Source organism: Pongo abelii, chromosome 1 (genome assembly GCF_028885655.2).
Source record: "Pongo abelii isolate AG06213 chromosome 1, NHGRI_mPonAbe1-v2.0_pri, whole genome shotgun sequence".
In the NCBI taxonomy this organism is placed as follows: Eukaryota; Metazoa; Chordata; class Mammalia; order Primates; family Hominidae; genus Pongo; species Pongo abelii.
The window spans coordinates 190,160,560-190,279,735 of NC_071985.2; the positions used below are offsets into that span (position 1 = coordinate 190,160,560).

Here is a 119,176-nt window from a genome sequence, read left to right on the forward strand (position 1 = left end):
CTCTAATTGGTCATTTTTCATATCATTTTACTCTTATCCTCTAGATGCAGTATCTTATATCTCTCAGAATATGATTATAGTTTTAATTTTTTTGATAAAGTTTCCCTCTGTTCCCTTCATTCTGTTTCTGCAGCCCATGCATTTTGATCTCCCCTTTCCCATGTTTGAGCAGTAGAGTATTGTAGAAGCTAAGAAGCGTGGATTCTGGGGCCTGGCTCTGTTGCTTACTTGCTGTTTGACCGTAGGGAATTTAATTTTTATTTGCCTTGTCATCTCTAGCATAATATAGATGTATCTACCTCATTGGGTTCCCGTCAGTATTGGGTTAATCAATGTAAAACACTTAGAACATTGCCTGCCATATAATTAGAACATTATCCTAATATAATCCGATAATCTGATAATCCTCTCATGTTCCTTTGATTAGGAATATTTTGCTGGGGTTTCTTTCCTTAATATCTGGAAAGCCTTGGTTGTCCATACATAGGCGGAAGCTCTGCGTAGGTGATACGTTGAGTAGGCAGGCCACATTAATTGTTGGGCTTTACTCTGTGTTGATAGGGTGGTAAGCCATTTTACCTGCCCCTTCTCTCTCCATTCCAGTTTAGAAACCAAAATTTATTTTTAAGGAAGTTAGAAATGCCTGAGAGCTATATAGTATCTTTAGCAGAAAGAATAACTTATTTTCACATTTTCTTATAGCATTATTGGCACATGAAAAGGATATTTCTGGATTCATATAATACTAAGATTGTAATGTAGAACAAAGAGAATTTAGTTTTTGTAAACTAATTTCAGCTAACAAAACTGGTCACACAGGTCATATCAAGAAGGCAAAAATATTTACTCTGTCCTCTTTCATAATTCATGCCATATTATTGAATGGGGATAATGTATAACAGGCTCAGAAGCAGTTCGAGACTTTGAATTATGCAAGTAACATATTGAGAGTTTCACAAAAGAAAGCACAGGTTAACAATATTTCACATTGATAAAGCCAAAAGTAAGTTATTAATACAACATACTTCTAAAGGCTTTGAAAACTATGTCCCCCCTCTTTTACTTCCTCAGTTTTTTTCTCTTTTTTATTACAGAGCAAAGATTTACATATGGACTCACTTTCGTTAGTTTTAGAAATATCCTTTGTAGAACTCATTTACATCACTTCTATCATTCTAACCCTCAAAATAAAGGGTGATCAAGGTGCAGGTAGCATTATGCCTTCTTTTTCTTTTTGTAAAGACAGGGTCTCACTCTGTTGCCCATGCTGGATTACAGTGATGTGATCATAGCTCACTGTAGCCTCAAACTCGGCTCAAGCAATCCTCCTGCCTCAGCCTCCCAAGTAGCTGGGACTACAAGTGCATGCCACTATGCCTGGCTAGGTGTTTTGTTTGTTTGTTTATTTATTGTAGGGACAGGGTCTTGCTCTATTGCCTAGGCTGGTCTCAAACTCCTGGGCTTAAGCAATCCTGCCTTGGCCTCACAAAGTGCTGGGACTACAGGTATGAGCCACTGCACTCAGCCTCCTTCATATTGCTTTAAAATAAATACAATCCCATTAATTGAAAAATAAGTAGGAACCTAGGAGTCCCCAATACAGATTCTAATATGCATGAATTCAATTATCACGATGTAATTAAGTTTCTCAACAATGTTCACATTTCAGTTACCACGATGTAATCAAGTTTCTCAACAATGTTCACATTTCAGTTACCAAAGTAATAACTGTGAGTAGATGCGTAAAGTAGAAACAGTTGCTGCTAGCTCTTTAGTCCACAGATCACTCCATAAATGACAGATGCATGAAGACTAGTGACCATCACTTCTTTCAAAGTCTGTCCAAGATTAGTCACTGCATCAGTTATTCATTTCACACACACACAGCAAAGTGTGTAGTTGTGTTGCCTCTGTCTTTAGCAATAAACTCAAGCATTTTATAGAAGTAGATACCTGAGAGGGAATTGACCACCAAGGATTAATGTACACCAAAGAAACAAAAAATGATAGGGCACAGTGACTCACGCCTGTAATCCCAGCACTTTGCGAGGCCATTTGAGCCCAGGAGTTTGAGACCAGCCTAGGCAACATAGTGAGACCTCTCTACAAAAAATTTTTGGCCAGGCGCTGTGGCTCACGCCTGTAATCCCAGCACTTTGGGAGGCCGAGGTGAGCAGATCATGAGGTCAGGAGATCGAGACCATCCCAGCTAACACGGTGAAACCCTGTCTCTACTAAAAATACAAAAAATTAGCTGGGTGTGGTGGCGGGCGCCTGTAGTCCCAGCTACTTGGGAGGCTGAGGCAGGAGAATGGCATGAACCCAGGAGGCGGAGCTTGCAGTGAGCCGAGATCATGCCACTGCACTCCAGCCTGGGCGACAGAGCGAGACTCCGTCTCAAAAAAAAATAAAATTTTTTTTTAGATTGGCCAGGCATTGGTGGTATGCACTTGTCCCAGCTACTGAGGAGGCTGAGGTGGGAGAATCTCTTGAGCCTGGGAGTTTGAGGCTGCAGTGAGCCATGTTTGTGCCACTGCACACCAGCCTGGGTGATAGAGTGAGAACCTGTCTCAAAAGAAAAAAATTTTTTTTTAAATGGTGGGGCTGGAAGTAAAATTTGAGTGCAATGCAAATGGAATTGTAGATGAAATAGCTGATATTGGACTGTGAGTGCTGTTGCCCTTCTGGAGACTAGATATACAGCCAGAGAAACCTTGTGAAGGCAAACTTACAAATGAGGAAAGAGATGGAAAGGATGAAGATGTCTCCAGGGAGTGACACCAGTGAAAAACTTCACATTAAAGGGACTCTTGGAGCTATCTAATGACATTGGAAGATCAAGTGATAAAATGTTGGAACTAAATCCAAACTTAGAAAGGAGTAAAAACAATTTGCCAAGGCACGGAAAAGATGCTTGTTCTTCACCATAAGTTATAGAAGGGAAAAAAGAAGACAAGCATGGTTTTTCATACAGAAATAAAACACTTGATTCTCAATATTTCTACTGTTTTAAAGTGAGTCTACTAAATTTTAGTATTTTAATTTTGTTATGCATTGAACAGAGTTTTTAATACTTTCACAAGAATTTTTTTTTCATTGTTTAGTTTTGTTTCTAAGACTTAAAGATTCATACTTGTTTTTTTTTTTTTGAGACAGAGTCTCGCTCCGTTGCCCAGGCTGGAGTGCAGTGGTGCCATCTTGGCTCACTGCAAGCCCCGCCTCCTGGGTTTTCACCATTCTCCTGCCTCAGCCTCCCGAGTAGCTGGGACTACAGGCGCCCACCACCACGCCTGGCTAATTTTTTGTATTTTTAGTAGTGACGGGGTTTCACCATGTTAGCGAGGATGGTTTCGATCTCCCTACCTTGTGATCCGCCCGCCTCGGCCTTCCAAAGTGCTGGGATTACAAGCGTGAGCCACCGCGCCCGGCCAGATTAGTACTTTTTTTTTTTTTTTTTTTTTTTTTGAGGCGGAGTCTCGCTCTGTCGCCCAGGCTGGAGTGCAGTGCGCGATCTCGGCTCACTGCAAGCTCCGCCTGCCGGGTTCACGCCATTCTCCTGCCTCCGCCTCCCAAGTAGCTGGGACCACAGGCGCCCGCCACTGCCCCCGGCTAATTTTTTGTATTTTTAGTAGAGACCGGGTTTCACCGTGTTAGCCAGGATGGTCTCGATCTCCTGACCTTGTGATCCGCCCACCTCAAGGACTTTTGGACAATTTTTTTTAAAGGTCACAGAACAATTGTAATTTTCCCCCAATGATAATTAAGATCACTTTGCATAGTTTCAGCAGTAAGTATATTTTTGTAGTCCTGCACTATTGTGCGAAGTGAAGACTGACTTTATATGCTTTTTTAGATGAGTATACAAAGTAACAGCTTTCTGTTTTTTGGGCAGAGTTGGGAAGGAGACGAAGGCAGAAAATGTGGTTGCTCTCTTTGCAGGAGCAGAGCTGCAGAAACATACTGATTGCTTTCAGAGCACGACCTTGTGATGAAAACATTCAGGCATTTAATCTATTTTATAATTTACACTAGATTATAAAACTAGATTCACCTTTCTGCATATCAACAAATCCACTTTTTATGCTGTCCTGAAAATTTAAATATTCATGATGATGAATTCAAGTGTAATTATAATAGGTACCTTTTTCACATTGAAGACTAGATGTCCAATAATGTTCCAGAATCTTTTGGTATAAGATTTTTCTGTTGTTGTTTGTTTTTTATTTTTTGAGATGGAGTTTCACTTTGTCACCCAGGCTGGAGTGCAATGGCGTGATCTTGGCTCACTGCAACCTCCGCCTCCTGGGTGCAAGTGATTCTCCTGCTTCAACCTCCCAAGTAGCTGGGATTACAGGCGCCCACCATCACGCCTGGCTAATTTTTGTAGTGCAGAGATGGGGTTTCACCATGTGGGCCAGGCTGGTCTCGAACTCCTGACCTCAGATGATCCGCCCGCCTTGGCCACCCAAAGTGCTGGGATTACAGGTGTGAGCCACCATGCCAGGCTTCTAAGATCTTTCATTGGAAGTCATTGGACCTCAACTGCATGCATTGTAAACTCACTATTCTGGCCAATCAGAAATGATATCTGATCATTATCCTGTATATTACCTACTACATTGCTGGTTGAATTACTTCCAGTACTAGATATGCAGTTCTGCTGTAGATGATGGTAGCTGTGATGATACCAAAAAGGCTCTTTTTAGCCCAACAAAAATTTTAAAAGAACATTGAAAACAAGCAGAGTGGATACATAACAAATATGCAAACAGACATGTAGAGGAAAATGAACCTGTTCTATTCTGATATAAAAACGATGCACAGTATTTCATTTGCATTTTACAAAACAGAACGGAGATTATACGCAGCATTTACAAGTATCTTACCTTGTATCACAATGCAGGATTCCACTGCTCCCCATCAATGTACTCTGAATTTCTGTATATGAGCTTCTGTGATATAAAATGGGGCGAATCTGCTGAGACTTGCCCTCAGGGTTTCCATCCTTAACCAAACCCTATTACATATTGGAGGGTCCATGGCCTTCTTCTCAAAACAAATAATTAAAATAAAAATCAAGATCCTAAGACAAAATATACCTAGCTCTTTCTAAATAATGAGCAATGATTTCTTGTCATTAGATGCATTCCGCCTCACTCAGGAATAAGAGATCTTTAACAGTTTCTTCTTTATCCGCTTAGGCCAAAGAAAAAGCCAAAGTGATCAATATATATTAAAATTTAGATATTAATTTTATTTTCTCTAAGTTTTTATACTTCCTAGTTTTAAAAAAATGCCAAAATGCTCATGTTCTGGTTTTCTGTGGTTTAAATAGCAACATAGGATGGCAACATTGGCTTCTGCGGTTTTACAAAGACAACTCCCTTGGCATACAGAATGGCCAACAAAGGATCTAGCTTGATGGCAGCTGGGAACAAAATCTAACTTTCTGGAACTCATCATTTGAGGCTTCAGCGGCAGCACACTTCTTTTCTTTTCTTTTTTTTTTTTTTGAGATGGAGTCTTGCTCTGTTGCCCAGGCTGGAGTGCAGTGGCCCGATCTCAGCTCACTGCAAGCTCCGCCTCCAAGGTTCAGGCCATTCTCCTGCCTCAGCCTCCTGAGTAGCTGGGACTACAGGTGCCCACTGTCACGCCCGGCTAATTTTTTGTATTTTTAGTAGAGACAGGGTTTCACCATGTTAGCCAGGATGGTCTCAATCTCCTGACCTCGTGATCCGCCTGCCTTGGCCTCCCAAAGTGCTGGGATTACAGGTGTGAGCCACTGCGCCCGGCCTCAGCACACTTCTTTTCATTTGCCTCCTCCATTATCTCGTGAGTTGCCTCTTTGATTTCATTTCTCCTTTTTTTTTGAGCCTCAGTGCCTGGCTCAATGACATCTTTATGATTAGTTCCTAGATTCCTTACCTGCTGGCCCTTTTGTAAAGATTCCTTTGACTTCCTTCCTTCTTTCCCCTCCCCTCCTTGGCATCCTCTTTAAGAAGCTAAGGCTCCATGAGGAAGAGATGGTATTGGATCCCTTGTGCCCTCCACCCTTTCCTCAGGGACGTGCAGCACCCAGGGGTGCAGGAGACCAGATTTCTGCTAATACAGCCCCACCCAGTCATTTGCTCACTCTGCAGAGATCCGTGGCCTACATGGTCATGCAGAGGTGGCACACTGGCTGCAGAGGCTGAGCAGAAGCTGAGATGGCTGCAACTCTGAAGCAGGTGCTAGCTCAACAGGATGAGGTCCAGGAGGAATGGTTCGTAGCAGGAAGGGGAAATGGAAACTGACTTCCCTGGTTCTTTACTTAAAGGTCTCTCAAACGGTACTATGTGGGGGTCTCTAGAGAAGTTTCATTGTTTTTCCAGAGGGGAACACTCCATCTTCAAACCTAGGGTAAAAATGTAGTATATGTGTGGGTGGGCACCTGGGCTAGGGGTTCAGCCTTCTTTTTCTAGATTTTCACAGATTATTTTCAGCTCCATACCTGGCTCGTGCCTTGTGTTTTAGTATCCTTGAGCCCTGGGCTTCTCTTCTTCCCCCAAGAATAAACCCCCAGCCTCCAGCAAGGAGGAGATGTTATAAACCTGGCTCCTGGTGTAGGGGTGGGATTACCCCTACCCACATCCGATTTCAGATCTCTGCTTCACACCCCACTCTGTCTCAGAGTCCTGAACTTCTATCTAGAGTTCTGGAAACCCTGTGCTCAGAGGCATTCCATCAGCTTGCATTTTGTAGTTCCTGCCATCCTCCTCCATCAGCTTTCTATCTCCTGAACACACTTCCAGTTTTTTTCTGTCGGTAACATTTTCCTTCCATTCTCTCAGTGGTGGGTTTTGTATCCCTTTGTGATCCTTTATTAGTATTAGGAAGGCAAAGCAGATGATTGTATGCAGTTAGCCCACCATCTTTATCTGATTTCTCACATTGCTTTACCACACAAGGATTTCAACCAGTGGACTTGACCAGAAATGAGAAAACTGAGACTTCGTTTTAAAGTAGTATTTTATTTCTCTGGGCTGTGCACACTTAGGGCATTAGATCCATAGACGGGCTCCTCCGCTGGGATGCTACTTGTGGTGATCATCTCCTAAGCCCCACATTTTAGCCTTGTACAGAGTGATGTCACTGCAGACCCTGAAGAGTGATGTCACTGCAGACCCTGAAGTGATTCAGCCTGTGGTCATGGCGTTCTGGGTTGATCTAGAAAGGAGGATGCAGAATCAGAAAGAAGCCTGTGAGGATGCAGGAGGACCTGGGTTTGGAGTCAATGGGCCTGGCTTATATCAGGCTCCACCCTCCCAACCTGTGGCTGCATTGCGGAATGGAGATGACCACATGTACATCAAAAAGGTTGTGAGGTCAGAGGAGAATAACCTACACACAGTTGTGGTTCTCCCTGTCACACTGCCTGACTTGGAGGCCACTGTATCCTCAGCACCTAGAGCAAGACCCAGCGCATGCTAGGTATTCAATGCATATTTGCCGAAAGAATGAATTTGTTGAAAGAGTCACATAGAATCTGAGTAAAAGTCGGCACTCTGACACATCGATCTTATAGAAGTTACACCGTGCAAATAATTTAAAAAACGTATTTCCAGAAAATGTTACCAGGAGATGAGTGGCTGAGTGATGGTCATTGAGTCTGGCTTTGCCAGTGTCCCAGTACTGAGACTGGAGGTATCTTGTCTATCCAAGGTGAGGCCCTGCCAGGGGGCAGGGAGCTTCAAGTTGCAGCTGATCAAGCCTCTTCTGCCCCAGCTACTTCACTCTGAAGCTCCAACTTAATTACCTCTTCTGGTTGCACAACACCTGCATCTCATGGTTTTTGGGATATACTTTCTTACTATGCTAGCAGTGCCCTTGTGATGGCATTGTCCCCAGGTTTATATGATGAACAGCATGGAATATTTGCAGACCCTCTGCAACTCCAGAGTGCTCACTGATCTGGAGACACATGCACTCTGTGATCTGCAGAGCCTACGAAGGTCTGAGCAGGGCAGGCTACACTTGTCCTTCCTGTCATCGTAAGCCCGCATGAGATGTCCTGGAGGGTCAAAGATGCAACATCTCCACATGCACACTTTGTACTTGTGTGAGCCAGGTCTTTACTCTTTAACAAAATGAAGAATGGTGAATTAATTTACTTGTGCATTGTACTGTTCTTCTAAGTTGCTTCATGATCTATCTTGGCTGATTTCTATCTTCACACGAACACCCCATTCTTCACAACCTTTCTTTTCCCCGGCAAAGATTCTTTCCTTGAATGAACTCTACTCAGGCACCCTGAATTACTTTTCAACTAGGTCTGATTTTGGGATTTCCATTTCCTCTGCATTGTCCAATTCTAGCAAAAATCCTGCTAAGGTGATTTAACCAGAACCCCCCACCTTTAATATCTGATCACCCTTGATATCCGATTGGGTTCCTCATCCTCCACCACTCTCCAGGTGATGTCTGATCCTGCTAGCCTGCCTTCAGCAAGCACCCTGTTAGGTGGAAATTAGCCAGAATCTGCCCCTATCCCTGATGTTTCCTCCTAGTATTTTTCCATCACTCACCCCCACCTCGCTCCTTGGCTACACAGTTGCACTTGCCCATGCTGTAATCAGAGTTGAGGCCAGGCTCTTTCCCTCCCTCACTGCAAAACCCCATAGTGGTGCCTATGCCTTTCACAGTAGTTTCCCCACTTGGAAAAGTCTTCTTTCTGGTTTTTAAATTTTAAATTTATTTTTTTCCACTAGCACTTCCAGTACCATTCCTTCTGGATTTTAACAGTCATTGAATATTGGCCCATTATTCATATTTATATTCAATAACTGTCATTGAATACATATTTTAACACTTTTCTCTTATTCATGATGTTACCTCCGCACCTCCTCTTTCTCTTTGAGTGGTTATCTTCTCCAGCTCTCTAACCATACCTGTCCCTTTGTCCCAAGTCCCTCCTTGTAGGTGTGTATATATGTACATATACGTGTGTATATGTACATATATGTACATATTTTGTATATATGTACATATTTTGTGTATATATATATACATACAAAAAAAGAGAGAAGAAGAAGTAAGAAAAAAAAGTTAGAGAAAAATATAGAATAGTTGCTTGGTAATGTAGGTGTTGAAGGTTTTCCTAAGCAAGGCACAAAAACCAGAAACCATAATGAAAATTGGTGGCATATTTGATGACTTAAAAATGAAAACCTTCTGCATGACCAAAGACATAAGCAGATTTAAAGACTCGTGTGGCAGAAATTTCTTTGACTTGTCTATTCCATATTGCACATTTCTCCCTTAAAAACAGAAGCGCTGTCTTCCTTAGGGTGATTGTGTGCTAAAGTGGCTAGTTGTGCCCTTCCAATCAAACAAGGAGAGGACCCTTACTCACATGTCCATGTTTTATGTTTTTTTGTTTTAATTTTTTAAATTTTTATTTTTTTAATTTTAAAAAATGTTATTTATTTATATATTTTTAAAATTAATTTTTTTTTGAGACAGAGTCTCACTCTGTCACCAAAGCTGGAGTGCAATGGTGTGATCTCGGCCCACTGCAAACTCCGCCTCCTGGGTTCAAGTGATTCTCCTGCCTCAGCCTCCCCAGTAGCTGGGACTACAAACGTGCGACACCATGCCCAGCTAATTTTTGTATTTGTAGTAGAGATGGGGTTTCGCCATGTTGGCCAGGCTGGTCTCAAACTCCTGACCTCAGGTGATCCGCCTGCCTTGGCTTCCCAAAGTGCTGAGATGACAGGCGTGAGCCACTATGCTCAGCCACATGTCCATTTTTTATGGATAAGGAAGCAGAACTCAGAGATATTGAGTGGCACACCCAAGACCACCTTGCTGATAGCTGATGGAGCTGACTCAGGTATCTGTTGTCAGTACCTTTATAACACAGTGTTTACCATGTGCCAGGCACTGTTCCAGGTACTGCACAAATATCACCTCGTTTCATCCTCATAACAAGCTTATGAGATAGGTATTGTATTAGCTCCATTTTACAACGATTAAACTGAGTCATAAGAGAGCTTAGTAACTTACCCAGCTGGTAAGAGGTAGCCAGGTTCAAGCCCAGGCATGTCTGGCCCCCTGCTCTATTCTACGGTCACCACCTACATTGCCGCTGTGTTTCCTCGTGTTTCCTCGTGTTTCCTGAGGAAGGAGCCACGCTTACCAAGGGCTCTAAGTCCCATCCAACTTCCTGGTTTTCAGTCTGTGTCTCTGGGTACCTCTTCCTTGGTCCCTCGGCAGCATGGTGAATGAGATTCAGAAACCTGGCTGGGAGATGAGGTATGAGTTATGAAGGAGTCAGGCTTTGGGACCAGAGGTTGGTCCTGTGCCCTTTCCTGCATCCACATTGTTCCTTTCAGGCAGAGCATCTGGGCCTCGGAGGTTTGCCTCAGTCTCAAGACCAGGCTGTCTGGTCTCTCCACTCATCTTTCAACAAATATGTGGTGAGCTCAAACTCTGTGCCAGGCATGCTTCCGGGTGCTGGGCAGAGTGCTGAGGGACAGCATGGTCCCTGCTCTCCTAGAGCTCACGGTCTAGATGGGGCAGAGGACACAGTATTCAGGTTTACAAAATGACGTGATGGTGGCAGACAGGGATACGCGCTGTGAAGAAAGGAATAGGTGAAGGGTCATGTGCAGGCAAGGGCAGCTGCTGTAGATGGGGCGGCGAGAGAAGGCCTCTCTGGTTGCCAAGTAGGAGCCAGCCCTGGGAAGAGGCAGAGGAAGAGCACACCGCAGGCAGCAAGAGCAAAGGCCCCGAGGCATGAGCGAGTTCAGCCAGTGTAGCACAACAGAGAGTGAGGAGCAAGGTTGTAAGAAGTGAGGTCAAATCTTCGTGTATTGAAATAAGTATGGCTGCCGACACCAGAAGGATTTGCAGCTCCATAGTTCTTCTGCCCTATCAAGTCTCCACTGGAGAGAGGCAGGCGGACAATGGAATGAACCTGGGCTTTGGAGTCAGTGCTACTACCGGCTTGTTGGGTGGCATCACTTCTCTGGGCCACACTGTACTCATCTGTGAAATGGGAGGAAAATGTCTATCTCAGCAAGATGGCTGGGAATGAAATCAAAGAAGGTGATTCAAAGGACTGACACTGGGCTGGCAAATCCTTAATATAAGAGAGAGAGCAACTAACTCCTGCCTGGCTTTCAGGACCCTCATTTCCTATTCTATTCCTTATGCTACAGGTTCTCAGCTTGCACCCTTTACCCTAGTCAGGAGAGTGCACTACAGATAACACCTTACTGCCTGTGATGATGCCCTCTCTATTAGTCTATTGACTTATCTGCCTCCTTCATAATGCTCTGAGAGTCTCTGCTCCCCCACTTCCCATCCCAGCCACAGTCATCTGTCCTTCACCAAATTTTGCTCATGGAAGGTAGAGGGGAAGAAGGAAAGCTTTCTAAGAGGGATCAGGTTTTCCACCAAATATCTCTCCTCACTCACTCCCAAATAGGGCCCTTTCTCCACGTGTATGTTGTGGCCATGCCAAACTAATTGTAGTCATGTTTCTCATTTCTGTAACTTTCTATAGAACTCGGAATGTCCTTCCACAATCTTCTCCATCTCACCCTGTGGTCACCTCCTCCAAGAGGTCTTCCCAGAACTCCACTGCCTGACGGAGGCACCTGTTTCCTATGCTGTTCTCACATCAGCCATGGTCCCTCTTTACTTGCCTGCTTATTTCCAAGTCTACTTCTCTTCTTCTTCATTATGCTATGAGATCCCTCCACCCAGCCCCACCATAGAGATTACCTAATAATGAAAATAATCATGGGACTAACATTTCCTGAGGACCATGTACCAGCTACTGTTCTATGCACTGGCATTGTTTTGTTTAATCCTCACATCAATCCTGAGAAATAGGCTAAGAGAGGTAAAAAAAAAAAAACCTGCCCAATGTTACAGTCAATGAGTAGCAGAACCAGGATTTGAACTGAGTTAGTACAGCTTCAGAACTTGTGCTTATAACATCTACATGTTTGATGAATGAGTGAAGGCAATGTTAAGCCAGTAGGAACATTAGTTGGCTTGACAGTTATAATTGAATATGTCAATCTTTTAAAAATTTTATTTAAAACAAATTTTTATTTTTTTTATTCTATCTGCCACAGACTGTCTGAGTATCCATCTTTTTGAGCTTGGTTTGTATGAGTCCCATTTCCAGGATCAAAGCAGAGGACTCTGATGCTTGCTCCAAGATATCACGACCCTGAGAGGTCTCTCCAGCCAGCCTGCCTCTCTGGGCTCTATCTCAATGGCATTTCAAAGCCCAGGACTTACCATCTGCAGGTTCCTCCAGGTTATCATGCCAAGACATGGGCTTCCTGGTGACTGTATGAACTAGGAAAAAAAAACAGCATCACAAGTTCAGATTAAAACATGAGTTCCCTGCCCTCTCTAAGGTCCACCTTAAACAGGGCACCCATTTGGCACTCACTGAGTATCTGGTACATGCCAGGTATTATCCTGGGTGCTAGGATAATACACGATTGGATAAGGCCCTCAAGAACCTCACAATCTAGAGTGGCACTGCCCAGAATGGCGGTCATCAGCCACATGTGGCTCCTTGAATTTGAATAACTAAAATTAATTACAATGAACACTTCAGTTCCTTAGCCACGTTAGTCACACTTCAAGTGCTCAATAGCTGCATGAGGTTAATGGCTACAGTTTTGACTACAATCAAGACAGAGAACATTTTCATCACTGATGAATTCTCTTGGACAGTGCTGGCTTATGGGGAAGGCCAAAGAGGTTTGCCAGGCAGTGATCTATGCCCAGGAGGGCACATAGTAACAGAGGAGCAGCACCCACATTCATCCACTCAGCTCATAATTACTGTGCACTGAAGAACAGGCTGTAAACAAGACAGAGCTGGCTCCTGTACCCCCTGAGCTTTTACTCTATTTATGGTGACAGACAATAAACATACATATATCACCCGGCAAATATAAGTGTGATGGAGAACAGTAAAGCAGGTTACGTGGATGGAGAGTTGGCGTTGGGGCTGGGATGTGGGTGATGTATCTCTAGGGAGATACACATGAGCAGAGTTTTGAATGAAGTGAGGGAATGTGCTGTGTGTGTGGGAAGCATATGAGCGTGAGCCTGGGGAGTTTGAGAAACGTCAAGAGAGCCAGAGGGGCTCCAGTGGAGTGAGCTGGATGGAGAGTAGTGGAAAATGAGCAGACACCAGTAGAAACCAGTGGTCTCCAAGCTGCTTGTCTCAAACTCCTATCAGTAAAAGAACTTTAGAGCATGCGCCCTTAAAATATGTAAATTATATAGTTTTTATGGACCATTATCAGTATATTAGCAAATAACATTTCTATCTTTATAAATAAAAGTAATCAATACAAGTTGTAATATTTTCTAACTTTATTCCAATGGCTCACATGCTCAAGGGACATGAGCTGGGAGGCAGCATTTTCCCTAGAGAGCTTAAAGGTTGCCTGAAGAGATTATTTCCATTGTTGGAATGGACCCAGTTTGAACGGCTTTGGACACTAATTTGCTTTCCTGAAACTAGTGGTTGGGGACTCCAGAAGAAAACCAAGTTAGTTAGAAGGAAAGTGAAGACAGTACATTTTCTCTATAGAGCCAGGCAACAAAGTGGACTTTACTTATTAGGCACAGAGCTGGGAGAGGCATTCAGGAAGAAGCAACAATGTTTATGCAGGTAAAGTGGGAAATGACATGACGCATTTAGGAAATCCATTCATTTAGAAATGGCAGGGGGGAAAGGAGTGTGTGGGGGATTCGTCAGCAATGGCTGGTGCAGAGTAGGCACCAAAGTATTTCTTAAAGGAGCAGTGTAAAGTGGGGGAGAGGAGTATGGGATGAAGCTGGCAGGAACCAGAGCCAGATCCAATGCGCCTTATGTCCTGATTGATTTAAACTTTACCTCAGAGGCTATGAGAAGGATTTTAGGTGGGATTGATGTGATCTAATTGTCCTCCTAGCATAGTGCTAAGCTAGCAAAGGTGTAGGGGTTTGGTCGGAGGGGCTAGCTTGGAGGGAAAGAGAATAAGGAATTGGGAGCCCATCAGACCAATCCAGGCAGCAAGGACTAGGGCCCTGCAGAGGCTTCAGGAGTGAGGATGCAGGCAGAGGCTGTTTGAGGTGCTACTCAGAGCATGAAAGTACCTGAGCAGAGGCAGAGAGGAATCCATATGCATGATGGTGTCTTTCACTGAAGCAGGAACAAGCGGGTCAGAGGAGAGGAATGTTAATAAACAGGACTTGTGCCTTTTTTTAAGTGTGTGGAGGGAGGGAGAGAGACCTTGAGGAGGACTCCGAGGCTTTTAATGATCACGAGATCATTAGATGATGACAGTGAATGATTCTGATCATGAGAGTGAATCATCCGTGGCCTTTTGCAGAGACAGGGTATTCTGGAGCAGCAGAGAGTGGGGAAGGTGGGAATGAGCCTGGCTTTCCTTCTGCTGGGTGTGAGGTGCCTGTGGGTTGTCCAGGGAGGGGAGCTGTGAGGTGGTTGGGCGTGTGGATCTGAAGCTCCATTTCAGGCCCAGTGGCATTCAGGGAAAGGTGGTGTGACAGGACAGAACAAACTGCCCAAGGAGAGTGCACAGTGACAAGAGTGAAGGGTAGGGATGTTTTATTAGGGGGCACCCCAGAACTTTCCGAATGACAATATCAGAAGCCTGAAGAAAAACCTTTCACTTGTTAAGAACAACCCAAAATACAAACAAAAACAAAACACAAACAGCCTGCAAAATATAATTATTTCAAAAGTAAAATCATAAAAAGCCATACAACTTTTTTCTTCTACAAAGAAAAGATTTAATCGTGTTGCGCATGAACTTTAATACAGCGAATAATCTGATATGATGTGGCCTCTCCAAAGTCATGGTTCCTGAAATCTAGAAAAGGGGGCGGGTGCTGGGGAAAGAGTTTTTGCTGGGACCGCGTTCCCACCCCCGCAGCCCAGAGGGCTCCTCCTTCCCCGGCGCCCTCCTGGTCTCGCCCTTCCCCCACCCCGCCGTGCCTCTCACTCTTGCGGAGGGGATTCACGTGATACTGCGTGTAGAGTTTCTGGGTTCGTAGCTCCTTGAGGTACAGTTCCCGCAAGATCTGGTTCTGATGGACCTCATCTGGAATCACCTTCTCTCTTGGGTGTCCCGCCATGGCCTTGGGCTGCCCCGCGCCCTCTTGCCTGGGCCTTCCGCAGTCTCCAGGCAGCACGTCCCCGCTGTCTCCAGGCAACGGCGTCCCGCTGTCTCCAGGCAACGGCGTCCCGCGGTCTCCAGGCAGCAGCGCTCGGGTAGTGCTCCCCGGTCGGGGCGGGTCTCACTCCGCCAGCCCCTTCCCCTGCCTGCATCGCCCCGCCCCGCGCTCGCCGGTCGGGATCTTATTTAGCGCCCCGCCCTTTTCTGGCACTGTACTCACCTGCCCCAGCTTCTCAGGCCCGGCTGGTTACTAGAAGGTCCCCTGGATACCGCCAGGAAAGGGCTTCCGGGCAAGGGGCAGACCCAGGAGGTAAGGGACAGATGATTGGACCTCACCTTGGCCAATCATTTCCTAAAAAAACTTTTGGAAGGAGTCGGAAACCTCTCCCACCTTAAAGCAGATGCCCAGAATCAAAACCTCACCAAAAAACCGGAGGTTTCCTCTCTGAGAAAACGTTCTGGCCAGTGTGGCCAAGATTACCAATGTGATAATATTGACAGAATAAACCTTTCCTAATTAAGGAAATTGTTGACTTTATAGTTTGTTTATTTTTAATGTTTGTGTTTAAAATGCACATAATATAATTTTACCATCTTAGCCATTTTTAAGTATTACAGTACAGTAGTATTAAGTATATGCAAACTATGTGAAACCAATCTCCAGAACTTTTTCACACCCATTAAACAACAAGTTTCCCTTTTCCCTTCTCTCCAGCCGCTGACATTTCACTTTTGTTTCTATGAATTTGAGTCTGCTAGATACCTTAAATAATGTAGTTTATTTTAAAAGAATCGCCGGGCACAGTGGCTCACGCCTGTAATCCCAGCACTTTGGGAGGCTGAGGCAGGTGGATCACCTGAGGTCAGGAGTTCGAGACCAGCTTGACCAACATGGTGAAACTCCATCTCTACCAAAAATACAAAATTAGCCAGGCGTGATGGCACATGCCTGTAATCCCAGCTACTCGGGAGGCTGAGGCAGGAGAATCGCTTGAACCTGGGAGGCGGAGGTTGCAGTGAGCCAAGATTGCACCACTGCACTCCAGCCTGGGGGACAGAGTGAGACTCCGTCTAAAAAAATAAAATAGAAAAAGAATCAAAAGTAGGTCTAGCATAAAGAAAGAAGCCACCCCTAGTTTTAGTAAGCACCTAAATACTGACTGAAGACTGTGCTCTTCTTCACTCAGTACTTCATTCATTCATCCATCCATTCATCCGCTCAGGACCCAATGTGAATTGCAGAATGGGTTTAGTCTGGGACACAGTGTTGAACAAAATTTTTAATTGGATCGTTTATCTTTATCAATTTGTTGGAGTTATTAATATATTACTTTGAGGGCTGTACATGCTGCAAATTTATTTTCCCTCTGTGTGGCTTGCCATTTTAGTCTGTTAATGGTGTCTTCTGGACACCAAAAGTTAAACGTAGTCAAATATATTAGTCTTTTCCTTTATGATTATTGCTTCTTAATTTTCATTTAAGACATCTTTTTCTAATTTGATGACCTGAGGTTATTTTTATATTACTTTTTACAGCAGTGCTGTTCAATAAAAGTATGAGCTGAGCCACTCATGTAGTTTAAAATATTCTAGTATCTGCATTAAGCGAGCAAGAATTAGATAAAACTAATTTTAATAATGTGATATTTAACTCAGTATATCCAATTTGTCAATGATTCAATGTTTGAATATAAAAATTATTGAGATATTTTACATTGTTTTGTCCTACTAATGTTTAAAATCCAGTGCAGATTTTATACTTCATAACACATCTCAAGAGCTCCATGGCCATATGTGGGCAGAGCTATTAATATTTAAGAGGATTTGTTGTTTTACCCTTTCTCAGTGAGATCTGTATTCCATCTGAAATTGGTTTTCGAGTGCAGTGTGAGGTAGGACTCCAGCTTAATTTTTTCTTTCCAACCTTGTATCCAGTTGACCCACCACCAACTTATTGAAGAGATAGTCCTTCCTCACTGGTCTGCTATGCTACTGTGGCCATAAAGAAAGTGTCCCCATATGTGCAAGTCCATTTCTGGACTCTATTTTGTGCCATTGGTCTAGTTGTCTAAGCTTGCAACAGCACTACACTATCTTAATTACCATAATTTATGTAACAAATTGTAATATCTGGTAGGGAAGGATGTCTTCTCAAGAGAGTCTTGCCTCTTCTTGGCCCTTTGTATGTCCATATAAATTATAATGAGCTTGTCAAGTTCCCTAAAAATATCTTTTTGGATTTTTATTGAGATTATATTGAATCTAGACCTCAGTTTGAGGAGAGCACTTCTTAATGTCATGTGTTCATCTGATGCTATCATCTGCTCAGGATCTGGACACATTCTTGCCTTCTAGACTGCTACCTTTCCCATTCTGAAGTAGAAGCACTGACTGAGCATGAGGCTCAACCCTCAGAGCTTTGATGACAGCACAATGGAGGGACCCTCCCCTTTTTGCAGGAGACATTTCTCAAGGGCAGAAAGTCCTTGGGATGGTCCTGGAATCCTAGGATGAAGAAAATGGCGTCTGGGAGGAACCAGACCAAGGGAAACAGAAAGAAACCTGAGTCCCCGTCTATATAAAGCAGGGACCTTGTGCCCTATGTGTGATTCTCAGGGGTTGCACTCACTTGAACTCAGGGCAGATAGACAAGACTTACCCTCCAGAGAACACATTAGATGTGTTCCACTCTTCACTCTCCCCTTCATTCTCTGTCACTGGCCCTGCAGTTTGCTCTGTGACTACAGACAAAGTTCCATGGAGAAGCCAGTCTCAAGCGTAGAGAACCTCATGCAGGCTGGCTGACCAGGCATGAGAGGAAAGGAGCAAACTGTCGAAAAAAAGGAAATCTCTGGCATCTGAAGAGGATTGCCCAGATGGGAATGGAGACAAAATAGAAATAGTAGCAAGGTAACCAGGATCTGGTCATGGAAAAGGGGTCCTGTCACTTACCAAGGCTGAAGGTGGGTTTGCTGTTGTCTTGCATTCCATGTGTCCACCAGGCCAAGCTGCTGGGAATCCACAGTCCTGGCAATTCTGAACTGCCCCAGAACTGTCCCAGCAGGAGGGAAACCATCTCTCCAGGATGAGAGTTGTGAATTGTCATGGCTGGTTGGGGGTGGCTCAACTGGGAGTGGGAGCTAGAGTACAGGGGATTAGAAACAAGGGCTAGGAGGAGGAGCAGGGGGAAAGGCAGGGGAGTAATGGAAATTGGGACCCTGATGAACATGGTGGCAGCAGATGCACGGTTTAAAACCGACAGAGGAAGAGCTGGGCAGATCCCTACAGTAGGGTAGTGGGTGGGGCTGACTTTATTCGGAGAGGGGTAACAGATAGGGCAGAACCCTGAAAAAGTGGGACGGCACAGGAGACTAGGATGCAGGCTTGAACACTGAGGAAAAACGGCAGAAAGGAGGGCTGGATGATGAGAGCATTAAGGAACAGAAAAGGTGAACTCATGGGTTGAGAAAGAGAAATTTGAGGTAGCTTGCTTGTTGTTCTTTCAAATGCGAGCTCTAGTTGCTTGTCCAAATGAGTCCAAATGAGTCATTGGGATGTGGCCAGATCAACTCCAGGATTTATCTCACACACAGCACTCACATCATCCCATAACTGAATGCCCATTATGAAATGTACATACACATCCCTTTTGGTCTAGTGAGCAGGTCCCACCAATCAGGGAAATGGTACCATTTTTTAGGTTTAAGAGTTGTCATAGGAAATGGCAAAGAGAAGAAATGGGGCTGTAGTATTAATCCTTGTTGTTGGGATGCTATGTAGTTTTGCCCTCAGTAGGCAAAGATCGACCAAAGGGCTAGGATAGATTTAGAGGGCTGGAGCCTAGGTGAGCAGTGCTGAAGCAGGAATTGGGAAAATGGGAAGAAATCACTGGATAGATATTTACGTCACTGGATAGATTTACATCACTGGATAGATATGTGTGATTAGAGATGTCATGTTCATTTTACCATGAGGACGGCGAAGACCAGAGAAGGAATTCCCTTAGGTGGGCAGGGGGTGACAAAGCAGATGGGACTAGAACTTGGGCCAAAAGAAGAGGGCAGGTAGGAGGGAGCACAGAATGGCGCAAAGCGCAGACCAGCAGCTTTCCCTCCTCCTGCGTCTCTGAACAGGATCCTGTAGGGGGCGCTTCAGAGCAGAACTGAACTTTTTGGAGCGTACCATCTTGGTTCCTGTGTTCCCTTGGTTTGATGACTTACTCTTAAATGGAACCATAAACGTAGGGCTGAAACTGGCAGGATGACTGCCCACTCCTGAGTGACTAACGACTAGATTTGGAGTTCCTTGCTCACTACCTGAGATGCCTGTCTCCATGTCAGATGACTAAGGAGAGTGCACCCTCCCCCTTTCTTTAGTCTGATGAAGCAACTCTCTCTGCTGACCGTTCCTGGTTTCTTTGATCACCATCCAAATCATAAGTCCCTTTGCTCACTTATTCTCTCTGGTGTTTTTGTCACCATAATATTCTGATTGTTCTTTCTTGACCCAACACCCTTTTCCTCCCTTACTTTCAGTTGTACTCTATGGAAGTTCAGCTGCATGATTAGCAAACTTCCCTATTTCCTTAGACTGCTTCTTTATGGACAGTTCCGTGCTTCTCCTGGCTTTCAATGTAACTTGGATTTCCCTTGAGGACATTGCTTCCTGTGTATTTCAGGTAGAGACTCTACTTAGCCTCTGAAACTCTAAGTACTTCAGGGTGGGAATGTGGTGTATAGGTTCTCTTTGCTCCTTTTGATTCCTTTCAAACCATTATTCCTCTCTTCTTACTAGAAATCTCTTGCTCCTACATGTGTACCTGAGGGTCGTGAGAGGAGAGAGAGGATTGAAACACTACCTATGGTGTACTGTGCTTATTAGCTGGGTGGCAAATAATCAGTACACTAAACCCCTGTGACATGCAGTTTACCTATATAACAAACCTGCACATGCACTCCAGAGCCTAAAAGTTAAAAAAAAATACACACAACATTATGTGTATATGTATATATGTATTTGTAATATCGAATTTATTTATTAAATATATAATATTTTAGATGTCAGTTGTATTGTTATTTGTATAAACGATGCAGCAATATATGATGAATAAATATAATATGCATATTTACATATAAATAGACTTGAATTGCTGGTATAAGGTATGTTGTTAAACTTTGATAAATTCAGCATGAACACTGAAAACCAGCAATGGTGCCCCAGCCCATGGCCACTTCCCCACTACAGTGCCCAAGGGTTATAAAGCTCAGGACCCTTCCCCATGTCCCTGCTGAGCCAAGCAGTGACCTGCCCAATGCTGAGGATGCTGAGTGACCTGAGGGGCCTGTGGAGGAACACAGAGCAGCAGGTGCTAGGGAGATGGGCAGTGGGTCTGAACTCCCAGTGGAGGAATGTTTAAAGAAAAAAAAAGAAAACCTCTTGCTCCTTAAAGCTTGTGCTATACATCACCATTTCCCTGCACTGTCCCCTAACATCTCCTGGACACTCTCTTTCTCTCTTTTCCTATTAACATTGTTACAATTGTCTCAAAGTCTTATTCTTGAGTTCATCACACTGAGTGACTTCAGTGTCCATTTAGATGGCCTGATTCAATTTTCTGGCCTCTCTTGTGTGTGTGTGTGTGTGTGTGTTTTACTTATAACACATTCTGTATTTTGTAAAAGTTTGATTTTTGACACATAAGAATTGCACATATTTATGGGGTACAGTGTGATATTTTAATACTTGTGTACATTGTGTAATGATCAAATCAGTGTATGTAACAAATACATCACCTCACTTATTTCTTCTTGGTGCAAATATCGAAAAGACTCTTTTAGTTGTCTTGAAATATACAATAGTCCCTCTAACGTGGACTAGAACACCACAACTTATTTCTTCTATCTGTAATTTTGTACTCTTTCACCAATCTCTCCCCATTTCTCCTCTAGCAACCACTATTCTGTTCTGTACTTTTATGAGACTGACTTTTTTTAGAGCCCACAAATGAGTGAGATCATGTGGTATTTGTCTTTCTGTTCTTGGCTTTTTCACTTAATGTGATGTCCTCTAAGTTCACTTAACGTAATGCCCTATAGGTTCATCTACATTGCTGCAAATAACAAGGTGTCATGCTTTTTTTAATGACTAAATTTTATTCTATTGTGCATATGTACTACCTTTTCTTTATTCATTCATGCATTGATGGACTTTTAGGATAATTTCATAGCTTGTCTATTGTGAATAAGGCTCCAGGAAACATGGGAGTGCAGATTTCCCTTTGACATATTGATTTTCTTTGGATCAATACCCAGTAGTGGGATTTCTGAATCATATGATACTTCTACTTTTAATGTATTTGTGGAAACTCTATACTGTCTTCCATAATGGTTGTACTAGTTTACACTCCCACCAAAACAGTGTGTAAGCATTCCGTTTTCTCCATATCCACACAAGCATTTGTCATTTTCACCTTTTTGATAATACTCATTCTATTTGGGGTGAGGTGATATCACACTGTAGTTTTGATTCGCATTTCCGTGATGATTAGTGATGTTGAGCACTTTTTTCATATACCTGTTGGCCATATATATGTGTTCTTTTGAGAAATGTCTATTTTGGTCTTTTGCCCACTTTTAAATTAAATTATTTGGTGTTTGTTTTGTTTTGTTGCTATTGAGTTGTTTGATTTCCTTGTATATTTTGGATATAACCTGTTGTCAGATGCATGGTTTGCAAATTTTCACCAAAATTCACCACTTCCCTTCTACTTCAGCCACTTATGGGCATATCTGGTCCTTCTCATTACTGAAGAATTGTCCCACTTCTGAAACCACATATTCAGATATACTGTTCTCTGACCATGACTTCCTGTCCTTACAGTGTAATCACTCTATTCCTCCCAATTCACTTGGCCTCCAGCCCACCATCCTTTCTTTCTCTATATCTAGTAACTCTAATTCCCATGCTGTCTTTACTTCCCTCCTTACATAGTTCAGAGTCAATAGTGCTGAATAGCTGGGTGCGCTATTCTGGTAGCGGCCCGGAATAGCTAGGCGCGCTGATATTTATTGCATACGAGACAAGGGGTAGGGTAAGGATGGTGAGTAGCCCAGGTGATTGATAAGGTCAAGCAAGTCATGTGATTGACCTTATCAATTTTATAATTTCAATGACTTTTTGAAAACCAATATTATCAATTATCTTGTGGTATTATATTTTTTAATCTCACTTTCCTGGAAAGAAAAACTCAACCTGGCTGATCCCAGCCATTTGCCTTTCATATGGTGCTGAATGCTGTTGAAAAAATATTTCATAAAACCTAACAGATTGATACTAAATACTCTATCCTAAACAATACCCACAATACTCAATTCATAGAAGTTGTTGGAATAAAAACATTGAAAGCAATCTAAATAATTATAAATAAAAATAGGTAAATTATGATAGAGCCACACCATACAATGTAAAAAGAAAATCCACAAATATAAAAAGGGATCTTATCAGTAATATATAAAAGAACTCCTATAAATAAATACAAAAATACACACTCCAGTAGAAAAATAGTAAGAGACTTGAAAAGGTACTTCATGAAAGAGGAGAGCAAAATGACCAATAATATACAAAAAGGTGCTCAGCCTCATGGATGTTCAGGAAAATACACATTAAAACCACAATGAGTTAATACTACAGACACATCAGAATGGCTAAAATTAAAAAGATGGTCAATACCAAATACTGGCAAGATTATGGAGAAACTGGAGCTCTTATACCCTGATGTTGGGTATGTAGATTGGTAGAACCACTTTGGAAAATGTTTAACATTATGTACTAAAGAAGAGTATGCATGTATTGTATAATCCAGTAATTTCATGCCTATCTATATGTATTAAAGAAATGGTTACACAAGTATAATTAAAGATATGAAAGAGGTTCATGGCAGCATTATTTGTAATAAACCCAAACTGGAAACAACCCAATATTCAATGACAATGTAATGGATAAATAAATTATGGCATATTCATACACTGGAATATTATACAGCAATACAAATATATGAATAATACAGCTACATACAATAATATGGGTAAATCTGGCATACATAGTGTTGAATGAATTCAGGCACAATAATGCATCCTGTGTAATTCCATTTATAAAACGTTTAAAGCTAAGCAAAACTAATCTATGGTGTAGGGTCCAGCCCTACAGGGCTTTGCGGGTGTTCTCCCCGTGTGCAGAGATGAGAGATTGTAAGAAATAAAGACACAAGACAAAGAGATAAAGAGAAAACAGCTGGGCCCGGGGGACCACTACCACCAAGACGTGGAGACTGGTAGTGGCCCCAAATAGCTGGGTGTGCTGATATTTATTGCATACAAGACAAGGGGGCAGGGTAAGGAGGGTGAGTCGTCCAGGTGATTGATAAGGTCAAGCAAGTCACGTGATCATGGGACAGGGGGCCCTTCGCTTTTAGGTAGCCGAAGCAGAGAGGGAAGGCAGTATATGTCAGCATTTTCTTCTATGCACTTATAAGAAAGATCAAAGATTTTAAGACTTTCACTATTTCTTCTGCCACTGTCTACTAAGAACTTCAAAGAGGAACCGGGAGTATGGGAGGAACATGAAAGTGGACAAGGAGCATGACTACTGAAGCACAGCACCACAGGGAGGGGTTTAGGCCTCCGGATGACTGCGGGCAGGCCTGGATAATATCCAGCCTCCCACAAGAAGCTGGTAGAGCAGAGTGTTCCCTGACTTCTCCAAGGAAAGGGAGACTCCCTTTCATGGTCTGCTAAGTAACGAGTGCCTTCCCAGGCACTGGCATTACTGCTTGACCAAGGAACCCTCAAACGGCCCTTATGCAGGCGTGACAGAGGGCTCACCTCTTGCCTTCTAGGTCACTTCTCAAAATGTCCCGTTGGCACCTGACCCTATACCCGCTGGTTATTCCTTGGTTGTATTAGTAATACAACAAAGAGTAATATTAAAAGCTAATGACTAATAATGTTGATACTAATGATTGATAATGTCTATGATCATCTCTATGTCTAATTTGTATTATAACTGTTCTTATTCTAACTATTTTCCTTATTATACTGCAACAGTTTGTGCCTTCAGTCTCTTGCCTCGGCACCTGGGTAATCCTTTGCCCACACTATGGCATGTTAAGTCAGGATAAGTCTTTCCTTTGGAAAAGATGGAGGAGGTAGTGACTGGAAGGAGGTTTTGGGCAGGAGGTTTTGCTATGCTAGCGGTGTTAGAGATGCCCACATGATTTTTGAAACATTTAATTATTTCTGATTAAATTCTTCAGTAACCTAAGAATATAATTACATTTTCTTAACATAATAATTACTATCTAACAGGCAATAATATCTCTGTTAAAGGATTAGCAAAAATCCAAGGGTGTTCCAGAATGTCTACACTAGCAGAATCCAGCTCAAATTAATTCTAACTATACTTATCTGGTATAGACTGGTTCAAGTAGATTAAACCATTGCCAATTTCTCCACGTAACTTCAAACTGATCCAAATAATTTAAAATTAACCCAGACTATCTCTTTGCACAACTAATATCTGACTGTTAAAGTTGAGGTTATCATTGCCTTTTTTTACAGAGAAAGACAGACTCAACAAGACAATATACAATAGAAAAAAGAGAGGGGTGTAGCGAAAGTTTTGGCATCAGACTGCCTAACTCTCACTTACTATGAACTCAAGTATATGACTTAACATCTCTAAACCTCTTATCTAAAAAGGGTAAAATAATAGTACCTATCAGATAGAATAATTATTAAGACTAACTAAGGTATTATATGTAAAGTATTTAGCCCAATGACTAGGCATTCAAATCAGGAAGTGCTCAATGAATATTTGCTACTATTGTTATGATCCATTTCATCAGTCATCGGTAGAGGACAAGCTCTACCATGGTAACAGATAACCCCTGCATATCAGTGGCTTAACGCAACCAAGCTTTGTTTTTTGCTTCTATTTGGGGCTCAGAGGAGTCAGCGAGCTTTTCTTGGCAGCTGTCCTGTAGTGATCACTTGGGGATGTCAGCTGGTTCTTTCTTGCCAGTCTGTCCTCTCAGAGGTTTCTAGCTTCCAACCACACAATGTAAGAATACACAGAGAATTTACACCATCTCTTTACTGCCTCACATTGCCATCGGCAAATCTCTGTCACATGGTTTTTGCCAACCAATGCTAACCCTACGGGGTCGGGAAATGCCTGGGAAGAACCTATGGGATGAACACATAACATTGTCTCTGTCTTCATACCGAGGTTCATGCTGAGGGAGGCAGCAGGGGTGTTGCTTGGGCAAGATTTCTGATCCAGCCTAATAGACACGGCCTCCTACGCAGTTCTGGACAGTTGTTTTAGTGTGGAAATGTGGGCCCATCACCTAATTCTTCAAGAGAAGCCAGAAAGCTTGATATTTAATTTAATTTTTTTTTTTTTTGTATTTTTAGTAGAGACGGGGTTTCACTGTGTTTCGATCTCCTGACCTCGTGATCCACCCACCTCGGCTTGCCAAAGTGCTGGGATCACAGGCGTGAGCCACCGTGCCTGGCTCCGAAATCTTGATATTTAAATGTTGACAGCCAATCCTATTTGAGACAGTGAGAGTGAGAAGGAGAGTGACGGTGCTGGCCAAATTAAATAGAATCCATGTGTTGAATATCAGGTAACAACTCTGATTTCATCCCACTCTTCCATCAGATAAATAGGGACGCTAAAGCCCAAGGGGAAAAGTAATTGGCAAAACCATAATAAACTCTGACAGACTCATCAGTGCCCAAACCCCAGTCTGTGCTCTTTGCTCTGAAACATGGCTATAGCAAGCCCGTGCTTTCCCTTCCACTCTTGATGCTCCCAGACTCAGCAGCCTTACTTCGAAAAGAGCCATTCTTGGCAGTGACAGGTATGAGAACTGCACCAGTGGAAAGCCTGGCCCAGTCAGGCTGTTGGTGCAGGTACAGTGAGCAGGAAGTCCCAGGACCATTGCCTATTTATTGGTGACTTGTGTGTCCTTTTGTACTAAGTGCCTGTTTCTATCTCTAAATTATTTTCTACTAGCTTGCTGATTTGTAAGAGTTCTGTATGTATTCTGAATAATTGTTCTTCGAAAAGCTTGTATGTGTTGCACATATTTTAAGACCTTGCTCTTAAGGTCCTCTGAGTGCATTCACTCCAGGAGAAACAAATCATGGGGAACAGAGGGGCTGGAGAGGATGGAAGCGGTATAGCACTCCAACACTTAATGCTTGCAACAGTCACCTTCACTGTCCACTCCCCCACCCCAAGGCTGCTAAAAGAATCTGGTGGTCAAGGGCAATCTGGTAGTGACACTTGGACACCTGAGGTACCTGAGTCACAGGTTCTATCTGACCTTCAGACATGAGATGGCTCACAGCATTTGGAGAAGCTGGAGGAGTTTCATCATAACAAATGGTGTACAACAGCTAAATTTCTCCTAGACACCAGATTATTGATGTTTTATTATGGTTTTAGTTTATTTATTTGTTCTTGTTAATGGAGGGGGTAGTCAGATATTGAGAGTGCTTTTGTCAGAGATGTTTGAACCAGAGCAACTCCATCTTGTGTAGGGGATGGGTAAAATAAGGCTGAGACCTGCTGGGCTGCATTCCCAAAAGGTTAAGGCATTCTTAGTCACAGGATGAGACAGGAGGTCGGCACAAGGCACAGGTCATAAAGACCTTGCTGATAAAACAGGTTGCAGTAAAGAAGCCGTCTAAAACCCACCAAAACCACGATGGCAATGATAATGACCTCTGGTCATCCTCACTACTACACTCCCACCAGTGCCATGACAGTTTACAAATGCCATGGCAACGACAGGAAGTTACCCGACATGATCTAAAAAAGGCAGGCCAGAATTATTTACCCCTTGTTTAGCATATAATCAAGAAATAACCATACAAATGGGCAACCAGCAACCTGCAGGGCTGCTCTGTCTATGGAGGAGAGGCCATCCTTCTATTCCTTCACTTTCATTATAGACTTACTTTCACTTTACTCTGTGGACTTGCCCTGAATTCTTTTTTTGCATGAGATCCAAGAATCCTCTCTTGGGGTCTGGATCCGGTCCCCTTTCTAGTAACACTTCTGGGCTTGGATAACTTGTGAGAAGCAGTGAGAAGAAATGTAAGGCCTCTCTCCCTCACCAGAAGGTAAGAAAAGGTGAGAAACAAGGAGGTTTTCCTTTGCAAAGCCAAAGGGAAGAGAGTGGGTCAAGGGGCGGGGAGTTGCACAGCCCTCCAACACTTAATGCCTTCAGTAGTCACCCTGACTGCCTCTTCTCCCAGCCTAAGGCTGCTGGAAGAATTTGGTGGCCATGAGCAGTCTGGTAGTGACATGGGGACACCTGAAGCACTGACTCACAAGTCCTACCTCTCTCTCAGAAATGAGGCAGCTCATAGCACTGGAGAAGCTAGAGGAGTTCCATCTGCCTTACCCTGCCAAACTTCAGGGTGGAGTGGAAACCTGAGCCTACAGGCTTACTTTTCCTCATAGATGGATTCAGGTCTGGCCCTACACCCCCTTCTGCCCTACAACCACACACACCAGTCTGGGCTGGAAGCAGCGCCTACTGGAGGAGGGGGAGGAGTCTCTTTCCCACCCTGATCATTCCTGTGTCTCCATCTTCCCAACACTTGCCCCAGTCTGGTTGTCTGGGAGACACGGAGTAAGGGTGGTTGGAAATGCGCAAGGAGTTAGGCAGGTGGTCCCAGAGTTTCCCTAATGACATGCACACAATGGGTCCCCTGTAGGCCAACTACTGACACTGTTGTTGACCTTGGGGTAGGGGTGGATGGGCTGGTGGTGAGATCACTCTTGGAGGGGCTCAGGAAGACCATGCTGGTGAGTAGGGGCTTCAAAATACATGAAGCAAAAATGGAGAAATCTCCAAAGAGAAGTAGATAAATCCAGAATTATAGGCAGATATATCAATACCTTTCTCTCAATAATCACTAGAACAAATGGAAAATCCACAGAGATATAGAAGACATCAACACTATCAACCAACTTGATGTAATTGAGATTTATAGAACATGCCATTCAACAACAGCAGAATAAACATTTCTTTCCAGTATATAGAAAACATCTGGCCAAAATAGTCCATACTCTGGATTATAAAGCATGTCTTCAATTGAAAAGTATTCAAGTGATACAGAGTATAGACCAAAGAAAATCACTGAGGCAAGTCTCAATCAATTTAAAAGTTTATTTTTCCAAGGTTGAAGATGTGCCTCAGAAAAAGAGACACAAGCCACAGTAGGATTGTAGGATCTGTGACCTGTACTTTTTTCCAAATAGGATTTTGAAGGGTTAAATATTTAAATGGGGAAAAGTAGGCAGGAGGGGAAAGGGGAAAAATAAAAAAAAAGAGGGAGGGTATGGTCGCATTCTTTCAAGGCTTTACTTAGGCTCACTGAATCCACATGTTGCACTACAAAAGGAGGGGTAGAGGGAACAGTCAGTTATGTATTTGTCTTCTGCTCAGTAAATCTGCACTTTACATAAAATAAACATAGAGTAGAGGAAGCAGTCAAACTTGCATTCCTGGGGTGGGTGGAAGATGATTTCTTTTTGTCCTTTGCCTGTGAAGATAAGCTGTTAATCTACATTGTGGGGGTGAGGGAGGCTCCCACATGTGGCCTTCTAGCTGTAGCTATCAGTTTAGGAACAAAAGAAAAAGCAAGCATTTTGCTTTCTTTCATGACTCAGCTTCCAAGGTTAATTTTTCCCTTTTGGCATAGTGAATTTGAGGTGCCAAGATTTTATTTTCCTTTCAGAAGAGTATGTTCTCTGACTGCAAATTAAATTGGGAATCAATAACAAAGGCTAACAGGAATCCCCAAATATTTGGAAACTAAATAACAGACTTCTAAAAAGTAGAAAATTAGAAAGTATTTTGAGCTGAATAAAAATTGAAAACATAACATATCAAAATTTGTGGAATGTTGCTCAAGCAGTACTTAAGCAACATTCTTAACCACTTTAAGAAACTGGAAAAAGAAGAGCAGATGAAATGAAAAATAAGCAGAAGAAATGAAATAATAAAAATTAGAGTGCAAATCAATAAAGCAGTAAACAGTAAACAAGGAAAAAAGATCAATGAATAGTTCTCAAAGAACCAAAGTTCACTCAAGAAGAAATAGATAACTTGAATAGTTCTTTATTTATTAAATAAATTAAATTTTTAAAGAGACCTTCTCACAAAGAAAACTCCAGCCCAGATAGCTTCACTGGTGAATTCTACCAAACATTTAATGAGAAAACAATTTCAGTTCTACACAGACTGTTCCAGAATATTGAAGAGAATACTTCTCTACCCATTCTACAAGGCTAGCACTACCCTGATAGCAAAACCAAACAGACATTACGAGAAGAGAAAACTATAGACCAATGTTCCTTAAGAACATAGATGCACAAATTCTTTAAAAATCAGCAAATCAAATCTAACAATATATTTTTAAAATAATACATCATGACCAAGTAGGATTTATTGCAGGAACACAAAGTTCATTTGACATCCCAAAATCAATTACTGTATTTGACCATATTAACAAACTAAAAACCACATGATTGTTCTCAATAGATGAAGGAGAAGCATTGACAAAATCCAACAACCATTCCTGATAAAAACTCTCAGCTAAGAGGGAATAGAAGGAACTTCCTGAACCTGATAAAGGGTATCTATGAAAACTATACAGCTAAAATTACATTTAATGGTGAAAGGCATGAATGATTTTGTCCTAAGATCAAGAACAAGACAAGAATATCTGCACTCACCATTTTTATTCAATGTTGTGCTGGAGAATCTAGCCAGTTCTATAAGGCAAGAAAAAGGAAAAAGAGGCATCTGTTGGGGAAAAAAGGAGTCTCTTCTTTGATGACATGATAGTCTATGTGGACATTTGACAGAAGTATTCGATGTGTGTTATGTAGCTTTGAAATGATTTCAAACACATAGTTTGCTACATGAGTGATATATGTTTTACTGTGGTAAGAACTTGGAGTGTACTTCCCTTCCCTCTGAGAATGTTACATAACACATCACACCTATGAGACCTCATAGGTGAGTTACAGACTTCAGCTGCTGGGTTCCAAAGTACATATAACCTAAGAGTTTGACAGACACTTTGAGAATTTAGGCCGTGGCAGGGCTACACTCTGTCGGCTGCTTCTGCAAAGACCTACAGCTCAGGCTGCAACAGGGCCGAACCATGTTAGCCTTTGAGTTAATCTCTGAAGCCTCACCAGTCAACACTGGCACTGCCCTCTCATGTCTAAGGAATATAAATGTCACAGATTTCCACTGTGTTGCTCAAGCCATATAAAGGCACTCCCTAAACTTCAATTAGAGTTTTCTTTCCACAGAAGCCTGTTGTCATCCTAATTGACCAACTAGACTTTAATAATTAGACTGTAACAAAATTGGAACTCATTCACTATGTGGTTAATGTACTTCATCTGTCAAGTGTATTCCCAGTGAAATTTGTTCTAATTATTCTCCCCATCTTTAAGCATTGTGAACAAAGGAAATTTTTGTATGGCAATAAACTATGTGCTTCATACTTTGATCATCCTTTTATTTTAACCACACAAAATAGTGTGTTGGAATTTCTGGGCTTTTCTAAGCTTCAGCAGAGGAAAGCTTCAGCAGAGGAAAGCTTCAGAGTCCTGTTACTAGAAGCAGTGAGAATGGATGTTGGCTAGCAAAATCAGTTGCCAACATAGTCTATAACATCAATTTTAGAAATCACCCCTTAGGAATTTGTACAAAAATGGAAAATCCTACATCTGCGAAGAAGTTCATTTCAGTATTGATTACACAATAAAGTTTTGTGAAACCATGCATCATATTATGCATCCATTTAAGATAGGTGTATTCAGTGTGGAGTAACTTGGAACAATGCATGTGATGTAAAATGAAGTGGAGAAAAGCAGTACTTGATAAAATAGTGGAAGAAAATACACTGAAAAGAAAAAGCCATTGGTTTTAGGGAAGTGGAATCGTGGTTGATCCCCTTTTCATATTCCTATCTTCCAGTCTTTCAGGAATATGATCACAACAGGATGTTGACTGGGACTTTTCCTGTTATGTCAAAAGACCTTGAGATCTTTACATCTTTACTTTTTAAAAGAGCCTCAACACGTTGCTAGACACAAACCAACACTGTGACCATGACTCCATTATCACATACCTATAGACTACAAGAAAAGACTTGAAATGTGAAAGGGAGGTTCTTTAAACAGGAAAATGTAGTCTTATTGTAGGGAGAGAGTAATGTGGCTTTTTCCCTCCTGGGCTGTCCTCTAGGTCTCCTCCCCACCTTTGCCCCATGATGATATTGGACAGGTGCACCAGGAGGGCTTGGGACGTTTTGATGTGTCCTTTGGAATTTTGGGGATAAAGGAGTCTGATGTCTCCCACACACCTGGAGAATTCTTAAGGCAAAGGCTGACTGGAGAGGCCCGTGAAAGAAGAAAGAGGAGAAAGGGCAACAGTGGACAGCCAGCAGTGGAACTTCCTGATTTGGTGTTGCAAGGATGTATGTGTTTAATACGGGATTTGGCAGTGTGTGACCTGCTTGGAAACTTAACTTGGCTCCTTGGTCCCTACCCTTGTGGGGGTTATACTCTGAGTGGGAGGCAGATAGTAATCAAAGAGTCCTATAAATAAACATAAACCTACTTGTTGGAAGTACTAAAGTAGAAAGGTGCATGGTGCTACACGAGCGTATAGTAGGTATGCTTAGCCTCGTTAGAGAGGTCTGGGAGGGTTTCCTTGTGGAAGTGTTGTATGAGATTCTAAAATAGGAGTTGACCAGAGGAAATTTGTGGGGGAGGATGACAGCATTCCTGGGGGGAGGCAACAACATATGCCAAGTTCCTGTTGCTAGAAGGAGCATGCCTGTGCAAGGAACAGAAAGAAGGTCCAGTCAGGCAGAAAGCAAGGGAGAGCAGGTGCAGAAATGCAAGGCCAACCATGGGCCTTGTGGGCCACGTAGGAATTTAGTCCTTTATATTAACAGCTCTGGAAAGAGATTAAAGCATTTGAACCTGGGAATGATGTTCTAAGACTTGTGATTTGAATGGATCATTCTAGCGGAAGTGTGGTTAAGAGAGTATCAGAAGAGAATGCATGCAGGTGTAGATCTTTTTACTAATTTTGCCTGGAATATAGTGGGGCATTTCAATCTTCAGAGTATTTCTTTGGAAATTCAGAAAGCGTTTTCCTATATATTATACCTCTGGATCCACTTACTCTGACCCTCTGATCCATTTACTGTTTTCTTCTTTAGACATTCTTTAACACTTACAGGTTGGATCTATGTAACTCATCCTCCATTCTGTAATTATCAAAATTTTCCTTCTTTTCCCTTGCATTCTGAGAAGATTTTAATGTTTATGCAAGGTCCATTTTTCTGTTTATTCTCTCCAGTTTAGATTATATATTGACCATTTTGTCAAATTTTATTTCATTGTATTTCTTCATTTAATTTCTTATCTCAGTCTATTACCTTCTTACTCTTGCACCTGATTGAAATAAGAGAAAATCTATTTAAAAATACTTTTGTTGTCTGCCTTTCAAATAAGGGCTTTTTCTTAGAATCTTCAGAACGTTTTTCTGTTCTCAGGAACTACAGACGTATATTATGGTTGTGGCCGTGGGAGTGGTGAAATGGTGCAGCTGAATGATGGTGTTTGCAATGATAATGGGGGTGATTATAATACTGATGATGATAATAATGGTTAAATGATGAGTTGGTGATAATACTGAGAATGATAATGTAATAGGAAAAGGATGATAGTTCTGGGATGACGGTGAATCAAAGCGATGATGAGAATACTGATGGGTGATGAGGTTGTAATGATACATGATGAAAATAACAGAGTGATGGTGGGGAAAGTGAAGGTGTCTTGGGTATGTGCTTCGTAGCTAGTGTACACACTTGGGATAGAATTAGGTAAAAGTTAAAACAAGTTTTTTTGGATGCCTCTGAGGGACACTGAGTCACTTATACTTTTTCTGCTTTGCAGCTGGCGTTGGCCCAGCTGCCTATTAAGCCGAAATTCTTAATGATGTTTCTTCCATTTTCTGAAGCACTGAACTTAACAAGCCTCCCAGGAATTCTCACTTCTGAGCAACTCAACTGTGGCTTAATTGGGCCACAGCCAGGAGGGAAGACTCCTGAGGCAGAGGGACCCAGGAGTGGCCCCCAGTAACTGGGAAATAAACTTAGAACCTCATAGCAGGAGGAGGAAAGAGAAACAGTGGAGACTGTCAAGGTATTACAGAGCGTAGCTCTCTGTATAGTTGGCAGTTCTTACATCCTCCTGGGAAGTGTCAGCCTAATGCAGAGCTTGTGGGAGATTCTCAGCAGCTCAAAGCCTGGGGCCTGTGATTATGACTGCAAAGTGACATACACAATTCTAAGGCAGGTCCCTGAATTCAGGTGATTATGTGTCTGCCTGAGAAGTTTTTAATCCACCTTCAGCTATCCTTGACATGCAAACCAGTCACTGAAGATCAGTGCTATTAGGAGCCTTCAAGGTTGGCTTTTCTGGTCTTTAAGTGACAGTGCAAGGGCTAGTACATCCTGGCTGCATCAGAAACCTCTCAAGTTTTAAGTGCTTTTATTCGTGATTTCTTTTATTTTTTTTCTAATTACACGAGTAGCCATTAATATGCTCATTATAAACATTCAAATACAAATAAGTAAAGGTTTTCCTTGATCCTCTCTTCAACACTAGTCCTCACACCAGAGGTTAAGTCTGCTTCCACACTTTAAAAAAATATGCTTTAACATTACTTGTGTGAATATAAAGAAATATGATTTTTTCTGTTTCTTTTTTCTAAGGTAGAGGATATAATGACATCATAACATAACATAACAATAATACAAATTTTTATTGCTAGGTCAAACATATATATATATATGCACTAACTTTTAATGGATGCTTCCAAAAGGGCACTATTCAATTTAAAGTCCCATCAAGAATGGTCATTAGAGGCCAGGTACGGTGGTTCACACCTGTAACCCCAGCACTTTGGGAGGCTGAGGCAGGAGGATCACAAGGTCAGGAGATTGAGACCAGCCTGGCTAAAACAGTGAAATACCATCTCTACTAAAAATACAAAAAATTAGCCGGGCATTGTGGCGGGCACCTGTAGTCCCAGCTACTCAGGAGGCTGAGGCAGTAGAATGGCGTGAACCTGGGAGGCAGAGCTTGCAGTGAGCCGAGATTGTGCCACTGCACTCCAGCCTGGGCGACAGAGGGAGACTACGTCTCAAAAAAAAAAAAAAGAATGGTCATTAGAGAAATGCAAATCAAAACCACAATGAGATACCATCTCATGCCAGTTAAAATGGCAATCACTAAAAAGTCAGGAAGCAACAGACGCTGGAGAGGATGTGGAGAAATAGGAAAGCCTTTCCACTGTTGGTGGGAGTATAAATTAGTTCAATCACTGTGGAACACAGTGTGGCAATTCCTCAAGGATCTAGAACTAGAAATACCATTTGACCCAGCAATCCCATTACTGAGTATACACCCAAAGGATTATAAATCATGCTACTATAAAGACACATGCACACGTATGTTTATTGCAACACTATTTACAATAGCAAAGACTTGGAACCAACCCAAATGCCCATTAGTGATAGACTGGATAAAGAAAATGTGGCACATATACACCATGGAATACTATGCAGCCATAAAAAGGATGAGTTCATGTCCTTTGCAGGGACATGGATGAAACTGGAAACCATCATTCTCAGCAAAGTAACGCAGGAAGAGAAAACCAAACACTGCATGTTCTCATTCATAAGTGGGAGGTGAACAATGAGAACACATGGACACAGGGCGGGGAACATCACACACTGGGGTCTGTTCGGGGGTGGGGGAGGGATAGCATTAGGAGAAATACTTAATGTAAATGACGAGTTGATGGATGCAGCAAACCAATATGTCACATGTATACCTATGTAACAAACCTGCACGTTGTGCACATGTACCCCAGAACTTAAAGTATAATTTTAAAAAACTATGAAGATATTCATTTTCTCATATCACTGCAATCATTTAAAATTTTTTTGGCCAGTTTAATGGGTGAATTGACATCTTTAATTTGAATTTCACTGATTACTAATGAAGTTGGGCATTTTTTCAAACTTATATTGGTCATAATAATTTTTTATTTTTTGTGAATTACCTGTTCACATCACTTTTCCACTTTTTCTATCAGTTTTGTTTTTTTAATTATTTATATGTTCTGAGTGTATCATTTATGCAGTATATATAGTATATATTTACATATATACGATATATAAAGTGTATATGAGTGTATATAAATCTCTTTTGTGTATCATGTATTGTAAACCAAAAATAAGATTCTAAGCTCCTCCCCTAACCATCTGAATGGACCTCTCCACTCAGCAAGGGCATTCCAAGGCTAACCTGAAAGATTGATTCAGGCTGTGAGGGGGGACGGGTGTCAGCCATGCCTTATTATATCCTCCTCCCTTTGGAATTACTGATAGAACAGACTCTTTAAGTTGATGAGAAATATTTACAATCCATTCTGTCTGAAGTCTGTTACCTGGAAACTTCATCTGCATGATAAAAAAAAATTTAGTCTCCACAGCCCCTTATCGTCGTAACCCAGACCTTCCTTTCTATTGACTCCAGGTCTTTATTTGTTAATTTTTTATTTTTTGAGACACAGTCTTGCTCTGTTGTCTAGGCTGGAGTGAAGTGGCACAGTCTGGGCTCACTACAACCTCTGCCTCCCGGGTTCAAGCGATTCTCGTGCCTCAGCCTCCCGAGTAGCCAGGATCACAGGTGCTGCTACCACTCCCGGCTAACTTTTGTATTGTTAGTAGAGATGGGGTTTCACCATGTTGGCCAGGCTAGTGTTAAACTTCTGACCGCAAATAATCTGCCCACCTTGGACTCCCAAAGTGCTGGGACTACAGGCATGAGCCACTGTACCAGGCCTCTTTTTTCTATTTTATTAATTTATGCATTTACTTTTATTCTATTTTATTTTGTCAGTATTTAATTGTTTTTAAATAGTTGTTATTACATTTAAGCGTACTGCATTTATTTTTAGTTTTTTAAAAAAGTTATTTTTTCTGGTAGGTGCATTGAAGTCTATAAAATTTCCCCTGAGTGTGTCTTTAGCTTCAATCTACCTGTCTTTGTATGAAATGGTCATTCATTGTTATTCATTGATACACGGTTTGTAATTTCCATTTTGATTTTCTATTTGACCCAAGTAATTTCTAATACTGCTTTTAAATTTCCAAGCATATACTTTGATTACATCTTAGTTGTTAATGTCTAATTTTATTGCATTGTATTCAATGAATGCAGCCTGCATGTGTCTTTTTGGGGGGAAAATTAAAAATGGTTTTATTATGGCTTAATTCATGGTCAGTTTTTGGTGAATGGCCTCCTCTTGCATTCAGTTTTGGTCGGCTATATTTTACCTCGTAGTATTTTTTTACCCAGAGGCTTTATATGGGAAGTGAATTATCTGTGTCCCCACAACATCTGAAAATGTTTTTAATTTATATTCACATATATGACAGCATGCATAGTATTCAATGAACATTTATTGAGAGTCCTCTATGTATAAGCTAGCACTAGGAGCTGAATATTAAAATGAAAAACCTATGTCTCCCATTTTTAAAGAATTCACAGCTTCATGGGTAAGACAAAAGATATGTAAATTACCATGGAAGTGGTTAACAGGGGGCAGCTCACCTTGTTGAGGGGAAAAAAGCAGGGGAATTCAGAAAGTCTTCACTAGCAAGGTGATCTTTTAGTGGGCATTAAAATTGGACTTACAAGGCTAGGAGGAGGAAATCCTGGGGACACATGCACAGAAAGATTCCAAGACCCAGAAATGTGAAAGAAGAAAATATATCTGCAGATGGTCAAGTTGTCCAAAGTAGCTGGAGCAAAAGTGTGCGGGTTGAAGTATCAGAAGAAAAAAATAGGATAGATACATTATTATCAAATAACAAAAAGCTGCAACATCAGGCTAAGGAGTTCAGACTTTATCCTATAAGTGATGAAAGCCCAGTGTTGGAATCAAGACTTTACTCAGGTTTCCTAAGTCTAATCACAGGTCTCTTCACTCTGTACTGCATGATCCGTCACCTTGGTTAGTTAGCAAGGCCCTGGAAGTGACTGGAAGCCTTCTCCAGGCATTCCAGACATGTCTCTTACCCCTCGCTGCATGCCACTTTTTGAATATACTGGGGTAATAATTCTCAGAACATTCTGTTTTCTTTCATGCCTTAGTATGATCAGGACTGGCTTGGTTGAGGGATTGCTGAAGCATCTAGTGTGGACTTTCTTTCCCTCAGCAACACAGATGCCAGGCACCTGAGGACCAAGCCAATTTGCACATCATAGGGAAAGACCACAGTTCCAGCACCAGAGAAGTCTAGAGCACACACATGGAGTTCAGAGGAGAGCTAAACACAGATAGAAACCACAAAGGCAAGACCCAAAGGCTGGATGAGGATGGGATCTGGGCAAGATAGGTGGGGAACAAGTTGGGAGGGGACTGGACAATAGTCATAAACACCACATAACAGTGAGCAGGTAGGCAAGTGGTTTGTGATCAGGCTAGGCTACCTCAGTTCTGCAGATACTGCTCCTGCTAATGAGATATTCTCTCTTCCTTTCTTCATGTAAACAACTCCTATTTATCCTTCAAGACCCAACTGAATGTCTCTTCTTCCAGGAAACCCTTCCTGACCTTTCTCAGGCACAATTCCTCCCTCTGGCTTTCTACAGTACCCTGTGCAATCCTCCACTAATGAATTATTTTAATTTTTTGCTTATACGGCCACCTCTCCCTTTAGACTGTGAGCTCGCCAGTGCAGAAACAATGTCATTTATTTCTGTATCCCAAGTACCTAGAGAGGGCCTGTACATACTATGTAAGAAAGATCCCTGAGAGACAACAAAATGCCAAAGCTGGCTTTCACCATGGAGTGCCTGCCAAACCCAGGAGACCTTGAAATGCTGCTTCTGTAACTGCGTGGAGTGCGGAGGACAGGAGACAAAATCAGGGCTTGTTAAATATGGGAAATGCAATGGAAGATCTGTATGCAAAACTTCAACCCTGAAGAACTACACTTACATTTTAAGAGTGAACAAGAAACAAACCCTTCTATATAGGAGACAACAGAAAATCTTGCCCATTTGAAGTGGCACTAGGAAGACAAACATATCTCCCTGACATGTTTTTTTGCAAAATCTCAGCCTTAAGAGGGTTTGAAGTCCAAATTTTTACCACCTGCATGAATTAAGACAGTCTCAATAAAGTAAAGTGGTAACAGATTGGTAGTACCTCCCTCTCCAGGCAACTGGTTGAAACAAATGCAAACTCTCTCTGGAGAAATTCAGCTTTCAATCCTGACCTTAAAGAATTTTCACAGCTCAAGGTCAAGTAAAAATGAGCAGCTCAGAGTAAAAAAAAATTACGAAACATACAAGAAACAACACACCATATGTGAAGAAAAACCAGAAACATGAGATAGTTGAAACATATTACAGATTTTAGATACTGAAAATATCTAATACAGAATAGGAAATAGAAACTTTAAAATATGCATAAGGAATGAGACCCTATAATAAGTGATCAAGAAGATTTTTTAAAGAACCAGGTAGAAAATAATCAAAATAAACTAAATAGATAGATTAAGCAACAATTAGATCTGGTTGAATAAAGACTGACAAACTTGAAGATATATTTAATGAACTTCAAATTATGTAGAAGAACAAAGAGGTAGAAAATAGAAGAGATTTGAGAAGATCTAACACATAGCTAATTGGAGATCCAGAAGATAAGAATAAATGGAATGGAAAAGGGGTAATATTTGAAGATATATGGCTCAGAATAGTCTAGCCATATTGATGATATTATTATTTGGGAATAGCATTTCGGGTTTGGATCATAATCCTGAAAGACACAATCCCAAAGGTTGAAATGCTGAAATCTTGAAAGAGCAAAATTCCTAAACAGAAGATTTGAAAATTTTATAGGAAATGCTCATGTCAGTATATATCAAATCATAGAAGAATTTCAAAAAATAGCACCATGTAGAAAATGAATGTGAACTTACTGTCTGAGGCAAGGTATGTTCTAAAAGAATAAAAAAAATCCTATCTATTCATCATGATGCAAGACTTCGAAATACAGTTAATGATTGTGAAAAGTAGCCAGCTCCAGTGAACTATCTCTGTACAGTTGCCCACAATCTATTCCCATAATACGCTTTTTTCATTTGTAGAATTTTCTTTGCATTATTTCCAATACAAAAGGCATAAATTGTATAGAAACTTAGAGCTAATTTGTTTTATGCATTCTTTGCAAATTTTTTTCTCTTTTTCCTTTTTTTTTTTTTTTTTTCAATACAGGGTCTCACTCTATTGCCTAGGCTGGAGTCAGTAGTGCAATCTTGGCTCACTGCAGCCTTGATGTCCCAGCCTCATACGATCCTGCCATCTTAGCCTTCTGAGTAGCTGGGACTATAGGTGCGCACCACCATGCCCAGCTAATTTTCATATTTTTTGTAGAGATGAAGTTTCATTATGTTGCCCAGGCTGGTCTTGAACTCCTGAGCTCAAGCAATCCACCTGCCTTGGCTTCCCAAAGTGCTGGGATTGCAGGTGTGAGCCACCACACCCGGCTTCGTTGTAAATTTGATTCCACAAAAGTGCATCATCACAAGGGTGACTTTGTGTATAAGCATTGTGCACAAATGTAAAAACATTGAAACTTAATAAATGAAGGGATGTTCTTTTTGTGCATCTGCATTTTTGAAAGATAAAATTTCTCAAGATCTTGGCTCTTTGGACAACTGCATATGTGATGGTGACCCATGGTGGTGGTTTTGATTGATCTCATAAAAAAACTTAGGTTGTTGTAGCTAGATTCACCTCTAAAAAAATAGGGAAAAAATAGCTGGGCATGGTGGTGTGCGCTGTAGTCCCAGCTACTCAGGAGGCTGAGGTGAGAGAATCACTTGAGCCCAGGAGTTTGAGGCTACAGTGAACTATTAATGCCACTGCACTCCAGCCTGGGGCAACCAAGTAAGACCCCATCTCTAAACCAAACAGCTTAGGTTGTTCATCAAGGTGTTTCAGATGATTGCAGTTGTAAAGCTGGGCACACACAATTACCAAACATAGTGATACGCATTTATACACTTTTCCTTTTGACCTATTTCTTTATAAATACGATTCTCTGCTCATAACTTTTATACTGTGTGACCATCGTTGCTATACCTGAATGTTTATGCTTACAAAAATATGTAGGTTATATTATTGCCTATTTTATCGTGTAAAGTGGTCTATGAAATGTTCTGTTGTGTTTCTATGTTTTGCAAATAAATCCCCTTTAAAAAATGTTATTGCATCTTTTAAATAAGTATTATATTTTCAAGATTTTGATATTTCAGGATTGTGATTTTCAGGGTTTTAGGCTTTAGGATTTTGATCTTTCCGGGTTTCAGCATTCGGGATAATGGTGTTTGGGATTGTGTATTTTGGGATTATGATAAACTCCCAGGAATTTCAATAAATACCAAGCAAGATGAAAATAAAATCCATACCTAGATATCATAATTGTAATTTCAGATCAAAAAAGAAAAACACAAGATCTTATAAGCAGCCAGAGAGAAAAGGCATTTTACCTATAAAGGAATGGCAAATAGAACTAACTGCTATCTTCACAGCACCAATGGTAGAATCCAGTAGAGAATAAAGTAATATCTTCAATGTGCTGAAAGGAAATTATCTCAATCTACACACTTATATACTGATAATCTGTCTTTCAGGTATGAGAATTTTTACTTGTTAGTATTTGTAGTTATTATATATTACTACTACATACCTAGCAGTGGAATTATTGGGGCACACAGAAGCCTATGTTTAACTTTTTATTATTATTATTATATTTTAAGTTCTGGGATACATGGGCAGAACGTGCAGGTTTGTTACCTAGGTATACACATACCATGGTGGTTTGCTGCACCCATCAGCCAGTCCTCTGCATTAGGTATTTCTCCTAATGCTATCCCTCCCCTAGCCCCCAATCCCCAGACAGGCCCCGGTGTGTGATGTTCCTCTCCCTGTTTCCATGTGTTCTCATTGTTCAACTCCCACTTATGAGTGAGAACATGCGGTGTTTGGTTTTCTGTTCCTATGTTAGTTTGCTGAGAATGATGGTTTCCAGCTCATCCATGTCCCTGCAAAGGACATGAACTCATCCTTTTTATGGCTGCATAGTATTCCATGGTGTATATGTGCCACATTTTCTTTATCCAGTCTATCATTGATGGACATTTGGGTTGGTTCCGTGTCTTTGCTATTGTGAATAGTGCTGCAATAATCATATGTGTGCATGTGTCTTAACAGTAGAATGATTTATATTCCTTTGGGTATATACCCAGTAATAGGATTGTTGGGTCAAATGGTATTTCTAGTTCTAGAACCTTGAGGAATCACCACACTGTCTTCCACAATGGTTAAACTAATTTACAATCCTGCCAACAATGTAAAAGCGTTCCTATTTCTCCACATCCTCTCCAGCATCTGTTGTTTCCTGACTTTTTAATGATTGCCATTCTAACTGGTGTGAGATGCTATCTCACTGTGGTTTTGATTTGCATTTCTGTAATGACCAGTGATGATGAGCTTTTTTCATATGTTCGTTGGCCACATGAATGTCTTCTTTTGAGAAGTGTCTGTTCATATCCTTTGCCCACTTTTTGATGGTGTTGTTTGTTTTTTTCTTGCAAATTTGTTTAAGTTCCTTGTAGATTCTGGATATTAGCCCTTTGTCAGATGGATAGATTGCAAAAATTTTCTCCCATTCTGTAGGTTGCCTGTTCACTCTGATGATAGTTTCTTTTGCTGTATAGAAGCTCTTTAGTTTAATTAGATCCCATTTGTCAATTTTGGCTTTTGTTGCCATTGCTTTTGGTGGTTTAGTCATGAAGTCTTTACCCATCCTATGTCCTGAATGGTATTGCCTAGGTTTTCTTCTAGGGTTTTTATGGTTTTAGATCTTATGTTTAAGTCTTTAATCCATCTTGAGTTAATTTTTGTATAAGGTGTAAGGAAGGGGTCCAGTTTCAGTTTTCTGCATATGGCTAGCCAGTTTTCCCAATACCATTTATTAAACAGGGAATCCTTTCCCCATTTCTTGTTTTTGTCAGGTTTGTCAAAGATCAGATGGTTGTAGATATGTGGTGTTATTTCTGAGGCATCTGTTCTGTTCCATTGCTCTATATCTCTGTTTTGGTACCAGTACCATGCTGTTTTGGTTACTGTAGACTTGTAGTATAGTTGAAGTCAGGTAGTGTGATGCCTCCAGCTTTGTTCCTTTTGCTTAGGATTGTCGTGGCTATACAGGCTTTTTTCTGGTTCCATATGAAATTTAAAGTAGTTTTTTCTTTTTTTTTGTGAGACAGAGTCTCACCCTGTCACCCAGGCTGGAGTGCGGTGGCACAAACTTGGCTCACTGCAAGCTCTGCCTCCCAGGTTCATGCCATTCTCCTGCCCCAGCCTTCCGAGTAGCTGGGATTGCAGGTGCCCACCACCACGCCCGGCTAATTTTTTGTATTTTTAATAGAGACGGGGTTTCACCATATTAGCCAGGATGGTCTGAATCTCCTGACCTCATGATCTGCCCGCCTTGGCCTCCCAAAGTGCTGGGATTACAGGCGTGACACTGTGCCTTGCCAGTTTTTTCTAATTCTGTGAAGAAAGTCAATGGTAGCTTGATGGGGATAGTATTCAATCTATCAATTACTTTGGGCAGTATGACCATTTTCACAATATTGATTCTTCCTATCCAGGAGCATGGAATGTTTTTCCATTTGTTTGTGTCTTCTCTTGTTTCCTTGAGCAGTGGTTTGTAGTTCTCCTTGAAGATGTCCTTCACATTCCTTGTAAGTTGTATTCCTAGGTATTTTATTCTCTTTATAGCAATTTTCAATGGGAGGTTACTCATGAGTTGGCTCTCTGTTTGTCTATTATTGCTGTATAGGAATGCTTGTGATTTTTGCATATTGATTTTGTATCCTGAGACTTTGCTGGAGTTGCTTATCAGCTGAAGGAGATTTTGGGCTGAGACGATGGGGTTTTCTAAATATACAATCATGTCAACTGCAAACAGAGACAATTTGACTTCCTCTCTTCCTGTTTGAATATGCTTTATTTCTTTCTCTTGCCTGATTGCCCTGGCCAGAACTTCCAATAGTATGTTGAATAGGAGTGGTGAGAGACGGCATTCTTGTCTTGTGCCAGTTTTCAAAAGGAATGCTTCCAGTTTTTGCCCATTCAGTATGATATTGGCTGTGGGTTTGTCATAAATAGCTCTTATTATATTGACAAAAGTTCCATCAATACCTAGTTTATTGAGAGTTTTTAGCATGAAGAGGTGTTGAATTTTACAGAAGGCCTTTTCTGCATCTTTTGAGATGATCATGTGGTTTTTGTCATTGGTTCTGTTTATGTGATGGATTACATTTATTGATTTGCATATGCTAAACCTGCCTTTCATCCCAGGGATGAAGCCGAATTGATTATGGTGGATAAGCTTTTTGATATGCTGCTGGATTCAGTTTGCCAGTATTTTATTGAGGATTTTTGCATCATGTTCATCAGGGATATTGGCCTGAAATTTTCTTTTTTTGTTGTGTCTCTGCCAGGTTTTGGTATCAGGATGATGCTGGCCTCATAAAATGAGTTAGGAGGGAGTTTCTCTTTTTCTATTGTTTGGAATAGTTTTAGAAGGAATGGTACCAGCTCCTCTTTGTACCTCTGGTAGAATTTGGCTGTGAATCCATCTGGTCCTGGGCTTTTTTTTTTTTTTTTTTTTTTTTTGGTTGATAGGCTATTAATTACTGCCTCAATTTCAGAACTTGTTATTGGTCTATTCAGGGATTCAACTTCTTCCTGGTTTAGTCTTGGGTGGGTATATGTGTTCAGGAATTTACCCATTTCTTCTAGATTTTCTAGTCTATTTGCATAGAGGTGTTTATAGTATTCTCTGATGGTAGTTTGTATTTCTGTGGGATCAGTGGTGATCTCCTCTTTATCATTTTTTAATGTTTCTATCTGATTTATCTCTCTTTTCTTATTAGTCTGGCTAGCAGTCTATCTATTTTGTTAATGTTTTCAAAAAAACCAGCTCCTGGATTCATTGATTTTTTGAAGGGGCTTTTGTATCTCTAGCTCCTTCGTTTCTTCTGTGATCTTAGTTATTTCTTGTCTTCTGCTAGCCTTTGAATTTGTTTGCTCTTGCTTTTCTAGTTCTTTTAATTGTAATGTTAGGGTGTTGATTTTAGATCTTTCCTGCTTTCTCTTGTGGGCATTTAGTGCTTTAAATTTCCCTCTAAACACTGCTTTGGCTGTGTCCCAGAGATTCTGGTACATTGTGTCTTTGTTCTCATTGGTTTCAAATAACTTATTTATTTCTGCCTTAACTGTTATGTACCCAGTAGTCATTCAGGAGCAGGTTGTTCAGTTTCCATGTAGTTGTGTGGTTTTGAGTGAGTTTCTTAATCCTGAGTTCTAATTTGACTGCACTGTGGTCTGAGGAAACTCTTTGTTATGATTTCTGTTCTTTTGCATTTGCTGAGGGGTGTTTTACTTCCAATTATGTGGTCAATTTTTGAATAAGTGCATTGTGGTGCTGAGACAAATGTATATTCTGTTGATTTGAGGTGGAGAGTTCTGTAGATGTCTATTAGTTCTGCTTGGTCCAGAGCTGAGTTCAAGTCCTTGATATCCTTTTTCATTTTCTGTCTCGTTGATCTGTCTAATATTCACAGTGGGGTGTTAAAGTGTCACACTATTATTGTGTAGGAGTCTAAGTCTCTTTGTAGGTCTCTAGGGACTTGCTTTATGAGTCTGGGTGCTTCTGTGTTGGGTGCATATATATTTAGGATAATTGGCTCATCTTGTTGCATTGATCCCTTTGTCATTATGTAATGCCCTTCTTTGTCTTTTCTGATCTTTGTTGGTTTAAAGTTTGTTTTATCAGAGACTAGGAGTGCAACCCCTGCTTTTTTTTTCGCTTTCCATTTACTTAGTAAATACTCTTCCATCCTTTTATTTTGAACCTATGTGTGTCTTTGCACATGAGATGGGTCTCCTGAATATAGCACACTGATGGGTCTTGACTCTTTATCCAATTTGCCAGTTTATATCTTTTAATTGGGGCATTTAGCTCATTTACATTTAAGGTTAATATTCTTATGTGTGAATTTGATCTTGTCATTATGATGCTAGCTGGTTATTTTGCCGATTAGTCGATGCAGGTTCTTCATAGTGTCAATGGGCTTTACAATTTGGCATGTTTTTGCAGTGGCTGGTACCAGTGTTTCCTTTCCATATTTAGTGCTTCCTTCAGGAGCTCTTGTAAGGCAGGCCTGGTGGTGACAAAATCTCTCAGCATTTGCTTGTCTGTAAAGGAATTTATTTCTCCTTTGCTTATGAAGCTCAGTTTGACTGGATATGAAATTCTGGGTTGAAAATTATTTTCCTTAACAATATTGAATATTGGCCCCCACTCTCTTCTGGCTTATAGGGTTTCTGCAGAGAGGTCCACTGTTAGTCTAATGGGCTTCCTTTTGTGGGTAACCTGACCTTTCTCTCTTGTTGCCCTTAACATTTTTTGCTTCATTTCAACCTTGGTGAATCTGACGATTATTTGTCTTGGGGTTGCTCTTCTCAAGGAGTATCCTTGTGGTGTTCTCTGTATTTCCTAAATTTGAATGTTGGCCTGTCTTGCTAGGTTGGGGAAGTTCTCCTGGATAATATCCTGAAGAGTGTTTTCCAGCTTGGTTCCATTCTCCCCATCACTTTCAGACACCAATCAAACGTGGGTTTGGTCTTTTCACATAGTCCCATATTTCTTGCAGGCTTTGTTCGTTCCTTTTCATTCTTTTTTCTCTATTCTTGTCTTCACACTTTATTTCAATGAGTTGATCTTCAATCTCTGATATCCTTTCTTCCACTTGACTTATTCAGCTGTTGATACTTGTGTATGCTTCACAAAGTTCTCGTGCTGTGTTTTTCAGCTCCATCATGTCATTTATGTTCTTTTCTAAATAGTTATTCTAGTTAGCATTTCCTCTAACCATTTTTCTAGGTTCTTAGCTTCCTTGCGTTGGCTTAGAACATGTTTTTTTTAGTTTAGAGGAGTTTTTTATTACCCAGCTTCTGAAGTCTACTTCTGTCAATTCATCAAACTCATTCTCTGTCCAGTTTTCTTCCCTTGCTGGCGAGGAATTGTGATCCTTTGGAGGAGAAGAGGCCTTCTGGTTTTTGGAATTTTCAGCCTTTTTGTGCTGGTTTTTCCTCATCTTCCTGGATTTATCTATCTTTGGTCTTTGATGTTGGTGACCTTCGGATGGGGTTTTTGTGTGGATATCCTTTTTGTTGGTGTTGATGCAATTCCTTTCTGTTTGTTAGTTTTTCTTCTAACAGTCAGGCCCCTCTACTGCAGGTCTGCTGGAGTTTGCTGGAGGTCCACTTCAGACCATGTTTGCCTGAGTATCACCAGTGGAGGCTGCAGAACAGCAAAGATTTTTGCCTGTTTCTTTCTCTGGAAGCTTCATCCCAGATGGGTACCTGACAGATGCCAGCTGGAGCTCTCCTGTATGAGGTGTTTGTCAACTCCACTTGGAGGTGTCTCCCAGTCAGGAGGCATGGGGGTCAGGGACCCACTTGAGGAGGCAGTCTGTCCCTTAGCAGAACTTGAGCGCAGTGCTGGGAGAGCCACTGCTCTCTTCAGAGCCAGCAGGCAGGAACGTTAAGTCTGCTGAAGCTGTGCCCACAGCTGCCCCTTCCCCCAGGTGCTCTGTCCCAGAGAGATGGGAGTTTTATCTATAAGCCCCTGACTGTGGCTGCTGCCTTTATTTCAGAGATGCCCTGCCCAGAAAGGAGGAATCTAGAGAGGCAGTCTGGCTACAGCAGCTTTGCTGAGCTGTGGTTGACTCCGCCCAGTTTGAAATTCCTGGATGCTTTTTTTACACTTTTAGGGAAAAACCACCTACTCAAGCCTCAGTAATGGCGGCCGCTGCTACCTGCACCAAGCTCAAGCATCCCAGGTCAGCTTCAGACTGCTGGGCTGGCAGCGAGAATTTCAAGCCAGTGGATCTTAGCTTGCTGGGCTCCATGGGGGTGAGATCCACTGAGCTAGATTACTTGGCTCCCTGGCTTCATACCCCTTTCCAGGGGAGTGAGTGGTTCTGTTTCACTGGCATTCCAGGCACCACTGGGGTATGGAAAAATCCTGCAGCTAGCTCAGTGTCTGCCCAAATGGCCACCCTGCTTTGTGCTTTTAACCCAGGGCCCTGGTGGTGTAGGCACCCGAAGGAATCTCCTGGTTTTCGGGTTGTGAAAACCATATGAAAAGCACAGTATCTTGGCTGGAATGCACCATTCCTCACGGCACAGTCCCTCATGGCTTAACTTGGCTAGGGGAGGGAGTTCCCTAATCCCTTGTGCTTCCTGGTTGAGGCGATGCCCCACTGTGCTTCGGCTCACCCTCTGTGGTCTGCACCCACTGTCTAACCAGTCCCAATGAGATGAGCCAGGTACCTCAGTTGGAAATGCAGACATCACTTGCCTTCTGTGTTGAAATCATTGGGAGCTACTGACTGGAGTTCTTCCTATGTGGCCAGCTTGCCCACCACCTGTTTAACTTTTTGAGAAACTGCCAAACTGTTTTCCAAAGTGACTACACCATTCAACATTTTATTTTGCTGTCCACCTCATCAAGCAATCTTGCATGTATGATAGTTTTTCTTTGATTTTTTTGGGATATCTACTAATGTAATAGATATTTTGGTTGACTCTCCAATATTCATACAAACTTCGCCCATTGAGTCATGGCAATAAAGATTGAGAAACTGATTTCAGTTTAAGAGTGAACCTTAATGGTCTAATTTCACTACTACTTGTTCTGTGACTCAATTCGAGAAACATTTATGTGTATTTTTTGTCTAATTACCTTAATTGGTATAACTAATATAGTTCTTCTTGATTCTGTTGCATGTTATGATAAGCTTTAAGTTTTTAGTGTTTCTCTTGCTTATCCATGTTTGTTTTTTCATAAATGTTTTTATCTGAAAGATCTGTAACCATTTTTTCGGTATAATCTTCAAACAATAAAATTTGCCCTTTTGAAATGCACAATCCAGTGGCTTTTTAAATATATTCACAAGGTGGTGCACAATTATCACTATCTTATTCCAGAATATTTTTATTGCTGCAGAAGGAAATCCTTACCCATTAGTTCCTCATTCCTTCCTTCCCTGATTCTTGGAACTACCAGTGTATACGCTGTCTCTATGGCTTACCTATTTTGTAGATTTCATAGAAATAGAATCATACAACATGTGACTATTTGTGTCTGGCTTGTTTCACCTTGCATGATGTTTTCAAAGTGTTTCATGTTGTAGCATGTACGTAGCCTTCATTCCTTTTCATAGCTGAATCACATTCCATTGTATGGATATATCACATTTTATTTATTCATTTATTAGTTGATAAACAATTAGATTTGTAATTTTTGGCTATTATAAATACTGCTGCTATAAACATCATGTACAATTCTTTTGTGTAAACATATGTTTTTTCTCTCTTGAGTATATACCTAGCAGTGAAATTGTTGGGGCACATGAAAACCTATATTTAATTTTTGAGAAATTGCCAAACTGTTTTCCAAAGTGACAGCACAATTTTACATTCCAACAAGCAAACTGTAAGTCTTCTGGTTTCTCCACAGCCTCACTAACATTTGTTGTTGTCTGATATATTTATTTAATCCAGCTTTATTGAGGAATATTGACAAATAAATATTTCATATATTCAAGGTATACAATGTGATATTGTCTGTCTTTTTGTTATAGCCATCCTAGTGGGTATGAAGTGATAGCTCACGGTAGTTTTGATTGACATTTCCTTAATGACTATTATGTTGAGGATCTGCAATGTTAAGCATCTTTTATGTGCATATTGGCCTTTTGTATACCTTCTTTGGAGACATTTCTGTTCAAATAATTAGCCCATTTAAAAAATTGAGTTGTCTTTTTATTGTTGTGCTGTAATTTTTCTTAAATATTTTAGATACAACTCCCTCATCAGATATATGATTTGCAAATATTCTCTCCCATTCTGTAGAATGTCTCACCATTTTATTAAAAGTATTCTTTGAAGTACAGAAGTTTTTAATTTTGAAGTCTAATTTATCTATTTTTTTATTTGTTGCTTGGGATTTAGGTATCATTGCCTAATCCATGATCATGAACATATACACATGTGTTATCTTCTAAGAGTTACATATTTTTTGGCTCTTACACTTGGGTCTTTGATCTATTTTTGTATGTGGTTAGAATTAGGGGTCCAAACTCATGCTTTTGCTTGTGGGCATCCAGTTGTCCTAGCACTATTTGATTTATTGAAAAAATTATTGTTTCCCTATTTAATTGTCTTGACACCCTTGTCAAAAATCAATTGACCAAAATAAAATGGTTCACTTATGTACTCTCAATTCTATTCCCTTTATTTTTTGTCTGCCTTTATGCTAATACCAGACAGTTTTAATTACTGTAGCTTTGTAGAAAGTTTTGAAAGCGGGAGGTGTGAATCCCCCAACTTTGTTCTTCCTTTTTAAAGTTATTTTGACTAATCTTAGTCCCTTGCATTTCCAGATGAGTTTTAGGAAAACTTTGTCAATTTCTTCAAAGAAGCCACCTAGGATTTTGATAGGTTGAATTTGCAGATTGATTTGGGAGTATTGTTATCTTAATAATATTATGCTTTTCAATCCATGAACATGGGATGTCTCTATTTGTTTAGGTCTTCTCTAATTTCTTTCAATGATGTTTTACAGTTTTAAATGTACAATTTTGACACTACTTTTGTTAAAAATTTTCCTAAGGTTTTATTGTTTTTGGTGCTATAATAAAATGGAACTGTTTTGTTAATTTCATTTTCAGACTATTCATTGCTAGTGTATATAAATATTATCGATTTTTGTGTATTGGTCTTGTAGCCTGCAACCTTGCTGAACTCATTTAGTGTGGCACTAATAGCTGTTTGTATGTGAAAATTCCTTAGGATTCTATATACTGTATATTGTCAGCTACAAATAGATTTAGTTTTATTTTTTTGTTATAATCTGATGTCTTTTATGTTTTTTCTTGCTTAATTGCCAAGGCTAGAACTTCTGATACAATTTTGAATAAATGTGGCAAGGATGCACATCTTTATCTTATTACTGATAAGATATTTCCTTATAAGGAAAGCATCCAGTCTTTCACCATTAAGTATGAAGTTAGCAGTGGGGTTTTTGTAAATGTGCTTTATTAAGTTGAGGACATTTCCTTCTACTTCTAGTTTGCCAAGTGTTTTCATCATGAGGGGGGCTGGTGTACTAGGGTTCTCCAGAATCCAGAGAAACAAACCCAATAGGATGGATGGATGGATGGATAGATACATGCATACACAGATAGATAGGTGAGAGGGAATTTATTAGGGAAGTTGACTTGTGCAATTGTAGAGGCTGAGAAGTCCTGCGATAGGTCATCTGAGAGCTAGAGACCCAGGGATGCTGTCAGCATGACTCGGTCCAAGTCTGAAAGCCTTAGAACTAGGGAAGCCAATGGTGCAACTCAGTCTGAGACTGAAGGCCTGAGAACCCAGAGGTACACTGATGCAAATCCTGGAGCTCAAAGGCCAGGTAACCTGACACTCTGATGTCCAAAGTTAGGAGAAGAAGGGGTCCTCAGCTCCAGGAAAGAAAGCAAATTTGACTTTTCTCTGCCTCTGTTCTATCTGGACCCTCAAGTCTATTGCCCACATTGAAAATGAATCTTCCCCACTCAGTCCACTGACTCACATGCCAATCTCCTCTGGAAACACCCTTACAAACACACCCCAAAATAATGCTTTACCAGACATCTAAATATTCCTTAATTGAGTCAAGTTGATACCTAAAAGTAATCATCACAGTTGGATTTTGCCAAATGCTTTTCTAAATGTGTTGAGATGACCTTGTGGTTTCTGTCCTTTATTCTGTTAATATGGTGTATTACATTGATTGATTTTTCTGTGTTGAATCAACCTTGCATTATGGGATAAATCCCACTTGGTCATGGTACATAATTCTTTTTATATGTTGTTGGATTATATTTTGTTGATAATTTTACATCTATATTCAAAAGAAATATTGTTGTAGATTTCTTTCCTTGTGATATATTTGGTGTTAGAAAAATCTTGGCCTCATCAAATGAGTTGGGAAGTCTTCCACCTCTTCCATTTTTTTTTTTTTTTTGAAGAGCTTGAGAATAATTGGTATTAATTCTTCTTTAAATGTTTGGTAAAATTCATCAGTGAAGATATCTGGCTTTTCTTTGTGGGAAGTTTCTAAAAATTATGGATTAAATATCTTTACTTGTTATTGGTCTACTTAGATTTCCCATTTCTTCTTTAGTCAGTTTCAGTAGTTTATATCTTTCTAGGAATTTGTCTATTTCATATAGTTTTTTTGGCATACAGTTATTAAAAGTATTCCCTTATAATCCTTTTTATCTGTAAGGTAAGTAGTAATGTCCTTTTATTCTAGTAATTTGAGTCTTTTCTTTTAGTTTAAGGATTGTGAATTTTGAAGATTTTTTTTCAAGAAACAATTTTTGGTTTTACAGATTTTCTTAATTTTTTTCAATTCTTTACTTCATTTAAGCTCATTCTATTCTGTATTGTATTTCCTTCCTTAATCTTACTTTGGGTTTAGTTTTCCCTTTTGCTATGGTTTCTTTAGGCAGAATATTTGGTTCCAGATTTGAGTGTTTTATAAAAAAAATAGGCATTTGCAGCTATATTTTCTGCTGAGAATTGCTTTTTCTTTTTTTCTTTTTTTTTTTTTTTTTGAGACGGAGTTTTGCTCTTGTTGCCCAGGCTGGAGTGCAATGGCACGATCTTGGCTCACTGCAACCTTCGCCTCCCAGGTTCAAGCGATTTTCTTGCCTCACCCTCCCTAGTAGCTGGGATTATAGGCATGTGCCACCACACTCGGCTAATTTTGTATTTTTAGTAGAGATGGGGTATCTCCATGTTGGTCAGGCTCATCTCGAACTCCTGACCTCGGGTGATCTGCCCACCTTGGCCTCCCAAAGTGCTGGGATTATAGGCGTGAGCCACCGCACCCGGCCTGAGAATGCTTTTTCCATATTTCATTAATTTTGGTGTGTTGTGCTTCATTCATTTCCAAATATTTTCTAATTTTTCTTGTGATTTATTCTTTGACCTGTTAGTTATTAAGGAGTGTGTTAACTTCCAAATATTTGTGAATTCCCCAAATTTGTCTGCTTGTTCTACTGGCTCCTGAGAGAGGAGTGTTGAAGTATCCTGCAATAATTGTGGCTATTTCTGTTTCTCCTTTTAATTGTATCAGTTTTTTTTTTCTTCATGCATTCTGAAGCTCTGTTTTAGGTGCATTAAAATTCAGGACTATTATTTCTTGTTGATAAATTTACTTCTTCATCATTGCATAATGTCCCTCTCTATTCCTGCTAATAGTCCTCATCTTGAAGTTGGCTATGTCTGATATTAATAAAGCAACTCCAATTTTCTTTTGATTAGTGCTTACATGATGTTTCATTGTCCATCCTTTTACTTTTAGCCAGTTATATTTTAAGTGAATTTATTATAGATAGAATATAGTTGGACCCTGCTTTTTAAAAAACACCCAATCTGACAATTTCTGCCTCTAACTGAAGTGTTTGGTCCATTTTCCTATAGTGCAATTATTGATATAATTTGATTTAAATCTCTGTCATCTTGCTACTTGTTTGCTATTTGTCTCATCTGTTTTCTTTCCTTTTGTCCCTCCCTCCACCTTTTCTGCCTCCTTTTCTACTTGAGCTTAGCCAAAAGACTGAGAAGCCATTCTGCCTCCTTTTAGATTGAGCATTTTTATGATTCCATTTTATCTCCAACATTAGCTTATTAGCTGCACCTTTTTTCTTTTAGTGGTTACTCTAAGGTTGACAATATACCCCTTTAGCTCATCACAGTCTCCCTCAACAAATGTCGTAGCACTTCATGTATAGAGCAAGATTCCTACACAGTATACTTTCATTTCTTCCCTCTTATCCTTTGTCTCTGCCGTACATCAGGTCATAGATTTTACTTCTACATAATTATAAATTTCACAATATATTGTTACAATTTTGCTGTAGGCAGTCACTTAGTTTTATCTAAAGAGATTAAACATAAGAACTATTTTATATGTCATGGCTGTTCATTTCTTGTGTAGATTCAGGCTTCTATGTTGTCTTATACATAAGCCTTCCCTTGAATAACTGCCTCTAACGTTTCTCACAGTGCAATTCTGCTGACAGTCAATCTCAGCTTGTTTTTCTTTTCTGAAAAAGTCATTTCTCCTGCATTTTTGGAAGATATCTTTGTTGTGTGTAGAATTCTGGACTTCCAAGGTTTTCTTTTCCCCCACTTTTATGGCACTTTAAAGATGAAGCTCTATTGTCTTCAGGCTTGTATAATTTTTTGATCTATCCACTGTCATTTTTTATTGCTTTATAAGTAAGATTCCTCACCCCCCACTTTGGCTACCATCAAAATGAATTTTTTTACCTGAGGTTTTCAGCATTTTGACTATAATGGGCCTAAGTGTGTTTTTATTTGTTTGCTATGCTTAGCGTTCTCTTGGCTTCTTTGATGTGTGGCTTATAATCTTTTATTAATTTTGGAACACTTTTGGTCATCATTTCTTCAAATATTTTTTCCACCTTGTTTTTTCCCTCAGTTTTCCTTCTCTGACTCCAATTACATGCATGTTAGATCAATTGACATTGTCCCACACTCTTGAATGTTCTCTTCTCTTTTTCCTTCCTTTTTTCCTTAAGTGTTTCAGTGAATGATTTCTACTGACCTATCTTAGAGTTTGAGTCTTTCCTCTGTTGTATTCTTTTGCTGATAGGTCAGTAAAATAAATTATTCTTATTTATTTATTTTACTTTAAGTTCTGGGATACATGTGCAGAACGTGCAGGTTTGTTCCATAGGTATACGTGTGCCATGGTGGTTTGCTGCACCTATTGACCCATCCTCTAAGTACCCCCCACTCAACCCCCACCCCCCAACAGGCCCTGGTATGTGTTGTCCCACTCCCTGTGTCCATGTGTTCTCATTGTTCAACTCCCACTTATGAGTTAGAACATGTGGTGTTTGGTTTTCTGTTCCTGTGTTAGTTTGCTGAGGATGATGGCTTCTAGCTTCACTCATGTCCCTGCAAAGGACATGACCTCATTCCTTTTTATGGCTGCATAGTATTCCATGGTGTGTATATATACCACATTTTTTTAATCCAGTCTATCATTGATGGGCATTTGAGTTGTTTCCATGACGTTGCTATTGTAAATAGTTTTGCAATAAACTTATGTGTGCAGTGTCTTTATAGTAGAATGATTTATATTCCTTTGGGTATATACCCAGTAATAGGATTGCTGGGTCTAATGGTATTTCTGGTTCTAGATCCTTGAGGAATCGCCATACTGTCTTCCACAATGGTTAAATTAATTTACATTCCCACCAACAATGTAAAAGCGTTCCTATTTCTCCACAGCTTCGCCAGCATCTGTTGTTTCTTGGCTTCTTAATAATCACCATTCTGACTGGCATGAGATGGTATCTCATTGTGGTTTTGATTTGCATTTCTCTAATGATCAGTGATGTTAGCTTTTTTCATATGTTTGCTGGCCAAGTAAATGTCTTCTTTTGAGAAGTGTCTGTTCATATCCTTTGCCCGCTTTTTGAGGGGGTTTTTTTCTTGTAAATTTATTTAGGTTCCTTGTAAATTCTGGATATTTTTCACTTCTAATACTATGGTTTTTATTTCTAGTATTTTCGTTTGACCTCTTTTAAATTAATTAATTTTTTTACAGTAGTGTTAGGTTTACAGAAAAATTGCATGTAAAGTACAGACTTCCCAAATATTCCTCCTCCTCAAGCCCGCCCCACCATCTCACACATAGTTTCCCCTATTGTTAATATTTTGCTTTAGTGTGGTAAGTTTGTTATAATTGATAAAGCAATATTGATACATTATTATTAACTAAGTTTCATAGTTTGAGTAGTGTGTGTGTATGTGTGTGTGTGTGCACGCGCACATGCGTGTGCAGTGATGTGTTGACTTAGTGGCCCTCTCTCCCAGTTAAAAACTTTGATGTCTGATTCCAAGGGTGAAAAGGCATTTGCAGCTGTTAATGGTGTGACCACAATCTGCTGTTCACCTGCTTTTATTCACTGAACATCATGTTATGAGCATTTTCATTATTAAATATGTTTATAAAATATATTTTCAATGGCTACATAGTATACTATTATGTGATCATACTATAACATATTTAAATGAGTCACTATTATAGAAGTGTTTTCAATTGGTTCCAAGTTTTCCCTATCAAAAATAACAATGAAAATCATCGTGTTGGACCAGGTGCAGTGGCTCATGCCTGTAATCCCAGCACTTTGGGAGGCTGAGTGGGGTGGATCACCTGAGGTCGGGAGTTCGAGACCAGCCTGACCAACATGGAGAAATCCCGTCTCTACTACAAATACAAAATTAGCCAGGCGTCGTGCTGCTTGACTGTAATCCCAGCTACTCAGGAAGCTGAGGTAGGAGAATTGCCTGAACTCAGGAGGCGGAGGTTGCAGTGAGCCAAGATTTGCCATTGTACTCCAGCCTGGGCAACAAGAGTGACACTCCGTCTCAAAAAAAAAAAAAATCACTGTGTTACTTTTTCTGAGCTTCTGATATCTATTTCCAAAAATATCCTAAAAGTGGTATTATTCGGTTGAAGGGCATAAAAATATTTAAGGTTCTTAATACATAAAGACAAATTGTCTTACAAAAAGATGATTTATACTCCCACTAACAATCTATAAAGTTCATATTTCATTGTATTCTGGCCACCTCTGACACCTCTGTTTAAAAACTCTGACAGTTTCAAAGGTAAAAAGATGATGTTGATATTTTAATTTGCATTTCTTGATGACTGCTTTCGTGCAATTTCCCCATATGCCTATTAATGATTTGGATTTTTTAAAACAAACTGTTCTTGTCTATTGTCGATTTTCTGAGATGCTTGTATTTTTCTCACCAACTTGGAAGAGCCTTTTCTATGTTGATGCTGTTTACCGTATGTCTGTTAAGTATGTTGCAATTTTATGCCCTGTTTTGTCACCTGCATTTTAGTTTTGCTTTATTATATAGGCAACACTGAGGCTCCTAGGCATGCAGGTAGGGTAATACTTTTGAGAACACTGGGAAACTGTACCCTTGGCATGGACCCTGGTTCTCATGGGGTTTTTAACGATTCTATGAGGAACAAGGAGAGTTTGGAGGGAAGGGCCTTCCAAACAAGGGAGAATGGAGCTAAAACTTCCTATTAAGTTTTTACCTCTCTCTAGACTTTGCATCTGGTGGTAACACTATGCCCACTCTCCTCTCTCTAATTTTCCTCATCCTTACGTGGACAGGATCCCTTTTCCTTGATGTCACCCAAGAAAGGCTCTAGTTTTCCAGAAGAGACTTTATTAAAAATAAGAGAAAAAGGAAAATCAAGAGGTATAAATTGTTTTTCAAAAGCACAGAAATAAAACACTGTTACAAAACACCCCTTCCCCAAGGTGATTTCAATCAACTTCAGATGCTCTAAAAGGCATAGTTGGTAAGTGGGTAGATAAAGGTTCCTTTCCTCCTTCTCAAGTCTCCTTCTTATCCTAAGATTCTCTGCTTTTCAGTTTTTGAGTTTCCCTTTCTTCCACTTTTCCCTTTACTGTCTAGGTCTCCAGTCACTTACACAGCCCTGGAGGATCATGGTTGATGACTGGTTGATGATTCATTCCTGAGTAGTAAATTTTAAAAATTAAAACTAACATTTGTTGAAAGGTTACTACATGTCAGGCTCTGTACTAAGCACATTTTACATATTATTTCATGTATTCATTACAACTTCCCTGTAAAAAAGAATCACAGACCTCAGAATAGTTAAATGACTTGCAGAAATTCACATACCTACTAATTGGTGAAACTGAGTCTGCCATCCTGGTCTGTCTGGCACTAAAGTCCAGGTTCTTAACCACTGCACTTTACTTTCACAATTATCTCTGTCTCGAACAACATCATCATAGTTATTGCAAATGTCCAAGCAACTTGTTCATCTCTCACTTGGGCAAGGATGAAGAGTCCAGCTCTACTAGGTCTCATGGAAGAGTCCCTGGGGAATTGGTGACTGCAAGTACTGCTTTGCTCAGCTTCCAAGATATTTAGCTTTAAAGTCTTACTCTGGGGACCTGCTCCATCCCATCCATTTGGAAAAAGATTTTTTCACATCTTTGTTCCTTAGACTGTAAATGACAGGATTGAGGAAGGATGTGGCAATGTTATAGAAAAGGGCCATTTTCTTGCCACTGCTTGATAAGGAGCCAGAGCCAGGGCCCATGTACATGATGATACATGGAATGGCAAACATGGTGACCACGGTGATGTGGGAGGCACAGGTGGAAAAGGCTTTGATTCGTCCCTGGGCTGAGCGGATCTTCATTATGGTGGCAAAGATATTGGCATAGACTATGACAACCAGGGAGAGTGGGACCACAATGACATTGAAGCCCGTAATGAAGTCCACCAGGTCATTGAGGGATGTGTCTGCACAGGCCAGCTTCAGAACTGCAGGAACCTCGCAAAAGTAGTGGTCAATCTCATTAGGCCCACAATAGGGCAGGCGCATAGCAAAGAAAGTATAGCACAGGCTACCCAGCACACCATAGGCTGCACAGATACCCACCACGAGCAGACACACCCAGTGGCTCATGATGACGTTGTACCTGAGAGGGTGGCAGATGGCCATGTACCTGTCCACGGACATGATGGAGAAAAGCCAGGACTCAGTGACCCCAAAGAGGAGGAAGATGTACATCTGGGCCACACATCTAGCAAAAGAGATGGCCCTCTTCTTGCTGAGAATGTGCACCAGCATCTGGGGCATGGTGGTGGTGGTATAGCACATGTCCAGCAGGGAGAGGACACTGATGAAAAAGTACATGGGTGTTTGCAGGTGTAAGTCCTGGTAAATGAGGGTGATGAGGAGGCTGTTGCTCATGAGAATCAGCAGGTAAAAGATGAAGAAGAAGGTGAAGAGCAGAGGACTGGTCCTGGGGTTAGGGGTGAAGCCCACTAGAATGAATTCTGTTACAGTGGACTGGTTGAGCTCCTGCATTGTGATCTGCCTGTTTAAAGAGTTTTTAGGATATATCATTGATTGAGTGTCTGTGCCAAGGGTGTGTAAGGAATTTTCACACTCATTGTTTCATTTACATTTCTTAACAGTATCAGGAAGCTTTGGATTGGCAGGTGGAGGTGCCAAGAGCTCTGTTCCAATTGGAGTTTGAGTGATGTTGGGATTTGGTTCAGGATTTGGTGGAGGGTCATATTGATTAAAGGGGTGAGAGCCAGGTCAGGGCAGCATAGAGGCTGTGTTCTATTCCGGCCTGTAGGCATCTGTTTTTTCTCTCCTGATACAGCCTTGTTTTCTCTGTACTGTACTCATCCCATATTCTGTTCCTTTGGGACTTCAGAGTTTCCTAAGTCTTGTGTGAATTAAGATTAGGATCAGAGTTCAGACTATTATAGTCATCATTTGCTCTCAGTGTTAGCATTAGGGCTAAGGATAATCTTGGGCATTCCAGTCAATGCTGTGCAGGCAAATGATTAGAGTTGATATTTAAGATTTAGCTTTTTTTGGTGAGTGAACGTAAATGTTGTTCATTAATTATGCCATTCATTCAACAATTTTAACCAAAATGATCACTATAACATTATCTCCTCAACTGAGAAGGTTATTTTTCTAAAATATAGGGGCAAGATATTTTGTAGTCAAAGAAAGATCTTGGATACATTGAGGATAGTCCTGTAAACAATATTCAGAATTACCAAAATAAAAATAATAATCCCAGTACACCATACAAAGAGGACAAAATCTTAAATTAAGAATGCATAAATTGTACAATTAATGTTAATTTTTCATACATTCTTAATTAGAAATACTTCAAAGACTCTCTCCTTCACACTGTTGATGTGGTGCCAATAAATTGGTTTTGCCTTGTTGGAGACAATGAACATACTGAGAATTTAAAATTTTCCCTATGACTGGGTTTACCTTTCAATATTCATTGTTTTTCTGATTTTATGACTCAGAAAAATTTATGTTTTACTCCTAATATATTCAAAATTCTAGGGATGATGGGAAACTGTGCAAAAGTAAATCCACAAAGTCTAGAGTTTTGTGAAAGGGCAATTGATTGGGAAGAGTTGGCAATGCATGACTAAGTGCATGTACTCCACTGGGATGGAATATCTTAGCTACCTCCTTACCCATTTCTGACAGGTACCCTCTTTGGTACTCTGGCTTCACAGATTTCTCTCAACTTGTGAGACCTTGGTAATGCAATTCAAAAGCTCATGAGAGAATAATGGGGTGACTATAGCCAAGGAAATGAATTAAAATTTAACTGGGCATCTGTATTTTATCTGATAACTCTAAAGGTAGACAGCCTTCCAAAGGTTTAAACATATAAATAAAACCACAAAATAAAAATGTAGTATGAGGCAAGAACTAGACAGATAGAACAATGGGACAGAATAGAGAACTCAGCAGTAGACCTTACCCTAGGATGAAGATGCTATTGTAAGTCAGAGGGGCAAGAAAGAGTTAGTCAACAAATGTTACTCAGACAATTAATTAACGATTTGGGTTATTATTTCACGTAGTGTATCAAGACGAATTCTAAATATGTTAAAGAGTTAAAAAAAAAAAAGCTATCAAACCACTGAGGAGAAACTGTAGGTGAATGTTTATTTTTTGGTGATTCACAGAACTCTCAAGCATAACCTAAGGTTTCCAAGCCTTTCAGTCTCACGGGGATAACTCTTGTCTCTTTAACATGCAGATTTGAAGTAATATAGGCCCTCGTCTGATCTGCTCTAAGGAGTCCAATGTTTTCCCCGGTATTTCTAAGGGTTCCTTCTGGTCACTTTGCTCTAAGAATCCCTACTGTGAGGAAATGCTCTAATAGACTATTAAGTTTAGAAAGCAGGAAATGAAATAATATATAACCCAATCCTAATACTGTAAAGATTTACGTGCATAGACAAAAAATTGGAAATAAATATATCAAAATTTTAACAATGGTCATTTCTGGAGGATTAGATTTATAGATGATATTTGTTTGTTAAAATTCACAAGACTTTCTGAATTTTTCACAATAAACATGAGTTACTTGTAATAAAGAATAAAGAACAGCCAGGAGGCGTGCCTGGCTGAGGGGACCCTGTCCTCTAGAGTGGCCACTCCTTGAGAACAGACCTGAAAATGCACAGTGGGAAGGGTGGGCATTGGGGAGCGGGGCCTGTAGTCTTAACAATTTCAGAGTTATACATTTTCAACCTTTTTAAAGCCCTTGAACTTTTTTGTCAAAGACAAAGTTCTGCAGGAGCAGAAAAACCCACCTACTCACCCTCATGCAGAAAAACATGGTTCCCTGGAACTCCTCTTATGAGTTAAAAGACTTAATTTGATAACCAATAATGCAAACCTTTCTTTTTACCAAAGCCCAGAGAGGCGAAGCAATTGGCTTAAGGTCGTCCAGCCTGAGAGTGTCTGAGCAGGGAGAGCGTCCAAGTGGATTGACCTCCAGCCCAGGGTCTGCAGTGCCAAGTGCTGCTCCCAGATGAGCCGAGAGCCCAGACATGGAGCTAGGGACAGAAGAGTCTGATGCTGCAAACCACATCAGCTCCCGAGTTGTGGGGTCCTTAAGCAAGGATAATGAGAAGCCACCCAGTTCTTACCTCCAGCTTGTGCCTGCAGGCTGAGGGCAGAGGAAGCAGAGAAGATGTGGGTGTCAGGTCCCTGGCCCCCAGGACTCCTTGCCCTTTGGTGGGTTTGCACCGTCCTCCAGAGCAGAGCCTAGAAACAGGTTTCTACTCTCACTTTCCTTGCTGTATGTCTTAGGGCCAGTTGCTTGGCCTCTCTGAGCTTCAGGTTCTGACTCTGTCACAGCTGGGTTTGATGATGACCTGTTGGCGATGAGAAAACAGAAACAGATTATGTGTGCAAGGTCCTGGTAGTGGGTGAGCCTCTAGCTCCTGGTTGGCCAGGGTTGGTGTGGGTTGGGGTTGCCAGCCTTGGTCCATTGCTAGGGTGTAATGGAAATCAGAGAAAAATGTTTTTTTTTCTTACTTTGAATCCTTATATTTCTCTCCTCCTGTCATATCTCTTCTCCAGCAGCACTGACCAGGAGATAAAAGACTAAAGGCGGCTGGTTTTGAATTCTCACTTCTACTATTTACTGGCCATGACTCTGAGCCAGTTAGTCATTCCTTATCTGCAAAAACAGGAGACTGGTTGCAATAATATCTGATTCTGTCAGGTTCTGAAGATGTATGTTTCTCTTCACTTCCCCTTTTGCCAGCCCTTCTTCCCCACCCCCTCCACCCCCTGCAACACACACACACCATCCCCCAGTATCAGCACAGACCTGCAAGGCCAAGAATGGCCAGAGAAGAAACAAGTAAAACTAGAAAGAAAAAACAAAAGGCAGAGAATGATTGATATGATTGATGAAAAAAAGATGGAGGGGTCTCTTCAGGAAGAGAGACATACCCAAGAAGACGAGTCAGAGAGAGGCACAGAGAACCAGACCCTGAGGGCACAGACAGGAGAGAGAGAAGGAGATGCTGAAAACACCTGAGGAACAGGAAGAGAAGTACCCGGGAGCCCAGGACTGGCAGACGATGGGAGAATGTTCATTCTAAGAATCCTAGAAGAGGGGAAAAGACAAAGGAAGCAGGCATAGAGACATTGAGACCTCCTGGGAGGCTGTCAGAGGAATCAAACCAGGCAAGGGAGCAAGAGGAGAGGAGGCCAGGAGCCAGGAGGAAGGGAAGCATGTCTGCGATGCTGAGATGCAGGTGTGAGGCCTATGAGAGGGACGAGGAGGAGAGGTGGAGCTGCAAAAAGGGCAGGTGGGGCCGGGCGTGGTGGCTCACGCCTGTAATCCCAGCACTTTGGGAGGCCGAGGTGGGTGGATCACAAAGTCAAGAGATCGAAACCATTCCGGCCAACATGGTGAAACCCCGTCTATACTAAAATACAAAAAATTAGCTGGGAGTGGTGGTGTGTGCCTGTAGTCACAGCTACTCAGGAGGCTGAGGCAGGAGAATCACTTGAACCCAGGAGGTGGAGGTTGCAATGATCCAAGATTGCACCACTGCACTGCAGCCTGGTGACAGAATGAGACTCTGTCTCAAAGAAAAAAAAAGAGCAGGTGGACCAGCAAACAGCCCAGTAGAGACCAGAGAGGCCGGAGTGATCAGACCTGAGTGATCAGACATGGGGCAGTGGGGACAGGCAGTGCCAACCCAGTCTTCCAGGGAGAGAGGGCTGGAAGAGGAGCCCAAGAGCAGGCGGATGGGAGGTTGGATTAGGGGGGAGCTGGGCAGAGAGGGGGAAACCAAGACACGACGGTGGGGGAGGCTCCAGCAGGAGACCCAGAGCAATGCTGCAAGGGGAAAAGCCTTGTAGATAATAGAGGATAAGGCGAAGAGGAGAGATTAGGGATGGCTAGAGAAGGACAGTGCTGAGGGCAAATCCAGAGGTTGAGAGACGCAAAAAACAGAGAGGTCAAGGAAGAAAGAAAGGTGAAAGGAATGAACTGAAGACCTAGCAGAAGAACCTCAGAGCCGGAGATACAGGAAGAGGAGGGAGAGATGGGACAAGACTTTGGAAACAGAGACACACAGAGACAGTCAACAGAAACAGAGGCAGAAAGAGACAGATGGAGAGATGGAAAGCAAGGAAAAGAGAGACAGACAGATAATAATAGGCCCAGAGAAAGAGAAAGAAATAGGAGAACACAGAGAAAGGAAGAGAAGTAGACACAGGCAGCCAGGCACACACTCACATGGATGTGGGAAAGAGATGGAGGCAGAGAGGCAGAGGGCTGGCAGCAAGCGGAAACAGCAGACCAGGCTGGGCTCCTTCTCAGAGCTCCCAATGGCAATGTTGGTGCCTAGGGGCAGCCAGCAGCCTTACTTGCTCCCCAGAATGCCAGGGGACACTGCTGTCATGAGCTTATAACCCTGCAGGGAAGGGGGGTCACAGTCCCCTCAGACTCAGAAGGCACTCCTAAGTGGCAGTTAGCCCCATGCCCCTGCCAGGACAGTTCCTGCAGCAGCCTCGGCTCACTCCCCAGGGACACTCAGGCCATGCCCTCCCCCAGGGCCCAGGTCAGGCTGGGGAGCGTGAGGCTCAGCTGGGGCAGAGGCTCAGAGAGGGCCCCAGGGCAGATCTTTCCTCAGCTGCTCCTCCTTTCCCAGGGGGATAAAAATGAGACTCCCTGGCAGGTCTTGGGTGACAATGGTCATGAAATTGTCCTCTCCCCCTGCCAGGTGGCATCCCCGGGACTGTTCGATCTATTAGGCACTGAAGACAAAGTGTCCGGAGTCCTTGAGCTTCCATAGTCTACAGACATGTTGGAGACCTGAAAAAAGATGATAGGCTCAAAAATAGGACCTCTACAAAATGAAAATTAGTAAATGTTTAAATGACTATATTAACTATAATATTTTATCAGTCAACTGCAACTCCAACTCTCCCAGTTAAATAGTATGTGATATGTTAATTATATTCAGTGTAGATGAGCTTGAGGCCTGGCTGGGGGGATGAAGATGGGAGCAAGTGACCTACAGGACTGGGGAAGGGCACACCCAAGCCCTCCCTGAGCCGACTTGTGCCCGGCTCTCCAGACTCCCTTCCTGCAGTTCTTTGACACCACGCAGCCAGAACCACTTGTAGATGCTCTGCCTCATGCTGCTTCCTCAGCCCAGGACGCCCTGCACAGTATGCAGCCTGGAAAACATTTATGTATGCTCAAAACTATGCTCAAAACCCTCACCTAATCCTGACCGCAGCACCTCAGTGTTCCCTAATCTGTGAAGCCTTCCCTCGATAACCTTGATAACCTGGGTTTGCCTTCCTCTGCAGTCAGCTGCTCTCATGCCCCGCACAACTCCTCCCTGGTACTCCATGCTGACCTACCAGCTTTTCCTTCATGACAACCCCCCACAATTGTTCGTCCTTTTCCCCTCTGTTTGTGCCATGGTTTCACCAACTGATCAATTGCTCTGTAAACACTCATAACTGCCAATGTTGTATCAGACATTACGGGTCACTGGAGACAAAAGTTGAATAAGACTTGGTCCCTGGCTCTGCCCATGATGAGCTTGAGGACTGACTGGGGGGATGAAGATGGGTGCAAGTGGGTAAGGGCACACACAAGATTCTGTAGTGACACAGAGAACAGTCCCACTGATGCTTCTTCCCTGAGGGTTCTGGGAAGAGGGGTTATTTGAGCTGGGTTTTGAAAGATGAATAGAAGTTTGATAGATGAAGACAGAAAGGCAATCCTTGTACAGGAAAGAGAGTATGCAAAGAAGCAGAGGAAGGAAAGAAGATGGCCCTGAATTTCCCCCTTTATGCTGCGTGAGGACAGTGATGGTGTCATTTATGTCATGTTTCTAGTGTCCAGCACAGGGCTTGACAAAGAGAAAGCATTCAATCAATATTGAGGGAATAAATGAACAAATGGTGCATTTGAAGGATATGAAGGAAGTCTAATGTGAACAGAGCTTGAGAGAAGTTATACCTGGGGCATAGCATCCCAGAGAGGATAGGATTCAAGGAGAACAGGTATGGAATTCTAGGTTCGGCTAGGTCAGGGGCTCTCAGCTAAATCTCCAGTCCCCGAAAGCTCCCTGCAGCTGTGCAGCGGCCCCATGGTAGGCTGGCTGCTGGCTTATGTCCATAGCCCATTCCCAGCCCTGCAACTTGCTCCCTAAGGGTCACACTCTTCCAAATCCCATAAAGGTGGCAAATATAACTCCCTAGCTAAAGATCCAGATAAATGGTTTGATGAAGGACTTTTTTTCTGATCAGCAAATTCATTCATATGGAAAAATAGCTGCTTCGACTCTTTTCTGGAAGAAGGCAGAGTATGAAAGAATAAATAAAAATATGAGTTTATGAAAGCATAAAAATTAAATTCATTCTAATGTACATGTAACAAAATATCTTACTGTTATGTAAAAGAATATAATTACCCAAATCAATGCTGCCCTGGGAAATCCAGGAGAGGTAGTTATGTTTGTTTGTTTTTATTTTTTTTTGCATTAACAATTAACACTATTTAATTAATGGTGAGATTGATATGTAAAATAGAGTTTTAAGGCAATTTGAACATTAAATTGAGCCTTGAAGATAAACATCCACATTTCTTCTTTTTTTTTTTTTTTTTGAAATGCAGTCTTGCTCTGTTGGCCAGGCTGGAGTGCAATGAGGTGATCTTGGCTCACTGCAACCTCCCCTTCCTGGGTACATGCAATTCCCCTGCCTCAGCCTCCCAAGTAGCTGGGATTACAGATGTGTGCCAGCACGCCCAGCTAATTTTTGTATTGTTTTTTGCTTTTATTATGACTTTTAAAAATTATTATTATACTTTAAGTTCTGGGATACATGTGCAGAATGTGCAGGTTTGTTACATAGATATACACGTGCCATGGTGGTTTGCTGCACACATCAACCTGCCATCTACATTAGGTATTTCTCCTAATGCTATCCCTCCCTTAGCCGCCACCCCCTGACCGGCCCTGGTGTGTGATGTTCCCCTCCCTGTGTCCATGTGTTCTCATTGTTCAACTTCCACTTATGAGTGAGAACATGCAGTGTTTGGTTTTCTGCTCCTGTGTTAGTTTGCTGAGAATGATGGTTTCCAGCTTCATCTATGTCCCTGCAAAGGACATGAACTCATCCTTTTTTATGGCTGCATAGTATTCCATGGTGTATATGTGCCACATTTTCAGTCATCTGTTGTTTCCTGACTTTTTAATGATCGCCATTCTAACAAGGGTAGTAAAGGTTACAGTTTACTTTCCATCTAAGCTGCCCAAAGAGCAGTGATTCTGCATCTTACCAGAATAATTTGCTGTGTGGTATGTTATCTTGCTCATGTCTTTGAACATTAAAAACAAACCAACATGGAACAAAGATTCACTGTTAAAGAGCTAAGGTAATTTATAATCATGTTGCCTTCTTCTATGTCCATTCTGAAACATTTTATTGACACTTTGATTAGAATAGGTCACCAAGTACTAATTCTCAGGTACCTTTGAGCCTCTCATATGCACATGATAAAATGTTGATTTTTACCTTCCCAAGATCAGATCTTAAACTTAGAAAAATGAAATAATCTCAGGGTATCTCTTCACCAAAAACTATCTGAGATTTCCCAGAATGTCCCTGGAAAATCATAAAGATTTATTCTTTCACATCATAAAAATAGAGATGGCAGAAATAATTAGATCTGATTGGTGTGTTCTATATTTCTTATTTGGTTCAACACTATTATAAGAACTATAATGATCATCCAATCAGAAGAAACTTCTAGCTTTCCCTACATTAAGTTTGTACAAATAAAGCGTAATTAATGTAAATATTCCAGAAATTGTATGCTGCATGAGAAGGCCCCTAGGATTTGTCTGTGCCCTTACTGCCCATAATATTGTTTTTAGCCATGAAGGAAACATTGATCAAACCTTTATGAAATAATTATGCACTGTACTGCAAAAGAGAACTTTACTCCCCTCCATTCTGATATAATATGCTACTGTAGTAAATTAATGACATCCATTCAGTCTTTGTCATTTACAGATAGCATCTGTTCTCTCTGATGCTTGCCTAGAGGCTTGGTTATAAGATACAGGCCAGAATTTGTGTCTTCAACAAAGAACAATAGTCTCAGAGCCTCACAGAAAGGACTTACAAGGTACTCTGAACATTTGCTCTTTCAAAAATAGATGCTTGATTACAGGATTCCAAGCTGGTATCTCTTAGACAAATTTCCAGATGTGCTGAGTGGACTGAGTCAGGATTCCTGTGACTCTTTTTCGGCCTAATATCATGCAGATTCCATGATATTGACTGCTGACCCAGACTTAGCAGAGCCAGAGTTAATTATGTGGAGTTGAATGAAACAATGAGGTTATTTGTTTAGATCGTTGTTGCTATTATTTTAATGTTCTATTTTTTATGAATATATGAAAAATCCCTTTCTTCTCTCAAGCTATCTCTAACACTAATTAAGTAGATCCTATTTTTGTAACTAAAATGAAACATTTTAAACTTGTATCTGATTCTTATTAACCCATCAGCATTCAGAAGCTCGTTAGTCTCCTTACTTTTTATAGCAACATAGTTATTAGCACATGTTCAATAGAAACAGTTTTCTTTTTACCCCAGATATATTGGTCAAATGAAATATATGGCCAAGGTCGTATTTGAGAATTAACATCTTTTAATCAGGGTTAAGTGTACTTGTAGGCCAATCTCTAAAAAGCCTTCCCAGGAAAACTGGCCTTTTATTTGGCTTGCAAGATCCCGACCTTAGAGGTGGTAAAGAAAACCACTTCCTTTCTTTGAGCTAGAGCTTCAAGGTTAAAAAAAAAAGGAAAGAAAAGAAAAAAGAGAATCACTTCTTGGCCAGTGAGAACCTTAGTGAATTTGGGGATATAGCAAATAACAGTGGATTTTCAGAGTCTAATTTGAGATTCTTCATAAAAACTCTCAGACCAGAGGTTAATTCTTTGGCTTTAGAAGTTGCTCAATACTGCATGTCTCTAGATTGGCAAAGCAAGCTCATAAAAGCCTATATGGTTAACATTCTTGTTACACCTATATAAACAATAAGGCCAAACATAATGATACCAGTCTTTCTGTGATCAAAAATAATCTTTGAAGATTAAGATCACAAGAGGGACTATTGTCAGAAAAAGAGCAGCTATGACTTGTGGAAAAAGCAAAAGGGATTAATTACTTAGTGCCCTCTCAGTGTAGTGCTGGGTGTGGTCTAGCAAATACTCTGGGGATTATCTGATAGGCAGCCAAAGTGCGTGCCTTTGATTGACTGTCTAAGGACTAAGACATTTTACAACTCTGCAGGTATAGCTGTTAAGTTATAGAATAGCTATGGAACTCTATAATAGCATATGCAATGCAATGGAATGTGCTAATAGCAATGCAAATGATTCCTACTAATCACAATGCAAATGAAGTTTGTTCAGCAGAGAATATAAATCTCTATAATTTAGATTCTTGCTTGAAACCAGTCCTAACACCTTGTTGGCTCCTTCATGAATTGATGAGCTCAGTAAAGTCTTTGGCATTTGTTCACTTAATAATGATAAAGGAAAAGATTCATAAGTTCATCTGCATTAAATTAAGAATTCTATTAATCAAAAGTCATTATTCTATTCTATTCTAGTCTATTCTATTCTTGTCTAGTCTATTCTATTATATTCTATTCACCATTAGTAAGTGTAAAGAATACTCTTCAGTAGTGAAAATAAATAAACATAAATAAATGTTAAAAAACCTATTGATGGGTGACTATTGCAAGTTATAGAAGAATACATACTGTATAATTCAGTTCAAAATTCTTGAAAACAAATAAATTGTTTAAGAATGTTATGTACATTTCTTCAAAAATGTCAATAAAAGGATTTTAAAAACTTAAACCCTAGAACAGACACTGGAATATGTGGGGTTTTTTTTTGTTTTTTGAGATGAGGTTTTGCTCTGTCACCGAGGCTGGAAGGCAGTGGCATGATCACAGCTCACTGTAGCCTCAACCTCCCCAAGCTCAGATGATCCTCCCACCTCAGCCCTCCTAGTAGCTGGGAGCATGTCACTACGTACAACTAATTTTTCATTTTTTGTAGAGATGGGGTTTCATCATGTGTCTCAGGCTGGTTTCAAACTCCTGGGCTCAAGCAACCTGCCAGCCTCAGTCTCCCAAAATGTTAGGATTACAGGCGGGAGCCACAGCACCCGGCCAACACTGGAATGTTAGTAATTATCTCCAGGTCTAAGGTAATGGATGATTTTTATTTTCTTCTTTTTGTTCATTTCTGTTTTATAAAATTTTAAAACATAAAGATGTTTTAAAACATGTATTACTTTTGCATAAAGAAAAGCGGTAATAGACTTATAAAAGATATTTTCAATGTATATAATGGACAAAAAATTAATGTCCAAAATGTATAACAAACTACAGATTAAGAAAAGACAATATCTTATTCATTGAGCACTTAGTATTTGTTATTCAATACAGAAAGTGCTTTACATGTATTATATCATTTACTCCTTCTAACAACCGTCTCATGTATACACTATTTTCTTTCCATTTACAGATGAGGAAGCTGAGACTCACAGAAGTTAGGCTACTTGCCCATCGTCACTGAGTTGATAAAGAATAGAACTGTAATTGAAACCCTGCAGTCTGACTCCAGAGCCCGCTGCACTACACAATACTAACAACATCTCATGAAAAGATGTTAAACTCTCTAGCAACAAGGGAATTGCAAATGAAACAATAAATAATGGTGCCAGGTTTCATCTATGAGATGGGTAGACAGATTAGAATGCTTGAGATAGATAAACAATGTCAAGCATTGGCGAGGATGAGAGGTGTAGTTGGTATAACTACATGGAAACATCATTTGGGAGTATCTAATAAATTAGAAATTTCTTTGATTCTGAAGTCTGCAAAGTCTACTTCTATGATTTTAAAAAAACATGTACATATGGAGAAATGCCCAAAGACATTTGTTGTAGAATTATTTAAATAGTGAAAACCTGGAAAAAACAAATATTCAACAATAGGAAATTGGATAAATGAAATAAGCTCAAATGCTTATTAAAGAGAATGAGCTACCCCTATAATTATCAAATGAGTAGATGTCAGAAACATGAAGTTGAGTAAAAAATTTTTCTGAGTTATACTGACATCATGCTACCACTTAAAAAATTTAAACACACACAGGAACAATTCTGTGCATTACTCATGGATGTAATTGTGGTTAATTCGGGGGAGTTCGAGATGTTCAAAGGGCCCTTCAACTTTATCTGTTATTATTTAATCCTTTTTTAAAAATAAAGCAAAAAAGACAGACTAAACATGGCAAAATATTAACAAGTGTTTCTTTTAGGTGGAGGAAAATGAAATCTTTGTCATATAATTTTCTATAACCTCTGTTTCTGTATCTCTTATTTATCTCTGTATCTATCTATTGATATATGCATATAGATATGCATAATGCACACATATATTTTTCTTTTATGAAATGTATATACAGGTTGAGTATCCCTAATCCAAAAATCCAAAATCTGAAATCCTCCAAAATCTGAAATCTTTTGAGTGCCGACTTGATGATCTAAGGAATCCTCATTGGAGTATTCAGATTTCAGATTTTCGGATTAGGGATGCTGAACCAGTAAGTGTAATACAAATATTCCAAAATCTGAAAAAAATCAAAATCTGAAATGCTTCTGGCTCCAGGTATATCTGATAAGGGATAATCAACCTGTATCTGTTTTCTCAAATAAAAATGACATTTATTTATTTAATTTTTAGATTTTTTAATTTTTAGTTTTTATGGGTACATAGTAGGGGGATATATTTATGGGGTACATGACATATTTTGGTACAGGCAAGCAATCCATAATAATCACATCATGGAAAATGGGGTATCTATCCTCTCAAGCATTTGTCCTTTGTTTTGTAAACAATCCAATTATATTCTTTTAGTTATTTTTAAATGTATAATTAATTATTATTAATTATAGTCTCCCTATTGTGCTATCAAACACTGTGTCTTATTTATTCTTTCTATTTTTTTTGTAATCATTAACCACTCCCACCTCCTCTCCTACTCCCTCCCATCCCCCTACCTTTCCTAACCTCTGGTAACCATCCTTCTATTCTCTACTTCCATGAGTTCAATTGTTTTGATTTTTTAGATCCCATAGATAAGTGAGAACATGTAAAGTTTGTCTTTCTGTGCCTGCCTTATTTCGCTTAACATAATAAGCTCCAGTTCCATCCACGTTGTTGCAAATGACAGAACCTCATTCTTTTTTTATGGCTGAATAGTACTCCATTGCATATAGGTACCACATTTTCTTTATCCATTCATCTGTTGGTGGACATTTAGGTTGCTTCCAAATCTTGGCCATTGTGAATAGTGCAGCAACAAACATGGGAGTTCAGATATCTCTTCAATACACTGATTTCTTTTCTTTGGGGTATAGACCCAGCAGTGGGGTTGCTTGCTGGACCATATGGTAGCCCTAGTTTTAATTTTTTCAGAAACCTCCAAACTGTTCTCCATAGTGGTTGCACTAATTTACATTCCCACCAACAGTGTTTGAGGGTTTCCTTTTCTCCACATCCTCACCAGCATTTGTTATTGCCTATCTTTTGGATAAAAGCCATTTGAACTGGGGTGAGATGATATCTCATTGTAGCTTTGATGTGCATTTCTCTGAAGATCCGTGATGTTGAGCACCTTTTCATATGCCTGTTTGTCATCTGTATGCCTTCTTTTGAGAAATGTCTATGCAAATCTTTTGCCCCCCAAAATGAGATTTAAAATGTAAATTTTAAACGGATCAGGTAAGAGTCAGTTCTACAAGCTAAGCCCAGAGCAGACTAGACTAGTTATTAGCCATATTGTTATACATATATGTCTAAAATAACTCTAGCTCTGATTTTATAAGCACCTAGTGCAAAAAGCAATGCTAAATATTACTTGTGTTTTTTGGACAGTAATGCAAGACTATGTCCCTGCATAATCTGCCTGCTCTTTATGTAGTTTTCACCCCAAATGACTCTTTATGTCATTTTCACACTGTGAAAGAGCACGTGTGCATGTTAAACACGTGAGTGCCATCAGGCTGAACTGACATAAACTTCCAGAGGTAAGGAAAGAACCCAGGAAAAACAATGGCCATGAACCGCAAGGACATAGTCTCTGTAAAGAAATCCTTTGCCTTCAATGCTCAACTGAGTCTTTGGGTGGTGGGAGCTGAAAATTTTTCAACCAATGATAGAGGACTTCCAGGTTAGGTGTGGCCACACCCTCTTCTGGCTGCTCACAGCTGCAGGAAGACTCAGGTTGGTCAGAACTGGGGTACCTGTATGATACCAAATGAGCCCATCCAGTCTGCCCATGACTATGGACAACTCTGAAACATCCGGAGTCATTAAGCTGTCCTTCTGACTCTAAGTATTTTCAGAAAGGCCTCCTTTACATCCTTGTTCCTAAAGCTGTAGATGATGGGATTGAGGACGGCAGAGACAACATTGTAGAACAGAGCTAGCTTCTTGTCCAGCTCCGGGTCATACCAGGAACCGGGCCTCATGTACATGATGATGGCTGGCCCATAGAACATGGTGACCATGGTGACGTGGGAAGCACATGTGGAGAAGGACTTGAGCCTCCCCTGTGCTGAGCGGATTCTGAAGATGGAGATAAAGATGTGGACGTAAGAGGCTAGGATGAGGGACAGTGGGACCAAAAGCAGATGAAACCCAAGATGAAGTCCAGCTTGTCATTAAAAGATGTGTCTGCACAGGCCAACTTCAGGACAGCAGGGACCTCACAGAAGAAGTGGTTTATCTTGTAGGGGCCACAATAAGGTAGATGCATGGTGAAGACAGTGTAGATCAGGGCCCCAGTGATGCCAATGGACCAACAGACAATGACCATCTTGATACAAATGGAATGGCTCATGAGTAGGGTATAGTGAAGGGGGAAGCAAATGGCAACATACCTGTCATAGGCCATAATGGCATAGAGGACACACTCAGCAATGCCCAGGACCAAGAAGATGAACTTCTGGGCTTCACAAGCTCCCCAGGAGATAGTCCTCCTTGGACACACCATATTAACCAACATCTGGGACACAGTGGTAGTGACATAGCTCATGTCCACCAGAGAAAGGACACTGAGAAAAAAGTACATGGGCATGTGGAGGTGTGAGTCCAGGTAGATCAGCATGACAATGAGTCCATTGCCCAGAAGAGTGATGAGGTAGAGGAGCAGGAAGAAGGCAAACAGGGCCATTCCGACCTGTGCCTCACTGGAGAAGCCAAGGAGGATGAACTCAGACACAGAGCTGTGGTTTTTCTTGCCAAGGCTCTGCATGGTGATCTGCCTATTAAGGAGAGACAAGGACTTCCCCGTTCTGTCCCTAGCCTTGGGAAAGGAAGGCCAGGATTGACAGAAGCTGAGCTACACACAGCACCATGCACAGTAACTTGCACAGATTAGGTCAAACTTTTGTTGAGTTGGATGAAAAGGACAAGGAAACCAGGGCAGCTGTGGCACTGGGTAACATATCAGATCTGGATTCATGCCTGTAATGCAGTACAGGATGCCCAACTACCCACAGGGCCTTCTCTGGGAACCACCCTCATCATAGAAAATAAGGCATTAGGTAGCCGTGTTTGTGGCAGGTAACCCAGCCACTCCTGAGTTCTACCATGAGTGCACACGTGTCCCAACCTGGAGTGAGTAGATGCCTCTGCTGAAAATCTAATTATGACTGTGGGGGCTTAGGGTACTGTCAACCAGAGGTAGTGTGGTGGCAACCCAAGGTCACAGGGCGGCTGAGGTGATGGAGGAGAAGAAAATGAAGGTCTTCCAGAGATTATAAAAGACGTGCTGCATGGACACAGGAAGGGGAACATCACACTCTGGGGACTGTTGTGGGGTGGGGGGAGGGGGGAGGGATAGCATTGGGAGATATACCTAATGCTAGATGACGAGTTGGTGGGTGCAGCGCACCAGCATGGCACATGTATACATATGTAACTTACCTGCACATTGCGCACATGTACCATAAAACCTAAAGTATTATAATAATAATAATAATAATAATAAAAGAAAAAAATAATAAAAAATAAAATAAAATAAGGTATAAATTAGGGACTGCTTTGAGAGTGAAAGTAAGTATTAAAGAATAAAATAATATAATTCTTTAAGTAAAAAAAAAAAAAAAAAAAAAAAAAAGACGTGCTGGGCAGCAGAGGGGAGAGCTCTCACAGCCCTGAGCACCCAAGACAGGGACCCTGGTTCCTGGCTTGCTATTCCCACTTTCCCTGAGGCCTATCTGGGCTTTGTTTCTTGTACTTGGATATAACTGAAATTTTATGTTGAATCCTTACAACTGCCACTTCATGACCACATTTTTAACTCAGCTCTTCCTGGGTGTCCATCGTTGTCACTCACCCAGCTGCTTGACCCTGGGCAAGTCCCTTCACTTCCATTGGCCTCAGTCTCCCCATCTGTTAAACAGAGATGGAACATCTAGGCACAGGATTATGGCAAGAAACCTATGATATACTGTATGTCAAGACATTTTGCAAAATATAAATCACTTGGCAAATAAAAGGGCTTAGTATAAGTGGGAAGAGTCTGGAAATCAGAACTCAGGACTAATCTTGCCTCTGCCTCTGATTTTCTGTGGGATCTTGGGTAACTCCATATCCTTCTCTGAGCTTCAGAGTCTCATTTAGAAAAATGAAGCTGTTGGATTCCAGAGGGTCCTTCCAGCTCTGATGTTCTTTGATACCAGGAACACCAGGCTAGAGATTCATGATTGCATCAGTGCCTGAGCACCAAGAGGTGGGCTGAGCTCAGCAGGATTGTGTTGGCAGGAGACTTACTGTGGGAGCTAGAGATATGTCCTAGAGCCTACTCTCAGGCATCAGCACTCTGGAGTCTAGTGGCCTCTTCTCCTATTCCCAAGTCACACAGCCTCTCACTTAAGCCTCTTCACCTACTCCCAAGTCATTTAGCCTCCCAGGTCCTTCGTGTGTAAAATGGGGGTAGTATCTCCTCCATAGTGAAGATTCCATGAAATATACCTGGTTTATAGGAAGTGCTCAATAAGTGGAAGCAATTTAGATCCTGGGAAGCTGGGTGGAAGGAGGAGTGGAGAGAGGAGAGAGTAGGTACAGTTGCATTGTCAAGCGTCTGAGCTTCCAAATGACAGGGCTGAAAACATGATCATTAGGGCTGACAGCCACGAGTGACAGTGAAGGTGAGGAAGCTGGAAAAATTGACTGAGGCTGAATGGGCAAAAGAAGACAGTGTCAGATGCATGTTCTGTGCTTTAAGGAGCACCAATAACTGGATGAAAGAGAAAAATGTTCCAGATATGGAATGTCTGTGAAGGTTAGAGGAGACCTAGGGCAGCTCAGGGTCTTGGACATTGGGAGGGAAAACTTTTCAAGAGATAAGAACTGGTCAGCAGTGAGGATAGCAAACCCTGGCACCAGGATGATGAGGGCTGAGAACTAGGAGGTGCCCACCTCCTCCTTTCCCCCAATCCACACCCCAGACCTGGACTCATGCAGAGGCCTTCTGCGGGCCTCCCTTCATCACCTCCACCAGCAGATACTGTCTCAGCTATCATTCCTCATCTCACATCGCCTTAGACTGGAACTCCAGGCCTTTCCCAATCTGGTTCTAACCAATTTTCAAGTCTGTGCAACTCTCCATTTATCTCTGTGAGAGTTCTGAGCCATCATGCTAACACATGACCACCAAAGGGATCCTCATCTGGGCAGCTGGGATCCCCCATCTCAGAGCCACAGATCCTCCATGCTAGCTGGGCAGCTGGGATCCCCCATCTCGGAGCCACAGATCCTCCATGCTAGCTGGCTTCCTCAGTGCTTGCCATCAAGCCACCGACTCCTGCTCTAGCTGTTCCTCTGTTGGCAATGCCTTCTCTAATCCTTTCTGCTGCCTCAGCTCCCACCCTTCCAGGTCCAGCTTGGCTTTGCTTCCTCCTTACCTGACCGGTCCAGCCTTGTTTATTTTATGTGCATATTGTCTTCCCCGCCTAGCTGAAGGCAGAGGCCATGTCTCTTTCATATCTCTCCATATTAGTTTGCAGCAGCTGGCAGATCAAGGGGTCCTCTTTGTATCAGAATGGGGTTGGAGAGTAGATTTCTAGCCCCTGAAAAGCCCTGGGGATTCCCTGTCCATGTGGTAAATGCAGCACAGAACCCCTGAGCTGGATGCAATAAACAGCCAGAAAGTTTAATGCTCCCAGGACATTTCGGGCTTGTAGCTGGTGAGCTGGGTATCTTTCTGAAGTTCTCACTGGGGAGTGAAATTTTTTCCCACTGAGACTTAGAAGAGGGACGGGTCCTGTGGTTGAGTGGCCACATCCCTGTGTGACACGGTGATAACACTATCACAATAAGACGTGCTTTGTTTCCTCCCAGTTTTGTGTGCCTTTTACATCCTCAGCATCTTATCCAAGGCCACACACCCAATAGAGAGAAAACTAAGGCTTGGATACAGATACAGTAGGGCCCCCTTATCCATGGCAGATATGTTCCGAGACACCCAGTGGATGCCTGAAACCACAGACAGTAAAAAACTCTATATACACCACACTTTTTCCTACACACACACACCTATGATGAAGTTTAATTTCTGAATTAGGCACAGTAAGAGATTAACAGCAACTAATGATAATAAACGAGAATAATTATAACAATATGCTGTAGTAAACATAACGTGAATGTGGTCTCCCTCTAAATATCTTACTACACTGTACTCATCTTCTTGTGACCATGTGAGACAATAAAATGCCTATGTGATGAGAGGAAATGAGGTGGATGATGTAGACATTATAGCATAGCTTTAGGTTGCTACTGACCTTGAATATAAGCACAGCGATACCACCACAGTCGATCCGTAGCCAAGATGCCTACTGAGTGACTAACAGCCAGGTAGTGCAGACAGTGCAGATACGTTGGACAAAGGATGATTTGTGTCCTGGGTGGGACGGAGCAGGACAGCATGAGATTTCCTGCTGAAATGAAATCTCAGAATGGCGTGCAATTTAAAACTTATGAATTGTTTATTTCTGGAATTTTCCATTTAATATTTTTGGGCCATGGTTGACTACAGGTTACTAAAACCACTGGTAAGGGGGAGCTATTGTTATACAAATGCTACTCATGTTTACTAGTGTCCTGTAACTACCATTTATTGAAGACTGACTATTTTCCTTAGATGTCTACTCAAGTCCACACATCTCACTGTGGTATAAATGCTACCAAATCTATTACAATAACAATGGCTACCTACTATTGAACACCCTCTCTTATCAGATAACACACTGGGTACTACACGCAATGTTATTAAACCTCACGACACAGTCAATATGTCATCTGATAGAACAGAAGGCTCAGAGAGGTTAAGAGAATTAAGTGGTTCATACTTAATTGATGCTGCACACAACAAGCAGCAGATAAACTGTATATCCAAAATTTGAACTTAGATCTGTCAGATTCCAAATGATTCCACTGCAGTATTTCTATGACAGAGGTGTAATGCTGGTTCAGAGGGTGCGTATAGTCAGGCTGTAGAATTATTATACAACTAAGTGTAGGAGCCAGATGGTCAAAGGTCCAGGGCAGCTATGCAGCCTACTTCTGATCCACTTGGAGGACACTCTCCCCAACTGAGTGCTCTGTTGAGTCTTTCTAGAATTCCAAGAGAGAAAGGCAAGAGACTGGCTTCGTCTCATTAACTGCTGCAAGACAGGGCTTATTGGAAAAGAACCTGCCTCATGGATGGGAGGCATTGATCAACTGTGACAGACGACCCATTGCAGCAAGGTAAAATTCAAATTATTTTTTAAAATTTATTTTTAAACATTAATTTTTAATTCACAAATAAAAATTATTTTATGGTGTACAACATGATGTTTTGAAATATGTATACATTGTTGAATGGTTAAATTGAGCTAATTAACATATGTATTAACTCACATTTCTTTGTGGCAAGAACACTAAAAAGTACTCTGTTAGCAATTTTCAAATATACAATACATTGTTATTAACCTATCCTCACCATGGCATGCAATTGATCTCTTGAACTTATTCTTCCTGTCTAACTAAAACTTTGTATCCTTTGACCAATATCTGCCCCATTCTGCCCTCCTCACCCCTTACCCAAACAGCCCTGGCATTCTACTCTCTACTTCTATGAGTTCAACCTTTTTGGATTTCACATATAAGTGAGATCATGTGGAATTTGTCTTTCTGTGCATGGCTTACTTAACATAATGTCCTCCAGGTTCATCTGTGTTGTTGCAAATAACAGGATCTGCTTCCTTTTTAAGGCAACCGTACACAAGTGTTGCCTTCTCCATATCCTTGCCAATACTTGTTATCTTGCTTCTTTTTGATAATAACCATAGGATTTAAATTCTGAAGAATGTGGTGATGAAAGTGAAGTTTGGGGCAAGGTGAAATCCAATTTGGGTACTGGGGACTTAAAGCCAACGAGAAGTACTTTTATCCTGGTAGAGGTCAGTGATGAGGAATCTGGGTCAAAGGTGTCTGTGCAGTAGTGGGACCTGGGTCACTGGATGGAAACTGAGGGGCAGAATTGGATGGGTCCTGGTAACTGGGATGGGTCCCGGCAAGAGCAAATCATCTTGATGGACATCCCCAAGGCAAAGGCCAAGGCAGACCTGTGAATATAATTGGAGCAAAAAGTAGGACATGCGTGCAGCCTAGCAGGACTGGATGCTATCTTAGAGTATGGGCTTGAGACTGCTTAGTACTTAGGTCCCCAGAGATGTAACGCTTATATCCAGGCAACACGGACTTTTGTCCCTGGCCCCAGCTGTGGAAAGACAGCAGGACAGGGCCTGTGTCTCTAGAATATGAAGTCAAGAACGGGATTTGGGTAGGGTGATCTCTTATTTTAGTTTTTATGACCCAGTCCTGCTATAGGTCAATTAACACCTGTGATTATTTTAAACATTTCCCTTCACTCTCAAAATGTGTCTGAGTTTGGACATTATATGGTCTCCTATATGCTCTCCATTATATGGTCTCCATAAGCTGGTAGCTATCTGACATGGATGGGCCTATCCATGGGCACTTACAGTAGATATTGCACGATATAGTTTGTGCTTTAATATGTTTTCTCTCTTAACTATTTATCTGTTCCATACATCATTCCCTTCCCTAGACTTAGCTTCTTAAACTCCAGAAGACACAGAGCCATTCTTTGTTATGAGACAAAGAGAAAAAATGTCAGACAGATTGGGAATTGAATGCTGACTTCACCACTTCCCACCCATATGATGTTGGACAAATCACCTTCCCTCCTTGAGCCTCACTCACCATGTTTAGAACCAAAAACAATGCTATGAGGGTTAAGAAGATGTGTGTATGGTGCTTAGCACGGGTTCTGGTAAATAAAATGACTCAGTCAATGACAGGTTCTATCCAAACAGTCATAGGTGAGCAGGTATTGAAGGTCAGCCCAGTTCTTCCCCAGTGGGAAGCTGGGACACCTGGAGTAGGGGCCAGAGTCTGATACCTGGATCCCCAGCAGAGGTTCCCTGTCCAGGACACTCACATCTCAGGCAAGTGGGAAGAGACAGCTGTGCATGTGTGGTGGTAATTGCCTTCCTTTCTAAAAGATAAGATTCTTGAATCTGGCATGCCTGTGATCTGAAACACAGATTTAATGTCCAAACAGAGATTTAATGTTTGTTTATGGGCTGCATATCCATAAATAAGTAAGCAGGTAGAGTTTTTTTTTTTTTTTTTTGGTAAGCAGGTAAAGAGTTTTAAAAGATGGTACATGTCTAATACGCCAGGCAGAACTAGGCCAGGCATTCAGTAGTTGTTAGCTCTTTTTATCCTGATTTGGGTTCAATTTTCATGAGAGCTCTACTAGTTACTCAGGTGAGTTACTTAATCTTCCTAAGTCTCAGTTTCTTAAACTGTAAAATTAGGACAATAGTATAAACTTTACATGATCTGAGTATTAAGTGAGATGCATCAAAAACTATGAACATAGTATGCGCTCAACAAATGAGAGAAATAATAGTAATAATAATCATCATCATCATCCTGATTCTCTGAGGTTACATTTCTAGGGAATGGTCCAGATGAGGCTGAAACCTAGATCTGCTATTACGGCATACTTCTCTGCCTCTCAACTTAGTTTCTCTTCATCTAACACTTGGCCAGGTTGTAGTGGGACTCAATTTGTTAAAATTATGTAAAGAATGTGTGCGTCTGTGTTCATGAGGGATATGGACCTATAGTTTTCTTTTCTTGTAATATCTTATGGGGGTTTTTTTGGTATCAGAGTGGTGGTGCTCACAAAATGAGTTAGGAACTATTCCTGCAACTTACATTTTCTAGAAAACTTTGTGCAGACTTTGAGTATGTCTTCCTTAAATGATTGGTAGAATTCACAAGTTAATCCATCTGTACTAGATCGTCCCTTGTGGAAAGGTTTTTTATCTTATTTTATTATACTTTAAGTTCTGGGATACATGTGCCGAACGTGCAGGTTTGTACGTTCGGACGCGAACCATGTATGGACATGGTACATGTCCATAGGTGTACATGTACCACGGTGGTTTGCTGAACCCATCAACCCATCATCTACATTAGGCATTTCTCCTAATGCTATCCCTCCCCTTGCCCCCCAACCCCTGACAGGCCCCAGTGTGTGATGTTCGCCTCTCTGTGCCCGTATGTTCTCATTGTTCAACTTCCACTTATGAGTGAGAACATGCAGTCTTTGGTTTTCTGTTCGTGTTAGTTCGCTGAGAATGATGGTTTCCAGCTTCATCCATGCCCCTGCAAAGGACATAAACTCATCCTTTTTTATTGCTGCATAGTATTCCACGGTGTATATGTGTCACATTTTCTTTATCCAGTCTGTCATTGATGGGCATTTGGGTTGATTTCAAGTCTTTGCTGTTGTGAATAGTGTTGCAATAAACATACGTGTGCATGTGTCTTTATGTAGAATGATTTATAATTCTTTGGGTATACTAGTAATGGGATGGCTGGGTCAAATGGTATTTCTGGTTGTAGGTCCTTGAGGAATCGCCACACTGTCTTCCACAATGGTTGAACTAATTTACACTCCCACCAACAGTGTAAAAGCATTTCTATTTCTCCACATCCTCACCAGCATCTGTTGTTTCCTGACTTTTTAGTGATCGCCATTCTAACTGGCATGAGATGGTATCTCATTATGGTTTTGATTTGCATTTCTCTAATGACCAGTGTTGATGAGCTCTTTTTCATATGTTTCTTGGCCACATAAGTGTCTTCTTTTGAAAAGTGTCTGTTCATATCCTTTGCCACTTTTTGATGGGGTTTTTTTTTTTCTTGTAAATTTGTTTAAGTTCCTTGTAGATTCTGGATATTAGCCCTTTGTCAGATATATAGATTGCAAAAATTTTCTCCCATTCTGTAGGTTGCCTGTTCATTCTGATGATAGTTTCTTTTGCTATGCAGAAGATCTTTAGTTAAATTAGATCCCATTTGTGAATTTTGGCTTTTGTTGCCATTGCTTTTGGTGTTTTAGTCATGAAGTCTTTGCCCATGCCTATGTCCTGAATGGTATTGCCTAGGTTTTCTTCTAGGGCTTTTATGGTGTTAGGTCTTATGTTTAAATCTTTAATTCATCTTGAATTAATTTTTGTGTAAGGTGTAGGGAAGGGGTCCAGTTTCAGTTTTCTGCATATGGCTAGCCAATTTTCCAAACACCATTTATTAAATAGGGAATCTTTCCCCATTGCTTATTTTTGTTAGGTTTGTCAAAGATCAGATGGTTGTAGATGTGTGGTGTTATTTCTGAGGACTCTGTTCTGTTCCATTGGTCTATATATGTGTTTTGGTATGAGTACCATACTGTTTTGTTACTGTACTCTTGTGGTATAGTTTGAAGTCAGGTAGCATGATGCCTCCAGCTTTGTTCTTTTTGCTTAGTATTGTTTTGGCTATGCAAGCTCTTTTTTGGTTCCATATGAAATTTAAAGTAGTTTTTTATAATTCTGTGAAGAAAGTCAATGGTAGCTTGATGGGAATAGTATTGAATCTATAAATAACTTTGGGCAGCATGGCCATTTTCATGATATTGGTTCTTCCTATCCATGAGCATGGAATGCTTTTCCATTTGTTTGCATCCTTTCTTATTTCCTTGAGCAGTGGTTTGTAGTTCTCCTTGAAAAGGTCCTTCACATTCCTTGTAAGTTGTATTCCTAAGTATTTTATTCTCTTTGTAGCAATTTTGAATGGGAGTTCACTCATGATTTGGCTCTCTGTTTGCCTATTATTGCTGTATAGGAATGCTTGTGATTTTTTCACATTGATTTTGTATCCTGAGATTTTGCTGAAGTTGCTTATCACCTTAAGGAGTTTTTGGGCTGAGACAGTGGGGTTTTCTAAATATGCAATCATGTCACCTGCAAACAGAGATAATTTGACTTCCTCCCTTCCTATTTGAATACACTTTATTTCTTTCTCTTGCCTGATTGCCCTGGCCAGAACTTCTAATACTATGTTGAGCAGGAATGGTGAGAGAGGGCATCCTTGTGTTGTGCTGGTTTTCAAAAGGAATGCTTCCAGCTTTTTCCCATTCAGTATGATATTTGCTGTGGGTTTGTCATAAATATCTATTATTATTTTGAGATATGTTCCATCAATACCTAGTTTATTGAGTGTTTTTTAGCAGGAAGGAGTGTTGAATTTTATCAAAGGCCTTTTCTGCATCTTTTGAGATAATCTTGTTGTTTTTGTCATTGGTTCTGCTTATGTGATAGATTACATTTATTGATTTGCATATGTTGAACAATCCTTGCATCCCAGGGATGAAGCCGACTTGATCATGGTAGATAAGCTTTTTGATGTGCTGGTGGATTTGGTTTGCCAGTATTTTATTGAAGATTTTCCCATTGATGTTTATCAGGGATATTGGCCTGAAATTTTCTTTTTTTGTTGTGTCTCTGCCAGGTTTTGGTATCAGGATGATGCTGGTCTCATAAAATGAGTTAGGGAGGAGTCCCACTTTTTCTATTGTTTGGAATAGATTCAGAAGGAATGTTAACATCTCCTCTTTGTACCTCTGGTAGAATTTAGCTTTGAATCCCTCTGGTTCTGGGCTTTTTTTTTTTTTTTTTTTGGTTGATAGGCTTCTAATTACTGCCTCAATTTCAGAACTTGTTATTGGTCTATTCAGGGATTGACTTCTTCTTGGCTTAGTCTTGGGAGAGTCTATGTGTCCAAGAATTTATCCATTTCTTCTTGATTTTCTAGTTTATTTTCATAGAAGTGTTTACAGTATTCTCTGATGTAGTTTGTATTTCTGTGGGATCAGTGGTGATCTCCTCTTTATCATTTTTTATTGTGTCTATTTGATTCTTCTCTCTTTTCTTCTTTATTAGTCTGGCTAGTGGTCTATTTTGTTAATCTTTTCAAAAAACCAGCTCCTGCATTCATTGATTTTTTTTAAGGGTTTTGTGTGTGTCTATGTCCTTCAGTTCTGCTCTGATCTCAGTTATTTCTTGTCTTCTGCTAGCTTTTGAATTTATTTGCTCTTGGTTCTCTAGTTCTTTTCATTGTGAGGTTAGGGTGTCAATTTTAGATCTTTCCTGCTTTCTTCTGTGGGCATTCAGTGCTATTAATTGCCCACTAAACACTGCTTTAGCTGTGTCCCAGAGATTCTGTTACATTGTGTCTTTGTTCTCATTGGTTTCAAAGAACTTATTTATTTCTGCCTTATTTTCGTTATTTACCCAGTAGTCATTCAGGAGCAGGTTGTTCAGTTTCCATGTAGTTGTGTGGTTTTGAGTGAGTTTCTTAATCCTGAGTTCTAATCTGATTGCACTGTGGTCTGACAGACTGTTATGATTTCCATTTTTTTTTTTTTTTGCATTTGCTTAGGAGTGTTTTACTTCCAATTATGTGGTCAATTTCAGAAGAAGTGCTATGTAAGAATGTATATTCTGTTGGTTTGGGGTGGAGAGTTCTGTAGATGTCTATTAGGTCCACTTGGACTAGAGCTGAGTTCAAGTCCTGAATATCCTTGTTAATTCCCTGTCCCATTGACCTGTCTAATATTGACAGTGGGGTGTTAAATTCTCCCACTATTATTGTGTGTGAGTCTAAGTCTCTTTGTAGGTCTCTAAGAACTTGCTTTATGAATCTGGGTGCTCCTGTATTGGGTAGATATATATCTAGGATAGTTAGCTCTTTTTGTTGCATTGATCCCATTACCATTATGTAATGCCCTTCTTTGTCTTTTTTTATCTTTATTGGTTTAAAGTCTGTTTCATCAGAGACTAAGATTGCAACCCCTGCTTTTTTTTTTGTTTTTGCTTTCCATTTGCTTGGTAAATATTCTTCCATCCCTTCATTTTGAGCGTGTATGTGTCTTTGCGTGTGAGATGTGTCTCCTGAATACAGCACACCAATGGGTCTTTACTCTTTATCCAATTTGCCAGTCTGTATCTTTTAACTGGGGCATTAACTCATTTACATTTAAGGTTAATATTGTTATTGTGAGTTCGATCCCATCATTATGATGCTAGCTGGATATTTTGCCCATTAGTTGATGCAGTTTCTTCATAGTGTCGATGGTCTTTACATTTTGGCATGTTTTTACAGTGGCTCATACTCGTTTTTCATTTCAATATTTAGTGCTTCCTTCAGGAGCTCTTGTAAGGCAGGCCTGGTGGTGAAAAAAATCCCTCAGCATTTGCTTGTCTGTGAAGGATTTTATTTCTCCTTCACTTATGAAGCTTAGTTTGGCTGGATATGAAATTCTGGGTTGAAAATTCTTTTCTTTAAGAATATCCACTGGACCCCACTCTCTTCTGGCTTGTAGGGTTTCTGCAGAGAGATCCACTATTAGTCTAATGGGCTTCCCTTTGTGGGTAATCCAACCTTTCTCTCTGGCTGCCCTTAACATTTTTTTCTGCATTTCAACCTTGGAGACTCTGACAATTATGTGTCTTGGGGTTGCTCTTCTCAAGAAGTATCTTTATGGTGTTCTCTGTATTTCCTGAATTTGAATGTTGGCCTATCTTGCTAGGTTGGGGAAGTTCTCCTGGATAATATCCTGAAGCGTGTTTTCCAACTTGGTTCCATTCTCCCCATCACTTTCAGGTACACTAATAAAATATAGGTTTGGTCTTTTCACATAGTCCCATATTTCTTGGTGGCTTTGTTCTTTCCTTTTTATTCTTTTTTCTCTAATCTTGTCTTCACGTTTTATTTCAGTAAGTTGATTGTCAATCTCTGATATCCTTTCTTCTGCTTGATCAATTTGGCTATTGATACTTGTGTATGCTTCATAAAGTTCTCGTGCTGTGTTTTTCAGCTCCATCAGGTCATTTATATTCTTCTCTAAACTGGCTATTCTAGTTAGCAATTCCTATAACCTTTTATCAAGGTTCTTAGCTTTCTTGCATTGGGTTAGAACATGCTCCTTTAGCTTGGAGGAGTTTGTTATTACCCATCTTCTGAAGCCTACTTCTGTCAACTCGTCAAACTCATTTTCCATCCAGTTTTGTGTCCTTGCTGGCGAGGAGTTGTGATCCTTTGGAGGAGAAGAGGGATTCTGGTTTTGGGAATTTTCAGGCTTTTTTTCACTGGTTTTTCCTCACCTTCATGGATTTACCTACCCTTGGTCTTTGATGTTGGTGACCTTCAGATGGGGTTTTTGTGTGGTCATCCTTTTTGCTGATGTTGATGCTATGGCTTTCTGTTTGTTAGTTTTCCTTCTAACAGTCAGGCCCCTCTTCTGCAGGTCTGCTGGAGTTTTCTAGAGGTCCACTCCAGACCCTATTTGCCTGGGTATCACCAGTGGAGGCTGCAGAACAGCAAAGATTGCTGCCTGCTCCTCTTGTGGAAGGGTTTTAACCACACATTCAATCTTTAAAATAGATATATGTCTATTCAGTTTATCTATTTCTTTTCAAATGAGCTTTGTTAGCTAACATCTTTCAATGAATTTGTCCATTTTATCTGTTTCTAATTTATTGAAATAAAGTTGTTCACAACATTCCCTTATTCTTTAAATATCTATAGAATTTATACTGATCTTACCCTTCTTATTGGAAATTTGTGTCTTCTATTTTTTTTCCTGATCAGTTGGGCTATAGCATTGTCAATATTATTTACCTTCTAAAAACCTCCAAAAATATTAGCCTTTGGTTTCATTGGTTTTCTATATTGTTTTTCTATGTTCCACTTCATTGATTTTCTAATATCTGCTATTTCCTTTTTTCTTCTTACTTTGAGTTTAATTGGGCCCTTTATCTAGTTCTTAAGGTGGAAGCAGAGATAATTGCTATGAGATCTTTTTTCTTTTTCTTTTTTTTTTTTTTTGACAGATTCTGGCACTTTCGCCCAGGCTGGAGTGCAGTGGCGTGATCTCGGCTCACTGCAAGCTCCGCCTCCCGGGTTCACGCCATTCTCCTGCCTCAGCCTCCTGAGTAGCTGGGACTACAGGCACCCACCACCACGCTTGGCTAATTTTTTGTATTTTTAGTAGAGATGGGGTTTCACCGTGTTAGCCAGCATAGTCTCAATCTCCTGACCTCGTGATCTGCCCGCCTTGGCCTCCCAAAGTGCTTCTTTTCTTAATATAGACATTTTAGTGCTATAAATTTCTCACTAAGTACTGCTTTAATATATCTCACAAATTTTGATATATTGTGTTTTCATTTTCATTGGCTCCAAATAATTTCTAATTTTTTGTTTTCCTTTGCCTCACAGGTTTTTTAGAAGTGTGCTTTAGTTTCCAATATTTGGAGATTTACTAGATATATTTCTGTCATTGTTTTTCAGCTTTCAATGTCTGAAAAATTCTTTTTTTCACCTTGATATTTGAAAGATATTTTTTCTGGGTAAAATCTTCTTGTTTGACAGGTTTGTTTTTTGTTTACAGGTTTGTTTTCTTCCTTTCAGAACCTTAAAGACATTGTTCCATGGTTTTTTTGCTTCCCTTGTCATTGATGAGAAGTTGGCTGTTATTCTGATCTTTGATTCTCTATATGTAGTATCTTTTTCTGGCTTCTTTTAAGACTAACACTGATTTCAAGCAATTTTCTTATGACAGGTCTTGTTAGAATTTTCTTCATGTTTATTTTTCATTGAACTTTTCTTTGATCTATGGACTTATAGTTTTAATCATATTTGGACAATTTTTAGCCTTTATTTTTTCAAATATTTTTCTGGTTTTTTGTATATTTTATTTTGATAACTTTTATTAAACATTTTAGGCCATTTGAAATTGTCCCACATCTCACTGATGCTCTATTCACTTTTCAAAAGTCTTTTTTCTGTGTGTTTTGTTTTGGTTGGTTTTGTCATATTATTATGTTTGTTAATCTTTTCTTCAGTAATGTCCAATCTACTGTTAATCTTACCCAGTGTATTTTTCATATAACACATTATAGTTTTCATCTCTATATAGTTTTATAATTATATTTAAGTCTTAGATTTATATTTTTCATGTTTCTTGTTATTGTGCTTGATCTTTCCTGCAGCTTCTTAAACATATGGAATATAGATATAATAACCATTTAATGTCCTTATCTACTTATTCTTATTGATCTGTGTATTTCTGAGTCAGTTTTAACCAAATTATTTTTCTCCTCATTATGAGTTGTATAATTTTGTTTTATGGCATTCCTGGTAATTTTTTATTGGGTGTCAGACATTTGAATCTTACTTTGTTGACCCAACTGTGTTGGATATTTTATTTTTGATTCCTAATAAATACTCTTGAGCATTTTTCTGGAATGCAGTTAAGTTACTTGTAAACATTTTGACCCTTTTGAGTTTTGCGTTTAAGTTTTGTTTTTTTTTTTTGTTTTATTATTATTATTATTATACTTTAAGTTTTAGGGTACATGTGCACAATGTGCAGGTTAGTTACATATGTATACATGTGCCATGCTGGTGTGCTGCACCCATTAACTCGTCATTTAGCATTAGGTGTATCTCCTAAAGCTATCCCTCCCCCCTCCCCCCACCCCACAACAGTCCCCAGAGTGTGATGTTCCCCTTCCTGTGTCCATGTGTTCTCATTGTTCAATTCCCACCTATGAGTGAGAATATGCAGTGTTTGGTTTTTTGTTCTTGCAATAGTTTACTGAGAATGATGGTTTCCAATTTCATCCATGTCCCTACAAAGGACATGAACTCATCATTTTTTATGGCTGCATAGTATTCCATGGTGTATATGTGCCACATTTTCTTAATCCAGTCTATCATTGTTAGACATTTGGGTTGGTTCCAAGTCTTTGCTATTGTGAATAGTGCCGCAATAAACATACGTGTGCATGTGTCTTTACAGCAGCATGATTTATAGTCCTTTGGGTATATACCCAGTAATGGGATGGCTGGGTCAAATGGTATTTCTAGTTCTAGATCCCTGAGGAATCGCCACACTGACTTCCACAAGGGTTGAACTAGTTTACAGTCCCACCAACAGTGTAAAAGTGTTCCTATTTCTCCACATCCTCTCCAGCACCTGTTGTTTCCTGACTTTTTAATGATTGCCATTCTAACTGGTGTGAGATGATATCTCATTGTGGTTTTGATTTGCATTTCTCTGATGGCCAGTGATGATGAGCATTTTTTCATGTGTTTTTTGGCTGCATAAATGTCTTCTTTTGAGAAGTGTCTGTTCATATCCTTTGCCCACTTTTTGATGGAGTTGTTTGTTTTTTTCTTGTAAATTTGTTTGAGTTCATTGTAGATTCTGGATATTAGCCCTTTGTCAGATGAGTAGGTTGCGAAAATTTTCTCCCATTTTGTAGGTTGCCTGTTCACTCTGATGGTAGTTTCTTTTGCGGTGCAGAAGCTCTTTAGTTTAATTAGATCCCATTTGTCAATTTTGGCTTTTGTTGCCACTGCTTTTGATGTTTTAGACATGAAGTCCTTGCCCATGCCTATGTCCTGCATGGTAATGCCTAGGTTTTCTTCTAGGGTTTTTATGGTTTTAGGTCTAACGTTTAAGTCTTTAATCCATCTTGAATTAATTTTTGTATAAGGTGTAAGGAAGGGATCCAGTTTCAGCCTTCTCCATATGGCTAGCCAGTTTTCCCAGCACCATTTATTAAATAGGGAATCCTTTCCCCATTGCTTGTTTTTCTCAGGTTTGTCAGAGAATTTTAGACCAATATCCTTGATGAACACTGATGCAAAAGTTCTCAATAAAATACTGGCAAACCAAATCCAGCAGCACATCAAAAAGCTTATCCACCATGATCAAGTGGGCTTCATCCTTGGGATGCAAGGCTGGTTCAATATACGCAAATCAATAAATGTAATCCAGCATGTAAACAGAACCAAAGACAAAAACTACATGATTATCTCAATAGATGCAGAAAAGGCCTTTGACAAAATTCAACAACGCTTTATGCTAAAAACTCTCAATAAATTAGATATTGATGGGACATATCTCAAAATAATAAGAGCTATCTATGACAAACCCACAGCCAGCATCATACTGAATGGGCAAAAACTGGAAGCATTCCCTTTGAAAACTGGCACAAGACAGGGATGCCCTCTCTCACCACTCCTATTCAACATAGTGTTGGAAGTTCTGGCCAGGGCAATCAGGCAGGAGAAGGAAATAAAGGGCATTCAATTAGGAAAAGAGGAAGTCAAATTGTCCCCGTTTGCAGATGACATGATTGTATATTTAGAAAACCCCATCATCTCAGCCCAAAATCTCCTCAAGCTGATAAGCAACTTCAGCAAAGTCTCAGGATACAAAATCAATGTACAAAAATCACAAGCATTCTTATACACCAATAACAGACAGAGAGCCAAATCATGAGTGAACTCCCATTCACAATTGCTTCAAAGAGAATAAAATACCTAGGAATCCAACTTACAAGGGACGTGAAGGACCTCTTCAAGGAGAACTACAAACCACTGCTCAAGGAAATAAGAAAGGATACAAACAAATGGAAGAACATTCCATGCTCATGGGTAGGAAGAATCAATATCATGAAAATGGCCATACTGCCCAAGGTAATTTATAGATTCAATGCCATCCCCATCAAGCTACCAATGACTTTCTTCACAGAATTGGAAAAAACTACTTTAAAGTTCATATGGAACCAAAAAAGAGCCTGCATCACCAAGTCAATCTTAAGCCAAAAGAACAAAGCTGGAGGCATCATGCTACCTGACTTCAAACTATACTACAAGGCTACAGTAACCAAAACAGCATGGTACTGGTACCAAAATAGAGATATAGATCAATGGAACAGAACAGAGCCCTCAGAAATAATGCCGAATATCTACAACTATCTGATTAAGTTTTGTTATGTGAGACCAGAGCAGCATTTAGTCTGGCTAGTGGGAACAGGAATTATCTATGGCCCTATACGAGCTCTGAGGTTTGTTCCCTCTAATCCTGTCACTTGTTATTTCCCCCTGTACTCATTTGCTTCCTCTCTTCCCCATCCTCTGGCCATTTCCTTACACAAATGCTCTGATCAATACTCAGCTAAAGACTCGGGTGAGACTCTGTGCAGATCTCTGGAGCTCTTTCTTTGTAGAGCTCTCATTTCCCCAGTGCCCTGCTCTGTGAACTCTTCAGAGAGCCACCTTGGCCTCCCTGAACTCTCAACTCTATCTCCTCAACCCTGGACATCACTGGCCTCCTCCATGTCCTCAGTACCCATGGCACAGCCTGGTCACTCTTTCTAAGCAGTAACTTGGGGAAATGGTGGCGTTCAACTCACTGGTTTCTGATGTCTCATAGATCACTGTCTCTTGCTGCTTGATGTCCAATGTCTCAAATAATATTATTTCACATTGTTTTAAAGATTTGTAGTCATTACAGATGTGTGTGGGGGGGCGGGGTTAATTCTGATGCCTGTTACTTCATCCTGGTTGGTAACAAAGTCTGAAACTGCTACCTCTATATTTTATGACTCTAACTCAACTCGGTAATTTTTTTATACCAGGAAAGCTTGCTACATTGTAGTGCTATCCAATTAGGTACCATATTTAATAGAAAAAAATGGTATCAAAGCTACATGTCCAACAATAGGCTAACAATTCCTTGAAAATAATGGTTATAAAGGATATGTAAGTGGATGATAAATTGCTTACTATATAATATTAAGTCTTTAAAAAGGCAGAACAATTGATCCATTAGAATTGGCCTGCAAAAAGAACAGAAAACCCAACTAATCATGGTTCGTGTATACAGGAATTATTTTTTTCACATAACAAGAAGTCTTGAGATAAATGACTAGTTGTGTTTGTTCACAGTTGAATAATGTTAGTGGGAGACCACTGTGAATCTCAGCCTCTTTCTCATGATGTCAAGAGAGCTTGCCCAACTCCAGACATTACATCTGTATTCACAGTGGGAGAAAGATGGTCTGAGGGATGGGACTGTATCACAGTCACTCTATCTCTTATGTCAGGAAAACAAATTACATTCACAAAAACTCCTTAGAGGAGTTCTTAAGTCTCACTGGATGGGATCAGGTTCAATATCGCCCTTGCTGACTGGGGGTCTGGGCAAGGGAGAAACAGGGTTTTCATTTGGGCTTAGATTGTTTATGATGGATTGACTGTCCCAAACAAATGTTAGCAAGAACATGGTTCTGTTGGCAAGGAAGGGGACCAACCAACTAGAATCTGTCACAGTAAAGTTGAATCTAAAATGTGATATCAACCAGGCAAGAGAAAAACAAACAGTATCATTCTGGCATAGAAAAAAATTAGAGAGAAACATCAAGAAGTCAAAATGAAAATGTCCTTTACTGTATGGAACTAAAGTGTGATTTTGTTTCTTTGTTCTACTTTTCAGTGTTTGTTAATTTTCTTGATGAATATGGATTACTTTTGTAACTCAGTAGCAGACAGGAATCTAGCAGGGATTATCTTGGGTGTAAATGTATCTACAGTGGAACAACCCCTGGACTGAGAATCGGGATTCTCTATTTCCTTCTCAGCCTCCATCACCTTGCAGCTCAGGTAGGGACCTCAGGAACAACTCAGGATTCCTTTGGAGAGGCTGGGGTTCAACTTGGGGGAGTCATTCTGCAGGTGACCCAGTCATCAGAAGAGCTGAGGGCAGGCCCTCTCTCCAAGCTAGAGACTCAGGTGTTACTCCCAGCATGTTACTCTCCCCACCTCGCAAGCAGAGTACAGTCAAGGTACTTTACAAAATCGGTCAGACCTAGATGAGATCTCAGCTACCTTGAACAGCTAGAATAACAGCTTTGTCTTGGAGTAACCATTTCACCTCTCTGATCTTCAATGTCCTCACCTATTAAGTGGAAATAATACGTTTCTCTCACAGAGCACAGAGTTGTTGGAAAATTGAATGAAACGGTGCGTGTGAAGTGCCTGGCGTGGCACACTAAAAATGTTCAATAAATATTGGTCCCATTTATCTTTTCCTTCCAGATTCCCAGGAGAGTATGTATTTAGCAAAAGCCCTAGAAGAAACTTCTGCCTTCACAGATTTCTGCTCTTAGGTCTCGAGTTTGTTTAGTCAACCGCCTCCTACTCCTGGACATTTCCACATGTGATTCTGTCCTTCCTACCCAGGAGCCCTGGTGGCTCCTGTCTCTGGCCTGGCTTGTAGTGGATCATGACACTGGATTAAGTATTGGTTAAGGGCACAGCCTGTGTGGTCAGACAAAACTGTGTGCATAATCCCAGCTCCACACAGACCACTTGATGCTCCAAGTTTCCAGCTCTGTATCTGTAAAATTAAAACAATGCCACAGGATGTAGTACATATTCAATGTCTGGTCTGTAATGACAATATTAAAAACAAAACAAAAACAAAAATGAATTGCAGGTATGATTATGACATAGGGAACATGGGTCCATTTTATAGAGGAAACAGGGGCTCTGGGAAGCTCCATGACTTCCCAGGACACAGTGACCAAGTCTGACTACAAATCCCCTGGTCTTATGCCACACCAATCACTTCCCCAGAGGTTGATTTTCAGAGCTCTTAGCTGTTGAGGAGAGGGTGTGGGGATCCCTGTGGCTGTCAGTGGTAACTGTCTGCTGGGTCTGCTGCCTGACCCTAGAGACATTACGTGGAGGCAAGGATGCAGCTCGGGAATTGTGGGTGGAATCAGGACAAGTAATGTAACCCAGGAATCCCACATCCCTCCTAAGGAAAGGCAGGAGTATGTAGGCGTCATTGCATTGTAACACAGACTGGGGATTCTGGAGGAGAGAGGAGAGTGTGGTTAGAGGTGAGAGGGTGGAGCAGAGTATGGGGGTGTGGGGTGCTTTAGAGAACTCATCATTGAAGTCAGAAGGGACCAGTACTTACTTTTAGCTCAGTACAATAAAGGATTTTATGAAAGGCAGAGTCACGGCCACCTAAGTGGCCTTGAGAGAGGGAAACTCCTGTCCCTGGAAGGATGTGAACAGCAGCTGGAACATCCTTGCCAGGGAGGCAGCAGAGAAGTTAGGGGCTTGAGTATGGGCTGGGTTTTTCAAGACTGCCACCAGCCCCAAGGTTTGGTGAATTCCTGAGGTTATCCAGAGCAGATTTGTGGGTGCTGCTAAGGTGTCAGCAAGGGGCTTGCAACCCAGAGCAGATGACAGCAAGATTCAGAGCCTGCTGGCTCAGGACCACTGCCCAGGTCTGGCCACCTTGGATGCAGAGCCCTCCCAGACACCGAGGCTCTGTGGAGGACTGTGGCTGCCCTCCTCACCTGGGAGGAGAAGACCAGAGTTGGGGGATGATGGGCTGGGGCAGCATCTTACTCTGAAGGCAGCATTTGCTTGTGATGTCCAAGGAGGCTGCAGGTTTCAGGCAGCTTTGCAAGGTATACTCCTGCAGGAAGGGCATGAGAATGTGGCAGCTGCTCCAGCCCAGTTGACAGGGGACCCTGGGGCCAACACTTGCTCCCTGGGGCCAGGCTCCAGGCTCCTCTCTGACCTTCTGATTCTCTCTGTTTTCAACTCTTTACAGTCTACTGAGTCTCTTTCCTGCCTCTGTGTCTCCTGTCTGCCCATCTGTGTATGTTGATTCTTTCCAGCTCTGCCTCCATGTCTCCATTCTGTCCAGCCTGGATCTCTGGCTTGTACCCTGGTCCATTCTTGCTGCCCTTGGGTGGTGACCTGCCACCTTAGCCCTCTCCACATTGCTCTACGTTTTGTCTCCTAGGACAGTGCCGGGCTCCTATAACTCACCCCTATCACTTGGTATAGCAGACCCCCTTCCCTTGGAGAAGGGTACTCCCCACTTACCCTTATGCCCCTGAAGCAGTCCTCTATCCTCTTCCCAGACAGCTCTGAGGCTTCCTGGGGCTGCCTGGACATGGCAGGAGGAGGACATGTGGGAAGGACCAGCTCTAGCATTGCCCTCCTAGCCTCTGACCTTTCATCGGGATGCCCATTTCTACCACATGCAGCCCATTAGGAAGATCATGGTATGAAGTGCTGGGGGACAGAGGTGGACACACAGGTTCGGATAGAACCAGCATATGGCCATTCCCCTGTGTGCAGAAGCAGCACCAGCAATAAGCCTGGTATTGTCTCCTCCCTGCATCTGCTTGGCTTGATCAACTGTTTGCCCTGGCTTCACTCGTCCTGCTTTTGGGTTATGCTTTCTGTTCCTTCTGACTCCTTTCATTCAGCTCCTACCTGGGAGGAGGCAGGGAATGAGCAGGCAAGTGAGTGAGTAAGTGGTGTGGGGGGACAAGGACCTGTTTTCTAGCAGGTCAGCCCAGCCATTCTTGCTATAGATGCTCAGGGAGGTTTTGCTGCCTGTGATCATGAGTACAGGCTCTGCAGAGCTGCGGCCCTCGGCAAGGTGTGCCACCTCTTTCCTTATCTGTAAAATGGGTATAGTAATGCTACTCACTATACATGGTGGCATGCACGGGTGTCCTGTTCAGCTCACAGGCAGGCTGCTACAGCTTTCCCTGCTTCCTGCGGCAGGGTCTGCTCTGATTGGATGGTGCCTGTACTCGTTGGTAAATCTTTCACCTATCACCCAGTTATGGGGATAAAATACAATAATGAATGTAAAGCACATATTGCAGTGCCTGGCACACAATAAACTGCTATCACTAGAATTATTAATATTAGCTGGGACAGGGACATAGTAGAAAAATTCACAGCATTCAGCACCAGTTCTCACAGCGCCCCATCCACCATTGACTTGTGCCCTGGTTTCTCCTGAGGGGCTTCTCAGACACAGGTGATTCTTTCCTGACCTCCAGGGAAAGGAGAGAAAAGTGTAGGGAGAGAGAGAAGGTAATAATTCCTTTCTCCTTTGTTCTGGCTTCCCAGGGTCTTCCGGTATGCACATCACTCTGCAAACATTTATTGGGTCTTATGATGCACCAGGCTATGTATTAAGTAAGAAGGTTACAGAGGGCAGCAATAAAGCCATGCATAAAGTGGAGCTGTGCTGCTTGGTGAGGATGTGTCTGACCTGCAGACTTTTCCTTCTCCCTTTCTTTCTTTTCTCTTTTCTTTCTTCCTTTCTTTCTTTTTCTTTTCCTTCCTGTCTTTCTTTCTTTTTTTTTTTTATATTATATCATATTTATTTGGGAATGGGCATTGCAATGGGAATACACATGCCATAGTAAACGTGCATATTCAGGGAGGTAAAGGAAGATAAAGATTTTTAAAGGATAAAAGAGGGGGATTACATAATTGTTTTGAATCAATTATCCTTGGCTACAAGGATCAATCACACTAGTGGCACCAGTCCCAAGTTGAACAGGCAGTTGCTGGCAGATGTCCTCACAAAAGTATTTTTTTGTGTAAGTTTGCGATGACCTTTGTAAAAGATTGTGGTTTTTGCAGATTCTTTTCTAATAGTTCTTGTTATCAGGCATTTGTGCATGAGAACCTTCCCCAGCTCCATTTGTGAGAATTTTTAACACGAGTGATTCAATTTTGATTCTTTTTTTTTTTTTTTGAGACAGAGTCTCACTCTGTAACCCAGGCTGGAGTGCAGTGGCATGATCTCAGCTCACCGCAACCGCCGCCTCCCAGGCTCAAGCAATTCTCCTGCCTCAGCCCCCCGAGTAGCTGGGACCACAGGCAGGTGCCATCACGTCCAGCTAATCTTTTGTATTTTTAGTAGAGACAGGGTTTCACCATGTTAGCCAGGATGGTCTCGATCTCCTGACCTCGTGATCTGCCCGCCTCGGCCTCCCAAAGTGCTAGAACCGCAGGTGTGAGCCACCACGCCCGGCCTCAATGTTGCTTTTTTTTTTTTTTTTTTTTTTTAAGTATTTATTGATCATTCCTGGGTGTTTCTCGGAGAGGGGGATATGGCAGGGTCATAGGATGATAGTGGAGAGAAGGTCAGGAGATAAACACATGAACAAAGGTCTCTGGTTTTCCTAGGCAGAGGTCCCTGTGGCCTTCTGCAGTGTTTGTGCCCCTGGATACTTGAGATTAGGGAGTGGTGATGACTCTCAAAGAGCATGCTGCCTTCAAGCATGTGTTTAACAAAGCACATCTTGCACCGCCCTTAATCCATTTAACCCTGAGTTGACACAGCACATGTTTCAGAGAGCACGGGGCTGGGGGAAAGGCCATAGATCAACAGCATCCCAAGGCAGAAGAATTTCTCCTAGTCAGAACAAAATGGAGTCTCCTATGCCCACCTCTTTCTACACAGACACAGCAACAATCTGATCTCTCCTTCCTTTCCCCACACTTCCCCTCCATCTTTTCAACAAAACTGCCATCGTCCTCATGGCCTGCTCCGGATGGTCGCTGTCTCTTCGGAGCTGTTGAGTACACCCCCCAGACAGGGCGGCCAGGCAGAGGCGCTCCTCACCTCCCAGATGGGGCGGCCGGGCAGAGGCGCTCCTCACCTCCCAGATGGGGCGGCCGGGCAGAGATGCTCCTCACATCCCAGACGGGGCGGCCGGGCAGAGGCGCTCCTCACCTCCCAGACACGGCGGCCGGGCAGAGGCGCTCCTCACCTCCCAGACGGGGCGGCGGAGCAGAGGCGCTCCTCGCATCCCAGACGATGGGCGGCCAGGCAGAGGCGCTCCTCACCTCCCAGACGGGGCGGCCGGGCAGAGGCGCTCCTCCCTGTGCAGACGGGGCGGCCGGGCAGAGGCGCTCCTCACTTCCTCCCAGACGGGGCGGCCGGGCAGAGGCGCTCCTCACTGTGCAGACGGGGCGGCAGGGCAGAGGCGCTCCTCACAGTCCAGACGGGGCGGCTGGGCAGAGGCGCTCCTCACTTCCCAGACGGGGCGGCCGGGCAGAGGGGCTCCTCACATCCCAGACGATGGGCGGCCAGGCAGAGACACTCCTCACTTCCTAGACGGGGTGGCGGCGGGGCAGAGGCTGTAATCTTAGCACTTTAGGAGGCCAAGGCAGGCGGTTGGGAGGTGGAGGTTGTAGCGAGCCGAGATCACGCCACTGCACTCCAGCTTGAGCAACACTGAGCACTGAGTGAGCGAGACTCCGTCTGCAATTCCAGCACCTCAGGAGGCCGAGGCGGGCAGATCACTCGAGGCCAGGAGCTGGAGACCAGCCTGGTCAACGCCGCGAAACCCCGTCTCCACCAAAAATACAAAAACCAGTCAGGTGTGGCGGCGTGCGCCTGCAATCCCAGGCACTCGGCAGGCGGAGGCAGTAGAATCACAGGAGCCCGAGGCAGGGAGGTTGCAGTGAGCCGAGATCACGGCAGTACAGTCCAGCTTTGGCAACAGAGGGAGACCGAAAAAAGAAGGAGAGGGAGACCGAAGAAAGGGGAGAGAAGGAGAGGGAGAGGGAGAGGGAGAGCTTTCTTTCTTTTCTTTCTTTTTCTTTTTCTTTCTTTCTTTCTTTCTTTCTTTCTTTCTTCCTTTCTTTCTTTCTTTTCTTTTTCTCTCTTCCTTCTCTTCCTTCCTTTCTCTCCTTCTCTTTTCTTTTCCTTCCTTCCTTTCTTTCTTTCTCTTTCTTTCTTTCTTTTTCTTTCTTTTTCTTTCTCTCTCTCTTCCTTCTCTTCCTTCCTCTTTCTTCTTTTTCTTTCTTTCTCTCTCTCTTCCTTCCTTTCTCTTCCTTCCTTTCTTTCTTTTTTTCTTTCTTCTTTCTTTCTCTCCCTTTCTTTCTTTCTTCTTTCCTCCCCCTCCCTTCCCCTTCCCCTCCCCTCCTCTTCCCTCCTCTTCTCTTCTCTTTCTTTCAACAGGGTCTCACTTTTTTGCCCAGGCTGGAGTGCAGTGGCACAATCATACCTCATTGCAACCTTGACCTCCAGGGCTCAAATGATCCTCTTGCCTTGCCCTCCCAAGTAGCTGGGACTACAGGCATGCACCACCTTGCCCGGCTATTTTGTTTTTATTTTTTATGGAGATGAGGTTTCACTATATTACCCAGGCTGGTCTCAAACTCCTGGGCTCAAGTGATCCTCCCACCTTGGCCTCCCAAAGTGTTGGGATTACAGGCATGAGCCACAATACCCACCTATGACCTGCAAAATTTGTAAGTTAGCTTGGGCTTTACTTGAGCTAAGACTGAGCCTGAGGAGCTGACCAGCTGGGAGCCAGGAGTTCTGGATCCTAGTCTCAACTCTGACACAAACTCCCACTGTGACCTAGAAGACAGCTCCTTCCTGCAGTAAATCCGTCTTCACACCTCCTCTCTGGAGATGACCTCCAGGGCTTCTGGGATGCTTTCTATGTCAGCTCTAGAGCAGCAGATGATCTCTGTAAAGTGTCGAGCCCCTCAACCTTCCTTGGAGCCTGGGAACCAAAACTAAGTCTGGCTTTAAGGAGTGAAGCCAGGGAATTGGCTTAAATTTGTTAGACGTTTCCCTGCAGACAAGGGAGTCGTGAAGAAGTGGCCCAATCAGATTTTTGTTTTACGAAGAACACTCTGAAGGACAGGGCAGAGAATGGGTTGGGAAACGGTCCAGTGGGAGGACTGAGATGTGACAGATGCTGAGTGTCTGAGCTGATCATTGCAGCGGGATTGGAGAGAGACAAGATGGGTGGGAGAGGCATTTTGAAGGTGGCAGCTATGGAACCAGGGGACAGATAGGATGTAGAGACAAGAGCTGAAGGATTTTCCAAGATTCTGACTGGTCTGACTGGATTGATCTGACAAATGACATTGATTACTGTGTGTGCATGTGTGGGTGTGCATACGTGCATGGTGTGTGCGTGCATGGTTATATACACGTGTGTGTATATATATATATATATATATATATGAATATATAAATATAATCAAACCAAAGCCAACTCAAGACTCTTTTCCCTTAAGATTTGGCTTTTTTATCCTAAGAATCAAGGACAGAAAGTTTCAGTAAGTTGATGACTCAGATTAGTTGAGCTCTGGCTAGCTCTGGTTTTGCTGCACATGGGAAACCCTATGGCTGTTGAAGAATGAATGAGATTCAGTTTCTTCTATATATTCCCTCTCTGAGCCTCAGTTTCTCCACCTGTGAGATGATGATAATAATCCCTCCCCTATGCTTCTCACAGAGTCATCAGGAGGCTCAAAGCGAGAATGAATGTCAAAGCATTTTGCAAGGCACAGCTCAAAAGCTGAATTCTATATTTTTGGCCCAAATGGAGGCACAGAGGCTGGGCTCATCATGATAGATGATGTCGCTCCTGGGTCTCCCTCACATGGGCTTTCTGCTTACAATATCTGAGAGTCAGGCAGTTTTTTCCCAAGTACTTTGCAGAGCCTATTGTACACCCTCAGGAGAGTTAGGGAGAAGTGATGGGGACTCTGGGGTTCAGGAAACCAAGGTCCTGGCTGTAGAATGGCATCTGCAAGCATACTTCACTGGTTTATAGACAGCTTGTCCCAACTGACCACAGCCTGCCTTCATGGTTTGACCAGGTTAAACACTCTTTAACACCAGAGCCTAAAGAAAAATCCCATTCATTGGCTTCATGTAAATAATAAATAGTGAGAAACGGCGGCACATTTCCCCACACAACGCCCAAGGTGGAATAGTCCAACCTCTTTGGGCTGCTTCTCCACAAGAAGAATGTGGCTTTCAAAGTAGGTATTTTGAGTACGATTTTATAGCTGAGGAAATAGAGGCCTAGAAAAGTGAACTAACAGCCCAGGTCACACAGCAAGTCAAGTCAAAGCCAGAATCCAAGCAGAACTAGCTGTCTCTTAAACCCCATGCCCATTCCACTCTGTCATGTGGTTTCTCTCCCTTCAGGACCACCTGGCCCCAGCACCATTATCTTTTGTTCAGAGGAAGAAACTCAGGCCAACCTAGGGAGACAACGTGGCCTGCAACAGCTCTTTGGTGAAAGGTAGATTTTAATAAAAATAGTTGTCTGCCAGCTATATGACATCTATCAGATTAACATCAGTGAAGGTCCTGGAAAGGTGCCTAGCACAGAGGAAAGTCAAACTGTGCAGTCCTTTTGACCAAAATTAATAAACCATCTAATGGATTGAAGGTAGGCACAGGTTCCTGTGAAGACTCGTTCATGGCGCTCTGAAGGAGAGCAAGCAAACTGGGGAACACATAGGTTGAGATCAGACGAATTGGTGCCAGGAGGAGTAACACTGAGAGCATCAAGATAGCTCCATTTCCTAAGTGCTGATGATGCTTATGACATCTCTTCAGAGAAGCTGCCCTTTCCCTGTTCCCATGGAGAAACTGAGGCTCAGGGAGACAGAGCTAGGTGTCAGCAAGAAGATAAAAGTGTTAACAGAATGTTGACTTTTGTGGGGAGAAGGAACAGAGGGTAGATATCTGGGGCGGTGAAAATTGATGCTGGGCATCAAGGATGATGGAGTGACTTCTCAAGACATCTGCTTGCACAGCTTGGACCTGAATACCAGTCTTGTGTATGGAGAGCCATGCAGAAATGCAGTTAAGATTTATTGAACACATATCACATGTTAGGCCTTCTTCTGTGATAATTTCCATGCCAAAATATTATTCAATCTTCACAGCAAACTTGTAACAGAGAGACAATTATTCTCATTTTGCACTTGTGGAAGCAATCTCAAAGAGGTGGGGGGAAGGGTAAATGGCTTGTTCAAGGTCATTCACTCAGCAAATTATACTGGCCGGATTTAGAAGTCAGTGTTCTTTCTAATACACCGTGGCCTGAGATCAGGTGGGTGGGTAATCAGAGAGCTGTCCTGGCCTGTAGACAGACTGAGGGTAAAATTAAAGTGGTAAAAAAAATAGACATCTTTAAAGGATAATGTGGGTATTCTCATTGTTACAGGCCTCTGAAATTTTCCAACTTGCATAGAGTCAATACACCAATATTTATCTCAAAACACCTGGTGGCATGAAGGAACTCCAAGTGCCTCACTAAGGAGAGGATGATGCTAAGGGGAATTAGAGATGGGCTAGTCCAATGCTTTCATTTCACAACTGGAGAAACTGAGGCTGAGACAGGTAAGTGTTGGTGGTTTAGAGGTACAGCCAGTGTTAGATGTGACTCCTCTTCATAAATCTCCTGGGAGTGATGGCAGTGGACAAGAGCAGGTAAAATGGGCTGTATTGTTGGGGATTACCACATTGTTTCATCTGAACTGGGCATTGACCATTACCCAACCCCACCAGTGACCCCAGCTTGAGTGCAAACCTTAGCTAGTTCCCTGTCTGAATTGGTGCCTTTCTTTTTTGTTGAGAGGTGGAACATAATGCAGGACCCCAACCAGTCCTTTGTGACTGAATTCATCCTTCTGGGCTTCTCCCTCAGCCCCAGGACCACTCCTCTGCTCTTCTCAGCCTTTCTGATGATCTACCTGTTGATTATTCTGGGCAATGGCTTGATTGCCATCCTCATCTGCCTGGATTCACACCTTCATACTCCCATGTACTTCTTTATTGGCATCCTGTCCATGTTGGACCTGGGCTACACTACTACAACTGTGCCCCAGATGTTGGCACATCTGGCCAGTGAGAAGAAGACAATCCCTTTCGCTAGCTGTGTGGCCCAAATGTACATTTTCTTGGTGCTAGGCATCACTGAGTCCTGGCTCTTTGCCATCATGTCTATAGACAGGTATGTGGCCATCTGCCACCCACTTAGGTACAAGGTCATCATGAGCCCATGGCTCTGTGGGGTAATGGTCATTTTTTGTGAACTCTGGGGTGTCATCTCTGCCCTTGTCCACACCATCTTTGCCATGCACCTGCCCTACTGTGGCCCCAACAAGATCAACCACTTCTTCTGTGAAGTCCCTGCAGTCTTAAAGCTAGCTTGTGCGGACACCTCAGTCAATGACCGAGTAAATTTCATTCTCGGTTTCAGTGTCATCCTGATCCCACTTTCCCTCATTCTTGTAATTTATGTCAACATTTTCATTGCCATCTTAAAGATCCGCTCAGCACAGGGGCGGCTAAAGGCGTTCTCCACCTGTGCCTCCCATATCATTGTGGTCACCATGTTCTCTGTGCCAGCCATGGTCATGTACATGAAGCCTGGCTCTAAGGCCTCCCCAGAAGAGGACAAGAAGCTGGCTCTGTTCTACAATGTCATCTCTGCCTTCCTCAACCCCATCATCTATAGCCTCCGGAACAAAGACGTGAAGAGGGCTTTCCTCAAGGCAACAGGCTGGGGAAGGGCCTTATAATGAGTCCCTGGAATGATAGCTGGGGGTCAGAGAAATAAGACTCATGGTGCACAGTCACTGCCTCACACACTCATCACATGACCAGCAGCACCAGTGGACACTCCTACTCAGCTCCCAATCTCAACTCCACACAGGTCTGTGGGAGACAGCTCACTGTTTGGCAGACTAGACCCTGAAATGTCTTCCAGGAACACCAGGAACAGTGTTAAGCCACTTCACATGTACTATTTCAATTAACCATCAGGACAATCCTTTGAAATAAGTACTATTATTATCACTGGTTTCTAGAAGAGGATGTAGGCACACAAAGCTTAGATAACCTGCCCTTGGGGTACATAGTAAGTGTATATTTAAAAAAAATAAAATAAAAGATAACTTGCCCAGCGTCACTCTGCTAATTAGCAGTAGATTTGAGACTGGAGCCCAGGCCTGATTCTAGTGCCCATGCTCTTAACCATTATCCTGTCTTTGATGTTAAGTAATGGGTCCATGGTAAGTGCTCAATGAAAATGCATTCTATTCCTGCCCCATTTCCCACTGTAATGCCATTTCAAGTGACACAGACTAAGACTGAAAGAGTAGCACATTTGAGGAAGATAATTTAAGAACTGTTCATGTGTTCTTTATTTAATTTGTCCTGCTTTCCATTTAACTTTGTTCATTTCAGTTAACAAATTGCCAAAGAGAGGACTGTGGTTGTGGTGGAGTAGACAACCTGGGTAGAAGTCCTCAAGGAGTAAGACCTTAAGAGTAGTTCTGAGAGATAAAGTGATAGAGAAGCCATTGTACTAAAAATTCATCTTTGCAATAAACTCACTCTCATATGATTGGCATAACTTCATAAAGTCATTAATCAAGTATTTATTAACCCCTACCCATACCCTGTGCTAAGGATTGAAGAAAGGTAGGACATTGTTCTCATCTTTAAGGAGTTCCACAAACAAGAGTATGCATCAGTATAGGTATGAGAAGTAATAGAAGCACCTTCAAGGAAGACTTTTATGATTAGAATTTTATCAAGAGGAGAAAACAGGGTAGAGAATTACAACCAGAGGAGTAATTTAATAATAGTAGTAAAAGTAAATTATGTTTGTTACTATAGTGTTACATACATCTAAAGTCTCATTTAATCTTCACAAAAAACTTCAAGGTATGTGTTATTCTCCCAGTTTTACAGACGATAAATTGGAGGCTTGTTAAGGTTAACACCTCTCTAGTTTGTGCTGTTGGTTAGTGGCAAGACTGAAGTTGAATTTTCTTTGACCCCAGAGCCTCTACTGCCTCCTTGATACAGTCTGCCTCATAGACCACACCTTTGTGAAAGTATCTGGAGTATTTGGAGTATGGGAATGAGTTGGTTTGTCTTGAGCTGCAGTCAGTAAACCTTTCTTATAAGGGGCCAAATACTAAATATTTTTGGCTTTGTGGGATACATATATAGTCTCTATCACAACTTGTCAACTCTTGTTGGAGGGCAAAAGCAGACAAAGACATAATGAATAGTATTTGCAACCATATCAAAATTCAAAAAACCATTCCAAGCTAGAAATCCATATAAAAACATGAGCATTGAGCAGGTCTTGCTGAGAAGGCAGAAGAGTAAACCTTTCTAGGTACCAAGTATAGCCCCCAAGGGTGCTCCATATTTGCAAAAATAAAATAAGACAGTAGAAACTTCAAATTTTCATTACAATTGACCAATACATTATTTCAGGCTTACTCAGTTCCCATTATTACCATATTACTTTGTTTTGTCTCTAGATTCCACTATGAGGTTGGGAACCTACTGAGAAGTCACCCCTAAAATTATAAATTATCTGAATCTTCATGTCATCGAGCTTTAGAAATTCAGGATGTTTGTGGTAAATGGGACTTTTAAAGTCATCCAGCCTAACTTTACATCCAAAATAATGACAGTACTTTTGAATAATATGGCCCTGTAGCTTATTCTTGGACACCTCTAAAAGTGGAGAGCTCACTATTTCACTCTCTTCCCAACAGCAAAATGTTCCATTATTAGACAGTGTGAATCACCAGGGGTATTTTTTTTCATAAGTTGAGCTTACAGTTTGCCTCCCTGCAACTTTTACAAATCATTTGTAATTTTTCCCTCTGGACATGTACAATACACGTCTCCCTTTTTTGCATGACAAACTTTGAAATATTTGATGAGATCTCTCAAGTTCTTCATAAGTCTCCATGTTCAAATTTCTCAGTCTCTTTTCTCTTCTTTAAATAACATGGTTTCATGGGTCCTTTATTGATAAGCTCTCTTCTCTGGATAGGCAAACTCTAGCTTGTCATTTTTACTTTTAAATTATAGGTACAAGAATCAAAACAGTACTCTGGGCACCATTGGGCTCTTTGCCTAACATTAATTAAATCTCACTTTCATCAGTTGTAAGATGCAGTCAGGAGTGGGTATTGACTTTTTTGGCTTTATGGGATGACTATGGAAAATGTATGTAAATGGCATGGGCTAGTTCCTGTTTAGAAATCTGGTAAAAGCTATATAAATCCAAGGAAAAGCCCCAAAATGAGGTCCGCACAATGGGAAGTTGCATAAGAAGTAAGGTTCAGCATCAAGGATAACTCCACCACAAGAAATGCCAGTGCTTGCACCTTGGGGCACAGCTCAGTTCCGTTGGCTCATTTATCCAACGTGTATTTTTCCAATGTGCACTGTCCTAGCATCTGGTAACACACAATGAATCAAGAAGACAGAATCTTTCTATTCTTGTGAGGGAAACTGATCATTTAGAACATATATAGTACATTGGAAGATGCTAAATGCTATCTTTATGAAAGATTAAACAGGAGATAGGTATAGGGAGTATGAGATGTTTCCACATGCAGAATGGTCAGGAAAGACTCAAGTCTTCCCTAAGAAGATGACATTTGAGCAAACACTTGAAGGAGGTGACAGTATGAACCATAAATATATCTTGGGAAACAGAATTTCCAGCAGTGGGAACAGTAAGTGCAAAAGCTCTGAAATAGGATCATGTCTTGTGTGAGGAGCAACAAAAGACTGCATGGGGAACAGGCAGTGAGGCAGGAGAACCAGGTTCGGAGGCAGGGAACCTAAAGCCGATTCTTGCTGGCTTCCTAAAACTAAATCAAAAGGAAAAACCCCATTTTTCCATGTGGAAGTAACAAAAGGATCAGAGGCTACTCCTTTTGCAACCCCCTTCCCCTTTCCATTTCCTGGCAGAGAAAACATGGAAAGTACCTCTGATTGGTCCCCTCCCACAACCAATCAGACTGGTCACAGTCCTAGTCTTCATTTGTATATTGATGTAACTTTGTAACTTCACTTCAGCCTCTGATTGTTCACCTCCTACAACCAATCAGACTAGTTGGGGGCCACTACTTCATTTACGTAGGGTGTAACCAAGTAACCAATGGGAAACCTCTAGAGGGCATTTAAACCCCAGAAAGTTTTGTAACCAGGACTCTTGAGCCATATGCTCAAGCCCGCTCCCACTCTGTGAAGTGTATTAATACATTCAGTTCAACAAACCTGTGCTTTTGTTGCTTCATTCTTTGTTGCTTTGTTTGTGAGTTTTGTCCAATACTTTGTTCAAAACGCCAAGAACCTGGACGACTGATAGTCAAGACCCTCTGCCAGTAACAACAGGGTGAGAAGTGAGAGGTAGGAGGTGAGGACAAGGAGGTGACACATCAGGACTTTGGCTTTTCCTGAGTGGTACAAAAAGCCACTGGAGGGTTTTGATAAGAGAATGTACATTTTCTGGCCTATATTTAACAGGATCACTCTAGTAACTCTTCTAAGAATAGACTGTGAGGAAAGAAAGTTGATGCTATGGGACTATTTGGAGGATATTGCAATATTTCTGACAAGACGGCAATTTGGACTGGTGGCAATGGTGGAGATGGAGAGGTGATTTTTCCTGGGACATATCTTTGAAAAGGAACCAATAATATTTGCTGATGTATTGGCATGGGAGTGGTGGGTATGGGAGCAAGGGAAAAGTTCAAAAGACTCTGAGGTGCTTTTTTTTTGTTTTCATTTTAGCCACTGCAGGGGATAAAATTGCCATTAACTGTGCTGAAGAAGACTGTAAGAGGAGCAGGTTTATAGGGGAAGACTTGAAATCTGATTTTAGAAAATGTTTAACTCACCTGTTAGATGTTCCAATGGAGATAGATATCAAGTAGGCAGTTGAATAGATGAGTTTAAAGAAAAGATCTGGAATGGAGGTATAGTTCAGATTTATCAGCACACAGTTAGCATTCAAAGTCTAGGTTGTATCCATAATTAGAGTGAGAATTCAAACTCAGATCCTGCTAATTCTTATGCTATGGCATACTGCCTCTAACATGAGCATTAAATCATTTTCCTCATCCATCTGAGCTGGTGTCCTGTCCCAGACTTTATGAGGTATTATTTTAACTCAAATTGATAGCTATCAGCCTTTCAGTTTCTGTGTAATATTTCAGATATTGAAATTCTGATCCAAGGTTTGTGGGTTTTCTATGGAAAAAACTGATACTCTGCAATGCTGTGCAATATGTACTTTCTGTCCTCTAAAATTGTGACTACATAAGTCACTTTTCTCAAATAATGTCACCTAAAGTGGGCCTATTTTGTGTTTTGTCCTGCTAAACCCTACATGAAATTTGATGCTGTGAGAGACACATTTCATCTTAATGTGGTGGTGAGAACATGGGACTTGGAGTTTAAATCTGAGGTCTATCACTTACCATAATATCTATCTGAACTTGGATGGCTGATTTTGAAATTTTCATTTATGAAAATGATAATAGTGGTACTGACCTCCATGGGTTGTGGTAATAATCTAACGGGATCACATTTACTAAAACATTTTATAAATGACCGTTTCTTTTTTAGGATAAGGAAAATGTGGCATATCCAGATGATAGAACTCTGTTACAGCCACTTAAGGACTAGGGGAAGGATAAAGAAAAAAAGGACTGGTCAGTAACATGCCCTGTTGTCCGGGCTGCCAACCTAGGATCAAGGACTGAGTCCAGATCAGTCTGAAGATACATTCTCACCCATCACTCAGCTCTATCCTGTGAACAACATGGCTGTGGAAGATTCCTTACTTGGCTTTACAAAAAGCTTCCAGACATGCAGTGATATGGTTTGGCTGTGTCCCCACCCAAATCTCATCTTGAATTCCCACATGTTGTGGGAGGGACCCAGTGGGAGGTAATTGAATCATGGGGGGCAAGTCTTTCCCTTGCTGTCCTTGTGATAGTGAATAAATGTCATGAGATCTGATGGTTTTAAAAAGAGGAGTTTCCCTGCACAAGCTCTCTCTTTGCCTGCTGACATCTATGTAAGACGTGACTTGTTCTTCCTTGCCTTACACCATGATTGTGAGGCTTCCCCAGCCACACGGAACTGTAAGTCCAATTAAACCTCTTTCTTTTGTGAATTGCCCAGTCTTGGGTATGTCTTTATTAGCAGCATGAAAATAGACTAATACACACAGGTATCTCATTTCCAGGAAAATATGTTTCACCGTTTTGAGCAATACCAAGGGCACATAAATTTTCTCTATGTTTAAATTCTTAAGTCTCTGAGACCAACTTTACATGTCAATTTGTTATTTACAGTTGTAATCACTGCAGGTAGGACTGGGAAAGTGTGGATGAGGGGATAAAGGTTCTAGGAAAAAGATTCCTTTCTCTTCCCAAAAACATTTATTTAAAGTTTCCCTTTTTTGCTGAAAATTTATAGTGTGTGAGAAGGGTACAGCATTAGAGAGAAAGAAAACAAAGTGAAGAAACTGGATTTTCTATTTGCTTGTTTTTTATTTACTGTCATTTGTAGCACCTATAGTCTTGATACTTGAAAGAATGACTTTAAAAACTACAGACAGGTCTGAACTTTCTGGCTTGCTATAAAACATTTTGTATGTTCCTAGCCTCCTCACTTTGACTGATTTATGCTGTGTGTGTGTGTGTGTGTGTGTGTGTGTGTGTGTGTGTTCTTCAAAGTAAGACTTCTCCGTACAACTCTCACAACAGAGCCATTGGAATTTTATTGGAGTTAGTCAGTTAGACAAACCAGCAAGTATTAATAGAATTCCTACTAAGTGCCTAGAGCTATGCTAGGCCAATTTGGAGAAAACATTCTCCTAGTGTGGAGGTAGGTATTTTGGCTGCAGTCCTCGCTTCTATGATCTTACACAGTGTTCTCCCATTGCAACTGCAAGGGCATCAGGAATATGTCCCCTTCTTTCCTCAGAAGGAAAGTCATGCATAGTGAAGTCTGGAGAAATCACGGCTCTGTAACTGAGCTGATCCTCCTGGGCTTCTCCAGAAATCCCAGGACCAACTGGATTCTTTTTCTTTCTCTTCCTCTATTTATTTACAGTCCTGGGCAATGGGCTCATTGTTACCCCGATCAGGGTAGACGCATGCCTCCACATCCCCATGTATTTCTTCTGGATCTCAGCTATGCCACCACCACAGTGCCACAGATGTTGGTCCATTTTGTAAGCGATAATCAAGCCATCTCCTATGTTGAGTATGTGGTCCAGATGTACATTTTCCTGACTGTAGGCATCACTGAGACCTAGATTTTTGCAGCCACGGCCTTTGACAGGTACATTGCCATATGCTATCCACCCAATTATGGGGTCCAGATGAGCCAAACCCTGTGTATACTCCTGGCAGTCAGCTCTGCCTTTTGTGGTCTCTTCTTCTGTGACCTTGTACACAGACTTTGCAGTGAATCTGCTCCAATGAGATCAACCACTTAAAAAAAAATTCCTGCTGTCTTGAAGTTGGTCTGTGCAGACACATCCCTCAATGACCAAATAGACTTTATCTTTGGTTTCATATTGCTCCTAATCCCATTATCCCTCATCCTGGCCTCATATGTTTGTATCTTCATGCTATTCTAAGGATTCACTCCACCAAGGGCCGATTATGGCTTTCTCCACCTGTGCCTCACATATCACTGTGGTCACCATGTTCTGTATTTCATGCATGCTTGTGTACATGAAGCCTGGCTCTGAAGCCTCTCAGAGGATGACAAGAAGCTGACTGACTGTTCTACAATGTCGTCTTTGCCTTCCTTGACCCCATTATCTACAGCCTCTGGAAGAAGGATACAGAGAGGGCTTTCTTCAAGTTAATCCAAATGAGTGAGGACATTCAATAGATCATGGATAAGACTGTCTGCAGTGCTTCTGGTCTCTTCTCTACACCCCTCACGCTTTCATCGAAGTCATTAGAGTGAATAAGGACTCTCTGGATCAGCAAGATATTTAGAAAAAAAAAACACTTTCATATTAACTTGCCAATGAAAACATCAAGGAAGGACTTAGAGAATTCTGTTCAAGGTCATTGACCTTCTGTGGCTTTGAAAATTTATCTAACTTCTCTGGGATTGAGTTTCCATATCTGTAAAATGTGTTTTATGAAATTCATTGTGCCTAAATAATAATAGCTAACTTTATTGAGCTTTTCTATATGACAGACACTGTCTAAGTGCTTTATATGTACTTATTTTCATTCTTATAATAACTCTAGGCAGGGTGCAGTGGCTCACGCCTGTAACCCCAGCACTTTGGGAGTTAAAGAAGCAATGTATACAGTGCTCCATTTCCAAGACTAAGTGCCTTGAATTGGCTTAGGTCAAAAAACTACAGAAGAAACAGGATATACTAAGCCTCTACTTGGATAGTCGATGCCTGCTTGTCAGTGCCCCCTTCTTAGTTGCCATCACTCGAACCAAAGAAGTTTAGTCTAAGATGAAAGTTTACTAGCCTGCAAAATAGCTCACTTTGTCTGTTCTTATCAGCCTGCCCAGCTACTTAGGTCATAAGTCAAATACTTGAAGAGCCCCTGAGCTGACTAGGATTGCAATGTATTGTAGGTTGCAACAAAATGCAGCAGGACAACCCTAAAGAAAAACACCTAAAGTCCCAACAACCAATAGGTGATGTCTGGGAAGATTATGACCCTATGGTATGCAGCCTATGAGGAACCAGGGGAGGGACCTGCACACTAGGGGATAAATTGCTTGTTGAAACCATGCTGGCTGTGCCTGACCATCAGACACTGATCTTGCAAGATCAGGTCCCATCAAAAGTCTCACTTTTGCTGTTCTCTGGGTCTCTGAGTCCATTCTTTGGGTTTGTATGGGTGAGTTTGTTTCTTACAACTTGGTGGCCCATACAGGGATCTCTGTGCCTGTGTGGAGGGAGACTCCAGCTGAGAGGGGAGATGTGTCCCACCCGATTTAGGTGGCCCACTATGTCCAGGTGTCCCAGCACCCCACAGAAGCCACAGACAAACCCAAGACTGTTATTCAGGAGACAATGGAAGTGACACAGGGAGAAAAGCAGGCACCCTGACAACCAGGCAGCCTCGTGCATGAGCCAAGGTAGGAAAATTGGATGATAAGTACTGCCTTGGTGGTTGGGCATTTTCAGAGGTTGAGTGTGTGTGGCTGAGACGTATCTTAGATACAGAGCTAGTGTGAAGTCCCAATCCGTGGTTCTCCTGTGAGGGAAATGGCGGAGATGGATGAAGCTATTCTCAGGGTGTGCAAGAAATCTCCAGTAGGGGGGAGCTGAGTACTCAGGGAAAAGTTCAGACACAGAGACTAACTGAAAATGGGAAATAAGAATCATAGGCCTAGGGAACAAAGGAAAGAGGGAGCTAAAGAGACTCCCTCCGAAGTTCTTCCAGATAGTCCATTGGGGAGAATGCTGCAGGTTTGGAGGGATGATGCTCAAACCAGAGACAAGGAAAAGCAAAAGATGATTAAGTATTGCTGTTTTATCTGGCCCAAAGTGCCCATTCATCAGCCTTCAGTCTTTTGGCCTAAGTTTGGCTCAGATAAGGATTGGGTGTGCCAAGATTTAATTCTCTAGGTGAATGATAAAATCCCATCCTCACAAGAGAAGATGGATTAGGCTCTTTGTTGGATTACTGAATTAACCCCTATGTTCCCCCTTAAGGAGAAAGAAAAAGAGCATAGTAAAGAGCCCTCACTGATCAAAAAGCCCTGGGATCCCCTAACATTCTTGCCCCCCCATACATCTCATAATGTAGAGGACAGGGAGATGGAGGGGGCAACCGGAATCTGGGGATCATGAAAGAGCTAAACCCAATGCTCCCTTAAATCCTTACCCAAACTTGAGGAAAGAATTAGAACAATGTAAGGACATTGATAATTTCCCTATTCCTTCTAAACAGCAGGTGTCTAACATGTACCTGCTTAGAGAAGTCCCTACGGGACAGGGAGAAGTTGGATTTGTGAGTGCGCCCCTAACAAGTACTGAGATTAGGAATTTTAAAAAGGAAACGAGGCCATTCTTGAAAGACACCTTTGGTTTAGCAGAGCAGCTAGATCAATTTTTAGGACCCAATTTTAATACTTGGGCTGAGATGATGTCAATCATGAATATTCTGTTTACTGGGGAAGACAGGAGAATGATTAGAAGGGCAGCCATGACCATTTGGGAGAGATAGCATCCTCCTGGGAAAGGAGTCCTGCCAGCTGAGCAGAAATTCCCAAATGCAGATCCAGATGGGATAATAAGGACCCCAGGGATCGGGTCCAAATGCAAGACCTTAGGGAGCTAATAATTAGAGGGATTAAAGAGTCCACTCCTAGGACACAGAATGTCTCAAAAGCATTCAAGATTCAACAATAACAACAACAACAAAAAAAAAAAAAAAAAAAGAGAAGACTCCCTCTGCATTTCTGCAGAGCCTCAGAAATCAAATGAAAAAATATTTAGCTCTCCCTCTCCCTCTCCCTCTCCCTCTCCCTCTCCCTCTCCCTCATCCCCCTCCGCTTTCTTCGGTCTCCCTCTCCTTCTTTTTTCGGTCTCCCACTGTTATCGAAGCTGGACTGTACTGCCATGATCTCGGCTCGCTGCAACCTCCCTGCCTCGGGCTCCTGTGACTCTCCTGCCTCGGCCTGCCGAGTGCCTGGGATTGCAGGCGCGCGCCGCCACGCCTGAATGGTTTTTGTATTTTTGGTGGAGACGGAGTTTCGCCGTGTTGACCGGGCTGGTCTCCAGCTCCTGGCCTCGAGTGATCTGCCTGCCTCGGCCTCCCGAGGTGCTGGGATTGCAGACGGAGTCTCGCTAACTCAATGCTCAATGGTGCTCAGGCTGGAGTGCAGTGGCGTGATCTCAGCTCGCTGCAACCTCCACCTACCAGCCTCCTGCCTTGGCCTCTTAAAGTGCTAAGATTACAGCCTCTGCCCCGCCGCCACCCCGTCTAGGAAGTGAGGAGCATCTCTGCCTGGCCGCCCATCGTCTGGGATGTGAGGAGCCCCTCTGCCCGGCGGCTCTATCTGGGAAGTGAGGAGCGCCTCTGCCCGGCCGCCCATCGTCTGGGATGTGAGGAGCGCCTCTGCCCGGCCGCCCATCGTCTGGGATGTGAGGAGCGCCTCTGCCCGGCCGCCCATCGTCTGGGATGTGAGGAGCGCCTCTGCCCGGCTGCCGCCCATCGTCTGGGATGTGAGGAGCGCCTCTGCCCGGCTGCCACCCCATCTGGGAGGAAGTGAGGAGCGCCTCTGCCTGGCTGCCCCTTCTGGGAGATGAGGAGCACCTCTGCCCGGCCGCCCCGTCTGGGAGGTGAGGAGCGCCTCTGCCTGGCCGCCACCCCGTCTGGGAGGAAGTGAGGAGCGCCTCTGCCCGGTTGCCCCATCTGGGAAGTGAGGAGCGCCTCTGCCTGGCCGCCACCCCATCTGGGAAGTGAGGAGCGCCTCTGCCCGGCTGCCACCCCATATGGGAAATGAGGAGCGCCTCTGCCCAGCCACCCCTTCTGGGAGGTGAGGAGCGCCTCTGCCCAGCCGCCCCATCTGGGAGGTGAGGAGCGCCTCTGCCTGGCCGCCACCCCGTCTGGGAGGAAGTGAGGAGCGCCTCTGCCCGGCCGCCCCGTCTGGGAGGTGAGGAGTGCCTCTGCCTGGCCGCCACCCCGTCTGGGAGGAAGTGAGGAGCGCCTCTGCCCAGCTGCTCCATCTGGGAAGTGAGGAGCGCCTCTGCCCGGCTGCCACCCTCTATGGGAAGTGAGGAGCGCCTCTGCCCGGCCGCCCACTCTGGGAAGTGAGGAGCGCCTCTACCTGGCCGCCACCCCGTCTGGGAGGAAGTGAGGAGCGCCTCTGCCCGGCCGCCCCGTCTGGGAAGTGAGGAGCGCCTCTGCCCGGCCGCCCATCGTCTGGGATGTGAGGAGCGCCTCTGCCCGGCTGCCACCCCGTCTGAGAGGAAATGAGGAGCGCCTCTGCCCGGCCGCCCCGTCTGGGAGATGAGGAGCACCTCTGCCCGGCCGCCCCGTCTGGGAGGTGAGGAGCGCCTCTGCCCGGCCGCCACCCCGTCTGGGAGGAAGTGAGGAGCACCTCTGCCCGGCCGCCCCGTCTGGGAAGTGAGGAGCGCCTCTGCCTGGCCGCCACCCCGTCTGGGAGGAAGTGAGGAGCGCCTCTGCCTGGCCGCCCATCGTCTGGGATGTGAGGAGCGCCTCTGCCCGGCCGCCCTATCTGGGAAGTGAGGAGCGCCTCTGCCCGGCTGCCCCATCTGGGAAGTGAGGAGCGCCTCTGCCCGGCCTCCACCCCATATGGGAAGTGAGGAGAGCCTCTGCCTGACCACTCCGTCTGGGAGGTGAGGAGCGCCTCTGCCCGGCCGCCCCGTCTGGGAGATGAGGAGCGCCTCTGCCTGGCCGCCCCGTCTGGGAGATGAGGAGCACCTCTGCCCGGCTGCCCCGTCTGGGAGATGAGGAGCACCTCTGCCCGGCCGCCCCATCTGGGAGGTGAAGAGCACCTCTGCCTGGCCGCCACCCCCTCTGGGAGGAAGTGAGGAGCGCCTCTGCCTGGCTGCCCCATCTGGGAAGTGAGGAGCGCCTCTGCCCGGCTGCCACCCCATATGGGAAGTGAGGAGCGCCTCTGCCCGGCTGCCACCCCATATGGGAAGTGAGGAGCGCCTCTGCCTGGCCACTCCGTCTGGGAGGTGAGGAGCGCCTCTGCCCGGCCGCCCCGTCTGGGAGGTGAGGAGTGCCTCTGCCCGGCCGTCACCCCGTCTGGGAGGAAGTGAGGAGCACCTTTGCCCGGCTGCCCCGTCTGGGAGATGAGGAGCACCTCTGCCCGGCCGCCCCGTCTGGGAGGTGAGGAGCGCCTCTGCCCGGCTGCCACCCCGTCTGGGAGGAAGTGAGGAGCACCTCTGCCCGGCCGCCCCCTCTGGGAAGTGAGGAGCGCCTCTGCCTGGCCGCCACCCCGTCTGGGAGGAAGAGGTGAGGACTGCCTCTGCCCGGCCGCCCTGTCTGGGAGGTGAGGAGCGCCTCTGCCTGGCCGCCACCTCGTCTGGGAGGAAATGAGGAGCGTCTCTGCCCGGCCGCCCCATCTGGGAAGTGAGGAGCGCCTCTGCCCGGCCGCCCGGTCTGGGAAGTGAGGAGCGCCTCTGCCCGGCCGCCCTGTCTGGGAGGTGAAGAGCGCCTCTGCCCGGCTGCCCTGTCTGGGAGGTGTACCTAACAGCTCCGAAGAGACAGCGACCATCGGGAGCGGGCCATGAGGACGATGGCGGTTTTGTTGAAGAGAAGGGGAGGAAGTGTGGGGAAAGGAAGGAGAGATCAGATTGTTGCTGTGTCTGTGTAGAAAGAGGTGGGCATAGGAGACTCCATTTTGTTCTGACTAGGAGAAATTCTTCTGCCTTGGGATGCTGTTGATCTATGGCCTTTCCCCCAGCCCCATGCTCTCTGAAACATATGCTGTGTCAACTCAGGGTTAAATGGATTAAGGGTGGTGCAAGATGTGCTTTGTTAAACAGATGCTTGAAGGCAGCATGCTCTTTAAGAGTCATCACCACTCCCTAATCTCAAGTACTCAGGGACACAAACACTGCAGAAGGCCACAGGGTCCTCTGCCTAGGAAAACCAGAGACCTTTGTTCATGTGTTTATCTCCTGACCTTCTCTCCACTATCATCCTATGACCCTGCCATATCCCCCTCTCCGAGAAACACCCAAGAATCATCAATAAATACTTCATAAATTAAAAAAATATAATTAAAAAAAAGAAAAAAAAAAAAAGAAAAAATATTTAGGATTAGATCTGGAGGACCCAGTAGGGCAGGGCCTTTAAAAGGTTAATTTTGTGACTAAAAGCTAGCCTGATATTACTTAAAAAACTGCAAAAGATTGATGGATGGAATGAGAAACCAATTGAGGAATTACTGAGGGAAGCTCAGAAGGTTTTTGTAAGAAGAGAGAAAGAGTTAAGCTGCTGACCCTGAAGGCAGGGGAGAGCCGGAGGTGCAGCAATGTGTGGGAGCTGGTTGCTGAAAGCTGTTGATGAAAGCTGTGGCTAAATCTTTGTTGTTTTGGCAGAGCTGTCCATCTTTGCAGAGGACAGGAGGAGCCAGGGCACAGGACAGCTCAGCTCTTGCTCAGAGAGAGAAAGGGGAAGAAACTGAGTGTGAGGGAGAAAGGAAACGGGATGACAGAGAGATAGAAAAAGAAAATTAGCAAGAGAGAGACTGGAAAAGACAGAGATCAAAGAGTGATACAGAAGGTGAGACTAGGGAGAGATAATGTAAAAGGAAGAAAGAGTGTGTGAGAGAGAGAGAGAGAGATACCATAAAAAATGGGAGAAAAAGAGACAAAAGTGCAAGTAACCAGTAGGTGCCACGGCCCTGCTGGTAGAGAAGAGTTGGAAGTTGACCTTTGGTGGGGCCCTGGTAGTGAGCACCCCACATCAGGTTAGGAATATATTAAATCAAAGAGCTGGGAGATGGTTGACTGATTCCCAAATTTTAAAATATGAAGCCATATTGCTAAAAAAATTTAATAGTTTGGTCTTAGCAACAGATATTTGCTTGAATCCAGCCAGTTTCTTATGGAAAAAAGAGGAGAATAAGAAGCCATCATTGTTTAGTTTACAGATCACAGAATATCAAACTAAAATTAGACCAGACCTTACAGAAATTCCACTACATGATGGGATAAGGCTGTTTGTGGATGGGTCATCCCAAGTAATAGATGGTAAAAGACACAATGGCTATGCTGTCATTAATGGAAACAAACAATCCTTATGTAAAAAAGGTAAATTACCCAATAACTTGTCAGCCCAAACCAGTGAATTATATGCTCTTAACCAGGCCCTAAACCTCCTAGAAGGCCAAGAAGGCACCATATATACTAATTCCAAATATGCCTGTGGACTAGTACACACCTTTGGAAAGATCTGGACAGAGCAGGGCTTAATAAATAGCAGGCGGAAAGAATTGGTACATAGGGAACTTGTTAAACAAGTTTTAGAAAGCCTCCTGCTTCCAGCAGAGGTAGCCGTAGTTGATGTAAGTGGCCATCAGAAAGGAAACACTATAGAAGCTGTAGGGAACAGGCTTGCAGATAAAGCTGCTAAGCAAGCATCTCCCTGAAGGAAGAAGTTAAACTGTTTAGCCTAACCCCAGATATCCCTAAGGTGGTATTAAGACCCCAATTTTCTAAAGAGGAGGAGGAAGAGCTGGGCAAGATAGGGGCCACTCAAACTGAGGATGGGAGGTGGGTGCTCCCTGATGAGGGGGAAATGATAAGCAAACTTATAATGAAAGAACTGATGTCCATACTGCATAAGGGAAGTCACTGGGGTTCCCAGGCCATGTGTGATGCAATACTCAAAAATTATGGGTGTATAAAACTTTATACCCTTGCTAAACAAGTGTGTGGGAGTTGGGTGACTTGCCAGAGAATAAACAAAAATGTAGTTAAAAAACAGACTACCAGAGGGAGACCTCCTAGGTTAAGGCCATTTCAAAGCATTCAAGTAGATTTTACAGAAATGCCCCAAATAGGGAGACTAAAGTATCTACTGGTAATGGCAAACCACCTCTTCGGCTAGGCAGAGGCCTTCTGCCTCCCAACTGCCACCACCAGGAATGTGGTCAAAATAATCTTAGAACAAATTATACCAAAATTTGGCTTGGTAGAAAATATTCATTCAAACAATGGGAGCCACTTTACCTCAAGGGTGCTAAGGGGAATTATGGAAGGTTTACACATTAGATGGAATGACCACACCCCTTGGCATCCCCTTCCTCTGGGAGAGTAGAAAGAATGAATCAGACTCTCAAAAAGCATATTACTACACTAATCTTAGAAACTAAAATGTCTTGGACCAAATGTCTCCCAATAGCACTCCTTAGGGTTAGGACAGTCCCAAGGAAAGACCTGGGATTGTCCCCTTATGAGTTATTATGACTCTGGTATTTAGATAGGACTACTGACCCTCTTACTATGGAAACCAAAGACCAATTTTTAGAAATTATATACTGACCGTATCCTCCACCCTGTTATCCCTTAGGTTGAAAGGACTTCTGTCTCAAACCCTGCCTTTTGAGTTCATGGTTCACCACTTTCAGCCTGGTGAGTTGGTGCTAATTAAGACTTGGGAAAAAAAGCTCCACCCAAGCTGGGAAAGTTCCTATCAAGTGCTCCTGATCACTGAGACAACCATCCGAACAGCTGAACAGGGGTTGACACATTACACTAGGGTCAAGAGACTGGTAAAAGAACCCCCGAAAGGAACGGAAAAGGGTGAATGGGAAGTGTATAGATCACCTAAGGAACCCTTAAAGCTAACTCCAAGGAAAACCTAGAAGGAAGCTATAAGCAGGCTCCATCATTGGGGGTGGATGTGGTTAGGATTAATCCTACTACCAGGGGTGACAGGGTACACAATTATTGGATGGAGCCCGGTAGAAGAAGAATATCCAATCAAACTAATAGTCAACATAACTAGAACCTCCACCCCCAGACCATGAAGTTCGATGCCTGCCAAGTCTTACATTGTGGGAATTTAGAGAACCAAAGGCAGCTGTCACGAGCAGACAAATATCTATGTTCTGAAACAAGTCGCTATTAGGGAAAGCCCTGTGCTAGCTGAAATAACGTCTGGGGGACCACACAATTTCAAGGCTGGGTGAGCCATTCTTCTAAAACAAGCTTTTAAAGAATAAAATACATTTGTATAAAGGCCCCACACCACATAAATGTAGAAATTTATAATGCAATCCTATATTAATTACCATAAATAACCCAGCTGCTCTAGACCAGGAACCTTGGAGGTATGGATTAGGAATAGGTATCTCAGGAAGGGATCCCATAGGATGGTTAGCTGTTAGACTAGTCACCAACTCCACCCTGAGACCACCCAGGATTACTATAACTCTCAGTCCCAATACTGCTTTTAACCCATCAGACAATGACCCTAAGAGAGTAAAAATAATTATGGTAACTGACTTGAATCTGACTTTAGAAATTAAGACTGAATATGGGGATGTAAATGCCTGGGTTGAATGGGCCAAATTTTCAGTACTAGTCTTAATAAGAGAGACTGTAATGCATGCTCTGCTGGGCAGCCTCAGGCACAAGTGGTTCCATTTCCCCTAGGATGGGTTACCAATCCTGATGGAATGTGTTGCATGTTGGCTATATACCAGGACAGGCATGCATGGGGAAACGAGACTTGCAAAAGTCTATC

At 42.0% G+C, this 119,176-nt stretch overlaps 2 protein-coding genes, 1 long non-coding RNA gene and 1 pseudogene across 4 annotated transcripts; 2 read left to right on the forward strand and 2 right to left on the reverse strand.

Moving 5' to 3' along the window:
* Positions 1-6,990: 6,990 nt before the first annotated feature.
* On the reverse strand, positions 6,991-18,020 carry CFAP144 (cilia and flagella associated protein 144). 2 transcript variants are annotated; one of them, XM_054536722.2, is made up of 5 exons: positions 17,862-18,020; positions 15,033-15,489; positions 12,298-12,357; positions 10,178-10,281; positions 6,991-7,206 (listed from the first exon to the last, which is right to left on the reverse strand). In XM_054536722.2, exons 2-5 carry the CDS (start codon positions 15,163-15,165, stop codon positions 7,129-7,131), a joined length of 375 nt encoding a protein of 124 aa, XP_054392697.1. In that variant the 5' UTR covers positions 15,166-15,489; positions 17,862-18,020; the 3' UTR covers positions 6,991-7,128. The 2 variants fall into 2 exon arrangements, with proteins under 2 accessions (XP_054392697.1, XP_024108507.1); XM_024252739.2 differs by lacking the exon at positions 17,862-18,020 and having other exon boundaries at positions 15,033-17,307.
* LOC129051353 (uncharacterized) lies at positions 17,662-70,018 on the forward strand. Its single transcript, XR_008515530.1, has 4 exons — positions 17,662-18,169; positions 67,135-67,249; positions 69,201-69,351; positions 69,672-70,018. It is a non-coding gene; the product is annotated as an uncharacterized LOC129051353 (long non-coding RNA).
* Positions 70,019-72,525: 2,507 nt separating this feature from the next.
* LOC100450170 (olfactory receptor 2A12-like) lies at positions 72,526-73,469 on the reverse strand (annotated as a pseudogene).
* Positions 73,470-100,959: 27,490 nt separating this feature from the next.
* LOC100450540 (olfactory receptor 2A12-like) lies at positions 100,960-102,682 on the forward strand. Its single transcript, XM_002810953.3, has one exon. The coding sequence runs from the start codon at positions 101,747-101,749 to the stop codon at positions 102,680-102,682; it is 936 nt and encodes a 311-aa protein (XP_002810999.2). The 5' UTR covers positions 100,960-101,746.
* Positions 102,683-119,176: the final 16,494 nt, after the last annotated feature.

Bases quoted from the DNA above. Each gene is read 5' to 3' on its own strand.
- LOC100450540 (XM_002810953.3), top strand. From the start codon at position 101,747: ATGCAGGACCCCAACCAGTCCTTTGTGACTGAATTCATCCTTCTGGGC.
- CFAP144 (XM_054536722.2), bottom strand. From the start codon at position 15,165: ATGGCGGGACACCCAAGAGAGAAGGTGATTCCAGATGAGGTCCATCAG. The intron at 10,282-12,297 runs GTAAGTCCTGGG...CTCATCTCCCAG, and splicing joins CCTGGAGGAACCTGCAGATG to CCAGGTTTCTGAATCTCATT. The intron at 7,207-10,177 runs GTAAGCGTGGCT...CCTCCTTTCTAG, and splicing joins GATGGGACTTAGAGCCCTTG to ATCAACCCAGAACGCCATGA.